Source organism: Balearica regulorum, chromosome 6, assembly GCF_011004875.1.
Source record: "Balearica regulorum gibbericeps isolate bBalReg1 chromosome 6, bBalReg1.pri, whole genome shotgun sequence".
Lineage (NCBI taxonomy): Eukaryota > Metazoa > Chordata > Aves > Gruiformes > Gruidae > Balearica > Balearica regulorum.
Genome location: NC_046189.1, coordinates 16,674,629 through 16,818,807, shown reverse-complemented (window position 1 = coordinate 16,818,807; position 144,179 = coordinate 16,674,629). Strand labels below are relative to the sequence as shown.

General features: G+C 41.0%; 1 protein-coding gene across 2 annotated transcripts; it reads left to right on the top strand.

Moving 5' to 3' along the window:
* The first annotated feature begins 75,966 nt into the window (after nt 1–75,966).
* On the top strand, nt 75,967–135,555 carry UBE2E3 (ubiquitin conjugating enzyme E2 E3). Of its 2 annotated transcripts, none has more exons than XM_075756508.1 (6): nt 75,967–76,249; nt 77,496–77,698; nt 79,848–79,898; nt 129,833–129,965; nt 131,749–131,896; nt 133,024–135,555. In XM_075756508.1, the coding sequence occupies exons 2-6, from the start codon at nt 77,505–77,507 to the stop codon at nt 133,119–133,121; spliced, it is 624 nt and encodes a 207-aa protein (XP_075612623.1). In that variant the 5' UTR covers nt 75,967–76,249; nt 77,496–77,504; the 3' UTR covers nt 133,122–135,555. The 2 variants fall into 2 exon arrangements, with proteins under 2 accessions (XP_075612623.1, XP_075612622.1); XM_075756507.1 differs by lacking the exon at nt 75,967–76,249 and adding an exon at nt 76,698–76,719.
* Nucleotides 135,556–144,179: the final 8,624 nt, after the last annotated feature.

Genomic DNA, 144,179 nt, shown 5'->3' with positions numbered 1-144,179 from the left:
ATCTTTGACACTTATGACCAAACTTAATTCAACTAAATACACTTGTTCCCTTTTCCTCTAGTAATCATAGCTGTGATTTTACATCTCAGATCCTTCCTTAGGACATTATAGCCACATGAAGTCCCTCCAAGCTTCCAGCTGATGCTGGACAACAAGAGTGACTTCTCCAATTCACCAACATGGTGGGATCCAGCTTCCCACTGCAACAGTGCCACCCAGTTAAATGCATTGGCTGGGGATGGGGAAACTATGTTACAGGGCAGTGTAAAGTGTTTATGGTCATGTCATTTCACTTCAGCCTACATTTAGCCTGCCAGTGCAGCTCAATACTACCAAAGAGCAAATAACCAAATATATTGTCCCTGGGCTGAGGGCATTCATAACCATCTTTTACTGAAGCACCTTTCACTGGAACAAAACAGATGGTTGAGCAATTCCTATTTACAAAGAGTGAGACAAAAAAGAATGATGAAAACCAAGGCAAATAACTGGTCTAGGCATTATGCGTTATAGTTTATTGAAGCAACTGGACAATGTACACACACCTGGAAATGTATAGATAATTTAGGAAGGAGTAACACATGAGAAGAAAAGGTTCATAAGTAAAATACAAAAGAGACTAAGTGTGGTTAGTATAATGATTACAACTCCTGTTGAACCAATTAGAAAAATAGGAAAGTAAGTTTCAAAGAAAATTAATTTGAAAATATCAAAGAAATGCATTTAAGAGGGGAGAAATATCTAAACAGGTATCCACACTATTATATATTACTATTGGACCATGGCTTAAACCTAGTTAGAGTCCTCCCTTCCTATAGCGCTCCTAGCATTACTAGAAAGACCAATTAGTAAGCCTGTCTCCTTTACAAGGCCATGGAATAAACTGTACATAATATCTAACTGTTCCAATATGTTTAAACTCATGGGATTATTTATCTGTCATTAATTTTTAGTGGTCAGTGAACAAGCAGCTTTAAAAAGCAAGCCTTGCTGGACTAACCCAAAATGGCATTTCAGTAAACTTTCAATGTCTCCCAACACCTAATAGAAAAATGGCTTTCCTTTTAATTTGAAATAATCATGTTATATTTTATAAACACTGAAAAGAGATGATTCAGTTGACAGTAGAAAAGTAATCTTCCTTTCCTCTATTCTACTTTATTCTCTCATCTACCATGGGAGAAAAGAAAAAATACCTTTCAGAGAGTAGGTGTTTAAGACTGATCTTATCTTTTACCTCTGGTCACAGCACATGAGCATACATTGCCTTTTTCTTTTAGCTGCAAAGGATTTCTCACTACAAGGACATGGTAACTACTGTTCATAGGAGGAATTATTGTCAAAGGAATAACATGTAATGATTATAAAGTGTGAACATGCAGGCTGGGGCTATCAACATTTGTCCTTGCTCTTAAACTTGTCTTTGTTAATAATAAAATAAATTATCTAAATTGACTCATAATAAAGACAATCTTCCCCACAGGATAAGAATCAAGATGGTTGGTTTCCTTCCCTTTATTCTGTTAGCGCAGAAGAAACCCTCTTTCTCCACTGGGCTATTTACTAATTACGAGCAATTAATCATTAGTCTGAGAGTTTATACTATGGGATTTTGAAATATTATAATTAGGAAAAACTGAGCATAACATTTAATTGTTTGGATATATTTTTCTGCACTTGCCAATGTCCTCCGTAGTTGCTTGGTTCTGAATTGGATGCAATTCAAAGAGATGGGAGCAACAGCAACTAATGCCAGGCTCAGGTCAGGTCCAATTTCTTTTTAAATATATTGGATAATCATATTTTATTCCAAACCAAAAATATGTTTAAGCTGGAACAGAACCAGAATGACAGTCTGGGAGAGCTATTTCAGTTTAAAAACCCTATTCATCAATAACTGATGAAGAAACACTTAAAAAGGGGATTTTTGGCACCACATGAAGTGATTAGAATGGAGCTCAATGAGCATTCATTGAATAAGTTTACATTATGATGACATTAATCAACATGGAATATTTAGCATGCCCTTAAAAACACAGGACTCAAGAGGAACAGCACAGATTAGTGAGATGAATCTTAGAAGGTTTGGAGGTTCATTTAGATAAGCATCCTGAGACTAACTGCTTAATAGTTATTGGTCAGACCCAAGACACCTGGATGAGTCAAACCCCTTACAAGTCATTCAGCTCCAGAGGTTTTTTTAGAATGCAACTGAAGCTGCATTTTTTTTTCTTCTTCTAGTGGCTCAGCAGCCTGAAATCAGCTGAACGGAGCACCAAAAACCTACCTATGAGAAGAGCGTTCGTGGTGCCCTTGTACTGTACCCACCTAGAATCAGGCAACAAAGCAAGGCAGGAGCGCAGCATTTCAGGAATTACACCACAATCCTATTTTACAAGGTTCAGCTCCCTGGTCAAAACATGGCACCTTGTCAGACAAGGACATTAAGTTAGATAAAAGAATGTACAAATAAGCTGTAACGTGATTTCCGTTCACCAGATGGTGGTATTAAGGTACTGCAAAAAGCACTAAAACGATGTTTGAGCAATGTTTATTGTTTGCCCCAATATGTTTCTTTAAAAGCACTTTATCTATCAGAAATACGAAGTACTCCATCTCTTGCTCCCTTAGTTAAAATAATTTTCCAAAATCTGCTGCAAAGCAGGAATCGTGAGCTTTTAAGGCAGCATGCCATATGGCATTTCTAAATTAGAGGTTAACTGGAGCAAAATCCCATGGAGCCTAGGGGATACGGTTTCTCTCAGGGAGAGAAGCTGCTTCCAGCCATGTTTTTCGGGGGCATCTGTCTCTGACCAGATACTGTGGCTCCAACTGGAAGTCCTGTGTAGGCCCTTCTGTCTCCTCATAACCCACCCTTGGGACACACGTGCTGATCCACACATCACCCCGCAAACAAATCCTCTTACACACTAACTGCTTATCTTGTCTTTTTTTGTTATTGTTCTACCCAATGTACAAATATATTTGTATTTTTACACTACCTAGCTATGAAATGAAGGGTATATTTAAGAGTTATATGACAGAAGAAGCTTCTTTGCTACTCTGTAACAGTGCTTTACTCCCATGTAGGTTTATAAACTTGAGTTACTCAAGACAAAAATCAGACTCCATTGCATGAAAGAAAACGTTCCTAAGATTGAAGAGCAACAAAAATGTTATTTAAGAAGATACTGAGACCTGGGAAGCCCCATCTGCTTCCAAACTTCCTATAAAAATAGGATTAATCTCTTTCTATGCCCACTCACAATGCAGGAACAACGCCCTCCCTTCCCCTTCCCGCAAAAAACCCCAACAGAACACACATACACAACAATCAGCAACTGCATCAGACGCTGAGCAAGGAGAGTCACTGAAATACCAAACACAACAATGAAGGCTTCTTTCAAAAGCAGCAGAAGTTTCAATTACTGCGAGCACAGCAGCAAAAGAGCATGCATGTCATGGCACAAGTCTTGATGACTTCTGAATCTAACACACTGCTCACTGGTAGTCACAGAATCCCAAGGGACAGTACCTAATCTTTCAAGTCTAGGTCTTAATTGCTAAACCATGTGAGGCAGCAAACTCAGCAGCATCAGCACTGTGTATCGTACCAATAAAACACCAGTAAGAGGAGAGTCATTTTATGTGAAACAAAAAAAACCTCCACAAACCAAAAAACAAAACAAAAAAACCAGAAACAGATCACTGGGGAGGGCAGTCAGACAGAAGAGAAAATATTATGGTATCATTTCTATTTCTTATCACATAAACATGTAACTGTTCAGCAATTACTCAGCAATTGCCAGACAAAGGCAGGCTTTATATTTTCTTGAAGAAAACACAGGGTAATTATGCCAAGTTGCCTGAGACACTACTGTAGCTTGTAACGATTAGGCTTTATAATAATGAATCATCACAGAAGATAGCACTAATCAGCCATAATACCAAAAGTAAAAGCTATTATTCATGCAGTCCTTACAGTTATTACTGTATCAATAGATTGCCTATATAGTTTCCATACTATTATTAAAAACTGTGTGTATATACATATTTATGCACTCAGCCCACCAGGTCTTCTGACTGGCTCAGGTTCACAATCAACTTTTTTTTTTAAGCTTACCAGATCTTCATCAGGAAAGAATACAGCCCAAGACTATTAAAAATATAGGTCTTTACACTTTGAAAGCCCAAGATCTGACAGAGACAGGCAGACACGAAGGCATTTTTCAAAGGCCTAAGAGCTGGATCGGGCTCTAGTCTAGAAAGTACAAAGGCTGCATATATTATATGAGATTGCTCTCATTACAGAAGGCACCATAAATCTTGAAGTACAGATAACTAGAGAATCGCACTGAAGAGGAGGAATTCCTGCTAATGTACTTGTACTCTGAAGAGTGACTTTGTTTAAAGGGCAAAGCCATATTCGATCATCTCCGAATCTCAACAGCACAGTCAAAACTGTTCCTGGAGCAGGAAAGCAGTTCTATTTACTGCCCTTTCAAACTCCACAAGAAACTTGCAATTCACGCTGGTTAGTTCTGACTTGCAAAAATCTCCATAAGCGTGGATAAAACAGATGAAGTCATACCACATTTACGCACCTTTTAATCCTGCAGTCTTGGGAACCACACAGAGCATGGAACAGGCGAGGACGTGAAGAGGCTACTGAGCAGCTGGCCATCGTTCAGACCCCATCACCACTTTCACTGTTGCCCCCTGGGCCACAAGACCCAGTAGATACTTTTTCATACCTGGGTGAGATTCACAGGGCTGACAGGTGTACGTAACACCTTACTGGTTTTAAAATGAGGTAAGAGACTGAAGCCTGTAGACATCCAGTGATCAGAAATGCCGAGTAACACGACTTGTAGGTAGCCACTTTAAAATACAGACCCCACAGTTTAAGGGTTCCTTTATTCTTTCTTCATCCGAACCCAGTGAAGTTTGTCATGGCTTGCTGTAAACACTCACTAATGTTTCCACATAATAGATAGTAGCTCAGACTATGAATAAAGCATTAGTGTTTGCAGTTTTATATTAACCTCTTGAATGGCACTTTCTTCAACTGGGCATGCTGCATAATCCTCTACCTTTGATCTAGACTTAACAACCACCTTAAAAGAAAGTATTCTGTTTTATGATGTACAAGGCTGATTATAGTAGGCTATGAATTGTTAGGTGTCTGTTCTCAGTTATATGCTCAAATGTTTAAATGTTGGGACAGATTTTTGAACTCTTCCATAAGTAGTTCACGTTAATAAATCCAGATGAAAGCCCCAACTTTCTCTAGTACACAGGATGGTTACACAGTGTGTGAGTTTGGATGAACTAATAAGACATACATTTCTGAAATATTAACCATTATTCCATCACATTCTGGGATTGTAAGGGTATTGCAGTCTCCCTGTTCAATCGCATGAGGGCTGATAAAGTCCTCCTTTGCATGCATTTGTCTGCTCACATGCCTTGCACTAACTACAAAAGGAAACCTTCACTTTTTGAGAAAGACTACACAGATCTTTTTACACCATCCAGCTCTAGCTGGCTGTCAGGGCTAAAACAGCCTGGCACAACTCGGACAAGCCGTATGCTCGCTCACGGTCTGAGCCAGCGCTGCCTGCAGATGACAGCAGTGCCCAGCGAGTTACAGCACTGTCCTGCAGGGTCCTGTCACCTACAGCAAATCACAAGAGGGACACCTGGAGATGTTTGATTCGAAAAGCTATATGCTTCCTTTCTATAGGGCATTAAAGCTGCTCATAACAGCTGAAAAGTTTTTCTCCTGATTCACTGCTTCAGTGGCACTACAGTACTTCATGTAACCTTTACATGTTTTAATCCAATCCATCATTCTGAACAGTTAGTGTTTCTAGGAGTGACATACTTTGGGATGGGCATCATCTGAATTCATGTGCGCGTACTCGCATAGCACAGCGACACTCCTGCACCGAATCATGTTATTTTAAGTCCATGAAGATTAATTGGTTACCGTTCTTATGCTATTTTGCATGCCCAATTTAACTCTGGGGTTTTTTAGTTCTTGAGATGTAGAATCTACATCTTCCTGGTTCTAGGACTTCTATTATTTAGTTCATGTTCTACTTTTGATAACTTTAAAAATATTTAGGTTTTTTTTTTTTTTAAATATTTTATTGTAAGCAGTGTGACAGTGCTAAACCTGTACAATAACAAAATTCAAGGATGGATGGCGGCTTAACCTTACACTGTCTGAGTCAGGCTTAATTTTTAAAGTAAGAAATAGTTTGGATTCAGTCCAAGGTGAAAAAAGCTCCAGTTTCAGATATGAACAAATATTAGCTGTTTGAAAACATAAGCAAAAATAAGAACCATGCTTACATTCTTTCGGCAAGATTCTTGTCCCTCTCACGTTTGGGAAGGCTTTCCAAAGGCACATGTTTGAGATTGCTATGGATGCATTACATCTGCAATACTATACCTTATTCTTGCAGCCCATCAGCCACATTCCAAGAGCTGCTATGCATAGCTGCCGGGTTGACACTGTATCTTACCTTCACTGCAGCATTCCCATTTAAGCTAATTTCCCTAGCATATAGAGCCAAACTAGAAACTTTTCACATCTCTTGCAGGTGAGGAATATCTCCCTCAGTAATCCCATTGAGCAAGACCAGCTCTTCTAAGTCTCATTCATGAAATCTTCTTCCCTGATAGCTTGAAAGCATTATTTTGGTCTGCTACCCCATCCAATTAAACTAATAAGGCAATAGGTTAGGAATGTTTTGGCAAACTATATAAAACTGCTCTGTACTTCTTGGTCAAGTTTTCTTACTGCTGAACGTTGCTGCTTAAAGAGGGAGAAGAGAGACCACTGATAGGAAACCATACCTTCCCCCTTGCAGAAGACACACATGCAGAGGACCTCGGACCACAGGGCTGTGGTACACACAGCAGCCCAGTGCAGCCCTCTGACAGCCAACCCTGAAGCTGATAATAGCCAAAAGCAATTGTCTGCAAACAGGTCAGCTGCATTCATTGGGAGAGATGTAGGTCTAGACCAGCAGGGAGGTTACATGAAGATGCTTTACAGTGCTGTGAAGAAACATCACAGGAACAGTGATCTCATGGGGTGGAGATGGGGAAGGAGAGACCCTCTACATATGATTAAAAGCAAATTTTTTTTAAAGTATTTTCAGATAAACAGGAATAGCTTGTTTCAGTACTGTGTTACATAGACTACGTCTGTCAACTGAGGAAGGTTTTTGCCAGCGGGACTGTCAGCAGTCAGGTGGCAGATGGACACGATGTCTAGGATGACAAGTAGCAAAGCATCAAATTTTGTGGCAAGCAACACGAGAGGGATGAAGATGCAAAGAACAACAAGGATTACAGAATTAAGTGGACATAGTCTTCCTTCTCGTAAAGGGATAAAAGGCTTGAGAAGGAAGATAAGTTCTATGCAGTAAAGGTAAAAATCAAGTGAGAAATCTACATATTGCAGGTGTACTGGAGCAGTGCCAGGACTCAGAGTTAAGAATATGTAGGCATGTACCTTAACTCACTTGTTCCTCCTTTTCATATCTAGGCACCTGCAATTTGATCACAGATGTATCATCAAAAAGCGGTAGAGCCAGACTCACAAATCTCTCCGTTTTGACCTCTTAACTATTTGGCCAAATAGAGATGGAGGGAGCTTGGGGGCCTTAACATCAGAAAGAAGAGCTTCTGTTTGCACTGGGTAGCACATGAAAAAACCCTTTACTATCACTGAACAGAGTTTCACCAATTATTTGTGTCTATCATTTGGCAATGTATTCAAAATACACCAGGTGAGATGAGCTAAGGAAAGCAGGTTCTCTCTGGTGGATTCATAAAGGTCTCACAAATAACGTTATCAACACGAGAAAAGTGTTTTGTTTCTGTCCACATCTCTGGAACCAGTCAGAAGAGCAACTGGAATAAGCAGCCATCATTTTGGAAAACAAAGAGGCTCCAAGTACACTATGGTAAGATAAAAAAAATCCTAGTACATGAGTACTACTAAGGCGTGCAGATGAGGTAGGAGACACACGGGTGGCCTCCTCGTAGTGAAGTGGTGCGTGTGACTTAGTGGAAGCCAGGGCCCGCGGAAGCACAGGCGCAAGGCCCTTCAGCACAGAGCAGCCTCAGTAAATAGTAGTTGTGGTAGGGCAACTAAAGGCCAAGGGAGAAGTTTTCAAATTCAGATTGTGTTATCAGTGAAAATTTAATGCCAACAGAAAATGATTAATTGTTCACATCTGCAGATACAAACATCATTGTTTTTTCCCCCCAAACAACAGAAAAATGATCAAATGGAAATAAGCTGTCGAAACTACACCCACAGAGACAATTTCAAGGACAAGCTGCATCTGGAATACTTATGCACTTGCAGCAAGGAAAAAAAATAATCACACTTCGGACTGCTTTTTATATATACACACACATATATGCACACACACACTAATTGCAGCTGAACATGGGCTAAGTTTCTCTTGGTTTGAGATGTGGAATTCAGCTGAGGTCCCTCTCTTCACAGCTGATTCACCAGCCCTTAATTAATGAGCCCCTACCCAGTATAAGCCTGATCAAGCTCTGAAATGGCACAGCATTTTTGCAGTGCCAGGATAAGGGGTGGGTTCCAGAGAAGAGCAAAGCAAGCTAGAAAGGGGCTTCTCTTTCTTAGGAAAGAGGAGCTAGGAGTTAAGGAAGAACAGAAGAGGGACGGGGAACTTGCCAGAAAGAGAAACCTACCAAGCAAGTCCCCAGGCATTACAGAAAACCAGTGACATTAATCTGGTGCATCTGTTCTTTCCCTACATCTCCAGCAATGGAGGTCTGCAAATGATGAGCTCGCAGCAGCCCTGCTATTTGAAGTGTATAATTTTTCATTCAGCATAGCTTACAGATTTTCAGGCTAAAACAATCTGCCAGTATTTCCTTGGGACAGAGGCAAGAATATCCTAATACAAATTCTATTCCCTTATACATAGCTATTTCAGCAAGAATTATGCTGAAAGAATGAGCAACAAAAATAAGCAGGTTTAGTGAGAAATAGTCAAACTTTTTTTTTTTTTAATTTGTACCAACATTTGCATGACCCAGAGCAACGTGAAAAAACTGAAGACTGTCACCTGCATGGCACACCTGCTCTTCTATCATGGGCTTGGCATCAACTCCCATTTTATTTCTCACCTCAGTCCCAGCTCAGAGTGCACAGGCACCATGAAGAATCACCACACCATGCTGGGGGGTAACCAGGACATCCTTGGGCTTAGAGGGTGCAGGGGCAGGCTCAGGAGCTGGGGGACCTGCCTCAGGGACCCCTCCCTACCTCTTACTGTTTTATCAGGTCCTGTCCATCTGCAAGTGCTGGGCGTCCCCTGCTGAGACACATGCACGGACACTGTTGTGAATTAACTTTAAAAACAGAGTGCAACATTGCTTGCAGTAAGCACTCTAACAGCAGCAGGAGCGCTCTGTTAAACATACTGCTATAACACCAGCTCCAGAGCAAAAAGCAACAGCTAACAATATATGCTGCTCACCAAAACAGCACTACTTTGAGATGGGGGGGGAACTCAAGAGATTCGGTCTCTGTGTCAGAAAAATCAAAAGGCCTTTTCTCATTGCATTGCTTCCTCAAATACAGGGTGTATGTTACATTAGAAGACCTATATTTGTTAATGATACAGAAATTGCCTCATGGACCACAGACTGTCTCAGATAGGCTTTCAAGTGCCACTTATTTAAATAGTATTACTCCCTAGAAAGAAAACAGTGATCAAGGAGGATAATATATCATTTCTGCCCTAGGGAGTACACAACCTTATTTACTGTACATCAAAATTAGCAAAAAATGTTTACCAGACCTTTATAGCCTCATACATAAAAGTGCAAAATACAGTTCTGCTTGGAAAAGCAGCCCCGGAGAAATGGTGTATCATTGAGCTCATTCTCTATTGTATCTCCATCCTTCATTTTCTCAATTTACAAAAAAGCAATCATGGAACAAGTGATTGAGGTATAGGGTTTTTTTCCAGCCTCCAGACTTGTAAAATTACAATAGGATCCTCCCTTTCCACCCTTACAATAGGATCAATACAGAGCGTGATATGCTAACAGAGGTTTCTAAAAGAAAAGCTTGTCCTCCTTAAGCTCTACATATAGTGCCACGAACAAAATCAGCAACAAATTCTTTTTGAAAGAGGAGGTTTTTGCTATCGTATTTCAGCTATGAGAAATCGTATTAGAACTCCATAAAGGCATAATCCAGACAACTGGACTATTTACTAGCCTATCTCCAAGACAGATAGAAGGGCTACAGAAGAGGAGCTCTCATGCAACTCACGAGCTTCTTTCTAGGGAACAGGCACAGCAGAGCAAAACAAGAAAATGCACAGTATATATTAGGGAGGTCACTTAGGACTTGCAAAGGCAGAAGTAGCACAGTAAGTATCATCCTGTAGCCACTAAGCTACCAGTGCAGCCTAGGGATTGTAGGTACCATCGTACTTGCTCAGAAGGTGTTTAAGTACATCTGCTATTTCTTGTGATAGCTCCAGCCTGAGCACAATTCAAGAATACTTGAATGCAGAGCACTCTACAATAGTCCACCCTTCAGATTGCAAAAAAGTATTTAAACGCCAAGGACCAAATCTGTGCAGAGTGAGCCTCTTTCTGATGATGGGACTTGGGCTTTTCATCCATAGAAGAGTTTTGGAGCTCCCAAGCCTGAAATAGCCACCAAGCATCAAAAGACTCTGGAAACCTCTAGAGGCAAGAGACCGGAGCACCCCTGGATTTTCTCCAGCCTTCACCAGAAATGAGGTTTTGTTTCTATAAAATATGGCAACAGTTTTTGCTCACAGTAAATTCTTATTAAACAATCTCATCATTTGCCTGTCCAGCTATATTTGTGTAAAACAGATTATAATGGTTCAATTGACAAAAATACTTGTGTCATGCAAGGCTGTAAACCAGGAATCAAGGAGCATTCTGCATGTGTAGACCAACACTGGTGGCATGTCAGCAACCAAAGACCTCAAAAACTTTTCTTTACAGCATCAGAGTGACCTTAAGTCTTTCTTCACCCAGCATTAGCTGGCTGCTTTTCACCTGTTTCACCTGATCCTTTCTAAAAATACACTCAGAAAAATACAAAGAGCTGACCATTTTCTGTAAGTTGCAACCCAAGCTGACATCATCTCATCCCCACAAGGTGCTGAAAGAATCATTAGAGCATGTGTCCAGGAAGAAATATCAAGGTCTTCCTACTGAAGAGGACTGCTCACAAAGCCTGTCTTCCACTTACAGCACCACAAGATCATCCACTTTCATATGTCAAGTCAACATATTACAAATCAGGCCCAGGGAACTTAACTTCCCTGTCTGCAGAAAGCAAGATGGTCACTATGCCTCAGATCAAGACCCAAGAAAAATCCACCTATTCACAGGATTTAAATACACTGAGTTAGAAAAGCATTAGACAAAGATCGTGTTTTCCGCCACGCTATTAATAAGAATTGTTAATTCTTATGTTAACAACGCTAACCATTGTCTTGGTGCCTTTCCTTTCTCTTTGAGCCCAAATGAAGTCTAGGAAGTTTGGCTACTGAAGTCAGTAGACTAAGTAAAAATGGGTTGGTGTACCAGAGACAAATCAGAACAACTGCAACTTTGAGGTTCATCTTATATTATATCCAACATTGATCAGGTAATAGTTTAATCCACTTATGAGATGTAGTCTGAATTAACTTTAATCAGTAATACACACTGAATATATCCATAGTGAGAAAACACTAGATGAGACTAGACTGATTGCAAAGGCTTCAGCAGGTCAGCTCTAATGAAGCAGTTCAGCCATCATATTCCCTATTTTTGACCTATACTCCCAGTATATTTTAGAGCATATTAAACTCTGGTGAAGCATTTTAATTGAGAAAATTAATCTGTTCTTACAGCATTACAAAGGTTGAATGCTTCACAACAGTTCAGTTTGCCCTGCAATAATATTCTAATGATTTTTTTTTCTTATCTCAGCTCTGCATAAGGTTTGTACCCCTAGTAGTATTCAGTTTACTAACATGTCAATGGTACTTTCTTCCCCTTCCCCCACCAATCAGGGAAATATGTTAATTTCTAAGACAATGCATCCCCCCCCGCCCTCCTAGTGTTACATAAATGATTTCCCTTTGTTTCACTCTCCACATACACCTTATTTGCACATGTAAATATTTGAAGGACCTAAAATTTCATCTGGCCAATATAAGATGTTGATGTTCCTGTTTGAACTTTTTTTAAGCTATAATATTTCTTTTTTTATTATCAATACATTAAGATCCTGCAAACAGGCTTCTTTAAGACCTAAAAATAGTTAGTGCCTCTGCAAGGGTAAATCAGCGTATTTTCTTTGATAAAACTGTGCTAGTTAACAACAGCCAGGATCCAGTCCCAACTGGATTGTCTCTAAAGTAGATAAAAGTAGTACTGAACTCTGAAGCACAAGCCAGCACCAAAGAGATTTCAAAGACTGACTCTGCTTATGTTTCCCCAAAGTTAAATTCAGATTTAAGCCACCCACTACACTTTAAAGAGCTTTCTTTTTTCAGGCATAGTAAGCAATTGACTAACTTGCTTGAAAAAATTGCAGATGGAATAGTCCAATAGATACAGTTCTGCTTTGCAAAGGTATCAAGGATCAGTAATGATATGCTTTTACTCTGAAGCATACAGTATACTTGATGCAGAAGTGAACACAGCTCTGAGCAGTCATTTTATTTAAGAAAAAAGAACCTGTCAAACTAAATATCATAATCCTGTGGCATCCATTCATAAAGTGAAATGCTCCTCAAAACTGATTGAAGCTTTTGTTACACTACAAGATAAGATCTTGGCAGATAAAGCTGCTGTAAATATTCAAGATGATCTTATGCACATGCTGGCTCAAACAACAGGTTAAGGTTCTTCCTTCCATTAATGAGTTGGTGCCTCTTTCTGTAACAGACTTGATTTTTATTTTAGGCTGTATGAGAAACATTCTTTTGCACTGTACAGTCTTTCAACACTGTCCTTCACCAGAGGTTAGGATAACGTTTAGTTACTTGCTTAGTAAATAATGACTGAGAACATGCATTTTCCTTGGTGGTGGGGAAAGGAACAATATTACTGAGTATTTTCTCAGCTAGCTGTGTTCCAGCCACCTCATAACTTAACAAAACCAAAACAAATTAAAAGGCATTTGTCCTATTCAAAGGCAATCACGCACAGTCTTGTGCAGTCCTGTGCATGAAGTGACAGCGTAAGCTAAGCTCCCAACCCCCTAACGCCTCTGAGTCAGGACGGAGACCAGGTGTAGCACTGCGTCCAGGTAGCTCCTCTGCTGCTGCTCCCATCATCATCATAACTGTAGCTTCAACAAAAACTCAAATTGCTTTTGGCTCAGAGGTAATAACAAACACCTAACCTTATCTTTTCAAGGCAATGTATACAAAAGCACAATACAAGACTACAGGAAAGTAATTTTTATTTTTTGTAGACAACTGAAATGGAATTCAAGACAACGAAAGATACAGTCTTTCATCTTTTCAATGTCTTCAGCTTTGTAAGCAACAGCCTAGCTCAATTATTCGCAGATGATATAAAGGCTGCTGCTAAAGGACTATGGATCAGTTATCAAAAAACATCACCTGAATATATACAATGCCTGTTAGGTTTGCCACAAGGCTAATGCTTTCTATCTTCTATTTGCCTGAGGAATTATTTCAAGTAATTATACAATTACAGAAAGCTGCATGAAAGAGTTCGGTATGGATTATTTCACTTAAATTTCACACTCTTCATTGCATTCTAGAGTCTTACATTATCGAGTATAATTATATAGCTCAGAAGACAAGCAAATCACCTTTTATTAAACTTTAATAGAAATAAAGTAGCAAATTTCATAGATGCAGCATAATATTAGCCAGAATTCATACAGTCCTGATGACAATTTAGGGAATTCTCTTATTTTTATTTTTGCCTTGTATTTCCTTGATAGTTTCATGTCTTCATGGATTTTGTTGTTTGTGGGGTTGTTGGTTTTTTTTTTCCCTTGGGCAGGGGGGTGGTGGTGCTGAAGAATACTATGGCATTTACATAATTTTGGCCATTGACTTCAATGAGAATAAGGCTAGAACCAATAATGCATGTTATCATAAAAGCAGCTCGCAAACTAGCTAGTAATTCTTACCACACTGCTGCGAAGGTGCAATTAGCGATGCCATTATCCTCGCTTTACGCTGTGGAAAGAATTGTAACGCAGAGGCTGAGTGACTGCCGAGGGCCTCAGAGGGAAGCAATGTTTGTACAAGAAAATAGACTAAGAAGGAAGCTCTTGGCTCAAAGGGCAAAAAACGCTTTTCATTACTCTGAAAGGAAGAGAAAAAAAGCACGCTTTAGCTAAGAACACCCTTGTCAGATGTTTAGGTGGAAAATTTAGAAGCAATAATAATCTTTTTAATTATCTTAGATGTATCTAACTTTAGCATACCAAAAAGCATCTGTGCTTATGTGGCTAAAAATGATGATGTAGAAAGAACAATATACACATCCTCTACACACATTCACATTTAATCTGCTGAGAACTTGAAGGAAATACATCTAAACACAAAATTTACTGAAGTAGCGAATATTTTGGAAACCGAAGTAGCGAATATTTTGGAAACCGAAGTACTTGTACATGAGTTATGTTGCCCATTCATATTTAGATACATTCTTGGCTATGAATCCCAATAAAAAGAAAGACAGAGATAGCAATAAGTATCTGTGCCACACAAATCCCAGGAAGAGAGAAGTTTGCACTGTTACCATCTATTCTCATTTCTGTGAGTACATTGTCGAAACATTGTATTGCTTTGACTAGGCTAATATTTCTCTCCTCTTTGCTGTCTGTATCTGAGCAAAACCTTCTTTCCATGGGCAGAGGTAAACATGAGATCAGTTATATTTCATCAAGACTGCAGGACTATTCCCCACCTGACAAGAGGGTTACAGCAGCATGGGGAGTTTATCCCAGAAACTTTGTTCCAGTAAATCAGTGTCGAATTAATATAGTACGAGGGCAGAAAGCCACCGAAATTAACACAAAGACAATGACTGCTTTGATAGGCCTGATACCAAGGCAAGTAAAATTAAAGGCTGAAAATTACACGTACATGCCTCAGTGTGTAAAACCTGAGGAGAAACTATTTAGTCAGAATATAAGGAAATTGAGTTTCTGTGAGTTGCTAAGTTTCATGATTTCTAGGAAAGATGCCATAGGCAAAGTCCGAAGGGTTCTGAAATTAAACTGAAAAACAATCCACTGAAAATTAGCATTTCTCTTTATTGTCCCCTTCTCTCTAAGCAGGTTTCTTCAGCCCAACTGATAAGTTGAATCATGTAAGATCCTCTCCCAAAGTATGGTCACTGCATAGCTAATAGGAACTGCCCCACTAGCTTAAGTGGAAGCAGCTATAGGATTCAGAGGATGCCATCTGACCAAGACTGAAAGATCCGTGTCCAGCTACAACTGATGGTCAAATCTACCTACTCCAAACCAAATTAATATCTGCCCTACAAAAGAGCTAAACTACCACTACTATGTACTCAACTGAGGAATCTACTAACGCAGTAGGAGGGCAGTAAGGAGAATAGACATGGAAGTCTTCTGCAGGGCAGGCACAGATTTGCCATAGCTGCACCACTGAGGGAAGAGGGGATTCTGCAGCAAGTTCACCTTTTGCACACGTATAAACTACACTGCTGCTGAGCTGCAGGATTTAGGGGCCTTTTGGGGGGGAGGGGGGGAGATTAACAAGTATTTGAGTTACCCATACAATTAATTCGACCCCATAAAGATCTCTGGTATGAGTCCTCCATATTTAGTGAAACAGAATGAGCATCTGAAACAAAGCTGACCAATAAGAAATTGATTCTAAGTGTTTTTCATCACATGGATTTCACTATGCAAATAATGTGTAGAAAGTCTAATTCTTGACATTGCATACAACATGCAATGCTCCTTTCTTGGAAGGAAAAAAAAAATCTTGCCTTGGCCTGAGAATGAACTCAGTAGAGACAGAGAAAAAAAAAAAATCAGTATTAATTTCAGTAGGGTGTCAATTAATAGGTAGCAAAGACAAGGGTGAAGGGATGCGCAGAAGCCAGGACAAGTATGAAATGCCTGAAATTTTTATAGGGTCTTCACAACAGAGTAAGCACACCTTGTTCCTTTGTGCAAGCTATAAATAAGCTCATATTAGTGGCATCACTGTCCAATTGCATACCTTAAAGAGAGCTCAAGATACAAAGCACTGTCAGGCAAGTACATTTTTGCATGATGCAGGCCTCTTGCTTATACTACAAAGCAACCTGAAACACTTCACCTAACATGGGGAGCAAGAAGCAAAGACAGGGCCCTAACTGTTAAGTGTTCAAATTGAAGGCAATACTACTGGAAATTATTCTTGCTTCTAGAAATATAAACCCAAATTAGCAAATGATTTTTGTTAACAGATTTGCTGATATCTAAGCCTATTGCTGGTCTATGCAGAGCTGGGATGTATTCATCACACACCAATCTGGTGTTTTATAGGCAGGTTTATTTGCTCTTAACAGCTTCAGCCATTGAGCTTGTAAAACTGGTAAAAATCAGATTATAATCAATATAAAAATAACAATCATAAGAAAAATATCTATCCTGAATTATTATGGTATAAGATCTATAATGAATCATATAAAATGAGATTTTTTCCTTTCTTTTTATTGGTTAAGCATTAGTTTCTATCTCAGGGACAGGTCTATACAGAGGATTGATAATGAAATACAGATTGGCAATGGAAAAAGAGCTTTTAATCAGCAGGCTGCCAGCTAAGTCCTGTCCCATCAGCAGAGATCCTCCTTGGCCTTCTGCAGCCAGCAGGCAAGCTGTCCCGCTCCGCTTCTTACCGGATGTATTTCCATATTGAAAACCCCTAAACTGCCTGGAACAGAAACTGCCCAGTGCTGACACACAGAGCTGCCCTCTCACGGGCTGCTGGCAGGCCTGCAGACCCAGGCTAACACAGGATGGTTGCAACAGTACTAACGCCTTACTTGCTTAGAAAAACAAGCAACCAGCTTCAACTGTGCTACTGTATTTTGCAACACGCCATTCAGTTACAGAGTGCTTCTGAGGAGGTTTTGAGAAATCACCGTCTTTGAACTAGGTTGCTGCTGCGTGTGTTTCCTCACTCTTTTTGACAACCATACCAGTACTGTCTGGCATTTGGATTGCTCTGCATTGTGTGGACTCATGTTGAGATTACACTCAATGCTGTTTTCTGGGAGGCTAAAGGCTACAGCTCCAGAGTGGCTGCATAGACCAGCTGCTTGCCAGCAGCAGAAGCCTTGGAAAGCTAAGTAGAGAGTAATTTAATACCTGTTCCTTTGACTAGGAGAACACTTTGACCCAAGATATGAAGCAGCAATTACTGAAGTGCACTTACAAAACTGTGGAAAGGAACTCTACTGCAATAATGAGCAACAATATTCTCCAGACTGGATACATGTGATGCATCATTCAAATGAGCACTCACACTGAGCACAGGCAAACAGGCAGAAACACAACGCACTCAAGGAAACACTTAATGCCAGTCTTGCAGAAAAAAGGTTTCTAGTGAGAGAAAGGCAGCTTTTATATCTGGAGATGACTGGGCTTCCCAGGAACACTCTGCCTTCACAGAAATAACGTCTCTCTCTGCATCTTCATATCCCAGACATGCTAGGTTTAGGCAAGTCTTGCCAGGTGCTGCATCTTTTATGCTTTTACAATGCTTTAAAGCTTATTGCCATTATTATTATATCAGCAAGTATTTCTTGGTACCACTGAGGTCATAAAATACCAGGCAACAGAATTCACACCTAATCTTCACTTTAGAGTCACAGATTTGTTTTTAAGACAGCAGTGCAGATATCAAGAAAGGGAAAATTCTCATTCCTCTACAAGTCAATGGTAAGACTGTCATGCACCTCAAGGTCTGGAAGGTAGCCTGCAGCATGAGAAATAAATCAGCAACTTAGGAATTTGAGTGCTCCAGGCAAGCTATATCACTTGTCACTGAAGCCAGGACTAACATGCTGGACTGAATTATACAATGATGGGAAAGCACTTTCTGGAGGAGAAATCTCAAACTTGGAACAGCCAGAAGAGCACTCAGGGTGCTCAATTCATATACCTTGCTTCTCGAGGGCAAGAGCAGTCCCATTAGGGATGCTTTTCCTTTTCTTGCACTGCCCAGGAGTCAAGAAACAAGCTGGAAACTGAGAGGCATGGTGTCTTAGGACAATGTTTAGGTTTCTCCAACTTGCTCCTGCAGTTTGGGTGTGGTGGCAGCTTCCAGATGTTGGAAAAAGCAAGAGTGGAAACAATCAAACCTAATTGTTTCTTTACTCAGGTATTGTTTGTGATGCTTTTCCTAACATGAGCTACGGACTACATCAATCTTCAGGTGTGGGGTATAGGTTTTTATAAAAAAACCAACACACCATGAAACAAAAAAAAAAGTGTACTAAAAATTGCAAAACTACCATGTGAAACCACCTTCTACTCAGCAGCCAAGAAACCTTGGTTGAGGCTGTGTGACTATTTAAATCATGCCTTGGCAAGTTTCTGTGCAGTTGGTGGTTTGAGAAGGGTCCAGAGAGGCTGCCTGGTCACCAGTCCTGGACACAGCCGCACAGGAAGATGTCTCCACATCTGGCAACATTTACCATTGCTGTCCTGCCTCTGGCAGGGAAAGGAGGGGGAATGGGGACTGGCATGCCACCAGCACTCTTTAGCTGGCCCGAGGTATGAAGGGGGCATGACTTTCCATCTTCGCAGCCATCAGCTCCAGCTGAGAACTGCACTGGAACAGCTTTACTTGCTGGCTTATCCCAACTCTGTAATAGCTGTAGTTGACATCAGAGATTCATTTAGACACTTCATTTTGTTATCAGTGTTATATTGCTTCCATGAGCACATCACTTAAACCAGCCAAAGCCAGCACACTTAAAAACCAAAGTTATTCAGAAAGGAAAAAAACCCAACCCAAAACATCTAAACCCAGAAGAATTTTAATTTGTCAAAAGGCTTCTAAATCACAAAGTAGTATATAGCTCTATCACCTCAGAATTCAGCTTTTCTTGCTGTTCCAGGATGGAAACAGCTTGACCTAGAAGGTCCCGTCAATTTTCCCATTTATCTATGTAGAAGAAAAAAAAAATGCTCATTAAAATAAGGCAGCTGTTTTCTGGTTTTTGATTTTTTTTTTTTTAAAAAAAAACACTTTCCGCAGTGGAGAACTCTTTCTGGAAAAAAAAATATAATGGATTTCGTGGGGAAAAATTATGTTTGGCCAGGGGGATAAGAGTTGATAACTCCTAGCTTACTGAAGGTAAAAAGCTCTCTCACTCTAGAAAACTAGTGTTGAGTGACACCATATCCTGGGATAGTGCAGTGGTAGAGAAAGTGTTTATAGTAGTTGAGAAAGAGGAAGAGAGGGTGGCAGCAAGAACTACTTGGCATAAGTATGATTTTACCTCTCAGACTTTCCACTTTTCCACATCTGGGCTGGTCTTTCTCCAGGAAGAGACCAAAATTATTTCTGATCTGCACTCAGAGTTTTTTGGGCCAGTGCCCACAAGTTCTCAGGGTGCACCTGAAAATAAATATTAAGCAATGGTCTCTACAAAAGATCTTCAATTAATTTACTCAGACTCTGCCTATAGTGTCCTAAGATTAAGTTAAATACTTTTTTCAAAGGTAGCATTCATGAATTCTGAATGCATTTTACAGGTTTTATATCTGAGAAGATCACTTCTTGGTTTCCTCTGCTCCAAGAACTCAGGCCAAATCCTGCCCTCATTTAAAAGCAAACTGTCCCATTGGTTTCAGATAGGGGTATAGCCCAGGTCAGAACTTTCTCTACTCCTGTATTTCCTGAATGAGAAAGACATGATCTCATCCGGGCATAAAAGATCCTCTATAGGATGAGTAGTCACATACAGAACAGTCTGTATGTGTCAAACAAAGCCAGCATGCATGAATTGAACGACATCCTATAGGAGTTCTCACAGAAACAGCAATATCCCATTTCCAGTGAAAACGGAAGTAAACACAAGTGGTACAAATAGTCTATTAGAGTTAAGACAAGTATCATTTGATAATTTTTGCTGATGTTGAGATTTTTTTTTGTTCCCAAGAAGTACTGGGCAGACTCAGTTTGGCCAGAGAATAGCTGCCGTGATGCCAACTGAGGAGATTTAGCACATACTGGGTTTAACTCACGTTCTTCTCCATTCAGACCTCAATTCTTCAGTCTTGACAGGATTTAAGAACCTCTTTAGCATCAGCTTTAGTGGTTTTTAGTAAAGAGATGCTTTTAAACTGTAATTAAACCCTCTCAATCTGAAGTTGTGAAAACCAGGTGTGGAAATACATACTTCAAAAGTAAAGCATAAATACTGTGCCCCATCACACTTTAAGTTTCCACTTAGTAACAATTCAACATAAGGGCTAAGGGCTTCTCCAAGGAACTTTTGTATTACATTTCCTTGTAATCTGCAAACGGTAGTCAAGTTATCATCGAGATTGTATATTTAGTAACTAATTTTACATGCTCTGCTACTTCTAATGGCTCTCTTGTCCATGCAAACAGTTTTCTTGGCCTGGGAGATCAAAGTAACCTGTAACCTTTAGCAAAACGGTGTAAGGCAGCCTAAGAGACAGAGTTCATCTCCTAGTCACGTAATCTGAAGCCAGAAAACAGCTACTCAGTGAAGGTTGTGCAGAGATGAACACAGCCTCAGAGAATAACCTAACAGCAATAATGCGTACTATAGTGAACGAGCACAATTTGAAACCAGTTAGCATTATGACAGCTTTGGTAAGTATATTGTGCAAACACCTATAATATCAGAGTATTGCTTTAAATGGAAGAAGGAAAGAGGTAAATAAAACTATCATGTTTTGCACACATACCCAAATAACACATAACATAACCCCAGAAGCTTAGCAGAAGTAGATGGTACAGCCTTACCATTTTCAAGTAATTTCAGAGTGAGCTTTGTGCTCAAGAGGTCCATCCCATGGTTTCCTTTTTGTCCCCAGAGCTGCTTAACAACTCCCAAATACTCTTTGGAATTGGTCAGTCTTGCACTGAACATAGTGATTGAAGAAATGTTTTGGTCTCCAACAAAATCCACATTTCTAAATTGAACAGTGCGGAAACAATACCTATGTACTGCAAGAATACAAGAGATGTTGCGTACTGTCTTTTCAAAGTACTAAATAACTTTCTACCTCATTTGGTAAACACAGTTATAAGAGTTGAAAAGCCTTTTATGATCCACAGGTAAGTCACTAGTGATCAGAAGCTAGAGTCATCTATAAAACCTACAAACAACATATTGGAGAACTGAATTCAACCTACACCAAAGAGTACTTAGATTTTATTTAAATCAGGTGGAGAATAATCCACTATTAATTACATACAATTCAGTTCACATACGTATTGCAGAATGCACCAAAAGCCTCCTGCCAGCTGCTACAGGGATCCGACACAAAGCCAGATTGAGGACCTGTGCTGCCTGCCTCAGAGCAAGAACTGTAATACATCCCCACTCAGAAGTGTAGAGACTGAACAAGAACATTTCACATTGTAATTCAGAAGGTGCTAGCAAGTCTCTTTGCAAAGCGTACAGGAAGAAGTTCTTTGCGTTGCTTCTGAATAATTCTTGAAGCATTTTCTAAAGACATTTTATGAAGATTATCAGTTTAATTTTATGTAAAGCAAGCCCCCCAACTGTGAATAATCAAACAATGCCTTTACTTTCTGTTCCTGCAGCTAATTGCTTTATCTAGTAACTTTTCAAAACACCCAGCTTCAGAATAAGGATTTTTTTTATTTTTTTTTTTAGTTTTTCATTTGAACATGAAAATTAGGTCAACTACCAAAAATTAAATGCTCTTAGTACACCCATTTCAAAATTACCAATCACTTAGTATACCAATTTAAAAAAAGCAAGCACTGTTTGTAAGGTCTTATTTCAACATTTTCACAAGTAATTTTTTCTGCCAGAAAGGATCAAGTTTAATTCAGCTATATAGACAGAAAGTTAATATTCAAAGGCAAACAAGTCAGTCATTGTAAGAAAGAAAGTCATACAGAGCGATAACACAAAATAACCCTTTCAATGGAGGGTTGCAATTTTGCAACAGATTAGTCTTTCAAAAATAAACATTGAAGAAAAATATAAAGTCCTGTAACAACTGAATCAAAACCAGTATTTAAACAGAGAAAACCCTTCAGTTTTGGCTTAGCCAAGCCCTTCTTAAACGAGGTAAAACTCCTTAAATAAGTATGGCTAATTTTTGTTTCAGATAATGCTGAATCAGATTTGTTCTCAACTGTATTTCAGTCAGCCAAGAGATAAATTGTATTTATTCCATCTAAATAGAACATAGGACTTGACTATGTTCCTTTGTGCATATCAAGCGTCATGCACCATTAGTCTCATAAAACACTGGTAGTCTCAGAGCAACACTGATCAATATATTTTTCCCCCCAAAAGGAAAAAGGTGTACAAATGGGAAGCTGCAGAAAGGACTCAGCCTAGAGTCAGGGTCAGAGCACACACGTTTTCACGCACACGCAGGGGATGCAAAGGTCTCTGCGCAGATAAATTCTCCCTCAGCCAGACTACAGATGGACATTAATGCTTTCCTTGCTGTACCCATAAGGATCGGTATGGAGGGTCATTATGCCTAATCCCATATGCCAGAGTTTAGCACAGTTTTTTGCCAGATATTCTGGGTTAGCACCATTCTGTTTATTCAGCCACACTATAATAAGCAAGAACTTCAATACAGTTGATCAGGCATTTATTTTGGACTTACCATATCTCATGTGTCTATATTAATATGGACAATTACTGAAACCATTAAAGCTACATAAATGCTTTGTAGTATTTGTATTACCACATACAATTGCTTTTGACTGCATTTAAGGAGCAGGGTAGGCAACCTCCTGGTGTATCAGATTTTGGGATGGCAGCTGCCCATGCCCATCTTTTCGGCTTCCAACGGGAAGCTCTTATTTTTCCCCACAAACAGATGATCCAGCAAGACAAACGAGATGCCTGGGACCTTGCATGCAACCTTGGGGCTAATACCAGGGGTTTTTTTATTGCTCTTGGTGACACATTTTGTTAGCAAGAACTCCTATAATTTTACCCTGCTTTAATGCAATAGCCTACTCACAGTGGCATGCAGTTAAACACTAGTAATATTTCTACACAGAGAAAAGAAAAAGCCTTTTACTGCTATCTTTTGTGGTTGTCTTTCTCAGCTTATATCTTTCCACATCCTACTTTGTCCTCATGGCTTTTCCCCACTTCCACCAGTAGGAAACCTTGTAAATAACACAGATGCTCAAGTGGCCCTACTCTTTCCCTCCGTACTGACCTTTCTGCAACGTCACGTACAAGGCAGCCAGGCTATGGATTTGTCATTCTGCCACACAGCACCAGGAACCTCTGTGGAGACTGAAACTGAAAATCCTATTCAGACTTAAAGGCATTTAAGATATGGAAGAACCAGTGCAGAGCTTTCACTTTTTATTTGGCCTGACTTTTCCACCCCAAGCCCTCAGACAAATTCTGACGGCACTGACCTATTTCAATAGCTACTTTTACCTTGCGCTTGCCTGTGTCACTCTTCACCACAGGCTCACAAATTGCTCTGCGATTCCCTTTTTCTCCTGATAGTTAGACAGCAGCAGATTGTCCACACATCTCAACAAGGCAGGAAATTCTGTAGTTCGACATAAAGACAGGGGTATCCACACTGAACACCCCATTTTAAGCTTCTTTTATCTCTACAGAGGGTCTGTGGTTTTCCCTACTATTTTAACAGGTCAAACTCATCAAGTTTCTCAATGTGGTGCACTGTCACAGCTTTGCCAGTTAAAAGCACAAGTGTATTTTATGCACAGTAATCCTCACAATTCCTCTGTAACATGGGAAAGTGTTATTCATGCTCCTCTTATTTATAGTCAGAAAAATAACTACTCTAACACAACGCTACACAAACCTGATAAGAACAAAGCCCAATTACAATAGCAGGACAATGTGTTCAGAACTTGAGAGCAAGGCTGATAGGCAGCCAGATAACAGACTAATGAGTAAAATGCCTGCAGTCTATTAAATGGCTAATGAAGGTATCCAAGACACCTGCAGCATTTTATAGAAGATATTAAAAGGTCCAAATGCAGCATTTAAAAATACACCATATACTCACAGTATACTTGTCAACTTAGAGTGTGGATAAACAAGTTAACAGAAAAATAATTTTTATCATACAATTCTTACCTGGTTATTCAGAACAACATATACAATGGAAATTAGTAAACATGTCCTGAATAAACAAGCTGATCTGCATAGCAGGGCAAGGCTGAGCCTTGGGAAAGAAAGTGTGGAAAGACTCTGGAGCCCTACCTGTGGCCATAGGAAAGTAACTCCTCTCAGAATTTTATTTGTAAGTGCCATTGCCCCTGCAAATACTTAATCCAGAGGGAGACAGAGACCCTGGAGAAAACAGCCCAATATTAACACTACAGCTGTTTTGATTTCTCAGCAGGACTGATTTGGGCATGAGCATAGTGCAGTGACTAGCAAGATAAACACAGACCAAAGCCAAGACATGTACATCACAAAACTAGTGACCAGAAATAGTGGCTGTAGCACTGCTTACTGATATTAGTAATATTATGCACCTTAATAAGTATTCTAAGAGTTGTAATCTGCAACTATCATAACTTCTAGCCTGAAGCAGTGTTTCTCTACTTAACAGTGATAGTTACGTTCATTTCTTCTTACTTGTTAGGCAAACAACTAGCAGTGGTGGAGGAAAAGTCATCATGACAAACCTTACAAAAGGCCTTGTGATAAATGGCAACAGTTACGGTCACCAGCAAAATCACTCTAAATGTAGTGATGTTCTCTGGCTCCCCATCCAGTTTGCTCATATAAGATCTGTTGACAAACACGTCTCAGCAACAGATACGCAAAAACAAGCTCTGTTTTTTCCCCAAAACAAGGCAGAGCGCACAGTAGGCAAAGGCAGCAGAGGAGGACACAAGTATGCTTGCTTTTCCTCCCTGTTTTTCTGTGTGACTGTCATGGTTTAACCCCAGCTGGCAACTAAGCCCCACACAGCTGCTCACTTACTTGCCTCACTGAGATGAAGGAGAGAATCAGAAAAGTAAAAGTGAGGAAACTCACGGGTTGAGATAAAGAGTTTAATACGTAAAGCAAAAAACTGTGGGCACAAGCAAAGCAAAACAAGGAGTTCATTCACCATTTCCCATGGGCAGGCAGGTGTTCAGTCACCTCCAGGAAAGCAGGGCTCCGTCACAGGTAACAGTTACTTGGTAAGACAAACGCCATCACACTGAACATCCTCCCCCTTCAGCTTCATTTGCTGAGCACGAGATCATACACTATGCAACATCCCTTTGGCCAGTTGGGGTCAGCTGTGTCCCCTCCCAACTCTTTGCGCACCCCCAGCCTACTCACTGGTGGAGTGGGGTGAGAAGCAGAAAAGGCCCTGGCTCTGCGTGAGCACTGCTCAGCAGGAACTAAAACATCCCTGTATTATCAACACTGTTTTCAGCACAAATCCAAAACATAGCCCCATATTAGCCACTATGAAGAAAACTCAGCCAAAACCAGCACAGTGACCTTGGGCATAACATTTCATTTTTGCAGAGGAGAAACAGAGTCTGACAGATTGAGATAACTACACAGGAGCACTGCAGAATCCACTAGCTCTTGAAGACTGTCAAGTACCCAGCTGAACCAGCAACAAGTACATAAGACAAAGGCGGCTGACATGCTAACATACCTATAACAGGGCCTGATGCAATACAACAAGGGGTAATGGTTTTAAGCTAAAAGAGGATAGATTTAGACTAGATATAAGGAATAACTGTTTTACTATGAGGGTGAAAGACTGAAAGAGGCTGCCTAGAGAGGTGGTAAACACCCCACCCCTGGAAACATTGAAGATCAGGTTGGATGGGGCTCTGAGCAATCTGATATAGTTGAAGATGTCCCTGCTCACTGCAGGGGGGGTGGACTGGATGACTTCTAAGGGTCCCTTCCAACCCAAACCATTCTATGATGATTGAAGTTGTGACTGGACTGCCATTAGTGTTTTCACTTCTTCCCTCCCCAAGACGTAAAGATAATCTGCTACTGTTTTATCACCAGGAAAAGGAAAATCAATTTAAGAGGCAGTATTTTAAACCTTGAAAGAGCTCAAATACAGACTTCCCAATAATCAAGCCTTGATTAGGGTCTAGTAACCCTCTGCTTTGATCTGAATATGGTAAACTGAAAATGAGACTGCTACATGCTGGCCTTAACATTTTCTCCCTTCCAAAGATCCGCATTTGGGCCTCAAATACCCAGAAAGATGACATTTGTTACAAAATATAATCAAGTATTGCAATTTTAGTCGTGCCAAGTTGCAGTTCCCATCCCTATCAATGCTACATATGAAGATGGTTTGTTTATTAAGACAACAGCTGCTGCAAGGAGAGAGGGAAGTCACACCAGGGTTTGCTTGCTCTGCAGCACATTCCTCTCCCCTCCAAGCTTTGCCCATGACAGCCCACAGCAGAACCCACGGTCCCTGCAGGAATGGGGACTCCCATGTCCCCACTTCTGTGAGGGTGACAGGGGCTGCTCACAGAGCAACAGCCAAAATCCTGGCCCCACTGGAGTCAATGGGAAATGGGCCATCGACCCCCAGGAGGCTAAGTTTCACCCTTTACTGAGGCTACGAAGCATAGACAGCCCTGACTTATTTCCAACACCACAGTGATATTTACAGGCTGCAGGAACATGCACATATTCAGCATCCTGCGTCACTCAAACTGCCTGATTTTGCACTGTTTTTTCAGAACAATTTCCAGAAACAGAATGGTATTTTTAGGTTCATGTTGAAAAACACCTTAAAATACAATCTGATTTTACATTTATTATTCATACATTAATTCATGACATAGGTCAGTGATAACATTTAATACAACATATGATTGTACCAAGTCACGTCACAAGCTTTATAATCATAATGACATGTCAGATTAAGGCACATCTAAAATATTCTATTTTTAAAAGCTTTAAGGGTAGCTGCTGCTACTTAGTACTCCTTGAAACTTCTTACTTCTTCTAGATCAAAATATTTCCTTTTTCCCCTGTAATGAGACACATCGTTATTTTCCAGATCAAAGTATTAAACTATTTTCTAAACAGAAGAGCAGCTGCATTCAATATCTTTAAGCTTCTAGCATTAAATTAAAACAGCCCCTTTTGACTATGAGGCCTGTCAGGGACTACAGTTACTCAGTACCTAACCAGAAATAATGCAAAAATTATATAATAGCTATATATAAGCACAGTACATTTTAAAATTACAGCGGTCTATTAGTCAATTTGAAGTTTCAAATGCCTTCTGAAATACTTAATTTCAGGAAACATTCTAATACAATTTTTTGGTTTAATATGGAAAGAAAAACATAACAAGATGTTGGAACTTCTAATATAACAAGTTATCCATGTTAACCAGCTCCAGGTCTGGGCCAAGACACTGATAAGTGGAAGAAGCTGAAAGGATCCAGTTTATTAGAAAATGATACTTTCAAGTTTTATTTAATAACCTGGAATTGGTCACATTATTTCATCCTTTTCCCTCTGCAGCACAGAAGTTGCTACAAGCCTTGGGTTTTTACATGACTCCGCTCTTCCAATACTTTCAAGTTTTGATTGTTCATTATTATCCAAGAACAAGCTTCTAATACCAGATTTTTGCGTAACAATGACATAACCATTAGCAGGGACATCTTACAGAAGAGAGAGAACAGCGCGCTGCCAGGCAGAGACCAGGAGCACCTGCGCAGACCACAGCCATGCTCTAGCCACCAAGAAATTTTCCCTGTGCAAAGGGGTTCCCAGAGCAAACAAGCTGCTTACTCCATCTGCATTTCCTGCCAAACAGCACTGAAGTTGTAAGTATATGCTCAACAGGGCATGGTTTCAGCTGGAGCTGAGGCTTCTCTCATTGTTTGGGAGGACCCAGAAGAAGGAAGAGGCAAGAAGGCAGAGCAGCACGCACAGGAAGAAGCAGCAGAATATTTGGAGGAGTGGGTTCCAAAGTTGAAGCAGAACTAGCCCCTTCCTCCAGGCTTGGGAACACGAGCATTGCCAAGCATGACACCCACCCACAGTCACCCGTGCCCACACGGAGGACAGTCCTGCCATGGGGACACACTGCGTTTCCTGCTGCCCAGCCCCAGGGACAGCAGCCACGCTGCTCCCAAATACACTCTGTAAGCAGTCTCATAGTGACCTCCACACCACCTAGCTCCCAGTAAATCCTTATCAGCATTTACTCTGAGGAATTAAGGGATTACTTCACAAGAACTGCCTGAAATAAATATCCTGGAGACAGCTGCTTTAGTAGTTTACTAAATGAGCAAGCCCAGTTTAGTTGATGCATACCTAAGATCTGCATGAGATTAAGTAGTGGCCTCCCATTGCACTCCCCCACCCTCAGCCTCCTCCTGCACCACATCTCAGGTCCTCAGCCAGACCCCTCACCTGCCTCCCTGCTGCAAGGGGGGCTCAGCCTGGCTCCTCTGCTTTTGGGCACCAGCAGTCTCCTCCTGCTTTAGCCACAAGAGCCAGGCTGCACATATGGTTGTATTAGTGTGCTAAGAGCTGAACCCACAACCCTTTATTAGTGCGAGCAACCCTGCACAAGCTTTAGTTAATGACAAGAACCAGACAGCCCAGAACTATGGGAGAACAGAGAAGAATGCAAGCAGGCATGAAGAGTTGGGCTCTCACTGTTCAACTGCTTCTATGAATAGGCAACAAATTTACATGGTTACTCTTCCAAAGTTAACCCTCTTCACTAAATCAATCCCTTGTTCCTCAATTCCAGAATAAATCTGACTGCTGTCCCAACCTGCAAGACTGTAGCACACTAACTCCTACAGTACCTTTAGAGGGTACACACACGTACAGAGAAGACAGCTCAAGGAACAAGCAATAGGAGCTGCACACAGCCAGCCAGGGAGTAGAGGTACAGCAGGAGGGAGGCAGGGTACATGGAGACACTGGAAAGCACATGAAATAACACTGAGTTTGTCCAATTTGTCACCATAACACAGGGCTGCACATCCTGCTCCAGGTTCTAATGCACAGGGGGAATTTTAGGACCAGGTTAGCTTAATTTGTCATGGAGTTAACTAGCTCCCCTAGCGGGGCCATGCATGTCTGTCACTCCATATTCTGGAGGTACTGGCACCTTTAGGAATATTATCTATTTTAATCTAAGCTTCAAACTCTTTTGGATTTTTTTTACATCCAAAACAACATCACATGAAGCCTGAAAAAGTTCTAAGCATTAATTTTTCTTTAAATCAAGTGCATCTTACACCCAAGTGCTCCCAAAGTGTCAGCTGAAAGCCACACCAAGCCAATGTCTAGACTACAGAAATTCAGCACCAATGCATTACACAGATTAAGCGTTTCATAAATTCCACAGTTTGTGTCACATTCAGATGACATGAAAGAGGAGCACAGTGGGGACAGGTTACAAATTTTCTTTTTAAGTAAAAAGAATAATCTAGCCACCCTCTTGTTAGCTTTTTTCACCTGAAATGTACTTGTCCAGAAAGAGCAACAAATACACCCAGTGGAGCCACCTCAGCTGGGAATTCAGAATTAAAATTCAATTATGAATAACACCCTATGTTTTCAACCAAGGTTTTCTCCATTTCAAGACATAAGCTTCAGACCAGAACAAAGTAACTCAAGTGGCCACTTAGTGCCAGTCTTAAGGTATTCCCAGATACTTACAGAAGTTCCAAGAGCAGAGGAAGGAATGCTTTTCCCAAAGGGTTTTCTGCATTGCTAACCATGGAGACCCCTGCATCATTGGTCTCATCTCTCCCACCTACTGCCCTTGCCTGAGAGGCCAGCAGCTCCATGCTCATTCCACATCAGGTGCACCTGAAGTTAGACCTCCAAGTTCAAATTAAGGCTACTTAATCTGTCATTAATGGAAATACACAACAGGCATGGAAACCTCCCAGCTGCTGTATGGGAAGGTTGAGACTTGCTGCTTAAGCTTATGCCAGGAACCAAGGAAATATCCAAGCTCTCTGGAGAGTCCATTTTAGCTCCTTCAGACAAGTGATCAAGCCCTTGCTAAGCCCCATGCCAGCTGTTACCAACTATAACCATCAACCCAGGCACACCCACCTGAGCCATCAACCAACCAAAGCCCAATGGTAACACAAGCAGAAGCTCAAGCACTCTCTCCCAGTATTAGGCAAGTGGATTTATAGAGCCTTAAAAAAAGTCAGAGGAACTCACTTGAATTTAGTGGTCCTCTCATATGTGCTATATTTATTTATATTTGTGTGTGTGCAATGTTGGTTGTTCTACTTCTTTCCACAATCACCAGGACCTATATTACAGCAAGGAACTTTTGGAATACAGGGTAATAAACCCAAAAGTTTAACATCATGACTACACATATTTTTTCTACAGCCTTTTTTTTTGGTATTCACTCTTGGGCTGTTCCTGTGATGTATCTTCCAGTCAGTGCAATCTACCAGGCTTGGTCTTCATATACATTTAAATTTAAAAAATAAAAATCCCTAACTCTTTAGGGAAGGAGGAAGAAACATTACCCCTTGCTTACAGGGCTTCCCCACAGACTATATGGAAGCAAAAGCTGTGAGGAGCCTGTCTCATCTACTTTGTTGGCAATCTTGAAACAAGAGTTTAGGAATCTGCTGCCAACAGCTCAGTTCACCACCATTTGCTGTCTCCCTTGACAAGTGGCAGGCAGTAGCTACTAACATCTTCTGTGGGATCTCTGAGAGTTCATTAAGGGTTATGTATCTGTATTTTCATCACTTTTCATGAAGTGCTTTAAGTGTTAATAATGAAATTGGCCAGAGACTATTAAATACTGACTGAAGTGACAGCTCGGCTATATTATTACAGTGTTTGCACAGCAATCATTCTGCAGGTTAAGTTATTTTAGGATGAGTGGTGTTTAAATTAAATATAGTCCCCCGTGTTCTTGTTTCATTTAAAGTCAACCACAGACTGCATGCCTGAACATTGTGCAGAGTCAGTAAGTTTTGCCGAGTCTCATTTGTTTGTTTTGGTTTTACCCCTTATTATTCCTTTTGCCAGGCAAGATGAGGAATTTGAAAAAAAAACCAAAACAAAACCTGCTGCAATACTTAACAGGCTTTCATAGCATGAACCACCACAGAGCATGAATGACACTAACTTGGTGAAAACCAGGCTGAAGCAATTTAACACATGCAAAATCTGCACACCATCTTAATCACTGGAACTAGGCTTTAACCAAAGAAAATCTGAATTTAAGTTTCCAACTTGTTTTCTATAAAACTTGGTAGCACTTCAATTCAAAGTGAATAAAGACAGAAAGCCCCAGATCTGGTTCTACACAGATCTTTCTCTACAAAGAGAGATAACAGAGCTGTTGTGTTTAAGGTAGAAAGAACAGCTTCAGTCTTTGTTATGTTGTTAATACAGTTGGACACAATAATTTACTTATTAAATGCACTTTCAGATATGTATTATCTTCTTCAGACAGTTTATGCCGTTAATCAGATTTAACTAATCACTTTCCTGGAAAGTGAGCACACTGCAATACTTGTAATCTAGCCACTTCTTACCAGGGAACTGTTTCAAGTTACAGTAGTTTATACTCCACTTTCCCCAGTGGCTTGAAAACCCATAGCAAACATTAGTATTATAGCCATTATTAATACTTATTCAAGTACATTTTAATAAACACTACATACATATGCATACAAGTACATACTCTTGCATTGACCTTTGAACTGCTCATAGTAAAGTATTTCCCAGAGCAGTCACCGTTCCTGCTATGCCACCAAGCGCATTTACTATTAGCTGAGAGACAGCCCAATTTGTAAGACTAGGAAGAGTAAAGAGAACAGTGTTTGCAAAGCTGTAGGGACACAGAGCTACAAAATAAAACAGTGAGTTAGACAGAGGGCTGCAGGATGGTGCCTTCCCAAGGGCACTGCCAGAGAACAGCCCACGGTGGCTGCAGAGGTCACATTCAGTCACAGGGTTTATTTCAATTTTAACATGAAATTTATTTCAATTTTAACATGAAATAACATGGGGTGGATAAGATAGAGAGAAGCACCAGAATATTTAATAATAATTTTTATCACCATGAGATCCAGTAGCAAGACTAGACCCCACATAAACAGTAGAAAAGAAAAAACTCTGCCTGACATCTAAAGATATGCCAGCAATGCAGGGACTAGTACATTCAACCCAGCAAACTCCAAATTAGTTAATCCCCAGTACCAGTAGTAGTCTTTCAGAGAAGAGACAGACCACAACCAAAAAGCCTGACCCACACTCAGCTCAATGCTTCCATGTTTGTACAGCTATAAGAAACCAAACCAACAAATCTAAACCCAAGCATTTCAACAGATATTTACTTAAGAAACAGTTGTGGTATCTTAATACACTGCATTCCCTACCTCCTCTCTTGGAAGTTACTCATCTTCTAGAGCCCAGCAATCTCCCAGTCCTGCAGAAATGGGGCTACATAAAGCTGACAACAGCCCCCAGGCTCCCACCATCTCCTGTCCACAGCCAAGCCCACAGACACAAGGAAAAGTCTTACCTAGGCCACCTCCCGTCCAAATCAGGCACCTCCAGCACAGCACTCATTACAAACAGCTGAGAGACAACACCACCCCAAACAGCTCCAGCTGTGAGCCCAGGGCCAAGCCCCACCAAAGGCAGGCACATAGCCCACACCTGAAGTACATCAACATAATGGAGACATCTTTAAGGTCAGACAGCTGAGAACAAGACAACTGCAAACAAATACTAGCTAAACTAGGCAGGTCACACCCCTGTGTTATAAGTTTTACTAAGGGAATAGTTTTAAAATGCATTCTGATAATCATTTTATTTCTCTTTTGTATCCAACTTAAGTGCATGGGTTTGGATAACAGGACATGTGGGATATTGCTGCTGGAACACACACGTTTTTAAAGCCACCATGTGAAAGGGGCATGTGGATGTTCCCTGAAGGACAGAAGGCAGTGAGTAAGAAGTAGCCCAGGGACTGCTGGGTGGGGGATACCAAACACAGGAAGCTGAGAAGTTTGTGGCATCTGAATACATGTTAAATCACCTATTCCATGGAAAAGGCCAGTCCTCTGACTCAACACAATCAACAAACTTGTACTGATCACCTTTTCTAAACATTGAACCATGGAAAGCTGGGCTTTGGGCAGTTAGGGAAGAAGAACATGAAGCGATCTAAACAGCTACCCCACATTTAGCTGAATTAATATTTGCAGAATTTTAAAGCCTTTGGACATCATCTTTAGAAAAGATTTGTTTTCTGGATGCCCAAAGTAACACCTTAGAAGGATCCTGCAGCTCTGAGCAGACAAGTTCGTTGCTTCTAAAGTTAGGCTTCTTTTACCTGTCATAAGCTGGAGGTCCCAAATCCCCAAACAACTGAAAATCTCGACACAGGCCATGTGTTCCTGGAGCTTGCTGTGCCACAAACACTCAGTCTCGCTGAACGCAGCAGCCCCCTCAGCTGAGTGGTGTTTAACTCATGCGTAGGTATTTGCAGGGTCAGGGGCCTAAGCGATAAAGAACTCATGGGATATACTATAATAAAAACTGGAACTAGCAAATTCTTGCTTGAGTAGCATTTATGAAGATTTATTGTAAATATATGTAAACATTAAGTAATAAGTGTTGTAAAATATCAGATTGTTACATGCTTTAGCTGCTCTGTATGAAAACATTTTACCTAAGATAGCTTTTAAAGTAGTCCATGAATATCCATGCTTTGCCATCTGCTTTCGAATTGAATGATCCCTCGAAAGCAGCACCATAAATATTTCCACAAATGAGTGATCTGTTCACATTATACCCACTAATGCTATCTTATGGCAGAGCAAACAAATAACTCAGATGTCACATCACTGCACACAGCAACAATAAGGTGCACTCTGTCTGGGCTTTAGCACATTACTAAGAACTGCATCACTGGTTGTCTCTGAGGATCTAACCTGGCTTTTTAGAGACATATTTCTTGACAGCCTGTCAAGAAAGGCTGGAGATGCACACTGAAGAAAGAATACCTTTAGCATCTCATTTTTTTTAGAGATGATGAATTCTAATCTGGGTTAACTCTCAAAAAGATCTGAACAAAAGCATGAATAGGAAGTAGCAAAAGAGCATTTATAAAGGCGGTTTTATAAAATGAAGTCTTAAAGGCAGAATATGCAAAAGAAAATATTTATGCATCAGTTATACAATCTGCTAGTCTAGTCAATATTTTAAAATAAAAGAAATACATTTTCTACGTTTATACAATTGTTAGCTATTTCAAAATGCTCTCATCAGCTTCTTGGGAGGCAATGAGAATTGTACCAGCCAAGCAAATGCACACACAGGGTTCGCTGAAGTTCATTGACTGAGGAAAATGGTTCCTCATCAATGTTCATAAACTCCAGGTCCCTGCTTGATCTTCCCAGCAAAGCGTTCAGGCTGAAAAAGGGGCTTTGGCATAGGGGATTCCTTTATATTTATTTTCTGTTTGGCACTGGGCAGATCAGTGGGTCCAGAGGAGAGGGGTGCTAAGTGGTGTGCGGAGCACACCCACCCTCCCTCACAGCTCCTGCTCTCCACAGCCCCCACTGCTATTTGGGCTTGAGGAAATCAGCAGCTTTGCTCTAGGAATGGGCTGGTTCAGGTGCCTACCCAGCAGCAAGGAGAGCTTAAAATGCAGCTTGTCTCTGGGGCAGCAAGGCCAGGGAGGCTTTCCAAGGCCCCGTACCAGCCGAGTGCTGTGGTGCTTGCCGAGTCTGCCCGACCTCTGCTGCTCCCCGGTGGGAAGCTGTGTGGACACCCCTCTGCTGTTCCTTTTCTTTTATTTTAAAGTAACCACTGAAGAAAACCACAGGGTGGGTGAGTGATGTCAAATGCTTAAAGGCAGCTGAACAAAACCAGTCTGGTCTACACTTGACACCCCATCACTTACTGAGTTTTTACTTCAAAAATGACTGAAGCAAACCGCTGCTTTAATAAGGCTCTTTTGTTTGTCAGAAATAAAGAGCCACAAGTCAGGAAATTATCAGGGAAGATGAGTTAAAGTGCAGTGAATGCAGTTTTTCTTATAGATGCTGTTCTTGTGACAGATGGCCTGGTCTTCCTGCCCTCCAAACAGGAAAAAAATGGCCCTGCGGGAAGAAAGTAAACAAAATTTCAATTAGATCTATTGTTTCAGCAGACAGGAGATACACCATACACTCAAGCAGCTAACAGCACTGGCTGACTAACCTCAAAGCTGGGCTTTCATATGAGGATAGACCTTTTCCTCTATGCTGCTTCTTCAGAGTATCCTCTGTGGCCAGCCGTGCCTGGGAGTTAGGAAGCTGGCTTTAACGTCACAGCATCCAATGTTATATCTAATTTTGCCTTTGGGTTAACTGGTAACATCAAGGATATTACCTATTGGCTAACAAACAGGAAAAATGAGGCACAGTGGTGGAAATAATAATACTCATACGATGGCACAAAGACCTATAGGTTCTAAAAACATTAAGAATACCAGATGTTACTGTTCCTTCCAGTTGCCATGCAACCACAGCTACCCTGCTATGCTTCACCTTCCTAATCTCCTTAACAGCTAACTCTAAAACAAGTACAATTAATTCCCCAATGAACAAGACAGGACATCACCCAGCCCTGTGGTTACAGAAGTACTTTGACTGTTGGTATATAAACACTAAACAGATCCAGCACCAGCACACAGCATGGCACCGAGCTGCAGTTTTGTAAGACTAACACTGTTGCAAACTATGATCTTTCCTGTAGTACAGGTTTTTACAACAACTCCTAACAGGTATTTTTGGGGCTGCTTAGGAGACAGTCCTTGCCACTCCTCTGGTGATCCAGGCAGCCTCTTACCCTAGAAACCCAGATAGAAATGACCGTGCTGCGCTTCAGCTGAGCAGCATGTAGAGGCATTAGGACATGTAGAGTATTAACAGTTCAGTCGCTATGCCCACTTATGCCCTCTGACAATAACTATATGAATAATGATCGTATTTTTGTCTTTTCTGAGCAATGTCTCGGGTGACCTGCTTTGTTGTGGTTTTTAAACAAATAGCTTCTTGACCATACGTATAAAAACATGATTGTTATAGCTGTGCTAAATCAGATCACTTCCACTATCAATAAAATGAATGGTGAACAATGGCTTTTGCTTCTAACAAATGTTTGTATATATTTGTATATTTATGGAAAGTAATAAAACATCCCAAAATCCCTTTTATTCTGAAGTGGGTCTCATTTACACCAAGCACAGACCCGTGCTCCTAACATTTCTACGTAGCTTCCTTACCACAGTGCAGAGCTGGTGAGCGGCCACGGAAATGATTGGAATTAGCACTGAATATGAAGGTGTTCCCAGAGTTTCTGATTCAGCAATGAAGATTTTATTGTAATGAGTATAGATTGTACAAGTGACATGCCAGTTTTGTGCAATGCCTTATTTCACAATAATGAAGAAAATACATGAAAGAGGAAAAAAGCTTTTCCATTTCATTTCATGTGAATTCAAGCTCTGGGGAGCGGCATATATTTGCATATAAGCTGTGTAGGAACAATAACCATGACATTTAGTATTTCAATAATTACGGCTTGCTGATATTTTTAAAGGTGTTCTTCAATGATACTTTGGTTAAGCACATGATATATATGCTCTCAAGCATTTACAAATGGTGATAATTCTCCATTCCTCTGCTGTAGAAAATATTGCATTGGAAAAGGTGGGCAAACACACTGGCTGTGAAATAGGGTGGTACTAAAACCTTTCTTTTTCAGACCTGCCGCGACTGTCCAGCTCCCTCTCAGAACTTCTCATGGGTGGATTGCTATTCCTGCCTTCAGCCCACTGCCAGGAGTCACCACATCCCTCCAAAGTAATCAAATTTCCCAGGCTGAGCTGTCCATTTTTGATACAGTGACCTTGACAATGTGGTCAAAACCAGGAAAGAGTTAAACAGGTAGGTGTGCCAGGGCCAAGTCTTCAGGAGAAGAAAATTATGTTAACTATATTACCAAGAGCAGACCTGTGCCTGGGACCCTGCTTCCAAAGATCTCCTCCAAAGATTTCAGATGCCTGGTTCGGAAGTGCGGCACTGTGGCCAGCTGTTCCGGTGGATGTAGATGAGAGCAGGACTGACTGGTTATTCCCAAAAGGTACCAATAAGTGGATGGTGAGATACCCATTCACCTGTCAGTTTGGGGCTTTTAAGGAGGAGGCTGATAGGAAGCAAGTTAACCAGGGCTTGGGGTGGTAAAAGAATTTCAGCAGTCTGACAGGGAGCAGTGTTTGATCTTCGCTGTGTGTAAGTCAAATAGATCTTACCCTTGGCTTCATGGCACACGTATGTACTTGTCCAAATTATGCTTTCATGAGTTCATTAGGTTTTTGGGATTCGCCAGTCTTCATGCACTGTTAAGTCAAAGCAAGGTTCACAGAAAAAAAAAAAAATCCCATGCTGTCTGCATAAAAAGGTTTGCGTAGCTGTGCTCTAAAGCCAACTCACGTTTCAAAGTCAGGAATGATCGTGTTAGGCTAGAACTTGTCATAGCAGCAAGCACTGGTGCCATGATTTCCCATTTACTGTTTCTCAGGCATATAGAAATGCACAAAAGACTTTTTCAGTGTCATACAAACTAGTAATACAAATCAGTTAAAATGCAATTTTAACGTTCTGATTATATACTTAGATTATTAATTGCTAGTCCAGCCCTCCTTATATTTTGCCCTCTTCTCATTATCTTGTTTTTGCAATAGATGATAAGGGAGAAAGACAGACAAATCTGAATGGTATTGTAGCCAGAGGGGCATTTCAAATATTGCCATGCACCTGGGAAACAGGTTTAATTACTGCCACTGTCAAAATGTTTTAATGTAAACATGTTTCCTGATGGATCACATTTCCTTACTGTGAACTATCATCCCCCAAACACAATCCACTTTATGGTAGGGCTTAAAATGCAGGTATCATAAATAAGAGCAATGAAGCTTTTATGATTAAAGATGCTTCATCTGCTTTTAATGCCTCAAATTATAGAAACTATAACAAGCCTTCACATTAAAATTTAAATAGGATTAAGAGTCTGAAACTCTCTGTAAAGTAGGTATCATAGGCCTGATTCATTCTGAGATGGTGCAGTGCTTAGCACAGACATAGGAGGGAGGCAGCTCCTGCTCCCTCTCTTTTGGACCACTTGGAATTGGTCTAGCTGTCAGCATATCTTAAAAAGGGACTGAGACTGCCCTAACCTGTATACCCGAGACAGTCTTTGATGTGCCAAGGGAATAATGTGATTGCCTCAGCCATTCGTGCTCTGTCCTACAACACTGCTACCTCTGGAGACCTTCCTAAAAGGCACCACAGAGCCAGAAAGCATGCTCTCTGCCCGTGCTTCCTGCTCTATTCCTCAGGGGTACATTGGATCCTTTAAAACAGGCAACATACCTCCTGTATATCTATTCCAAAAGAGGATTCACCATAAAAATACCTGCGCATGAATTGAGAGATGATTCTGATTGCCCTGTTGTATTTATGTAATCATCTTATCCCATTCACATTACTCTTGGTAATAACTTCTGAGAGCGTGTTTCATATTAAGCAGTGTTTGTCAAAAGCAGATTTAAAATCTGTAATTAAAGCATTTGCATCCACAATATATTTATATTCTGCTCATCCATTCAAGATACAGAAACATGGATCAGTCTTGACCAGGCACCAACAGGTAAGGAAGCTGAGTTTTCAGATGTGCATATTACCTCAGAATTAAAAAAAAAAAAAAAAAAAAAGAGGTAAAATAAATGAAATTATTTCATGTAGGTGGTACATGAAAGAGGAACCTCAATTCATTTTATGAATTATTCATGGTGAATTATTCACTTGACTCATATAGACATAAAGAAGGTGCTTTTTGATACTATAAAATCTACTCAGACTTAAAGCCTGTATTAATATGAAGTAATATGTGATTATAGTTAGAGATGTACTTTTAACTCATCTTCGTGAAATCTGAGTTTGACTGAAGACACTTACTAAGTATGCACTCTGTTCCTTGATACCAGTAGTCACATGGAAAGTGTGCAAGTGAAATGCAGAATTCAAGAAAAACCAAAGGGCACCCAACTTTTTAGACCACAAGTGCCCTCATTCTTTCAGGGGATGAAGCAAATAAGAAAAGTCTAACACACTCCAAGGGCATTCCTCAAGATTTCTGATTTGAGTTGTGGGACCGCAGCCTTCTCTGCATTACCACAGCAGGCTTTTCAAACTGCGTGTATTTTTTCTATTACTTACCATTTTGGACTCAAAAAATCTTTTTGCTAAATTATGGAAAGTCAAAGCCCTGATCCTCCCAGCCTTCAACCATGTTAACAACGGTACTGTGAATATTCCCACTGATTTATTGTTGTAGTTCAGAGTGAAATTACATGTGCACGGGCATGTTGGCAGCTTTGGAAACACAGGAAGGAAACTTCGTTAATCAAGGCCAGTCTTCCAACACTAAGACACTACAGTAAGTAAATGCCCTACAGAAACAGAGTTCTGTATTTGAAACAGTCCTTTTATTAGCTGAAAGCTCTTCCAGAATCTCATTACTATGAGAATTAGGAACATTTCCCCCTAATTTCTGTTCTACATTCATTCATGTTTGTACCATCTTGTCCTGCTTCAGCATGTTAGAATTGAGACCTAACTTGAAGATGCTCCAAGTTCGATTAATACCTCACTTTCTTATCTCAGATGCAGCGTAACACATCTCACACTTGACTAAACACCACTGTACCACATGAAAAGTCATCTTCAATAACTAACTTTCTTTGCTGATCAAACATAACTGTGCTAAATGACAGAAACTGAAGTATTCTGCAGATCCAGAAACCTGTTCACACGTAACAGCATGGACTACAAAGCAGTCATAACCGCATGTTACCTCTATATTATACACACTAACTAGTTTCCATGGTGATTTCATATTTCAGAGCAAATACTAACACTAGGCAAACTGGATAGCTGGTGAAGATGTCTAGATGGTATGGCACTGGATATTACAACCTTTCTCTGGCAATGGCAGCAGTGAACCCATCCAGACTTACAAGATCAGGGTCATATTTGGTCTGTCCCAGGAAGCTCCTGGCCCACTGTCTCAGCAGTCAGAAATCAATGTCATACTTTAACTTCCCTCTCCCCAGATGTTGATGTAATATTGCTGGGTATGTTACGGGCTCCACTTGGTCCGGTTTACTAGAACACCTATAGCTGCCCCGGCAGCTAACTTCTGATTGTACCACACCATGCACAATATCACCCATGGTCTGTTGCCAGACTTCTGTGCTAGCAGAGTCCACATTTCCTTTCAAAAGAGAAGCTTTAAGTCCCAAATTTTTATGAACGAAGTGGGGGGGGGGGGGCAGGGAAGTAAGTGCAGTTTATCATTTAAAATCAAAGCTCTATGTGCAATAAACTTAAAAAAAATGCCAGAGTTATCTAAAATCACTCAGTGACATTCAAGTCCATGGTTTTTTTTCTGTATATGTGTTAAGATGGCTGGTTTATTTGTTTTAAGCAGGGTCTTTTCTGTTGATGCTCCTTTTAACTGATGAGATTGTCGGTATGAACTTTTGCCATTTAAAGTCAGGCTTCATTCCAACAGTGAGATTGTCGCTAAGAAGAAGATTGATAAATTAATGCAAAAGAAACCTGATATGCACAAAGTTGTGCCCAGACTCCCTCGACAGGATGGCAGGTATTTCATTCCGTTCCCTGGATTTTGTTTGCTGATTTAGAGTGGTACAGATTTTGTTCTGAAGATATGTTTTTACTTTAACTTACAAATAACAGCAAGATATAAAACTATCCTTTGTATAAATCATTAACAGGTTTGAATTTCATTCAGAAAATTTAGAGTGCTGGTTATTTTCAAGGAAACAGTATAAATCAGTAAAAGAATAAGTTGTGATGCTATTGTAGTCATTTATTACATCACCCAATACTAGTAGAGACATAGTTCAAAATCAGAAACTCACCAAAGAGTTTCTATTTGGAGCCCTAACCAGATGACCACTTGTCTTTAGACAATACTTTTGATTAAAAGTATGTTTTGGATATAGACACAGTAATTAGAATCTTTAATTACAATGCAGATTCTTAGCATCCTTTATCTCACCTTACCTTTTGCTTTCTGTTAAGAAATCACCCTCTTCTTCCCTCTCAGACATATTTCTATGAATTGCATAAGTCTTTTGTATTTTACTTTCACCTTCAAACTTTCAATCCCAAGTATTCAATGCATTTGCAAAGGATTCTTCCTTCAATAGACACATATTAAAGACAGGCCTGGGCTGCAAAATTTGCATCTGTACCTTCATTTTCTTTACAGATATTAGGAAAATAATCAATAATCTGTGTGATTTTGGAGAAAACTTAATGCCAAGTAAGAACACAGTTGAAATCACTTTTTTTTCTTCTGGGAAGAGATTTCCTGAAAGTTTCCTCTCTGGAAGATCCAAAATGCAGCTATGAGATCCACAGCTGACAGTCTCACTGTCCAAACAAGGCATTGCAGAGAGTGGGAAGTTCTGTGCCTTCGCTCCTTCCTTGCAGCTAAGCAGCCACCGTGCTCCTTCTAAGAGCAATCAAAAGGGATTTGGACATTGCTAGTGGACAGGCATAGAGCTGTCATCACAAAATTAAAACACAGAAAATAAATGTAGAGCAATTTGAGAAAGTCTAACTTTGTAAAATAAGCTTTTCTCCTTCAGTTAATTCTGGGGAAAATTTTTGGTCAAATCTTGGTTTTAACCTTGCTGACAGGTGGTGAATCTGCCTGTTTTTCTGAAGCAGGTGTTGGCTGATAGCAATATCTTATCTTAGGTCATACGTCTCCAAAGACTTCTATTTTTTAAAAGAAAGCTTACACTGGGAAGGGACAGGAGGTCTTTTGAAATTACTGTACAATGCATATATTTATTTGTAAGATTTTGCAAGACATGTGCCCAGCAATGTGCCTCTCATGAAAGGTGTATTGATTTATCACAGAAGCAAACATTTGAATGTCCTTTTCAGAAATATAAAAAACTGATATAAAGTTTTTCTAGAACCAATTGTTGAATGAATACCAAGTAAAGTCATTCCTTTTGTGCTCTAAACCCAAACCTTTTATTTTGGGTGGGGAGGGAGGGAATATTGATTAGGAAGCACTTATTACTTAAAAGAAGGATAATTACTTTTGCCGCTGTGAGAGGGACTGGATACTTATATCTGGAAAATAGCTATTGCAACTACTTTCTAAAATGCTTCATAATTACACAGCAGCACTGCACACTGTAGAGTTGTTTCCACGCTAAACGTCAGTTTGGACATGCTCAAATTTTTCAGAGTGAAAACGAATACACATTTTTCTCTAGAGGACTGTGTTGTGGGAACGTTCGTGTTACAAATCTGACACATAAATTCATACACTCTCGGTGCTTTCTGGAAACTGATCCTGTATCCTAGGTTTTAAATTTATTATGTATTAATTACAGCGTTCTGCTTACATATAGAATAGCAGGTACTTAAATTTTAGTCAAGAAAAATCTTCTGGGAATGTGAAACTTACTTTGGCTGTTCCTTTACCAGGAGGCAGAAATGCAACAAAACATGGACAAGTTAGTCTGCATTTGAGCTCTGTTAGATGTTGGGTTGACCATTAAGTGTCTGTGATGCTTACCCAATTACTATTTTGTGTAAAGGAAGAATAGAGCAACAGTGAAAAAATATTGCACAAAATCCAAAGTTAGCAACTTTTACAGCTAAAAACGAATCTTTGGAATACCTTCCTACCAATTTTATAGGGAAAATACAGACAACTAAAACAATGTGTGGATTAGTTAGGCCTTTGTATTATCGCTAAGTGAGGACATTTTCTTTATGGTTCTATAGCCCCTTGTTGAGAACAGAAGCTTTACAAAGGGCTTTCATATTGACAGTTACTTTTGCAGGAAGCAGACCTGGTCAACTCCCACCTTATCAAAGAAAATTTCAGTCCTGGACACAGAAACTGTATTAAAGGGTTAAGACCCTTCTCCTGTGAGGTAGCTGCAGGTTGTCTGCAACTGTCCCATGAGGCACTCTGCGCCCTGGATCATGTGACAGGGGAACAGAAGCTTTAATTCATGTTTTATAATATCGGTCAGGGTACCTGTCTTTTCAATCCCTCTCTGTACCCTCTTCCTCTGTGAAATCTCAAGAGTCAAATTTTTCCAATAAGTGGGTGAGGGTGAGCACAGACCGGGTGCAGAAATGATGGCTGACCACAGTGACTAGATGTGGACCATACTCAGGGAGTGAACACAGGCTGAGGACTTCAAGGACTCACAGCCTTCTAGCCGCTGGTCCCTACCATTACTATAACACCCCAATGCCTTGAAGCAACTAGCTGGTGCAGACTCCTCTGGCTGTGACTGTAAAAAGGGAGTGCTGCTCAGTAACAGAAACTTAGAGCACCATATACTAATTCCAGAATAGATATTTTTTATAACCTTAGTACAGAAGCCAGATTTCTTGTATTTTTAGTGAGTGCTGAATATGACCCTTTCTATGGTCCTTGCAGTCAAGCAGCAGATAAACACTGTTATCCATCCCCACCATATTTGTTGCATTACTACCACCTACCTACCCTTCCAGTTAAGCTTAGGAAGTCACTTACAGAATAAACCTAACGAAAAAAAAATGCCGTAAGTGGTATTCTAGTAAAAGATTAAAATTTATTTGTTGTTGTAAATAAAACACAGCATCTGAAAGGATATTTCTCTGAGTGACTGTTGAAAATCCATTATCTGTAACGTGTGCAGCAGAAATTTCAAATCCATGCTCATCATAGCATTAGGGGCATGAGAAGAATCTATTCAGTTCAGTGACCATGATCCATGCTATTTGATTAGATGCAGCCAATGGTTTTTTATTTGGATAAAACTCGGCTTAAAACATTTTTAAGATTTCTTTACCCTTTTAAGGAAAATGTGAAAGATATATTGTACCACAGTTGTTTATCATCCTAAAATGGCATAGTATGAATCATTTAAGCTGAACTACCAAAAAAAAAAAAAAAAAAAAAAAAAAATCTGTTCATTATACATGAAGGGAATCAGTACTTAAGAATTAGAATTGTGAAAAAAATGGAACTTGCAAAGTACTTTAACACCTGAAACAGAAACATTAAGGGCCACAGTTTTGAGACACAGCAGCACCTGAAGATACAGAAAGGCACCTTGCGGGATTTCAAAAGTCCCCACACATGCATTCAACCCACGTTTCTGTCAGTATGAATGTTGTGCTGGACATACCTGTCTGCACCTTTACGTTTCGGTCCCCCCTATTCCTTTTTCTTCTGACATACTATATCTGCATATAAATAGCCAATATAGAAAACAGGGCAACTTCTTACACCCTCTTACTCCGCAGCTCCTGCAGCTTTTCCTGGAGCAGCCAGGGGTCCGCCTGGATCTGAGCAGGCTCAGCCACGGGCCGCTGTGAGGGAGCAGAGGGCCAGCTGTGCACAGCGCTCTCCCTTTGGCACCGTTATTTGCTCAATTGTGTAGAGCAGCAGCTCACCCTCTGACAGCCAGCGGCTCCGCAGGTTGTGTTGACTGTGGCTGCAGGGGAAAAAATCACTCCAAAGAGAGACTGTTTTGGCTGCAGTCACATGGGAAGGAGCCCATTTAGTCCTTCTGCGCTCTCCCACTGAGACTGGTAATGTGCACCTTAGGAAGGTGCTGTCCCTTTACAATGGATGTAGGCTTATTAGTATTTATTAGGCAGAATACAGAATACAATTTTGTTGGCAGTGTGCTATACTGAATATGGATGAGCTGCAATGTTATCAATGAAGTTGCCTTCACTGCTGACTGCTTTCCATTACGTAAGATAAGACCATTCACAGTTAAAAGCTGTTTCTTCAGCTGTCTTTGGGGCCAGAATTATGGAGGAACTTATGCACCCACTAAAATCAAATGAGAATTATGTCTAAATTTTTTTCACAGTCGGGCTATTAATGACTCCAGTGCTCACAAGAAGTCTACTTTATTTTGTATGTAGTACTTTATGGCAGTATATAACAATGAGATAAGATTTGCACCGCTCCACTTAGACTTTCATTTTTTTAAGGCACAGTCCTCAAACCATATAACCCACAGATAAATTTGTCAGTGGCTAGGAGCGTACTCAAGGAGAGATTAATAGCAGAAGAGAGAAAAACAGGTTGCAAAGCGATTTAAGGGAGGAGAATCTCAACAGGAATAAAGAACCATAGACACTTTTAAAATTTCCTTTAAAAGTGTTAATAAAGAATATTAAGTCCAGAGGTGCTCTAAGGAAACAAGGCAAATGCAAATATTAAGAACAAAGCAGCAGCTAACCTTCAGGTTTTGGATTAACATGTGAAAGCCCATCAAGTCCAATCTATATTCCTTGCCTTTCTCCAGGTCCACATAGCATGGGACAATTTAATGCTTAGGCTAAGAGGCTTAACTGTTGGCTTTTATACAACATTACTGCTTTTCTGCCATCAGGGCTACACCTATGACTATTGCTACCACTGGTGAAGAAATACAAGTTCAGATTTTGCTGAGTGCTTTGACGTACTTTGGCAGATAATGCAGACAATTAAATGCAGACATCAGTTTCTCCCAGGGAATGTAACAGAAAAACCTAACAAAATTCAGCAAAAAGGGCAACGTTTTATAAACAGATTAAATAAGCTTTAGTGGATATGACAGAATAATGGACTGATAAAGCAGAAAGTCAGAAATGAAAACTGTAGGATATCTTTGTTCTGTTAAAAAAAAAAAATTCTGATGGGAACATAGGCAGTACTCTAATGGAATTACTCTTAATTTTCCCCAAAGAGAAGAATAAACATTTTTAAAGAAAAGTAAGTTCAGGCAAGAAAGCAGCAAAATTAATTGTCTTTACTGATGGTATTTAATGCTTTTTGTAACTAAATTTCAAAGCAGTGTTTAGAGAGAGTTCATCACTATAATCTTCATTTTATAGACATGGAAATTGAGACACATGATCAGAACAAGTAGATTACAAAAAAAATGTATCCAAGAAATTGCCAACACTGAAGAACAGATTGTGGAACCAGCAGGCAAATGGATATAAAAAAGAGAGATAGCGCACATGTAAGCCATTCTAAGCAGCCCACGTGGTTGCTATTCATCTATTATCCTCTGCACATATAATGAACTCTCTTAGAGCAAAAAGTTAGCCATACAAATCTGTATCTGTTTCTCTTATTGCACATAATTGTTTTTCTTTATTTGATAAAACAGATTTGAGTTACTGCTGCATTGTCAGATTATGTTTCTCTGGCCTATTTTATCAAATGCATTGGCTAAATCTGTGTCAGGCGACAATTTTGCCTGCTTGGATTTAATGTAACTGTCAGGCATATAGGCCATTTCACCAGTGCATCCATAAGTACGTAACACTATTCCAAATTTCCGAATAGCTGTCAAGTGCACAAAAGATGTATTTTCAGTTCAGCAAACTTGCTACCATCACTTCTGTTTTTTGTTTATTATGCAAACCCAACAGCACTCAGTATTTTTGTACAGTTGATAATTGCTAATTATGGAAGGAAAAGTTATCTGATTGTCAACCATGGAATCGAATGAATTGAAAATATTCCACCAAGCATTTAACAAAAGTGTAGGAAAAAGACCAACTAAAAATAACAATGAACATGTTTTTTGCTTTGAAAGATCATTGGCAGAAGTAAATCACACGAAATTCAGATCCTTATTGCTTAATCATCTCACATTTCATTAGCCACAGCTGCCAATTGTCTTGTGCAATGCGAATTGCTTTTCGTGACAAAAAAAAAAAAAAATGTTTCTCAGGCTGGAAATCAGTTTCACTAAGACGCAGTGTTGGAATGCAAATATTCATTTCTGAATTAATTCATGACAGAGGGCTTTGCCAACCTGAGCTAATCACACCCCTGGGGTCCTCTAATCCTCTAAAGCTGATTATCTCATGATTGTCACACCCACTGGGAGTTCCCTTTGTCAAATTCAAACTGTAGTTTAAAAAAAACAAAACAACTTGTTTTGATGCTAAGGTTGGGTAGTGAATAGCAGCTCCAGCTCTAATCCTTTGGCTGGCTGACAGGAGGAAATGCACTCTAGTAATGTCTCATTGCTTGTTTAGAATTATTAGGATTCAGAGACAACCTACAGCTAGCAAGTCAGGTGGCAAGATTATATACTGATAAGACAGCTTTGTCCCTCCAAACTTAAAGCAGATGCCGGTAAAACATGCAATTCTCTTTTTTTCTATTCTTTGTTTAGTGTGTCTGTTTTGATGGCAAATTGGCATCAAGTCATGAAGACATTTGCGCAACGTAAATTGCAAATATGTTGTACAACACGTTTTGTGATGTCATCTTCAAAATCTGTCTTCTACCAAGACAGTAGAAGCTGCAGGAGGAGCAGACAAGTTCATGGCATGGATGTGAAACAACTGGTAGTGAACAGGTGACATCCATCTCCAGCAGGTAATTCTTAATGCTACTTACTAGATTATATCAACAGAGAACCAAAGTCAAAGTTTAAAGCGCGCTGCTGGGGCTATTACATCTTCAAGCCCTGCAAAACACAGTTTGCACACTCAGCCACATTGCATGGAAATTATCCATGTAAGATAACTTTCATTTATTGAATATGAGTTTTGTGTGCTGCAAAACTTGTGTTGTACAAACACTATAAAATCTGAATTTGTGTCAAGCTGGAAAATTGTGCAGGAAAGCTTGCAGTGAGGGTATGCTTTGAATTATTCATCACAGTTGTTGAATTTGCATTGTTTGTTACCAGCACTTCCAAGCTGCTGGAATTTGCTTGATATGTTAGCTATCTAACCACTGTATTAGGTGTACCATAGTGGCTTGCCACTTCCTAATCCAAACACTACTTGTCTGTCATCTGAACTGTTTACATTTCTAATAATGACTCTGTATTTGTGGGATTTTTTTGGCTCTCTTTTTTTTGTTTTAAATAAAAAATAATTGCAGGTGGGCAGATGTGTGTGTGCATGTGCAGGTATGGGATCTGCAAGAATGTAAAATCTATTAACTTTTGCAGCTGGTGTATGAGAAAATTGCTGGTGCTTGTTTGATGTTCTTAGAAATAGTAGTATGACATATTCTCATGTCATTTATTGTGTATCCATCCATACATTTAAGGTTTCACTCAGCTGTAGAGCATCCAATCCATATTACAATTTGCAGCTTGTCTTGCTCAGTGAAATTCACGCTGATCCTCCGAAATTTTGTATTACGAGATTTAACACTGCTTCTGCATGAAAACTTTTAAGATGCAATATAATGCCTATTTGGTGAAAACGTGGAATGTGATGTGGAATATGCATAACCTGGCTCATAATGTTCCAGCAACACAAAGAAGTGCGAGATCTGCTGTAAAAACTTTGTGTGTGGTTTGCAATTAATTTTGCATGCAACATGACACTTATGCTACTAAATTTGTGTTCTTTCTTGAATGGACTGAGAAATTTTTATCAGGCAAGTTAAAATGTATTACACTTTGCATACTGAAAATCTGTTCTCTGTCTATTGTGAAGTCGGTACTGCATGCGTGCTGCTAGTCATGTGAATATTTGCACTTCCCTCAGGTGTGCTGTAGGGACTGTATTAAATGCTCCAAATTATATAGGCATGCTGCGAAATCCAAGCTATGCAATGAGAAATTTGTGCTGCGTTTACCATGGGTGAACCACTTATCTCTCCCACAAGATATTTGCAACGTGTATTCTGTGAAATTTTCACTGTAAACAAATCAGATTTTACCGAAGGAAGGCAGTGGTATAGCAAAATCATGTGCTCAGTACACAAAAACACAGACTACGATTGTGAAGATATTACAGACTTTACCAAAACTCTTAATTATCAACATACGAAGATTTTTCCTCAAATCTTCATATGATTCTGCATGAAATTCCATACGGAAATGTAGTTTCACATAAAAGATTTTAGGTACCTTTGTGTGAGAAACTTTTTATGACAATCATAATGAAAGATTTATAAATCAAGCTCATTCTGGAAATTCATACTATGTGCATGCATAATAAAAATTATAAACTCAAACCCAGTGCTGCCAATCCTCAACATTCGGAAGTCTTAATATACATGGCATTTTCATACATCCCCAGCTCCCTATAGCAAACACTCATAGAAGACTTCAAACTTTAATTTACACAAATTACTCATGTTAAAATTACAAAGCAAGAATTGAAAACACAAGGCTTTATGCACATGGACCAAATAAAAATCAGCCACCTCCACAGAAAACTAATTTCTTTAAATCGCTGGACAATGACAGTAAAGCTTCTACAATGGAAATGATGGAGAAATCTGAAATACTGAAGTCATGTATCTCAAGCAAGTTATCTGGATATTCAAAATAATGATTTTAAGAGGCTGCTTTTCCCGTCAAATTTAGAGGGTATATTAAGTTGAAAAGCTGAAAAATCTAATCTTCTAGGATCATGTAAGAAACCAGTATCAGAGTGTATGAATAACCTGAATTACAAATAATGTACATTTTACTGTAAGGAGCAGTTTGCTGGTTTTATTTTTTAAAAGTTATACATCTGAAGCAAACTATTTTTTATCATATCAGTTAATACACTGTGAAACTCCCATGGAGTAACATCTAAACTACTGTCACACAACAGCAAAAACAATTGAGCTGAAAGAACCGATTTTACAATTGTACTGGAGAACCCAAGGCTTACTGTGTACTGGGCCAGTGTTTCAAGTCTTCAGCTTTTGTTGCAAAAATCATTATTTTCCTCATTGCAAAAATCACTGTTTTCCTGATTGCTTTAGAATCTAAATCTTCAAACTGTTCATTAAACCTTGTAAACCACTTAGGAACTTTTCAAAATGTTACGATTCAAGCTTAGTTATCTGGAGCATAGATGTGTAGAATGCATGTGTGTGAACATACCTTCCTCAGTGTGTCACCAACAAAATGAACTGTTTGTCTTATTAAGTACAACTGAGTTTTTTCCAATGTAACTATAAAGTAGAAAAGAGAAATGGGATTTTAAAAAAACCCTCTCACTTTTGAAAGCTCTGCATAAATCAATAATTTAGCATGGGGAGGAGGAAAGAATTTTGATAGATATGACAGATTTGGGCAAAACACTTTTTTTTGTACTGATCTTCTGGATAAACTTTCTTCAGCATCATTGTAGTGCTCAGTGTCACCTGTTTTGTATCTGAAACAACTGACCTGGAATCATCTCCAACCATTCACGGGTAAGTGTGAAGACATGGGTATGATGTCCAGTCATGACATGTCACATTTCCTCACAACATGCCTCGTGTAGGGAAAAGTCTTGTAGCAAAATTGAGGCATGTCAAAACTGTAGCAGACCGCATGAGTGAAATGGAAATCAGCTTGTAAAAGTCTTCTAAGCCTGGGAATGCACTAGTCACATTTACTTATATTTATTGTGGTAAAGCAGAGGCCTTACCAAAAAATAAGGTTCACTCTGTAAGAAATGTGCTTTTTGACCCCAAAGGAGGAGGAGAGCTTGATGGCTTATATTGCATATTCTATAGACAGTTATGTGGACCCTATTGGCTTCTGTAATATTTTGAAAATGCATTCACAATAATATTCTATTTCCACACTAGTAATGTCAGTGGGAGTCCTGGTAGTACGCTATTTAGGCACATTGAGAAAATAATAGGATTTACAATAGCTGGCAATTTGTTTTCTACTGCCACAATGTCTGCTTTTGTTACAGTCTTTGTAGCTGTTAGAAATTTCTTTCTGGCTATTCTGTTCATCTTTTCCACAGAAATATTTCTTCACTGTGAATCGCTTCAGTTTGAATTGGAGTGTTTTTGCTGCCATAAGTTTTCATTATTAGACCTAATATAAATAGTGCAAATGTTCTTCCAGGAATAGTCACTCACATTTTTAATGTTTACTAGTTCTGTTTGTGGACCTGATGGATGGTCTCACCAGCAGTACTAGCATACTATTTCAGAAGGCAGAGAATATTGCCAAATATTGGTAGCAAGCTGTTGGTTTTTTTTTTAAATCTAAAAAAAAAAAATCAGATTTAAAAATAAGATTTTTTTTTTTTTACTTTTTTGGCTAATGCTATCTGCACTAGAATGTTTGTTCTGTGAAGGGTGCTTATTCAGTCAGGGAAAGTGATTGTGCAAGGAAGTTTGAGCCTCATCAAAACTAACCAACAAAAGTTCACTGGCAATCACAGGTCAGTTGGCTGCACCATTTGCAGAATTCAATGAAAAAAAAATACTGCCAATAATCAACATATTAAAGACAATTAACAAAACCTGACACGTTAAAGACCTAGCAAATGTTGTCATCCAGTAAAATGGTTCACTGAAATTCAGTATGACACCCCTAAGAAGGACAGGGTTTGGGTTTGTCAGTTCAGTGTTTGTTGCGTAGCTGTATGTTGTATGCTGTGAATAAGTGTATTTCCCTGCTGGTCTCAGGTTTGCACATTATCACATAACTATTCATGATTATTCTAAATGTTAAACTCGCTTTAGATACTCCAAACTCCAGTGTAAATACTATCAGATCTGGGAAAATAATATACTGTGTGATATTGTAAGAATCCATTACAGAAAACCTGTGAATTTTCTGCACCGACAAAAAAGTACACATTCAATTATGAAAAGAGATACAGACAAATACTTTAAAGCTGTTACAAATTATGTGTTGCACATTGAATTACATGGGGAGTAGGAAAATTAAAACATAATAAACTGCCAAGGTAAAAATAATTTTCTTACTTCAGACTTCTGATACTTAATGTTTCAGTGCAGTGTAAATATCTCATTCATATATAGCTATACACTTATAATTTTTAGAATATGTTAGTTAGAAATCGGTTATTATTGCATTGCCTAATATTTGCTGTGTACTTGTGATCTAGTTCTTCCACTTGCCTCACACTGTTTGTCTGGATTGTCACCTGCTGCATTGCCCCAGACATGTAAATACAAGAAAATAAAAAGAATGTGACCTATTAAGCTGCAACTTTGCGCTTTTAACTTATTCAGTAACCATCTGGCAGATATGGAATGGTGAAGGTCATCTTTTCTTTCTTAATGACTTCTAACTATTGGAGGGATCCTAGTCTCCAGGTCTTCCTTCACCTGTTGCCAGACCATCTGGGGGATCTCTCCCTTTTATACGTGTGTTTAAAGATGGAGGGAGGGGAAGGAAGAAATGGTATTTGTTTGTCATATCTTAAATGGAGAACTATGGTCCTAAACTTACTTCTGAAAGTCCATGCAAATCCCATAGTGAACTGAGTGTTGCTCTGGTCACCTACTACACAAGGATAGTACTAATGAATTTTCTTCAGGTTAGTCAGTCAGAGCTGTGTTCCTGCAGAAGTACCCTGCAGAACTTAATCCAACACTTGGATCCACAGACCTAGTCTCAAACTCAGACCTATCAAACTCCATCCACTGACCAAAATATGTTTGCAGCTAGTGCCTGACTCCTAAAGATGTGTTTCATTCTGTGGCCTCAGCATTTGACTCAACAGCCAATTTTTCCAGCTGGATAGGGATGAGTCCAGAAGAAGCCAAACAACCAAGTGTAAGGCTAGATTCAGGAACAGTCTAGTTAGATGAAGTTTAGAAGTTGCCTAACTGAGCTAGCACCATGGGACACAGCATTTGGTCCCAAGGCTGGGGTCCAGACAGTGGTCCCAAGGGCACAGTCTCAGTAGTACCCTCTGTGGACTAGGGTTAATGCACTTCAATATTCTGTCTTTCTGTACTCAAATCGGAGGATACAAACGCATTTAGTAAAAGATGATTATTAGAGGTTAATTTGCTGTAATTTTTTCTGCCAAATTACCAATTAATGTAGCTGGAAAGAAATATTTTACACATCTATAATCAAGCCCAGAAAGAAATTGGAGCTTCAATTGGAGCCTCTAACTATTAATGTATTAAATTATCCTGATATATCTTCAGCTGATTATATCAAGCACTCTTCCAGAATTTGAGAAAGTAGTAATAAATTAAATGATAAATTACTATTGATTATTTTTAACTTGTTATCATCCTCTAGATTTAGATATGGATACTGCCAACTGATGCTGAAACATGGTGAACACCGGCAGTGGTTTCAAACAAATACTTAACATCTTCATAATAATTGTGTATCAGGGTTGCATTTTTTCTCTATGCTTTATTGCTAGGTAATGATGCACTATGGCTGTTCTTTTTAGGCATATATGTATGCTTATGTACACAATAGCAAGTTCTCTTCAGATGCATGTTGCTGATGTATTTATAGAAACATTTTTTGTTGTCTTTTACGGCAGTTGCCAGATTAAGTTCTAGTTGGGCTTTGGCCCTTCTCATTTTCTCCCTGCACAACCTCACATCATCTTTGTAGTCCTCCTGAGTTGCCTGCCCTGTCTTCCAAAGGTCATAAACTCTCCTTTTTTCCCTAAGTTCCAGCCAACACTCTGTGTTCAGCCAGACCAGTCTTCTTCACTGCTGGCTCGTCTTTTGGCCCATGGGGATGGCCTGCTCCTGCACCTTTCAGATTTGCTTCTTGAAGAATGTCCAGCCTTCCTGGACATTTGCTGTTCAGGACTGCTCCCAAGGGACTCTGTCTACCAATCTCCTAAACAGGCCAAAGACCAAGGTAGCAGTTCTGCTGAGCCCCCTCCTTACTTCTCTGAGAATGAAAAACTATAATTTTGTGATCTCTATACCCAAGACGGCCTCCAACCACCACATCACCCACCTTCCTAGTTGGCTTACTCACTGGCTGTGTCAGGAAGTTATATTCCACACACCCCAGGAACTTCCAGGTTTGCCGGCTTTCTTTTTTAAAAAAATCATCCACATATAGAATAAACATAGTGTTTGATCAATATATATGCTAAACAGAGCGTGCCTGGGTACACAGCTATATAAGCACCACAAAACAATTGGAAGGACTGCGTTTGTCAATGTTTAAAGATCTGGAAGTCAGAAATGCCATTGCCAACACTTTTTTGTAAAGCGTGATTGCAAAAAAAGTCCTGAAAATGTTACTATTGGCATACAAGTCATGGTTGCAACATTATCCTACACAAAGAAATATTGTTCTAATCAGCAATTTTCTAGATGCCAAGTACTTTTGGTTTCAAAAGCATTTTGTTTATCTATGCAGAACTGCTACTGACAGTAGGTTTTCTTTAATGCAAAAAAATGACTAGGATAGATAATAGCCTCTATGATACCTAAATAGTAATATTCATATTAGTACAGTAATTCTAATAAATATATAATTTCTTGTTAATTTGTAGCATAATAAATTCAGTCATTTTACAGCATGTAAGAGTGTTTTATTGGCCATTACAAAATTCCATTTCCTTCCAGATAGCTCCCTGCAGTTTTGTCTTCCAATTACAGAAATATCCTTGAATGCGTTTTTAAGAGAGTCACAGACCAAACTACATAAAAAGACAGCTGCAGCCCAGCTGAAAACTGACTTTTGAAAGTGGCCAGCTACCTGATTCAGTTTTCCTTAACAAATTTGGCCTGGAAATGCAATCACAAATTTAGGTCCCACAGGTTGGTGGAAAAATATCTTTACTTCCTACTTGTCCCAGGCTGTCTACCTAATCAACTTTTAATAGGGAGAGAGAAGCAGATGCAGAACATTACCCTCCCTTGAGAGAGATTTGTGTGAGTCCAGGTGGCCACGTGGCATCAGAACACTTGTGCTGCAGTAGAGAGCAACCGCAGTCATCACATCAACAGCAAACAGATACAGAGCCCTCTTACACAGATTTTACACTATTTTGCTGTCCTTGGCGCAGTCCAAGCACACAGTTTTGGCTGCATTATGTCCTTGCATATAATCAGCTGGAGGACATAGATGTGTGATGACTGGAAATGAAAATGCTGAGGATTCTGAAATAACAGTGAATGAGTTAATTATATTAAAGGATAGGAATTACATATACTGTGAGTAAAGAACATGTAGGATGCAGCTGGATAGACCAGCCATTCAGTTAAAATGGAAACAGTTTAAGAAGGTTGATCTCTAAAATAAAATCCATTTCGCTGTCATTACAGGAAGCTGGAATGTTAAATCTGACAAAAAGGCTAAGCAACATCAACTGAAATTTGATTTCATGTGTATCGGGTCAAATTACACGTTGCAAATAAGATTTACTCTAAGTTTAGTGTTCATGAATCATTTGTGAACAGATTTTCTTTATTTGTAGGCATACACCAAATTGCTTCTATGTAAGCATGCCACAATCTTCTGCATTGTTTGCGAATCGCTCATATTGACTATTCATAGCATGTAATTGATCGTTTAGCTCACAAGCCAGAATTTCCATTCGTGAAGGATGACTTAGAATGTCCAAATAAGACAGAGATGAAATAACAAAGAAAAATACACTTTTGATATGTATGTCTGGATGAATACTTGTGTCTTCTGAAATTTGCGAAATTTTAGTAAATATTCAGAAACTGTGCAAATATGAAGGCTAGACAAAAAAAGTGAAAGTGAATACACTACAGTGTTCATTGATTAAGTAAGTCAATAATTAAGGACTGGTTTTTTAGCTCTAATCCTAATAATTTCACAGAAAAATCATGTAGAAGTATTAACATTTCCCCAAAGAAAGGAAAAAATAGCATTGAATGTAATGAGTAGCCTTTGGATTAAAAAATAACTTAACTATTACTTAATTCCATGGAGAAAACAGCATAATACAAAAGCTTAATGAAAAAAATGAAAATACACAAGGCAGCAGAATACAACTCTGAAAAATTTTGGCAAATTAGGAGAAAATTAACTTCACTGCAAGCTAAAATAATTTAGGCTCCACAGCCTAAGTGACATACTTCATAGAAATGAAGATATAACCAGCATTTTATATGAAAAAGACTAGCCTACTACAGAGAAACTACAAAGATTAGAAAAAGAGGTTGCAGAAAACAATTGAACAATGATCTAAGAAAACATGAAAGCAATTCCCTGAGCACAAGCAACTTTATCTGCAACAGAATCTACTGATAATCCAGGAATGTTTAATTTGGAGAAAGCTTTTAAGGCAAATCTAAAGAAGAAATGTCAAAAATCACCATAAAAGAAGTTTAGTTTTTGCCAGACAGAAATCCTTCCTTCTTCCCCCTATCAGTCCTCAGTCACAAAGATACATGACCTTGATGACCTTAATCATCAATCAACCTTAATCATCACCTATGATGACTATTTGGAATCTTAACTTGAAAGCCATGAAAATGAAAACAATTATTCTAAATACAAGCACTGCTTCTTCTGTAATGTGTGATCATCACCTTCAGAAAATATGTGAAAATGTTCTGGTCAGAAGGGGGAAAAAAATTAAGGTAAATGAAAAATTGTTAAACAAAAACATTGAGAAAAGTAGTGGAGTGATTTTACTATAAAATTGAAAGAATGGCAATGTTTAAGAAGTCTGATCAGTCAGAAGAACATTCCTGAAAACGTGTCCTATTCAACAGAAGAGATTTAAGTATCTTCTGGTTAATGTGTAAAATCTTGCAAGACAAAATTAAAGACATTTATCTTATTCAGGACCTCTTAACTTTTAAAATAATAAGTAGATTCAATGAGTCTATCATCAACACTATATTCTGACTGACTGTTTTCAGCACAGAAAGACAAAAATGTATTTCCCTTTACCAAAGATCTTTATGAATTTTGGTAAATCAGTGAGTCATGACATCAACAGTTCTTGTCATTTTTTTGTACTTTTTCTTGTTTGCTTTACTCTCTTACAGGTGAAACAGTGAGTATGAAACAATGAAAGTAATGAAAATCTTGAAAAAGTAGCCTCAGTCACAAAATATTATATTCTAATGTCCACAACAGCAAAAATCAAGATTGCAATAGCTCCTATGAATAAAAGCGTTGTGGATGATGGAGTTAACTCTTTCTAAGGGCTCAGGACAAACTGTTTTTCTGGTCACAGTGGCCTTTTTCCTTCCTAAAGGACATGACCTCAAAGCAATGGTAGACATTCAAAAGGTTTTTTGTGAAGAGCATGAAAAATGTATTAACTTCTCATGCTGTGTGACAACTTACCTGCTGTTATTCATTATTATATTCAGTAACAGGAACAGGAAATGTTACAGAAAAAAAAAACCCAAATAGATCCTTCAGTTGAAGTTAGTGGAATACAGTTGTGTTCGATGGTTGGTTTGATTCAATTCCAGGGGTTTATATAGCCACTAACACACTGGGAGGGATAGGAATGAAAAGAAAAAAAAACAACACGCAGCATAGAGGTAACAGATCATTTTGCAACTGACATTCTAACAGGGGGATGACATAGCCAGGCACCATCTAAAGCAACAAAACTATTTAGGGAACACTGTGCACAGAAGAGGATGTACAGAGCTGGGAATGTAGATGGTGCATGTAAATAGGAACTGAGACAGAACCAGGCTTTTCTGTTATCTACCAAACTTAGATATCCATTTTGCTTAGATAAAGCAAAACAGTTAGAAAAACCCAGGATGCTCCATCCCGGCTTAAAGCAGCCCAAAGCAAAGGGGCTGGTGTCTTCAAATTCTTCAGCTTGTTACCAGCACTGATATTAAAAAAAATATTGCACAAATCTGCACGAATTTTTGAAGGTATGTTTAGGTAGGTTTCTGTTAATAAGGCACTATTATAACATTGCTATAGCAACCCTAGAGTTATGGTTGAGAAGGTATTCCCTAAGCCTTTCTACCCTAGTGCTTCTAACTTTTAAAGCTTTCAAAAATGCTTTAAAATGCTGACTGGTTCAGCTTAAATATTTCAAGTCTGTTGTTAACTTAATAGCAAACACTTTGGAAAAGTTTTTTTGAGGGGAAATGTCATGCTTGACGAATCAGTGTGTATAAATATTACACTTCTTGCATTAAGAGATATGTTCAGAACATGAGGCAGTATTCAATGAAAAGGAAATGAAAGGCAAAATGTGTTGATATGATGAGTAAGGCTGTAAGTTTATACAAAACTCAGTCAGTAAATTAAAAATTATGATATCCTCAACACCTGTAATGCTGCCCTGAGCAGAAAGATTAACATGCTAAGCAGTGCACACATTAGCCGATTAAAGTAAGCAGCATATACAGCAATACAAAGCACTAGGTAAGCACAAGTTAAGGTTATTTTGGGAAACAATTTCTCCACTTGTGTGTACAAAACCTTATGCTAACATAAGACCAGATTTACTCTTTGGCAGAATTGCAGCAGAGATGAGAAGAAAGCCCATAAGCCTGTCGTTGGGAAGCGTTCCTTTCAACAGATTGTTGCCACTCAAAAGTAACAACAGTTTTCACTTACAGATCTATATGCAGGGCCTATGGATCAGCTCTGTAGGTCGTCTTGGCCACCAAGTGAAGCAGGTCTACTTTGGCTCTCTGCTATTCAAGACCTGGACTGCTCTTGAAGGAAGCTAGACCTGTGCAGAGACTTCTATTCCTCCAACTATGAAAGGACCCTCTAGGCAAGGTGGAGTACTCTAGGAAGCCCACTATTTTTCTTTTCTCTGAGTGTCGCCTGAAGATTGTGAAACAAATTGGACATTCTCACAGCTGACGTTTTCATTTCTGGGTAAAAGAGAAAAATCAAATTTTCTCACAGAAGGCAGATGCTTCAATTTTCTTCATTTTTTGAGCCAATGCTGAATCGCGCTGCTCTGGTGACAATGAGACAATCATGACTGGAATCACAGGAATATATCTCCCTGCTCCAGAACAGGATTAAGCTATTTCTGATGGATACTTTTCTCTAACACCTTCTCAGAAATCCTCAGTGATTCCACAATCTCACAAGATAACCTGCCTTACTGTTGTACCACTCTTAGGGCTGGGATGTTTTTCTTGATGTCTAACATAAATCTCTCTTCCTGCAATTATGCTGAATTTATCTCTTGAAGATAAAGTACTATGTTCAGCAGGAGATGATGTGTGAATGATGATGTGGTGACTTGTGAAGCTACATCATCACTCCTCAATGTGCTATTCTTACAGGACAGGCGGTTTCAATTTCCACTAGAGATCATTTAGTTGAAATTGATACATTCAACTGGGGGAAATAAAAAAGTCCAAATTTTCATTAAATCTAATTTGCTACTACTAATTTTTTTTTTTCAGTTTTACACAGGATACAATATACAATATTGTACACCATACAATACAAATATACAATCTCCTGAAGGGTTTTTCATGGAATGTTTTCTGTTACATATAATGTAAATTAGATCTTGAAGGAAAAATTGCAATGGTTTTTATTTTTGCATTTAAAAGCTTTTTCCCGTATGTGCTGAACAGTCTACAGAAAAAGTCCCTTATAAGTAGCAGATACATACTAATAGACATTAAAGACCAGAATATTTTCAAACATCTCTTGAAAAATTCACATTGCACAAGTTCCTTGATTCCTGCTGAACACACCTATCAAAGACACTGCTTTCATTGCATTTGATGACAGAAAATGTCAATTTCCTATTTTAGGTAAGTTAGAGATTTTACATTTCCTAAGGTTAAAGGTTCCTAAACACAGCTGTTTCAGGCATAATCAGACAAGAAATACATATGGAAAAGACACCAACTGAAACGTTATGTTTCTTCCCTGCTAAGTGAGCAGTTTATCGAAATACCTGACTTTTTTTCTTCAGGAAGAGATGACCACATTTAATTGGTCAAATGCTTTTTGTACAGCTCTTACTTGCTGTATTTTATACCTTCAGATACTGATTAAACGTGACAAACAATGGATAAGAAATGTAGAGAAGTATATACAGGCCACACTGCTCAGCTACGGACCAAAAAAGATTTCAATCTTAGGGGACAGAAGGGGACTCAGACTAAAGTAAGTTTTTACATCAGAAGTGGTGAATTTAATTTGCACATCAGTCCTCAAAAAAAAGAGTAACATAGGTTTGGCTGAGATACAGAGGATGTGATCAAAGGCATCGGTGTAGGATGAAAGTAGGATGTAGTGATCACAATCTCATTTTTAATAAGGGTATTGAAGTTGCTGTAGTTGAAGGTCTAAATTCATTCATTGTCTCAGCAGTCCAAAGGGATAATAACAGCACTCAACATACTTAAGAAAAATAAAGAAGCTGGAACATCCCAGAAACAGAGCTACATTTCCGCATTGAGGCAACGTGGCAATTTAGTGACACCAAAAGCTGACAAAGCAGGAGAGACAGCTGACACATACTGCTGCAGAGAACCCTCGACAGTACAACAGCTCCTGGCAGGGAACTTGCATCCAGATCCAGACCTGCTGCAGCGTAATTGCAACTCCATGGGAATCAACTGTTTAAACCCTGTAAACTGTGTCTGAATTGAATCTTTTGAGTTTTATACTGGTTTCAAATGAGCCTTCTCATTTTTTCCCACGATAACAACTATTGGTCTAAGTGCTACCAACAGAGTGGAAAGATGACAGTGGATAACAGCCACTTTGGGATTCTTAACAATTTTTCTGTGTTGCTCATGGAAGTGCTGAACTGGTGACAGCATCATCATTACTTTTGTTTCCTGGCTAAAATGAAAAGTGCTAGGGATTCAGCTCTCACTGTTTCCTACCAGGAGCTCCATAAAACAGTAACATGCTGTGGGTTAATTTTCCACGTGGAACATTTCACACAGCTCTTTCCATAGAAAAGGAATTCTCAAAGGAAATGCAGTCTATTGACTGAAAATGGTGGCTGACAACATGGTGGGTGTGTATAAACAAACTGGTTATATTTGTAAACATCTATATTAACCACTTAGTTAACACTGAATCAGAATACATTGAGTTTTCCCGCTCTTAGGATCTAGTCAGGCCTTTTTCCCTGCAAACCTGTCCATGAAATTCTACGGTGTCCAAGAAGTTTTGCAAAGTCAGAGAACAGTCAGCAATTAAATTTGATAACTAGTCACTTATTGTGAAGGTTATATAGAAATATATTTGCTGTCAAAAGTGCTCATTTCTCACTTATATGACATCTAGGGGACATAAGCATGCTGAAGCAGGAAAACAGCACGCTAGAGTTAAAACATTTTTGTTTCTTCCTTTTCTTCACACCTTCAAGTAAGATATATGATGATGGTATTGAAAACCTATTCATACTTGAAACCAAGTCAGGTCTGAAACATGTTTAACATATTCTAGGTGGGGGAAAAGATAATAAGTAAATAAGGAAAGCCATTTATTTAGCAAACCCCAGCAGCTACTGTATTATTTATCCCAGTGCAAAATGTTACCAAATAAGAATTGTGACATTCCACACAGGTGTAAATGATTAATTACACACAGGACACAGAGAGTACAGCAGACTGCACAGGATGCAAAAAATTTTCCCATTTTCACTCAGATTCATTTTTAACTGTCACTAAATCCACCTAAGTACAATTTCCAATTTTTTTCATACTTTGGTTTTGGTCGTGTGTGTGTGTGTATGTGTGTGTGAAAATATCTCTGTAATCATTAGTCTTATATAATTCAGGATAAAATAGGGTGAGTTACACAGGTGCACCAAGATTCCCCAAGGAATAATTGCATAAAACTATCTTTACAAAAACCAGATTTTTTTTGCATGTTTTCTGATGTTGTCTGATTGTATAATTCTGGTATTTCTGGTGAGATTGATTCCCTGCCATTTTTTTGTAGTATCTGGACTTGCTCACTGCAAGATGAGTCCATTCCACTGCAGACCACAGTCACTTCTCATCATTATACACTGCACAGCTATATTACTGTAATTCATCTCTTTCTAAATGATTTAGGTATTTTCTGCTTTGATTTCAACTGGGATACTATTACCTATCTTTGCTCATTATTTCTTACATGTTTCACACTTGTAAGTTCTGCACTTCTGAGAAACGCCTGTATTAAGAAATCCATAGTACTAAGTTAAGACTGAAATATTCCAAGCATGTGTTAAGGAAGCTTCAACTTACTGCTGTCAAAAGGCAGTGCAACTGAAAGCATGTGTTTTCTTTAAGCTTCCTAAAACATACTTAACATATAGAAATGTTTAAAAACTATGGGAACCATTTTTCTAACTAGAACCATTGCTTACTATTCCAATACAATATAGTGATCAAAAACCCAGAAATGATCCCTATCCCAAATATTTATGATCTAAGCAATACACAGACAACAGATTAAAAAGCAAGCATCAGAAAATAGTAGTTCTGTAAATATGAGAATCCATGAGGTCTTCTTTCCATTGGAATTGTACATTGTGATTGGTTTTGTTACTGAATAATATTAACGATATACTATGAGTTTACTTGTTATTGGACGGCAAAGAATGCACAAATAATTTGAAGGCTGCAACTGTGGCAAAAGCCAAAATCAGAGTTTGCATCTGGAGAGTCCACAGAGGAGAGAAACCCAGACTGAAGCTCTAACAATACAATCTCTGAAAATGTAATACCTAAAATAATAAGAGTCCAACAGTCTTCTACGTGGATATTCTATTGTCTACTAAGAATGAGCTCCAACTGCGTTCTTTCTTTTCAGAGGAACACAAAATAAACTCCTTTTTTCTGTGTGGCCATCTTCTCTGATAAAACTTAAAGAGACTTTAAATCTCTCTACTCCTCTTCCAAGTTTTGCTAAAGGTTTAACAAATTTTTCACAGAAAAGGGTAAATATATGCATCCATACAGTATAATCACAGAAATTTTGTTTCCTCAAGAAATCAGGCCTAAAACTGGATGAAGAAAGCACTAACAAGGAGCAGTTGTTTTATTACAGTGAGAGGTGACAAGCTGAACAAGCAGGCATTCAAATGGGAAGAACTGATCTAGAATGAAAGGTCAAGTGAGGCCATGAGGTGAGTGGCCAACCTGCCAAATGAGAACTTAAGGGGATGAAAACAGACAAATACAAGGAAAGAGAAAAATGAGACAGAAAATCAGAGAAGAGAACAGGAAAATGGATGAGAATGTGGAGAGTAAAAAATGGCTTGTTGGGGAGAAAAGATTGACACTATTTAACAACTAGTCCCTCTGGAGGACATCGTCTCAAATTATTTGCAAGCACAAATTCATTCATCTTCATGCAAATTGTGCAGGGAAAAAGAGGAGGACATCTCAGAGGAGATGTTATCCACTCAGTCCTTCCACTTCTCTGAGGAAACAGCATCTGCTCAGCCCTTCCAAGGCAAGAGAATGAAAACTAGCTTTATATAACATTTGCAGATGTAGACTGCCAAGAAGTCAAAGTAATTCATTGCTCCTTCAAGATTCTAAAAAGTCACAGCTCCTGTGATCCACTGGAAGCTTGTTGGGGGCTGTAACAAATAGTTTGAAGAACTCTCCTGTAGAGAATATCAGTTGTGGGAGCACAGAGCAATGATACTAGCAATGGAACCTGTGAAAAGAAAAAATCTATATATTTCAGGTGACACAAGAGATGGCAGTGATCAGAGGCTGTGGATGTCATTCGTACTCTCCAAGGTGGAGCAGAGGGAGCAAAAAAAAATGTTGCATGCTGCAACTGCAAGAATGAGAAGCTGTTCAGCACAGATATTTGAATGATGTTTGAAAATAAACTTCAGTAAAAGAAGGCTCGTGCTCCAGGATTGCCTTGGGAAAGAGGTCATGGTGAGAAAAGCTACAGAGCTGTGTGACAGCTAATGAGTAACTAATAATGGATAACTGTTTGTAGCCACTGACACTATAACTAGTTTGGAAATGCTATAAAAATTGGAGTAATTTTAAAGATCAAAATTAACCTGATCTGAAGATGAAAAGGTCTGGTTTTATTTAGTAATTTATTTTGGGCTTAATGTTAATTTAAAACCTGGAAATGCAACTGGATGATTTTAATCCTTTCCTGACATTGGCTTAATGAGGGCCAGACCATCTCATCAGCTCTGGTACTCTCCTTGCTAATAGGAGTGCTGTGGTGGGTAGTGCTGAAGAGGATGTAAAAGGCAAGCCCCTCCATAACTGCCCATGCCCACCATGCTCTTCAGAACGACGACATTGGCGCAAATCACATCCTGCATAACTGTGGGAAGGCAGACATCGAGAAAAGAGCACAAGGGGCTACAGTTCTGTTTGCATCACCTACCCCTACAGAGATGAGGACCTCCCACTTCTCTATTGCACCTTCTCCAAAAGAAGAAATGCATAGTTTGACCTTCCCTATGACAGCAGCTGCTGAACAGTCCTCTTTTCTGGTAAGAAAAGTGCATGGTATGGAGGGAAAAGGCAAGGTTGGCATCTTATTTTTCAGTTCTTGAAAATAAATTAGCTCTTGCCTTTGAAAGAAAATACCAATTTTCTTTCCAGAGAACGGTTACATGAGGAGCCAGAGCAGTCTCTGAGGCTCTGCTTGATGGGAATGGGGGGAGAGGGGGGGACAAGCACCACAGCAGACAGGAGAGCGCATTAGCCGCGCTCCTCTGCTTTAAAATTAGACATATGTTTCACAACAACCCTTCCTTCTTCTCATTTTTAAAGTTGATTATTTTCCAAGAAACTCTGAACTGACTGAACATTTTTAAATGAATTTGGCTAGAATATAGAGAGGTGGAAAAGACAGCCCAGAAGACACAGGTTATTCTGTATTTCCAACTGGTGTCCTCAACAAGCCTTAACAATAAGCACCGACTAATGCTTCCAAGGACCCTGAAATGTAAGTAAGAACAGTTCTCATTTTACAGATGAGGAAACTCAAACACAGAACAGTTCTGTGACTGCTGGGGTCAGAGTGTAGCAATGCTATCTATCTCATCTGTCAATCTCTGCTGCCCTTTCCCACAGTATATGATCTTCTCTCAAGAATTAATAACTAATATTACAACAGGCCACAAGTCTAAATTCGCTCTTTCCTTTCCCCAGACAGGGTTTATCTAACTTATTTCCCCTTCTCACTCTCCATGCTGACCTTTTCTGTTTTTCTCTTTTCTTCCTTGCTGCTTTGAGCTGTGTACATGGTGGGGATAGCAGGGCTAAAATAACATGTTATACTTTACTCTGAAGGCTACGAAAGTTGTGATCATTCTTATCTGTTTCAGCAAGGGGTTTGAAAGTCTTCCATGTCTTCTACTGTCATGAGACTTACCTTTGAGGTTAGGAGAAATGCTGTTCCTAAAGTAAAGTAGATGTCAGGAGAGAACATTGTCTGAAAATAAGCTGCTCTAGGTAGTGACTTGGAAAACAAAGCTTTTAAATTTAATAATGATATTCTGAAACTGACCCAAATTCTGTGGAGGGTCAGCCTACAGAGGGAAGCAAAACTCTTAGATTCCAGGCAGGAAGGTAACTTCTTAGTGAACAGGTACACCTGAAGACTGAATAGAAATCTCCCCTTTCTAGTGGTTGGCAGAAAAGGACTATTTATTTTTTAGTTGGAAGTTCTGTTGTATGTGGGAAATGTCAGGAAAGTGATCTGACTTGAGCACAGTCCTGAACAAAATACGAGTTTGCTTCTTCAGATATGATCATGACAATCTCACAGCCCCTTTGCCAGGTGCTGAAGCATCCTGCGGCAAAGCTGGCCAGGCATCACCCAAATCACAAGTAGGCACACTGTACATTTCTGGGGAGTGCCTCTTCCTGCCAATATCTTTGCCGGATATTAAGTCCTGTGCCTGCTGCACGATTACTGCCTGCCAAAGGTTGACCTGTTCTTGAAAGTATGCTCATGTCTCCTTACAGTACAGTCCTTCCACAGTTCACTGCATTCAGCCTGGTGTGAGAAATTAATCCACAGCGTCAAGAGCCAAATTTCAGACTGTGGAAACCTCAGTGACAGAGTTTATCTGCAAGTTTATCTGCAAGCATGACATGAGCTGCAAACTATGTCACAAATTGGATTTGCTTTATTCCTGTTATATCTGACAACACTGATAAAATGGAGGAAGAGACAGGAAGAAAGGTGAAATATTTTTACAAGTGGTGTTCACCTGCAGGAGTCTCCACTTTCTCAGAAAAAAAAAAGGATTATTTTCTTCTTTAAAGTACCTGAGCTCAAAGATTTTCATCTTGAGGGCAGACACACCAGGGTAGGTGAGCAACTCTATTTTTCAAGCCACACCTATGTTTGTAATTGAGTTTGTGATGTGACCAACATGTGCCAAGGTGGTTACCTGAATGACAATCATGTGACTGGAGAGACGATTTGGGAATGTCTGAGTAGAGTCTGTGTGAATACCAAAGTGCCTTAGGAAATGAGCTTCACCAGCATGTAAAACCTACAATCAACCTCGGGAACCCTCTCTTGTGGGGAGATCTGAGAGCTGGCTTGAAGGTAGATACATTCAAATGATACTACTTCCATTTTAGCATTTATGGCTGAATAGTATAGCATACCTTCTCTCCTTGCTGTTTTGAACAGCCCAGTGGACTGACTTTGGCTAGCTGGCACCATCTGATCTGGTTTTGTTAATGAAGGTCAGGGTGGAGCTGTAGATCAGCTCTGAGGTCAAAATTCAATAGTTCTGGATCTTGCCCTCAACAGCATGAGTGTTCTGTTAATAAAGTACAAAAAGAAACAGACATAATCAATTTACCTATATTTATTCAAGAGAATGGTGCATTTATTCACCTCTGTAGGGTGGGGGTTTTTTGCATCAATGTGTAGTAAAGGACAATGCTAATGGAGATCTATATATCTGAATACTGTGGAGTAGGAGGTAGGTGCTTTCTCCCACTTGTTTCTCATTTTCCTTTTTTTTCCTGGGAGCAGAACCACAGCTTATCACCTGTTAGCCCTGAACCTCAGCACAAAAGCTCTTCCTATTCTGCTGGACATTACTTGTATGAACTGTGCTTTTCGATAGTTCAGAATGACTCTGGCAATAGCATATGAACGGCTAAGAGACAATGCAAAGAAAAGAAGTTGATTTGCATTTTAAATTCTCTTTTATGTACGTGTCTGCTTAGAACCATAGAATCATTTAGGTTGGAAAAGACCTTTAAGATCATTGAGCCCAACCGTAATCCTACTTGTTGGGTAGGATTCTGTGAAAGATAAATTTGGGAATGTAAAGACTGACTTTGCTGCTTCCTTGGGACAAGAAATCAACAAAAAATAATGTATCATTAGAAAGATTTTTGTTTGCTTCAGGATTTTACACAATCTGAGTTACTTATCCATGATATCAAAGCTTAATAGCTATTAAGTCGATAAAATGAATCTTAATGTCACTGTATTTCTTCATTGAAAGAGGTATCGCACAAGGTTTTCAGCCAGAATTATATTAGCACCATACTATTTCAAAGTTAAGTTTGAGAAAGATAATTAAATAGGAAAAATGTACTCTGGAGAATTAAAATGCACATTGCAAAATGTCCATTATTAAATGGATATGCTTTAACCAATTCTGACTAATGGAACCATTTTGGTTCTACATCTTCTTTATCCTTCGCTTGATGCTGAGACAGGAAAGTACCGATATGTCAGATATCTACACCAGATGTTAGAAGATATCATACGTAAAATATCAATGGGAGTTACTAAGGTGGGTTTTTTTTTTAAACAATCTGGCCACCTGTTTATGTGCTGGCATTTAAACACTTAGCTTTAAATACCTGTGTCCCAGTTCAACACTACATTAGATGAATCTGATTCCATTGACCAAGATGTTCCCTATCTTAAAATTTCCACTAGTAGGATTAATACAGTGTACTAGCAAGAAGATTACTATTTAAAATCATGATCAAGCAAAGGCCAAAAGTTCATTATCACACATAGTTGAAATAGGGACAAAAATAAGCAGACCTCAGGAATGATGATCTCCATTTAGCAAATTAATTAAAACAACGTAAGGTAACTTAGGAATAAGAATACCCCTGAGAGATTTTTTCATGGCTTTCAAGATCATGGATACAGTACAAAGTAAAGTAATCTTTTGATGTTAGATGAGTGGAAGCAGCCTCGTTGGCATATTTTTTCTGCTGTTTTGAAGTTAGCACCATGTTCTTATTTGTTCTGGCATAGTACAGTCTCCTCTATTTTTATTTAACCAAAAAGCACTCTTTAAAAACATAGTATGTTAATATTCACATTAAATATTAGTGAGAACATAGTAAAGCAGTAGTAAAAGATAACTTCGAAATTCAAGTATGAATAGGCAATGCTATAGCTAGACCAATCCAAGCAGAGCTGGCATGAATTAAGCTTGCGTTTCCTCGTCTTTCTCACCAGTGTGGCACAGAACATAGGACCATCATTTCAGCTTAACTCTGGTTGGAAACACTAAACCACTTTGAACTTATGCTTTAACTGACACTTTCATTGTGCTAATTATATTTCAAACTTCCACCTCAAGCTCCTGCCCCTCCACACTGTGCCATCCTCAAGAATAGCACATTCAGCGATATACAAGTGCGGTCATACAACTCTCCTACCTGAAGAGATAGAGTAGGTTCATTTACATATTTATTAAACATTATAAGTAGAAGCACGCACTGCAGTGCCACGTTACATTGTGAAGGAGGGCTCCAGTAGCAGCTGGGATTACTGCACTGGAAAACACACAACAGTCAGTCTGTTGACATACATGTGAATAAAGGTAGGGAAACGACACAGTGGGTATTCAAGACAAAAGCAACTTGAGGGATAACCGCACTCGGCGGTGCAGCTGTGCTCTGCAGGGGCACGGAGAACATCCTTGATCTCTCATTCTCTGCTGGGAGTGCAGTAGAGACAGCACACGTGGCTGGCCAGGAAGGACACTCATCCATCAGCTGCTACCCAGCCAGCCTAGCAGTAATGGGGGACTCCAGAGAGAGCCTGGTTCAGTTCTCGCTTGGAACGAGGATGTTGCTCAAAAGCGTAAAATGGAAATGCTCATTATAAAAGGAATCAAAAGCTGAAAGCAGAGTTCATTGTTGAAACCATGGGACAAGACTAAAATCAGACTGGTCTCACACCTGCTAATCATAACTTCTTTCCTATGCAAAGATTTCTGGCTGGTGATACTAAAAGAGCTACTTGAAGATAGTCACATCTTGACATCACACAGATGGGGGTGATAAAAATGACTGTAACACTAAAAGCAGCTCATTTCTAAGTCTGCACCACTTTACCACTCAAATACTTCAGAGAAACCTTTCAACATGCTCAATGACAAACATAATCCTCCACTTACCCTGCAGGACTCAATCCGTTCTCGCCCTTGAGTTCTTCCACTGTATCTCCAGGGCCTGACTTTCCATCTCAGATTGCTTTAGCTACAATTATTTAAGACTGCACCACCCAGGCTCTCTGCTTAGATGTGACTGCTCCAGCAAGGGAGGTAACACAGCAAACACGTGGAAGCTCTTCAGCCAGGGCTGTCCTCCCCTCTCAGCCCTCACCACCACCGTGGAGACCCATTCCAGACACATATTTGCTCCTGCTTGCAACTGCTATGGAAACAACTCCCACTGACCAAGGAACAAGAGAGACTGCTGGGAGTCGCAACACCTACTCCTATTGCAGAAACTGCCCAGCAAGCTCAGGAGTCCAGGCTGTGGAAGATCAGCCCTGCCCAGTTATTTGCAGCGGTGATTTATCACGATCAGGTCCTGACCTGTCTTTCCTGTCCCTTTGTGGGAGGTTAGGGCTCCTACAGCAGGAAACGAGTGGATAAATGCAGACAGTAATGTTCCTAGTCAAAAAGCAAGATGCCACAAAGCTACTCCACAGGAGTCTTTGGTAATCCTGATCTTTATAGGCTAAAAAAGGTATTACTTCTTTATTGTAGAACAGGCGATCAGCCAAGCTGGCCTTTTATCCAGTGCAGACATGATAATGGGAAGTATGTATAGGTCTCACCCTATAATTAGGGTGCATTCAGAAGTGTCACAGGCTTTCCAGGCAGGCAGATGTAAAGCACCGTGACTCATCACTAAAGGGGTGTGACTGCTCTCAGGGATTTATAAGATTTTCTTAAATGCTGATCTGTTCCTTCCTCTTTGATGGGATGTCAGAAACCAGAATTTGAAGAGCCTGTCGGGGGGCCAATGTGTCAAACTGCTGATAAGCCAGATAAAGCTGTTTGTGCCAGTTGTCACCAGCCCTGAAGGTGATGAAGGAAATCTTTTACCCACCTAACCCCAGGGAAATAGGTTAGACAGACTGAAGCAGTAAGGAGCTGTCCAGGATCCTTTTTTTTTTTTTTTTTTAACACCCTCAGAATGGACCAATTTATTCATGTAAATTTTAATTATTTAAAAAAAAAAAAAAAACCATCGGCTTGTGAATAATGCCTGCCTCATGTATGTTTCTTTCTGACCTCAACTTGATCAAGTGAGTTTGACTTTATAATTATCTTGCCTTCTTCTGGCTGGCATGAATGAGGATATTAGCTCTATTACTACCAACCTATTAACTTTCTGCTTTCACTCAAACTTTGGTCTTTTGGAGCCAAAGGTTTCCAATCTAAGCAGTCTATAGATAACACTAAGATGTATCCTTGTTTACGTAATAGATAAACTGAGATGGTTTAGGGGTGGAATATCTCTATTTGTAACAGGGAAATGAGACATTTACTAGGCCTTCAACATTATTCACCTCAACAGCTACTACTTTCATAGCAGAATATCACACACTGAGAATGACAGCGCTATTTTACTATGCCCCGTGTGCAGAAAAGGGGCAGATTCTCACCCTGAAAGTTTTCTGAAAATGCTGGTCTGCCAGGGTTGTACCTATAGAATCAAGTTCTCCCTAACTTGTGATTTACACACTATACTGTCAAATATACACCACAATATTGTTATATGGAGCTTATGAAGTTGCTTATAGATCTCACACTTTGCTACACGTAAAAGTCTGCCAGTATTTGCATTTTACTCTACTATAGTCAAACATTCATGATACTCTACTAAAAATCAAGTTTGTGTTAAAGCAAGCTGAAACTGCTCATATATATACACATACATCAAGGGTATTTTTTCAATTAACATTTCAAGGAAAAAAATAAATTCTTAATGACATTGCTTGCAGATGAATACTCACTTAAATAATGCTTATTTATAGAGGGAAATAACCTTAGGAAGTATGTCCAGTAGACAGACCAATCCCATCTGAATTTTCTCTATTTAATTTTTCTCACTTTTCTTACAGCTTTCCAAGTAAAATAGAGAATTATAGAGGTTAAAAGCTGGCTAATACAAGCTGCTTTCAACAAAAAAAAGATGGATTTTTTTAAAGTACTGATACTCATTTGACATGCACAGACACTGGAATGACTACAGGAACTCCAAAGGGGCCATTATGTTTTTTTCTTGCATCAATAATCCACACACAAGGGCAGAATTTACACAATAGAATACAAGGACTCCATGGGAACACTGAAATAAAAACATTTCCACGTGACTTTGTGCTTCAAAAACATGGATTTACCTGTTACGTTTTTTAAGTTCTTAATGCTAATCTGCCCATTAAAAACTAGTACCCAACTGAGCATTTAGTCTTTTAGTGTGTAAAAAAACAACTCTGAAATACAATGTATACCATACATTGGTAAGTAGAATTTACTATCTACTTCACAGGATTACGATGAAGATTAATTAATATCTGTAGTGTTTTAATATATGTTAAGTATTTTTCTATGGATTTGGATACAGCAGTGTTCAGACACTATAAAGAACCCATGGCTAAGTAGCTAACTCCTGTGTTAAAATACAGCTGGTAAAATTCTCTTCCATGGCTTTATTCAAGCACACGCAGATTAAGAGAAAGTAAAGATATCCTGAAAACTCCTCTAAGCATCCCAAGTTCCAGGCCTCTTTGTCTGCATTAGAGCAGTCTCAGGACTATCGCTGAGCTACAATAGACTCCAAAAAGTCATTCTTCAAACAAAAACAACCGAAGCACAGCAGTGTTTCTGGCTCTTGCCTTCATCTCATTGCCCCCCGCCCCCATCCTTCCTCCACCATACTCCAGTGCCAGGGTTGTAAGGTGGCAACGCAAAAACCAACAGATGGGCTAAACTCCAGCTGACAAAGGACCGGGAGGTGGTTTCCTTACGGCTGGTTCCTGCCCACTGCCACGCTTACCTCACTTCTTGGTCTGAGGACAAAAAAATTACCTCTGCTTTTCTTGTAAATTCTGGAGGATACAAATTAATTGAAACATAGTAGGAACATTGTTCTTTAGGGGTTTATTTTTCATTCATAAACCCAAGTGAACCTATAGCATCACAATGTAAAAATAATCTTATTTATGATAGTGATTTTAAGTTTAAGGCACAACAGGATGAGCTGCAATTACTGACTCTGTAGCAGGCTTCCTGCACTTGCTTCTCTTGTCACTACATCTCTCCCTCGCCAAGGTTTTACCTAATGTACTTTCCTAGCTCTCTCTGTTAAAAATTGTTAATTATCTTGGGAAAATACAGGCTGGATATTTGTCCAGGATCTACCTTACAAGGAGCACTAGTTGCTACTATGACACTAATTACTAATGAAAACACAAGCTAAATTTTACCCTATCTAGTTTTAACAAAAATATTTTATTCATTTCCTGGCTCTGCAGTTTGTGCCCAGCGTTGCACAGATAGATGCAACCAACAGGTGCTTTAACAACACAGCCTGGTATGGGAACACACACAGAACAGAAAGATGCATTGTTAGGTGGAGATATATTTAATGTCAGGAAACAATGATTTTGTGATAAAGAAGATGGAGTACACAACTGTAAACATTCAGTAGTATTTTCAAGTGAGCTGCTGTTAATCATGAAAAATGTATTCTGGCCTTATTTTACCATCTGTACACCCTTAAAATGGTAGGGGCAAGGAGATCAAGCAATAATTTTTCCATCCCTCAGTTTTCTTGTGAGAAGCGAAAAAATGCCTTTCACCCTAGTTCTGGGTGCCAGGCATTGAGTTGTTTGCTATCGACAGAATTTCATGTCAGACAGAGGAGACTGAACTGTGAATTCCTAAACCTAGAAAATATTTTCAGATGTCTGTGCAGCCCAAAGCAGCTGTTAAACATCCGCATGCTGACAGTAAGTTCATACCTGTGCTCTGATAGGAACAGGGATGGAGATGTACCCAAAAAGACACTGGGCTTCTGAAAAAACATCGACCACCTTTGGGAGCAGGGCTTGTGAAAAACAACCAACCAAACCCCCCACAAACACAAAGGTGACTGATTGGAGAAAAAAAAGCAGGTCTCACCCACTCCTGAACACCCGGGACTGTTTGGACAAGTCCTGAACAAGGCCCTGCATTTCACAATACCAACTGCGCTTGTACAGTTCAGGTACCCAACAAACAGGCAGAGAAAAAGCATTCATGATGGGTACATCAGTTAAAATTACACTGATGTCAAATCACAAGGGATATGAAAAGCCAGCAAGATTGTGATATGTAGCTTTGTAATAACGGCTATTAAAATAGGCATTTCTCCCTCTCCTTCAAACTGTACCATACCTCTCAGCACAGTACTTTTTCTGTGGTTGACAACATAACAACATACCCAAGGAAATACACCTTGTAAGAAGAAAGTGTCCATCCTTTGAGACCTGATGTCAAATGAATGAACATTCATTCAAATAACCATCTGTTTATATCCACACGTTGCTGTAGTAAATCTGTTTAATAAGGTACAAAAGACTGGGAAAAAATAAAATCTAGGCAGGCTTTTCAATTAGTCTCTGTTAAATGGGCTTTCTTTATTTTCACTTTGTATCCTTAAAGCCACAGAAGCCACACAACGTGTAGTAGCTGATGTGGTGTGCAACCTTGACTTACTTTCATTCTGTAGATGCACACTCTTCTAGTACCTTTTTTTTGGACGCCTGTGTTAATTTTCACCTGAAATAAACAAAAATTTAAACACTTAACCCTGACTTTCAAAGCTCCAGCAAGCCTCATCTTGAACATCATCAACTGAAGAGAAAAAAAAAAGAAATAAAAAAAAGGCTCCCAGTGCTGACTGATAGATTTTTGATATTGCCATGCTTCCCTTTTACTAATTATGCCCAGATTGCTCATCATGCCAGATACTGTTTATGCTAGGAATTTTCTACAGCATACCTCAGGGGCAAATTGCCTGTAGTGGTGGTCTGGGAATTCTCTATAGCCCACTTCAACAAACAAACCTCCAGTATTCCTCCACATCACATCATTCAACTCTCTTGCCAAATCTTCAGCATACTTTTCAACTGAGCTACCCAGAGTAGGGTATTCCCTGCCACACTGATTGTTTATTCCCTCTAAAGCACAATACCCTCTCTGACCTCTTGATCCTACACAAGCTAAGAAAGCACAGTAGTTTTAAGTCATTAGGCTGTTGATAACGAAAGCCCTTGAGGTAAAAGCCATCCAGGCCAAAGCCCTTGTGCTGGACAGCAACGTTAGCCTGAGATTTCATGTAAATTGCACAAACATTTACAGTAATTGTTAATTCCTTCTCTGCTGAAGTCAGTTATCCACAACCTCATTTACTTTTCACAGAATAAATCTTCTTTTACAAGTAGACTTTATTGCCAGTAAGTTTGGAGTATTTACGTTATTTCAATTGGCAGACTGCTTTTACCACACGACATACTCTAGGCGTACGGCGAGAAAAGCTGTTCAAGTGCATTCATGATGGACCAGAAAATAAACTAAATCTCCACCCTATAGCATCTTCCTGCGACACCTACCGCAACTACTATCGAGTATCCCCTTTCCTCTTTCAAACAGTCAGAATTTGGCATGCTGGCCGCTCACAGAACAACTCCTAGTTCAGTTTTTAATCTGGAATACTCCTGTTAGGAGCGGCGGGGCTGCAGGGCGGCACTCCTGCTGCAGCGGGTGCAGCACCGTGTGGGACGCAGGCCCTCCTGGCACCTTGGGTCTCCTCAGCCCTGCGCAGGGCTTGGCTGGCAGGACAGCCGGTGCCGCCGCTCCGCGGCTTGGGCTCCCGCGGAGACACTACGCCAGACACGGGAGTTTCTCCAGTTCCCACGCGTGAAGATGTGCCAAGAGCGGAGATTTTTCGGAGGGGAATACGTGAGGGAAGCAACGGCGGGGTTAGAAACCACCGACGGTCCCATTCCTGTGTCGGCACCGGGCCGGCCTCCGGCCCTACCCTGACGCTAGGCGTGAGGTGCGAGGCAGCGAACGAGGTGCGAGGCCGAGGCGACTGAGGAGGCCGGCGGTCGCGGAGGCCCCGCGGCCCCCACCGGGGCGCAGCCGTTGGCGGGCACGGGCCTGGCAAAACCCACGGTGGTGCCCGGCAGGCGCCGGCGGGCTGGAAGCAGGAGCCCGTCGGGACCCGGGCTCAGCCGGAGGCCGCAGCAGAGGGACAGAGGAAGGGAGGCAGGGGGAGAGAAAGGCCGCGAGCTGGACCGGGCCGAGCAGCCGTCGAGGGCCGCCCCCCCCGCCCCCCCCACGCGCGCGCGCGCCGCCGCTTTGTCCTTGCCCGGCCCGGAGCGCGCGCGCCCGCCCCCCGGGCCAGGGTGCGCGCAGGCGCTCTCCCGGCGCGGCCGAGGGCGCGCTCCGGCGGGCGCCAGGCGGGAGCGAGCGCCCCCTCTCCCCTCCCCCCCCCCCGCTCGCCGGGAGCTCCGCCGGCGGCGTCGCTGCGGCCGCGGGCGGCGGCGGCGGCGGGCGGGGGGGCGGGGGGGCGGGAGGCGGCCGGCGCCCCCTCCTCCGCCCCCCGCTCGGCGCGCGCGCCCGCCGCCCCCCGCCCCGGCCCCCCGGCCCGCCGCGGGAACCCGCGCCGCAGAGCGGGGCCCGCCAGCGCCACCCGCCGGCCGCGGGGCCGCACCGCGCCTCCCCCCGTCCCCCCCTGCTCCGGCTCTCAATGTTCCACACTGCCCGGCCACAGAGCCGCCGCCGCCGCCGTATAGCCCCCCGGCCGCCTCCGTCCCCTCCTCGGGCGCCGCGGGCCCGGCCCGGCCCCCCGCCATCCCGCCCCTCCGACCCAGCAGCGGGACAGGACGCCGGCGAAGGTAAGGGAGAGGCGGGCGAGGCGGCTGCCGCGGCGGCTGGGCGAGCGCGGTGGGGGGAGGCGGGGAGGAGGCGGGGGGGCTGGTAGAGGAGCTTTGTTCTTGTTTTCGGCGCTCGCTGCCTGGCGGCGGCCGGGGGCGCGGAGCCGGCCTGAGTTCACGCCTCACTTGGTGCACACGCACGGTGCGGTGCGGGGCCGGGCGAGCCGCCGCCGCCCGCCGCGCCGAGCCCAGCCGAGCCGCGCCGCGCCGGGCTCTCCCCACAAAGCGCGGCCGGGCGGGCGGGCGGCCGCTTCCAGCCCTGCCGCAGCTCCCCGCCGCGCTCCTCCTCGGCCCCCCCCCCCCCCCCCCCGCCGGCCGCCGGGGCAGCCCCCTCCTTCCCCCCCCCCTCCCCTCCCCCGGTCGGCGGAAAAATGTCGGTCTGCCTGGCGGAGCTGCGCGGGGGAGCGGCGGCGGGGAGAGCTGTGCAGAAGGTGCAGTTTGAATTATGCTTCTTCCCCCTCCGGCAGCTCTGTGGTGGCCAAATGCAGTTCTCGCTGCTGGCCATGTAAATAACCGGGACTGCTGCTGCCCGAGTTGCGTTAGATGCATCTTGGGGTTTTTCCCTTTTTAAAAAAAAAACCCCAACAACAAACAACCAACAACAACAAAAACCCCTCGTCCCCGTCGTGTGTCTGTTCCCCCCCCCCCCCCCCCCCCCCCCCACCCCCCCCCGAGCCCTTTAAATGCACAGAGCAAGTGTACATTTCCATCTGAAATCAACCCAAGTGTTATTGGCAATATGTTTTCTCAGAGAGGGGGAGAGGGGGGATCTGGCGTTTGGACCCAATAAAATGCTCTGCTCCAGTGTAAATATTTACAGGGTATTAGTGACTTTTTAAAAAACATTTTCAGTGAGGTCTGTTATTTACAATGTGTCATAAGTTATTAATGTTCATTGCCTAAGTACCCTGCTAAATCTGTCTCATGCCTTAGAACAAAGTCGACAATTGGCATATTGTTTAAAGTATGAAAAAAATGCAAGTGGGTTTAAAAAATTGGAAATATCTCTATTTTCAGAAGTGTAAGTATTGCTTTGTAGCTGTCAAACTGCAGCCCCTGGGGATGAGACAAAGAAGGATATTTTGGTTAATTTCTCAGTGAAACAGAGTTGTCACCGATGCAAGTGTTCTCTGGAACTTGTGGAATGGCAAGAGAGAGTCCTGCCTGTTGTATTAACTGCCTCTTTTCTTCTCCTTCCCCAAAAAAGTTCCCCACAATGTCCAGTGATAGGCAGAGGTCAGACGATGAGAGTCCAAGTACCAGCAGCGGTAGTTCAGATGCCGATCAGAGGGATCCACCTGCCCCTGAACCTGAAGAGCAAGAAGAACGAAAACCCTCTGCCACCCAGCAGAAGAAGAACACCAAACTCTCCAGCAAAACTACTGCTAAGCTATCCACTAGTGCTAAAAGGTAAAGACAGTCTGTAGTGGTTTGGCACAGTGTTTTGAGTCACGGTATTTGCGTTGCACTTCTCAAGACAGAGGAGTTCTTCGTGTAAAGCTGTGTGGAAAAGAGTGAAGTACCAACTTTTCTAGCACAGGAGCCTGCCAGGCAGTGACTTCATTAATGCAAGTCTTATTGGGGTAATAATTACACAGACATATCATACATCTTTTGAAGAGTCGTTTGAGAACTTGGTAACCTACAGGCTGGCTGGGGGGGCACCTAAATACGTTTAGTATTTGCAAAAATGCACAAGAGAGTGTCAGCTTTGGCTGCCTTTTTCAGAGTTAGGTGTCCGTGCCGAATTGGTATAGGGTGGAGTCCTCCTGGTGTGTGTTTTATTACGGTCTGTAGACTGATGACAAGCAATGCTCTTTAATTAAAGAAGTCACAAAACCCCAGTGGCTTCTGTGGGCGTTATGACTAGTTTTTCATGTCAGTGGACAGGAGAGCCTTACCCACCTTGAAGTAATGGGTTCATTCTGCAGTTTTTTCGGGAGAAATGTAGGCAAGTTTTCTCCCTTAGGATCTGCGGATTCAACCCATGGGGTTCTACTGGTAGCCTCTACCTTTAAATACCAAGATCTTGGGAAACCTTGTTTAGTTGTATCTGTTGCATTTTTGTTTGCATATAAGGTTACTGGCAGCCCAGCTGTCAAGACAATCGCTCTGATAATTTTCTGTAAGTTCAGCTGTGTGAAATAAGCAAACTTTAAATCCCTTGATTCCAGTGATCTTCAGAGATGAAACATAACTTCCCCTGGAGTTGCTTTACTTTACAAACATTTACAAATATCCTGTAGCAAGAAAAGCTGTAGAGTAGCTGGAGTAACTTCAAGCTTTGCTTATTCAGTGTGAATACTGTAGTTCTAACTTGTAGGAACACTTTAGTAATTTTGTATTGGACTTAAATTCAGTAAATACTTTTTTTTGAAATGTGTTAAAATTGCTGCAGAGTATGACTGGGTGGCTTTGATGACTTTTGAGCTTGTTAAAGAAACCCTTTGAAATAGGACTGGTTAAAGAAAGAAAAGTTCTGGAACTACTGTGTGGGCTTTATAATTTGTTATTAGTTATCTTTTTTGAAAAGTCCGAGATGCAGGCTTTTGAGACTGAGCTGCTTTCCCCGTCTTGCTTTATTTCGCTTAATTGTTGCAAGTCTAATTCCGTACATCTTGAATAGTTCAGTGTCTGACTGAACTTATTGGTACTAGTGCAAGGGCGTGCCAGAGCAGTTTCTGTTAGCTCATATTTTAACACTTGCTATTCACATGAAATTCACGGTACTGCTCGTATGGGTCCTCTTCTGAGGAAAAGTCTTATTTGATATTTTTAAGAGGAATTTACCAGGCGTCTTTTCAAATTACACCTCTTACGTACCTGAATAAACTGTTAAATTGACAAAAAGTTTTCAGCATTCCTCTTCTGGATCTTAACACCTTGGGAATGGTTCAAATAGAGTGAAGCTAACCAAAGAGTATTTCAAGTTATTGTATCACTTTTTATCATGTAAATACAGCTACTGTGTAAGGTTGGGGGAGGAAAGGCAGCAGAAGGTGTGGAGAGAAGCAAAGTTGGTCCAGGGAGATTATTCCAGTAACAGAGACAGCCTGGCAGATCTGCAAATCCACTTTTTAAACACACTGCAAAGTAGTAGGTACAATACTGTGAAAAGAGCGTGTCTGCTGCCAGCGCAGTTTGCTTCTTCAGCCTCGGTCCCAGGTCCGTAGCGCTGGTTTAGTCACTGTCAGATCTGCCTGTGCAGCCCCCCCCTTGCCTCATTTGCATATTAGCTTGAACAGAAAATCTCTCTGGTAAAAAGTGCTCGGATGTGAAAAAGAGTGACTGTTCTGAATACTTGTGGGAAATTTCTACCCGACTCAGTTGTAAGTGTTCTGTTTACATACAGCATGGAGCAGGAAAAAAGCTGCAAAGTTTCTCAGCTGTGGGATTTGGGTTATGCCTCTGAGAACAAAGAGGAAGCAGCCATGTTAGCATTACTGAAGGCAAAGCCAATCTTGCATTTAACTGCATGGTGGTAGAGGGCAGTGTAATTCCCTGATTTATTCTATAGACTATCTCAAATGCTTTGTGTCTGTTCTCATTTCACCAACAGAATCCAGAAGGAGCTAGCTGAAATAACCCTTGATCCTCCTCCTAACTGCAGGTATGTAACGGCTTCTTAAATTTTGGATGGTGGTAGGAGATTAATATGCTCAGGCTAACAAATGGGAAACTTAGTGTTTACGACCGGTGACTGTTAGACAAAAATTGCGTACAGCAGATTGCACAAGCATAGGGAACGTTTGATATTGAAGTTTGCTATTTTGTCTGCATGTTGGAGGCGTAGTCATTAGTGATTGATGTACGTAGTAAAGTGTATTCAGTTTGGTTTTTGCAGCTGGTCACTGCCTTCGTGAAACGTTAATTATACGAACTTCAAAATATGCTGAAGCTTTTAACTTAATGTCTGCATGTAGTTTGAACTGGCTTTTTGAGTGCCAGGTTTATAGAGTTATCACTTCATTCTGAAGCAAAGGTAAAGAACCATATGTGATTTTTATATGCTTTCTCTTAGTGTGTTGCTTAACAGTTAGATAAGCTGAAATATTGCCTTTAAATTTCTGTGTCTGTTGGTCAAAGTCGTAGTCTCTTGGTAGAGAATGTTTTTAAGGCAGCTCCCACCTCGGGAGACACTTCTGTTAGGTTTTAGAAAATGAAATTGTAAGCTTGGAAGATCTAGAGATTTAGTGTTACATAACGTGATGGTAACTGGAGTGCTTGATCTGTAGAAAAGTTAAATAGTAGCATAGCTAGCTAATTTCTTTAAATCTTTTGCATGTTTTACTTTCATTTAAAGGATGCATAAAAATTCTCATTAGTTGTGAGCATCCAGTGTTCAGATTTGCAGTAAAGCTACATTTGAAGTTGCTTTCATGTGATGCGTCTCAGTATCTGCAAGGTATCTTCAGATTAATAGCCCATGTGTAACAGCGAGCCTTGTACACATTTAAGAAATGCTGGAACTGCTTTCTGATTTTATATTGGAATTGTTTGGCTTTTTGAATAGTTGGAAAGGTTTGGTGCAGGTCTTGTGAATGCAGTAAAATGTGAGTTGTTCTCCTACCTGACTAGTCCATGAGAGCAAGGGGCTAACCAGAGCTGTGTTTTACTGAATTTGTGGTAAAGGTGTCTTGCCATGAGCACTGTGCTGTAGATTGCTTATGGCAGTCTGATGTATTTGCATGTGGGGTCAGTGGGTCCCCTTCTTCAATAGAGGCAAGCTCTGTCAAGAGCACAAATGTCTGTTGGATTTGTTTAGGGTTTTTTTGGGGTGTGTGATTGTTTAATTATTTAGTTATTTAATAACTTACTGAGATCTAGTTCTGTGTTGATGATGCACTTTATACTCGGATCCTCAAAGGAAGCATAGTAGGAGAGCAAGTATTTAAATGAAATAGAACACCAACACTTTGCCTTATTGTTGCTAAAAAGGTAATTGTAGCGGTTTCCGGTACTGCAAGTTACAGCTTGGCTTTTAGAAGGAGAAGCCTCCCCCCTCACACTCTCCAATACCATCTGATACTTAGCTCCTTGGGAAAGCCTGTTCCTCTCATATTAGCACAAGAGTATTGCAGAGAGTTCTTCTGAGCTGGTACTACCAGATGCCCAGGAATGCTGTTGCGAATGATGAAAACCCCCCAATGTGTCTAAAATTATTCAAGTTTCTTTCCTACAGAGTATAGGGGAGAAGATTATTTTTTTGCCAGTGAGGAAGTCAGTGCTTCTGTTCCCATAAGTATTTTTAAGAGGAATGTAACCCTTTTACTCAATAGCAGCTGTATGATGAGTGCATTTTTACCTTTTGCAAAATAAAAAATATTTACAGGAGATACTGGCCTCTGTAACAGAAATTCTGGGTTTTCAGGATGAACAGTTTGAACAGAGTTTCAGTGCCCGAAGGATTACTGTTACATTGGAATTGACTTGTTAGGAGGAGCCTTTCTGGTATCAGGAGGTAAATGCAGCTGTGCGTTTTGTGCAGAGCAGTTGAAGCTGGTAACACGCTTTCTTAAAGGGTGTAGTAGCACAGATTAGGCAACAGACTGACACAGCAGGCATACGACACCTCTTCATTGCTCGTCATGCAACAAGCAGCAGAATGCTACTTACTACACTTCTTGTAAAAGAAAAAGAATTTGTAAAAACCTGTTAAAAATCCTGTATAAATTGGGCATATCCACGTGTGTCTTAGAAATAAAAAAACCTCATGTCACAAGTTCTCCCAAAGACATTTCTTCATGCAAAGTAGTTTCTCTTCCAGTTCTAGAGCACACCCTTATCATTCGCAGCCCACGTGTTGCAGGATTCACGGAATACAACTGCCAACCGATGCTCTCGGTCATTTATAGCCCTTCTTGTTACTTGGCTACATAAGTGATAAAAAATTAGCAATTTTTAAAATACGATAATGGCATATACAAAACATTAAATGTTACTTTAACTAACAGGATACAGTACAAATGTCAAAGAGTAGGTTGAACTCTCTCGTACTGTGTTAAACACTGATGGGTGCTGCCGCTTCTCACCGGCCAGTGTAACTCTATGTGGAGTCGCTCCATCAGAGTGATCTGAAGCTAATTTAGTTACTTTAAAATGACACCGACTGGTTGGACTGTGATTCTCATGCAAAAGAGGTGTAGGTTTCATCAGCAGTTAAATTTCCCACAGTCACATCTATTGCTGTAACATCTGTTTTTTAAAAATGCCAGAGCCCTGAGAGCGCCCCGTTCCTGGGTGTGCTGAGCAGGCCTGGGCTGCACATTAACTTCTGTTTTAGGCACTGGGATAGCAGAATGACAGGCACAGTAAAAATGTCTAAATAGCAGTTTTTTGCTCGCTTGTCTCAACAGTAGAAATTGATTTCTGATTCTGTTAATTGGACAATGAACTGTTAGAAAAATGGTGTTGTCACGCATCACGTTGTCATGTCTGTGAGCAGCGAATACAAACTGCATCTTGGGGGTACCAAGTATGAAACTTAATATCTTTATGCTGATAGCTTTAATCTTTAACATACAGTAATACTCTGAATTCCTGTGATTTCCAGAAAGATAGAATATCAAAACCAATAAAATGAGATTTGGTCTTAAGCCACTAAAGATGTTGGAGGGAAATTAAGTACTGCTTCTCCTCGTATTTTTTCCTGTCCAACAGAAGAGCCTGAAATGAGTCAGTTACTGTCCAACATATACCATGGCACTAGGACAGATAGGTAAACTGAGGACACAGGTGTCTGATCTTGGTTTTTCTTGCTTTTGCTGGCTTAACTCAAAGCTGTGCTACTTGGTGCAGTGTGCTGTATTTAATTCTTTTGTGCTTTTAATAGCATAAAGCAAAGCTAAAAAGGTCTTGGCCCTATTGCTCCTAGGCAGCTCAATTTCAAACCATGGCCAAGCACTTACACATACTTCAAGGTATGGAAGTGTGCCAAACCCCACTGTTACACATTCTCAGGAAAATGCTGCAAAGATCTTGCACGTAATGTGTGGTAAATCTGGGCTGCAGAGATGCTCTTAAACAGGTTTGACATATCTGGAATAACTATTTTCAGTTCATGGCATAAAACTTTAGACCAGAGGTCACTGCTCTGTGGTTAAGGTTATATGGAGGGCTGCTCTTCTGACCTGCCCAACTTGGAGGCTGCAGCTTAGGTGGAGCAGGGCACAGCTGGCTCCGACGCTTGTTCCTGGATTTTAGGGCTGGCATAAGTGAGGCCATTCCCAGGGGTACCGTGATTTACAGCAGTTTCCTTTAGCTGTTCCTGGCTGCCCTGCTGATCCACAATAGCAAGGATATGTACTCCTTGTTTTCTTTCCTCACCCCTCATTTCCATTCCAAAATTAATCGTTGTTCATCTCCGTGGGAAAGCTTTTGAAGTTCAGCCCAGTATTAAGTAAATTTACTAACACCAATGCCAGCTTAGTTTATAGTTTACAACCCATTTTACAACAAATCCAGTTTGGTATAAACTTTGTAGGGAATGAAAGCAAACACCAAAATTGGTGTATCCACTCAGAGCATAATTCATGTGGCTTAAAAAGAGGTGAGTTAAGATAGTGCATCTTTCCCATGCAAGTGGGAGAATTTAAGCGTTTTATAGTCTGTTGTGTCAGTCAACTTTAATCTCTTCTCTTTGTTAAAGATCAGACATCTGAAAGCAAGTGGGTAAAAAAAAAAAAAAAAAAAAAAGGCCAGATAAAACACGTGCCTTAGAGCACTGGTCAGAGAGACAACTTTTCTCCTTTGTAGCTGCTGGGAAATGGGATTGCTGCTTGGATCATCCCAAAGGCTCCCTGCTCTGTCTCATCCTCTAGCTAGTGAGTGCCTGATAGGTCAGGCACTAATAGATAATAGATAGATTTTCCTTAATAGGGATTACTGTCTCGATTACTATTTATTTTCAGGCCTTGTACGATAGTATATACTAATACGATTTATTGAGCAATACTACAAAAGGTAGCAGTTGATTATTTTACTGTTTGTAGCCTCTCTTAGGCTTGCAAGCAGGTTGATATTGAGTAGTTAATTTTTAGAATTATCTATCTTAAAATAACACTCCAAAGCATGTGTACTGAGCACAAAGGAAGCAAAACACGTAGGGGTTGGGTTTTGTTTTAATACTTCTGCTTCCTAGGGACTGCATTTGTCCCTTTCATTACTGCCACATCTTGGGCTAATTCTACGCTGCAGAGTGTTTCCAACCCAACCACGGTCTGAGTGTGACACAAAGAAAAATGCCTGCAAAACCCTGGCAGACGAATGCTATTACTGATTTAGTTATGGACCCATGAATCCAGATGTTTGTAACTGTCTCACTGTGGTTATTACCCCATCAGTGGGGAAGCATTGCAGTATGTATTTAAAGCAATATTGTGAAGGTATTCTTCAGACCAGCAATTTAAGGTCTTTCAATTGAGCTGTCTGAAACAATGAGGAGCAATGAACAATTGTGCTGGTGATGCAGGTTCTTCCACATGCAGAGGTAGCGCTGGATTTGAGCTAACGCAGCCTTGTGTTAGCGAGGAAGGTGCCACAGCTAAGCTGGTAGAAGCCTTCCTTTTGTTAACATATTCTATCTACTGTAAGGTTATAGGCAAATGTTTACTCTGCAAACAGTTGTGCCTGTTGAAGATGTTACTGCACAGCTGTGGTTTGCTCCAGTTCTGCCATGGAAGTGACTGCTCCAGTCAGTAAGTGAAGCAGATTCATGTGATTACTCCATAGTGCTCCCCAGGGAGGGCAAAAAAAAAAAAATCATCCAAGTTTGCTTAAACGGTTTAAATAGGTGATTCAAACTAACTCTGCTGGATTTTTCTTCCCTCCCTCCAGAGTAGGCATTGTTCACACAAAGCATTTTGTCAGACACACCAGGATATGAATAAGTCAATCCATTCCTTTGTCTCTCAAATGTAATAAGTTTCCATCTATCTTTCCTTTGTCAAAGCCAGGCGTTAGTTCTGTTGCTTTTTTGAAATCAGTAGGAGGAAGAATATTCTGAATGCAGTCAAATACCAGGCCCCTATACAGTAGCACAAATGTGTGCCCAAGTCTTCACATGTACTACTTTTTTTTTTTCCAGTCAAGCTGTTGACTTTTCAGATCAGTGGCAGTCCACCAGTTTTGTGTTTATTCTGTTAATTTCTTATTTGGCAAACTTCTTCATATTGCTAAACATTGAGTCTTATTGAGAGAGAAAAAAAAAAGTCAGTTTTGCTTGTTTTCACCTCTGCAGTGAAAACCCCAACTGTAAACACTAAATATTTCCCTATAGAAGGAGAAGTTGATTGAGGTATGTAAGAGACAGTATATTAGGAGTATGTGCACAAATGCCTGCGCTGAAGCTGAATGAGCAAAATTTAAAAAACATCACCCACAAAGTCTACGTGATAATGTATCTTCTGATAGATATGGTATACTTTTTATTGTCTCTCCATGGCCCAGCATTTTCTCACCACCAAGTGCAAGAAATGCATGCTACAAGAAAAGAAAGCTGAAGTTTGCAGAATGGTTCTGAGAACACAAACCCACATGATTATTTCTAACACTTCCTTCCCTATACAGAAGTTTGCAGTTGCAGTTACAAAAATACAATGAAGAGCGTTCACAACTCCTGTAAGAACGTTTGAAGTAGCTCTCAAGTGAATATTGAAATGCTACTTTTTAATATTGTCCAGCTCTGAACATAGTCCTGTGGTTCCTTCTAAAGCAATCCCTTCATTGGTAGTTGCTGAACATAAATCAGTGGCTCGCAGTGATTTAAAGATATGTTTATCTAGTGATAGCCTTGATTTATTTAGAATTATTTCTACTAAGTGTTTTCTTCCATTCTCTTTCTTCCCTCCTTTCTTACCGGAAGTGTATAGTCTAGATCAGAGTAGGAAGGACTGGTATAATTCAGCACAGCAATCAGAAGTCCGGTATTTTTGTGTTTCTGTCCATTTGTAGTAAAAGCCTGATGCTGCCATCTTTATGGGTGTAGAGCTTATTTGCTAGTAGTCAGTGAAACTGTTTAAGGGGTAGGGATGAAACAAATTTAGAAAGGCATTTCTGTAAAACATTTAAGTGTTAAGTAGAGTCAGAGTGCACTGTTATTTAACATGCTTTTATTAAAAAAATGCAACAGTAGAAGATTGTGTAACTCCTGAATGTTTTGAATTGTGAGAATATTTAAATTACTCCCTTTTCAGCTGAGAGTAGATGACAGATCCACTAACTCAAAATGCTTCAAGTTTTTTTTTCCCCCTGTGCTAGTATCAACCTCTTGCAAGCTATAAACCAAGTTTTTTTACCAACCCCCACACAGTGAATTTCTCATGCAAGTAATCTCAGTGGCATAATTAAGACAGGGTTATGCAACATAAATCAACATATCTACTCACAGGGGTAAGTTTTCATGCCTACAGATTTGCAGGTTAGGCACTTGTATAAGCGGTGTCCACAGTGCTGTCGTACATGCTCTTAAGTATCTGTGTCTTAGTCAAAAGGTCGTATAAATCTTTCACCAGTTTTCATTAGCATTACTGTCAAAATGAAAAAAAAAAAAATCATGGCTGTCTATCTACTCTAGAGTTGCAGAAATAGTTCAAATATGTTTCACTCAGCTACTGGTATTAGATAACTGATCCTCATTATGTCTAAGTTTTATCTGGAAATAATAGAAGATCCTGAGCCAGACCAGTTTTTTTTAACAATTCTTTAAGCATTGTTGCGCAAAAATTTGTAAAAAACCGTGAAGTAATGTGTCCTTAGACTTAAGGTAAAAATCTACTTTTCAAATTTCCATTTGTATAACTGTACAAAGGCTCTTCAGGCTCTGTGATAAAACTGATTAAAATATGCCATGTATATAGTTCTTTTTACACTCAATCTGTGCATTGCTTACTGCTGTCAGCCTGTCATATTTAGCTTGTGATAAACTGTATGTAAGGCAAGGTCCTAGCACACTGAATGCTTCCCCATCAGACTGATTTGTCTGTGTGTATCAGTTACTTTTCTTTGATCCAATCTTCACATTTACAGACTTGAGACACCTAATTTTAATTCAAATTAATAAAGTGCAAATATAAGAGAATCAGCTAAACTACATTAAACCCTTTATTTAAAATGAGTTGACTACTTCATGTAAAACTGATGTGCGGAGATTTCCTGGAGCTGGTGTAACTAGAATTTGCATAGATGCGGAACATTTCGAAACAGGTAATACAGACATCATGAAAAATACCTTGAGCATGTTTTCTGAGTTCAGGGCTAAATAGGCAGGAGCAAGGATACCCAGCTGCCATCTAGGACAGGAGCATGCATATCATTAAGCTAGCCAGAACTATGCTGTAACTTTAAATTGATGCCTTATTTTGAGCCAGTGACTGCTAGTGATAAACGAGCCTACTTGCATTAATTTGGATTAATTTTCCCTGTGCAGAGAGTGCACTGTTACTGTTACCTAGTTCAGGACTGTGGCTGAAGCAGTTGTTAATTTTATAGCACTTACTGTAAAACAGACTGGCCAGATCTTTTAGGAACTCACATACAGATTTAGTTGACAGTTTTGAAACTACTGTTGTAAGCATCACTTTCAGACGGTAATCAGGGGAGAGATTGCCTTGATGAAACACCAGGGTGACCTGTAGTTACCAGTGGGTCACTTTCAGGTTGGAAGAATTTGTGGAGAGGGTCTGTAGAGGACCATCCTGCGGTCATTAGTAATTGATGATTTCATTATTGACGTGGATCCTGGATTAGACAATATAAATATTGCATTTGCAGGTAACAGCGGGGAGGAAGGGGTTGTAGGCACATTGGAGGAGGGCAGGACTAGAATGCAAACTGATGTGGGCAAATATAGGAAGTGACCTTAAAAATAGCATGTAATTTAATAATGAGAACTGCAAGGCACAGCACTTTAGTAGGCATAATCAGCTGCACAAATCCATGGGGGAAAAAAGACTAGATGAGGAGCAGTTCTTCAGAAAAGGTATAGCCACTCTAAGGATCATGTGCTTTCCAGGAATCAACAATATGAGGCCATAGCAAGAGAAATAAATACAACAGCAGTCATAATAGGGGGATGTATTTAAGAAAAGAAAAAATAAATAAAACGTTGGAGCCATGGTATATAAAGTCATCCCATTCAGTTCAGTGCTCGTAAAGGCCAGCTGGAATACCTTATTCAGTTTTAAGCACAATACTGCAAAGTGACATGGGCTAGCTGGAAAGAATACAGATTAGAGGAAAGGAAATAAAAGAAAAGAGAAAAGAGAAAGCTCTTTGGATGCAGAGGAAACTTGCTGCAAAGGAAATAAGGCAATTGTTGCTAGTCCTGTCTGGTGGTTATGGACAGCATCTTAAATTGCCATAACGAAGATCTAATTTAGACATGAGGAGTACCTTAGCTATAAAGACAGTATGTGGAAGGAGGTGGTGGATCTGCATCACCAGAGGTTTCTAAGAACAAAGTTCAGGCAAATGACTGGCAGGAGCAGTTTAGATACAGTTGATTTTATCTTTAAGCAGGAAATGGACTAAATGACTTCTTGAGGACCAGTTTGACCCAGCTATCTGTGATACCGATTTAAATGGCAATGTTAAAGGAAAGCTCATCATGAAGTGATTTTCCTCTAATTTAAAAACTCTATTTTGATCAGGGTTTTGTAGTATAATCATCCTGGAAAATATACAGGTTCTGTGATTTCAAACAACAACAGTAACAGCAATTATTAAAAAAGTCACTGGAAGTGCACAGGTTTTGTCCTGTTGTCAATTAAAAAAAGCAAATGTCTAGTGATTTTTCTGCTGATTTATTATATATCCCCTGCCCACACACACCCCCCACCCCCACTTTGACTTTGTTTTCATTTTGAGTACAATCCTACTTTCCTCGCACAAAGTTGTCACGTTCTGGTAAGTAGAAATAAGCTAGCTACTTGTCATCAATTCTCCAGAGGTAAATCACCTTTGTGAGAAACTAATAGCACCGGTTGTGCAATAGATCTTGATTTTTGAATCTTATGTGCTCTGTGCTTGGGTTCTCTGCTTTTGTTCCACAGGCACGTAAGTACCTCTAACACTGAGATAAACAAAAGGAAGGCACATTTTTCCCCTGCTTCATAGAGGCAGTTTGCAGTAGATATGTGAGCCCTAATGCATCTGTGCACAACACTCCAAATGGATCCAAGCACATCAGAAAACAGTTGTATAGCAGACTGCCTCTGACCATGGATCCTATCTCTAAGCACCCTCTGGAGTCAGGGCTCAGAAGATTGTAGTGAAAATGCAAGCAGCCTGGCATGTTTCCAGCTGATGAGTTAATGCTGCTATAAACTTCAGTAGTTCCTCTCTGAGGCATGCAGAAGGGTGCAGGCGCTGGGAAGGTAGCCAACAAAGGCAAAGAGCAGACGGCAAAGCTAAAGGCCAGCCTCAAGGATTCACAATGCGATTGTCTTTGAGGTGGGTTCCTCCCTTGCCAGAAACTCTTCGTGTAGCTTCAGTGGCAGGGCTGGAAATCAGTAAGCAAATTCAGTTATGCATTCAGTGCAAAGCCAGCCTGACTTGTGGATGCTTGATTAGCACAGCCCGAGCAAAAGTAGCTGTGCCCAGCACTCGAGCCACCCCATAACTGGATCAGCAGCACCCTGTGCTGCTGAAAGCCGGGGCTTCTCAACTACTCTGGGTCATTTCATTGAGCTTAAAGCTGCAGTGAGGCAGTTTAGGTTTGAACTCAGGTTATCACTTCACTCTGAAGCCCAGACATGGGAGTCATGAAAGTATTGAAGACAGAGTAAATCAGTAGAGCATCATCAGGTCAGATTCCATGGAACAAATGGAAAACAAACTGAAAAGAGAAACATTGGTGTTTTCCTTTCTATAAGGGAAGGTTAGCAGCAGAAAGCTATTTTTGTTTGTGATTTAAATAAAGCATTTAGACTGTAAAAGCTTAAGCAGAGCAAGTTTGGGAGAAAAAAACCCAAGTGTTACAATAGGTTAGTAGCTATGCAATAGGAGATATGTTCAGCTGATGGTGATTCTTGCTGTGAAGCCGCAGCTATTGTAGCAGACAATGGACAGCCAGATTCCTCCCTGCACACAGGCACCTTTTCTAACAAAGGACCTGTCTACTGTGCAGTCACCACCTGGGGTGTGCTCGTGCTTTATCTAGCTTTTGTCCTTCCCCCTGGTATCTCAACATCAGAGACCTCATCCAGGCTGGAGGATCCACAGGACCAGTGAAGGGACGGTTAGTTGACATTGAACTCTGTGTTATCATTGTACATCGGTGCCCGTCCTAACTTGTTCATAGATACCTAGTGTGTATCTGTATCTGCTTCATTAATATCGATGGCAGAAGCTGTAGTGTAACATTACAGATTTAGCGACACCTCCCTCTACAGACACCTTATGGGCCCAGTGAACCAAACCCATTATGCCAAAACCCAGTTTTGTGTTTAGAGTTTTGAACTTCAACATCTTGGGTGAAAAAATGAGATTGGGTTTAATTTCTAGCCTATAAAACAAAAACAAAGAGAGGTCTTAAGAGACTAAAATCAACTTGTAATGAACGCTGTAACAAACACTATATTCCCATGGAAGCAAATTTAAGTGATCTAAGTTACACAGCACAACCTACTGCATATTAAGCATAGTCTGAGTGATTAAACAAACTCCTTATGCAAAAGGTAGAAATACTATACAACCTAAAATTCTACAAGCATGATTAAACAGTAATCAAATCTGAGAGGGTGATCTTCACATGATGAACTATTTCAAGCACAGTCTATGGCTGCAAAAGTGTTTGGTTTTCTGATATTTTGTATGATACCCATGCAAAATTTATACAGCCAGGTAGTGCCTAGCGGCATGTTCCTTTTCCTCCACAGAGTGCAGGGATTACTAGGGTAGTGTGAAGAGTTGCAATAGCAACCTGGCTACCTCATCTTTTTAGTTTGGTTGGCCTCTTTTTTTTTTTTTTTTTTTTTTTTTAGTAACTGAAAGCCAAAATTACAGCTGGTGTACCCACTGACACCAGAGCAAACACACAGTAACTTAGTTTCTTAAAAAAGAAACAAGTTACTAAACTAAAAGGGACATCACCAAAACAGAGCAGTGATTTGATAATATACAGTACCGAACCTTAAATAGATCACTACGTGGAGAAATTAATTACTTCCTAGAGTCTCTGAGAACAACTACAATGAAAGCATTTTTCTTTCAAGTGTTTTGGTTGGCTGTTTATTTTTCATGGTAATACCACAGACTAGCATTATTTTAAGTCTTTGGGTTTTGTTAGGCCTGCTTGGGTTTTTTTGTCTTAGGAACAGAAGAAACAAAATAATTTCTTATCAGTTAGAAGGCAAGCTAATAGTAGTGGTTGTTGATAGTAAAACAAGTATTGTAGGCTGAGCCCGGTGTGGTTCTCCCAGATACAAAGGGCATTCTGGGTGAAGTTCCCATACAATGCCAAGTGTGCCTTACTGGAAATTAGTGAAGGTGGGGCCAGGGATGGAGGAAATAGAGATGTGAGCTGTGTTGATCAGATAAATGTTTTGTCATCACTTTTATTTTCTTTCTGTACAGAAAGCAAGCTCTGTAAGAATATGCCTTCAGTTAGACTTTGGTAATTCTGATCTGGGCAGAAGGAACTGGGAACTTTACTTCCTGTGAATTGCTCTTGTTTCTTTTGTGTGATTTTTCAATGCTTTACATACAATGTCTAAATAAAGCTAGAAATAATTATTTGCTGAAGGTCTAATAAACTGAATTTGGCCTGCATTGTGTGATGGTGACTCTTACAGTTCTCTGTAGTGTTCTCTGTAGGTTCTGCAAGTTGATGCCAAGGTATAGAAGCACCTGTGAGACGTTTTGAACTTTTTCTGTGGAACCATGAGTTTATAGCACTAAAGCTGTAGTTAGCAAATATGTAAAGCTGTTTGCAGTAGTAGAATCTTTAAAAAAGTATTAGAATGTTGAAGTGGGAAAAAATCCCAAAGTTGGGTTTTTTTCCTTTTTAACAGTTAAAAGGATTGCTACTTTAGGCACTTTCCATTAGGCAATTGTTGGCTTGAGAGATGGAAAAGGTTTCTTCTGCTTTAGCTAACCTTCTTCACCTTTAGCCTTCTATCCCCTCAGACACCACCAGTGAGAAATCACATTACTCTTGGCTTGTTACTACAGGTATCAAGTGTTCTCAGATTCTCCTTAAAGTTTCTTTCTATCACTTTCCTAAGGGGAATTGGTGGTTGCAACAAACTCTCTCCTGTTTGGGATGTGGATGTTTTCTGGCTCAGTGCTTTGTTTCAGGTGGTGGGCGCAGAGAGGCCCTGTGGAACGTGTAAGTCCTGTGCCCTGCACCAGCCATGTCTCAATCTCTGTGGCAGGGTCGTCACTGCGCTCCAGCACAATTCAAATGCTAGAGAAGCTGATGCAAAATTCTAGATTTTTTTTGTTAAATCTGCACAGTGGCACCTTCTGCTTTGCATGCAACAAGGTTAATTTTGTACCTTGTATGCTTTTATCTGGATTGGCGCTTGATGAGAAAAGTTGAAGCATGTGAAGGATGGAGTTAGACAGAGGGGTTGTGGAATGGGTCAAACATGTTTGCTGGCTGCTTGTGTTCGGTGATCACTAGTGAAACAGTTACTTGCTGACATTTTAATTCTCACACTGAGATTTTATTAGAAAACTTCTAATTCCCTGGGTCCTTATCCCATTTAAGCATGGGGGGCAGTTCTATAGTCTGAGGCAGATGAAGCTTTTCTAGCCTAGAAATCATAAGCCTAAATTAATCTGTCCTTGCAAATACCTAGACTATATGCAACATTGGAAAGATAAATCTTTGAACTTGGGACCCAGCTTTCTGGATTTCTCGACTGCCCAGTTCACACGGCTGTGGGCACATCCTATCGTTGAGTTCCCTGGTGCGGCGCTGCCGACTGACACAGCCCGAGTCCCCGCAGGTGGTAGGGCTGTGTGCTGGCAGGTCGTTCCCCTCTAACCGGTACCTGCACCTTCTGCAGGCTGCCGAAGTACAAGATTGAGCCATTCCATGAATGAATGTGACTCCTCATCCTGTGGGATGCTATTTAGGCTGTTTGCATTGCCTCTGAGTTGCTCTGTGTGCTGCTCTGTGTTGTTAGCTGAAGAGCAGGCCCTGCTCGATATTTGTGCTGTAAATGACTACTGCCTGCTTTTTATTCAGGCGGGACTGTAAGAGAGGTTTACGTAACTCTCTGCTTTGTTTTCTGACAAATGCAAATTTGGTGTGCTTAGTTTTTCTTTACTCCTGTATTCAGATTCTGCTCTTTGAAGAGTAAATGTAAATAAAATCTCATATCTGGATTGTCAGACTCAGCTGTGCTTGCATCCTCTTTTTGTTTTTAAACATGGGAGTAAGGAGAGAGGAGTGACAGTGAGCATACCTCTTCCTACACCTGAGATAAGCTGGATACCTCCCCTCTAGAATCCTCCATCCAGGCTGGGCAGCTTTCCAGTAAAGATGACACGTGCCCACCAGTGTGATAGCAGCTATTTTCAGGAGGTGGGGAGATAAGTGCTGTTTGAAAAAGACTGCTGCACCAATAGAAATATCACTTTGGTTTTCAGCTTCTTGGAAGTGTGCAAAGAAGAACAGGTAGTTACAAGAGACCGTATTGCCCCAGGTCTTAGTGCAAATCCATTTATGCCCAGAAGTGTTCCAGGTTTGTTAACTTTGAAAGAGCCGTTGACTTTTGAAGCCTGAAGGGAAAAAAAAAAGCGCAACACTGAATTGTCCATGCAGTGCACTGAGTGTTATTTCTGAAAGTAATTCTGTTGATCTTTTTCTGAAGTCGGTTGCTGATCACCAAACTGAGGGGTCAGTTCTGGTTAGGTTTGCAGTAGAGGTCATTAGGAATGAATGCTTGACGAGCAGCGTCTGTGAGATGCTGGGCTGCAACTGCTTGTGCTTTCCATATGCAACATCTCTGTTCGGTACAAAGTCAGCTGGCAGAGTGCAAAGCACCGTGAGTCATCCTGGCACTGCTGGAGTGTGTAACTACAGTCTCTAAGTGAGGTGCAAGCCAGACCCTGGATTTTATCTGGTCTGTATACAGAACAGGACAGAGAAACAGTGCAGAACAGGGCAGAGAAACACACCTTTGCACTCTTCTGTCCTAGGGTGGGTGTATAACCTGCAGTATCTTGGATGCTCTTTGAAATTGCACCAGCTGCATGTGGTGCCAAGAGGCTGAAACTTCTGTTAGGAGCGAATGTGTTTTTGGGGTGCCCCAGCTCTGCTCCAGAGCCAGCAGCGCGGCACCAGCCAAGGGCACCCCTTGCTCCTGGGGAGAAAGAGCCTTGGCCCAGCATGCTAATGGTGTAGCCCTGCTCTGCTTGTAGCGTGACTCAAAATGACTGCGCTAATCAGTATTGTGCCACTCTGTCAGTCAGTAGTTTCTCTGATCTTTTTCTAGCTCTAAAATTTTAGTGTTGGAGTCCAGATTGCCACTGGAATAGGAATATGGGGAAAAAGATCTTCCTAAGTGAAGTTTGAAAGACAGAAGCTTTACTAAAAACCTTTCTGTTCTTATTTTTGGTGTCTGCAATAAGTTGTTCCTGGTATTATTAATTCTTCTGGCAGGTGGAGTTAATTTATTTGTGTATTAGTCTTCTTGCTGCTGGATGAATTATAGATTTAATTATGGTCCAGGTGCTCAGAGCTTTGCTGTTCTTCTAAATGTGAAATATAAAGAAAAAATAAGTCTGAGTAATTTTTTGGCTTGTTGAATAAATGTAAACATCAGCAAACCATGCCAGAGTATAAATAGAGAGGATTTACTTTGCAGAGAATGTTATTATCTACTCCAGGGTATTCTACTTTGTGGGGAGGATTAGTGCTCTGTATTATACTGGGACATACCTTTTTACAGCTACTGCTCTATGCAGTGGAAGATTAAAAACTTTTCCCCTACAATTCCTTGTATTTTCAGACAAAGTTTCTTTTGCAATTACAGCTGGTTACTAGTGGCCAAAGGTTGAATGGAGTTAACATAGTCATAACAAGAAACACTCCCTGGTTCCCTGGTAGGTGTAAATAAACTACCTACTACTTATAGTATTCCTCTTCATCTGTGTTGCTCAGTCTTTTCTTTTCTGCCTGGCACAGTTTTATTCACAGTCCTTGAATGTTCTCATACTGCAAAGCTACTTATTTGTGTTTGTTTGTTGCCCTAAAACAGTTTTCCATCATACTTTCCCTTAATCTGTATGAAAATTTACTTTTTGGATGACATTTAATTCCATGAGAGCTCTCTCCATAACTGGCTGTTCACAGTCAGCCTGGAATAAAAATCCATGAAAAAATTCTTTTTTTACTGAGATTTCATAGGATATTTAGGCAATGGGCAAGTGTATGAGCTGTGTTAATTAACTGGGACTTACCTGTCATCATTCCTCTTTTGTTTCTACCTTTTTAATTACTGCCTTTCTGCTTTGTGGCCCTGAGTCAGAAAAAGCACACCCTACCTTTCTCACCTTTTCCAGGAAAACCCATGTGTGTTTAAATGCTTTTCTGAAGGGAGTGTGAATTGGCCCTGTTTCAGTTGCCACTAAACATCACTTGGCAAGGCCTATGGAATAATATGCCTGTGTGTCTGCTGCAGTACTGGGGACAAAATAATTTAAGACGATGCTTCTTTAATATATTTCACTATAATAATATGCCATTTCTACATGCAATAGCATGAAATTTTCAGATGAAGATCAACTGATTTACTCTTGCAATTGTCCTCTTATGCTCCTTTTAATTTGGGGGTCAGAAAAATTCATGTCATGATTTCATTTTTCTTTTTGGGGCTACATAACAGCTACCGTCAGGAGTCCACTGTTCCTCAGACAGAAGTAACATATTTGATGCATCTCCTGAGGAAGCAGCCAAAAGTGCATGTTCTGACCTCATCTTTAAGCTTTTTCATTTCCTTTACTGACACTTAATGAAGTTACTATCACAGCCATTAAAGATAATATCGTAAAAGTAGATTATGTAATTATTGCAATTTCTTGTTGTACTGTTTTTGGTACAAAGTCAAGTAATGATGCTGGTTCTTCGTTTTGGCCCAGTATTGCTCTGTTGCTCTGTTTGTTAGAGATGAAGCCAGTTTGCTCTGGTTGTTAGAGATGAAGCGTGTATTGGGCGTCTTGAGTTTGAGGTGGGTAAGGTGTTTGTTTTGGGGAAATCTGCATATTTTAGAGCACCTTGATGTTTTTATTTGAGATAAGACATTAGGTTAAATTGAAGGGATCCCTTTTTAATGTGTCTGTATTTTTCCCTTTCTCTTTGATGCTCAGTGCTGGGGATCATTTCCAAATATTTTGCTGATATCACTGGACTCAGTTCTGGTTGATTGGTCTTGACATTATGAAGAGCTGTGCAACTGTCTTCTTGATGTCACTGGTGCTAGTGGGCCTAAACGTGGGTTCTTATAATTTTTTTAAGCTCTCATGACACACTGCACCTTTTGGTTAGGGAAGGCACACACGCAATTTCTTAATTTGAATACATCTTTAATGTGGTTAAGTTTAGAATAAGATTAGGAAGTAAACTCTTCATAGGGATTTTCCTATTATAGAGCCTAAATTTAGCTTCTCTTTTATATAAGCGTAACTTTAGGTCATGAAGAACCTACACTTTGTGGGAGGTTTGTGAATGAATGGACTGGGGCTGCCAATGTATAGGCTTTCAAGTCCTTTACTCCAGAAGTAAATGCAATTGGTGTCAGCATGTTAATTTGATGGAGTGTGTTTATAGGAGGCTTTATGTAACTGTTGGGTGTTAACTTAAAAGTGTGTCTTCATTTGGTACATTTGTTCATTTGCTGTGTCCTTAGGTTATTTAATAAAACATGCAGTGAAACGCTAGAAAAGCTCCTGGACTTTGTCTTCCAAACAGCTCTTGCTGTCAGAGTTAAGGTTCTTCATGTCTTAAACAAAAGTCATTCTTTACAGCAAAAGTGTGATTCTGAAGAGTTATTTACTCTTAATGTATTACTATATATTTTTATTTTAAAACGGAATTATCTGGATTAGGGCTTTTCCTGGTGTTGCAAGTCAGACTGAGTGCACTGTAATTTCTGGAGATAAGAATGGTACTATATAAAATCCTTATTAAAATAAAAAAATATGCAAAGAAACAATTCAAGACAGTGCCACACACTCCTCAAATTCCCATTGTTTCTAATACTGACAGCCTTTGTGGGCTTCACACATGTAATTTTGTGTCTGGCCATATATAACTGCTTTCAGTGGTGTAGTGCATTAAACAAGGTTGGCTTTGCACCACTGAATTGTAATCAGTCTGATCTTAGTATTACTCCTAAATCTTGGTTCTCTGTAAGCACACTATAGATGCTCCCTGTTTAGTGCTCAGGAACTCTTTCCTTGAAAATTGTGTGCCTTTTTAATGTGTCATGGCTCAATTATCACATTCGTTTTTGGCTGCCAAAATAGCCATATATATTGTCTCGCAAGTGACAGCCTGGGCCTTTATCTCTTCCTGGCTGTTTGCCAGCTGTTTAATTGCAGCCCTGTGTTTGCTGTGTGTCACATCTTATGGTGGTCTATTATACCCAGCTAAAACAATATTTTGAAAATGTTTCAAATGTAAACTAATTCTGTGAGACTTTACGTCCTGTTATTTACATGATCTGCTGAGGAGGTAATGTAGGTCATTTTTTCCCCCACAAATACGAACGTTTGTACCTCCGATCATCTCATGAATTTCTGGAGCAGAGAGAAGACAAGATGGGGATGCAAAAATGCATCTCTTCCCCTTGAGAGATGTAATTAAAGCCATACACTTTTCATGTAATTTCTCATTTGTAGTTTCTGAGGCATTTTTAAAGCCAAATATTCTCTTTCTTCTGCCCTTCAGAAAAGAGCAAGCATACAGAAACTGAGCTGAGATCTCAATGGGAGTAGCAAAGCCTATGGGCCATATCTCTGCTCAAACAGATACTTCGGGTGAAGACAATGTTGGGGTTTGAGTGAATGGTGTCTTAGAGAGGCAGAGAATGCTGCAGGCGCTGTACAAGCACGTTGCATTTGGCAGCCGCCTGCTTTCCATCAGGAAAGACTTAAGGCTCGTGTTACTCATAGCACAGCTGAACTACTGGTTTGTGTCCTGCAGCCCCATGGCACCTGGGGGATGGAGCCAGGCGGTGTGAAACCAGGATATCAGAGGGCTAAGCACTCTGCAGCACTTAAGTGTGCGGGGAATCCTTGGACTAAGTATGAATCCAGTCTTCCCTGCTCCTCTTGTACAGCTATTAATCTCTTGCTCACTCTCTGAAGAGCATATGTCTTGGAGAGTTTCAGCTCCTGGGTGAGATTCCTATTTGGAGCAAACTGCTTTAGCCTTGAAAGCAATGAATGTAGCTTAGCTAACATCCTTGGCTATGTAGATTTTTGGCAGAAACTTTGCTTTTCCAGTGCTTAAAGAAGAAATCAGGATTTGTTCTATTGCTTGTTTAATAAGAAGAATAACTGTTTAACAAGACAGGCATGATAAAAGTCTTGGGAAACAGCTTTGCAATTTTAGGTCAGAGGAATGCAGAGTAGAAGAGAGCTTAAGAAAGATCCCATTTTTGTGCAAAACACCAGATTTATAATTAAGTAGTAAGTGTTGGCTTTTTAAAAAGGAAAGAAGAAGATAGCCTGTAGGCAGGATTAGATATACAGGATTTTTCTTCTTAATTGGAGGGGAAAAGATCCCACCTAGCTAAAGCCATCTAGCATGCTGGAAGAGGTTTAATATTAAAATGGGCTTTTTTAAAAGGAAGTAAAATTCTTGAGTGCTCTTAAACATGCTTTCTGTAAAGTGTAATATTGTGTGTGAGTAAGATCATCAAGCGTGTGCATACATGTTTTTTTCTGGTTAATCTGCTAGAAAAGTTCTGGTAAATAACCCCCTCACACACCTTTTTCAGAAGCTGACCTGTTTAAGTAGGGTTACAAAGCAAGTATTAAATGATATTGAGGACAGGCTTGGGTATATATGGGGCAGCTGGAGTGAGTGGTTGCGGCAGTTCTGCTGTGCTGTCGCTGTGTGTCGTTTCAGGAAATGCATCAAAACAGTTGCTAGCATCACTTTGTTGTAGCTGGACCTACGTAATTCCAATAGATTACAATGTGACCACTTGATCTAGTGTCAAAAAAGGCCACTTTGCCATGCTTGAGTTTCTGCTTGACTAAACTCTTCTCTGTTCCATTAAGCTTTCATCTAAAAGTCCTGTATTTAGTATATTTTGCATGCGAGTTTCTTATGTATCTCAAATCACTCAAATTACTTTCTGGTGAATCTGAAGACATCATTGACTGAGTTTTTAGTATGCAGATAAAGTGGATGCTGAAAGGTAGCCTGACAGAAATCCTGATTCTGTACAAGCCGCCTGGTTTGATAAGGCAGGTGTGCATGTGTGCCGTTGACATGGAGACTTTAGGCAGCCCCCTGATGTAGATGTTTACATGATTTGTTAAGAAGTTGTTATTTCTGAAGAGTAGTTATAACACCCAGTTATAGATACCATCTCTCTGAAAACAATTGCTTACATGTTAGGCATGTTCATTACAAATTAATGAACCTTGGGGAAGTGAAGTGTTTGTTTGCCGTTCAAGGTCTTCAGGTAGCCCCGGGAGTTAGAGACAAGGTAGTTAAATCCCAGCAAGCCTTTCACAAAGCCCGGCGCGGGTAAAGCAACAATACCACTTATTCCTCACCCTCACGGCTGAACATTCAATATCTGCTTGACAAACTTTACATGAAGGAGGACAGGACCAGGACAGGTCACAAGAACGCACAGTCCGTACCCCGCTGCAGGCTGGTGAAGCCCTGAATGTTGAAATAATGAAATACTAATCAAACAAAGAAAAATGGGGGAAGGGAGGGTGTGGACCAGAGCAGAGTGAGAGCAGGTACCTGTGCAGCAGTTGCCGTGGTACTATTGAAAGGTGTGATATGGTGCAGCCAAAATAGAGAGTGGTGAGGAGCCCATGGCGTTTGGGGTGAATGGGAACCAGCTACTTGAGGGTTTTGCTTGGCTTTCCACGCACTGGGTTCTGCTTCCTCTTGCAAGTCCTGTTTCATGTGCTACCTTTATTCTCAGTTTCTGGCTTTTCCCATCTTGTCCCTCCCTCTCCCATCTTCACAGCTGTGAAGTGAAAATAATTGGGGCTGAGCACTGGCTTTTTCAGAGGAATATTTGTTGTATATTTGTAGTTACTTTCTTTGAGGATTCAAAAAAAATGAAAAAATGCTACATCCTCTCCAGGAACATGCAGCGTGTTCAGGGTTAAAGCTGGCCATGAAAAGGGACACTTCCCTTTCTTGTCAAATTGGCTTTGGTTTCTTAGATCCATCATGCTGGAATGCAGCCCTGAAATGCCAATTTTCTTGTAAGGAGGAAGCAGAGCCAATTGATTTAAACTTCTAGTTGTGTCTGCTGGCAATTTCCACCAGAAGCTAATTACAGCTAGCAGCTATCGCCAGCAGATGACTGAGTGAGTGGTTCCACCTCTTAAAGAAGAGACTTTAAACATCCAGAGTTTCTTTTCCCTTGGGATTGTAAGGCTGAGGTAAAATTTTTCAAGCAAGTATTTTACACACACCAGCAGAAATCTTCAAAAATTAGGTAAATGGTTTTATCACATGAATATTACCTGTAGCTATTCCCAAAACTGGAAGGTAATTTACTGGGCTTTGCACTGTATCCCTGTATCATTTCAAGACTGCACGGTGTGCGTGTTTAAATTCTGATGTGATTAATCCAGCTCACTTTCTGTGTTGTCAGTTCAGTAAATTAACTCAGGGTAAATAAAATTGTTCAGACCTTTTTGCTAAATTAACGTTATAGGTTTGAAAATGCTCATAGGTACTGAAAATTTTGCACCTCTTGAAACTAGTTCCACGAACAAGAATTTTGCAAGAGAAAACCTTTTTAATAAAGCATGGAGCATGATTTTTTTTTCAACTAGCATCACTAGGTGGCGTTGCCTAGTAGTCTAACAGTTGAGTGTTAGTTTGAAAATAGCTGAAATTAATATAAATCGATAGAGTAATTACAAATACTTAAATCTTTCAGTGTGTATGTCTCAGTTTTTTTTCTCTTTTGAATCATGCTTCTAATTGTTCAAGAGAGGGAGTCTCATTTAAGTATTTCCGCATGTATAGCTCATAGGCAAGCAGCCTGCTGTAGTTTCTACTGTGGTTCTGCTCTCTTCCCTGGCTTGCTTGAAAACTTCTTGAGGTCACTTGCTGAGGGACTGAGGCTCAGCCAGACCCCATGCCACTGTTTCATGTATGGTTCTGTCTATACACAATTAGCCTCTTTTAGTTGTATGCTGAAATATTAGCAGAAGGACTGCTTGGAGGATGCTAGATCAGACACACAACAACAAAAACCCATGCCAATATTCCTTTATGGAAAGCTCCTGGGATGGCATATTTTTCTAAAGTATGATGTCCACAGTTATTACAGGCAATGTGAAATCAACGAAAATGTGGTTTGGGGGTTTAATTCTGTTTGTTTATTTTGGTTTAGACATGTGCATTTTTTTTCTGGCTGGTTTCCTCTGTTTTGTTAGTGGTCAGTCATGCTCCTGGCTGCAGCACTGGCATGGCACCGCCGTGCCTGCACGTCGGGCATGACCATGCCTGCACACTGTTCTCTGGCGGGCTTTTTCCCAGGCAAGGCAAGAGGAAACCTGCCATTCCTGTAATCAGCGCATTTAGCTGAAAGCAGAAAGACATCAGGTAGGTGAGTTTATTCAGGGAGGATGATAAAGACAAATGATGAACTCAAGCAGCTTTTGTCCAGTGCTTTCTGTTCAACTCCATCATCTGCCTCTTCTAAATGTAAGTGCAAATTTGGCATAACCTACTCCCTTTGCTTGGTTCACCAGCACTTTTAATTTAAAAGATCTCCTGCTTAAAATTATAGTTATTTGTAAATTCTTTCTTAACCCATTGCAGAAGTCTTTATCAGTCTACTAAAAACTGAAGAATTCTTGTTGGCAGGAATTGGTATAACTCGCTTGTTTGGCTTCTTAGTTTAAATAATGGTTCTTTTTAATGTCAATCAATTTACCTGAAATTCTACGTTTAGATGTAGAGAATGTACACACCTCTGGTAGCTCTAACACTTGTATTTACAAAACAGTAGTTTTAAGGTTTTTATAACAGAGTTGTAGTTGTAGGATGATGTTGCTGATTTACATTAACAGCTTGGACACCCATAAAGCAGTATCAGATCTCGCAAAAGAATGAGAAATAAAAAAGCCAAATTAAAGAAACCAACAAACAGTAATCATGTACCAGAATGTATTTTGATGACACTAGGTCACTAAAGCTACTGTTTAGTTAAGAGATTTGAAACTTGGTGCTAGACCTTATTTTAACAACTTTCTGAACACCACTGCAGTGTATTTCTGTAGGCTAATGTAGTTTTTTGTGAAGCCTCACTTTAGGGAAATGTCAAATAAGAATTGAGGCAAGATCAAGGTTGTTTGAGAACTTCAGCACGATGCTTAACAGCCTTCTCTTGTGTGCCGGGGGAGTGGCGTAGGAATACCATGACAGAAAAACACTTAATCTGCTTTTACATGTCCATGTGTTTATAAGTCAGAATGAATGGGAGTAGCTATGAAGTAATCAAATCACTTACAGGCTAATTTTTCATCACATTATATGAGGTAATTGATAATAAAGGTAGAAAATTTAGTACAAAAGAGCATTGGTGGGAGAGGTCTACATTCATTTAAACACCCCTTCAGTAAAGTACTGAAGCATGTGCCTATCTCCCACTGAAGGCAGTGGGTTTTAAGCATGTGCAGAAACGCTTTCCTGAGCTGCGTCCAAGGGAGGGGAGTCAGTTAAACGGGGCCAAACGCAGAAGGAAGAGGGGAAAGCAGTGGGGTGATCACGAGTCAGAAATAGCTATTGTGTTCAGCATTTTACAGGAGAAAGCTCTACCTGTAGCTCTGCAATGCACTGCTAATATTTTTAACAGATCTCAAAGCCTCATCTTCAAAGATGTGTGATCCACCAGTGGCTCTGCATGTGGTTCAGCCCAGCCTCAGGTCAGCGCATTTGGAAAGCATAGCCTTTGGTTCCTGAGCAGGGTGAGGAGAGGGAATGCGGGGGGAAATGGGACCTGCCTGCTGTCCCCTCGCCTTTGTCCACCTTCTTGTGGTTTCAGCAATATGCCATTCAAAGGAATAATATTTCTGCCGCACCTCTATCCCAATATGCTGTCTGCAAGCAGTGAGAGGCAGAAATGTGAGGCCAGTAGTTGTTAGGAACTGCTCACTACATTGCTGTTAGGAAGGACTGTTTCATGAGCGTAAAATCAAAGTACACATTCAGTGCCAGTTTTTTCACCTAATTTTTAACATGAGGGCTGAATGCTCATCTAATCCTGTTTATTTGGGGGCATTCAGCACATAATACTAAATGTGCTTGATTTTTTTTTTTATTTGCAGGTCACCTTTTAATGGAGCTGTAAAAGTAAGTGTAAACTGCACCTTCTTTTGTCATCAATAAGTGCCGAAGGGCCTAATACTCAGGGCAGGAGTGTCTCTGGGTCACATGTGGGAGACGGGTGGGCAACCCCTAGCACTACCCAGTAAGTAAAAGGTTTGAAAGGTAACACGGGCATTTGTTCATTTGCATTGTCGGTTTGTACGGGCCTCCTCAACACTGCAAATACCTCCTTATTTTCTCCTGGGATACTAGTCACGGGACCCTGTTGTGCTAATCCCAACACAAATGCATTCAGAAGGACAGTCTTTGCTCTGAGGAGTTTACCCGCTGTAGCTAATGGTTCTCTTCCTTGGTTGAAAGAGAGGGCTGGATGGCTTGTCTTGATGACCTCCAGGTCAGACATAATTAGGAAGTAGAGCTCAGGCTGTTACCCGGCATAGGGAGGTAGCACTTACCCCTTTCAGACTGTCTTACAGAGGATCTTGGTCCTTGGAAGAAGTCATTCAAGTACATTTTCCACACCATGCAGGCAATTCCTGTGGTCCTTATGTGCAGTGAAGAAAGTGTGATCCAGGTGCGCTTTGTGCATGTGCCAGAAATTCAGGTGTAAGCCAGATGAAGCAGTCGTAGATCTCAAACCCCCTTTTCTCCTGCCTGATTTGCAGCTGTTGCATTCTCTAGCAGTGCACATAAATGGGCAGTGAACCCAAATGGGGGGGAGCAGTACCCTGCGAAGGCTTTGGGCTGTAATCTGGGTGGGTGGTGGAATAAAACATCAGATCTGGAGTCAGAGTGTCTTTGTGAGCTGTCCTCTTCTGTTGCAAGAGCAGCTTATAACCCCTAGCAACTGCTGCTGCAGATCCTCCTCACTCACTCCCTTCCTTGGCAGCTCCTGTTTGAATAGGTGATGTCTGCATATCCATGGTGATGGGAGGAGATGAGCCTTAGGGTGCTTTACCCCAGAAGATCAGTCCCTTTCAGGCACCGGGCAGGATTGGGCAGTGTCCGAAGGTGGCTGCCCAGCTGCCAGTGCTCTGTGGATCTGTCTGCCCATCTGTGGCTGAGGCACCTGGCCTGGGTGCTGAGCAGTGCTATTCCTCTAGCAGTTATGTGATCGCTGACATTGGGATTCTCATTTTCAAAGGAAACTTTGTGTGTTTATTTTAAGTCACAACTTAAACCCAAAACTGTTTCACTATCGTGTTACCAGGAGGGTGGGAAAAATGCCAAATGGAAGCAAATGTAGTTTTTAGTGGTTGTGAGAAGCAGGTTTGAGGGATCTGTGTTACAAGCGGCTGCCATCAAGGTGGAAGTTGTCTTCCTCTGCGCAGAGCTGAGCTGCTCAGCAGTGTAATGTCAGCATTGCAGGAGATCATCTAAAGCAGATCTGATGTCTTACCTCAGTGTCAGGCATGTGAATTTCTCTGTTTGCTTTGAATCAGTTGCAATAAAAGTAAAAACCTTTGGCTTGCCCTCAGGGCCTGAAACATACCTTTATGAGATTGCAGGTGATTTCATCCCACAACTGTTGTTTCAGAGCAAAACAGCTTGGATGACATTTGTTGGGTCTGTTCTGTGAACGTGGAAGAAAGTCACGATGAGTGCTGGAAGCTGGGAGTTCAGAAAGGCCTCAGTGCTTGTGCAGGCAGAGCAGTGGTGAGGTGCACTGTGGCATCAGTGAGCTCTTATGGGGAGTTGTGTACGTATTTAAAAAGTGAAGGCCAGGCTTGCAGGCAGCAGGCAGCTGCCAGAGGGTCTGTCTCAATTTGCTGTCTCCTCTGGGAGCTGCTCTCCGTGTGAACTGGGGTGTGTGACTACCAGCAGTAGGAAACGCAGAGCAGGGCTGAGGCGGTGGCAAGCTCCCTCCCCATGCTGCTGGGAGGGTGACGAGGAGCGTGAAGCACAGGTGAGCTGCCAGGCCTGACAACACACACCGCAGCAACCTCCTTTTGCCTGTAAGGGAAAACCGACTGGCCTAACTTCATCTCGAAGGCTGCCTGCTCAGTACGGAAACGTCAGTGGGTCCTGCAAGGAGCTGCATTCACACACCAGAGACCAACGCAACTGAAGCAAGATGGCCGGTGCCCCTGAGAGAGACCACCTCACCACCTCCACGTCCTGCATGTGTGTGGAGACAACAGGAGCGGCCTGGGGTGGGAAGGAGTGTTGTTTCTCAGGAGAAGCTCTTCCCTTGCCTTGTATCTCCTAGTGCTCCAGGAAAATGGCAATACTGTGACAGAAAAAGATAAATGCTTTTTTTTTTGCACAGAAAACCTGGAGCTTGCTGGGAGGAAACCCTCATGATTCATGTGGGGACAGAGTGGTTGGTGTGGGACGTTTTGTGTTAGGGCTGCGTAATGAGGCTTGTGCGACAGGCTCTCCTCTGCCTGTCCCCCAGCTCAGAGGCAGTGTGGCGTAGCTTTATTTTTTTCAGACACTGTGTGAATCAACTCAGGAGCAGGAGGTTGAAGCAGCAAGACAGCTGTTATCCTCTCCTCGGAGACTGGGAAGTGTCAGCATGCCACCAGACCTGCTTATATTACGTGTACTAAACACGCTCGGTTCCTTTCTTCTGTCTGTTTTTCATCGAAAGGTTAGAGCACAGGCTGAAAGAAGAGGGACTTTGAAGGGCAGAGCCCCCTGCCTTATTATGTATTAGGCATCTTATAATAAACAAATGAGCTGGAGGCTGTTTCCTAAGTGGTCTAATTCCTGTTGTACAAACCCACAAAGGCGTAGTGGTGTTCAGTTCCTTCTGTCTTGATGTTCATGGGTGCTCTGCTCCTCAGCGCCTTTTCTCCTGGAAGGCTGCTCTCTGCCCAGGAGACGCTCTTTCACCCTGTTGGATGTGAGACAAGGAAGGGAGGATTTCTGTTTCCAGGGAAAGTACATCTCCTTGGCAGTAAGCGTTTACCTGGGAGAGCCAGGAACAAGCTTGGGTGCCTGCCAGCCCATTCCAAAGCTGTGATGTGGCAAATGCGGGCAGTAGGAGGGAGGGCACCCAGCGAGAGTGTGGAGAAGCACACCTAAAAGGCCATTTTATCCAGCTGTGTCCCCTGGGAGTACCTTGGGCTAGCTGGGGTCCAAGCGCTTCTTTTCACCTGCTAACCAGGTGCTGCTATGAGACCAGCAGTCTACTACAGAAAGGAAGAGCAGATTTGCAGCCTTCTCCCTGTTTGGTCCCTGGCAAGATGTGAGCTTTCAGGAGTGAGCTTGGAGAAATGCATCCTTAGCAGTAGGCTTGACAGCTATTTCAACGGCCGATCAGGACCAAATGAGTGTGCTTTCACTTCCAGATTTGCATGGTGAAAGGCAGCCCACCTCTCCAACAGTCTCATCTTCTACATGTTTTTTCTGGCAGCTTCCGCCGTGGTACCTCTTTGCCTTGAAATGCATCTTGTGATTGTTTTTCCTTGTATAGCTTTTCAAATTGTCCAGAGGTACTGCTGCCATTGTTGGCTGGCTTCCAGTTCAGACATGGAAATGAGTTGAAATGTCCACTCTTTGCCTTTTGCTGCTGGACAATCAGATTGTTGCCTGCCTGAAACTCTTGCTTCCCCGGAGAGGCCCCGGGGATCCAGGGCAAGGACTGCGCAAGGACCTCTGTGTAAGTAGAACAGGAGACAGAAGTGTCTGCCCAGCTAGTAACAGTGACAAATGTTGTGGGAGAAGCACCGTCTGGGTTTGTTTGGATTAGGAGGACAAGGAGGCATTTACAGAGAGAGAAAGGAAAGCTCGGTTTAAGCATATTTAATATGTATTTGAGTTTAAAAGCACATACATGTTTATAAGCAAACAGAGAATTCAAATTTACTAAAATATAGCTTCAACAAGAAAATGTTGCGAGCTGAGGGGTTTGTGATTGCTTTCTTGATAGAGGATGGACTTTGCTGAGGCTATTACAGTATCAACTTGAAGAGGATGGATTTGCTAACAGAGCTTGTGATTCTGTCTGGTCTCAGGCAAGGCAAAAAAACCCCAACAAACCACATGAGTGAAGTTAAGAAACTAGTGCCAGTTTGTGGCATTGGATGAGTAATCTCAAACAGCCATACTGATCTTGTAGCTTTAAAGTTATATAAATATATGACAGTGAAAAGGAAGATTTCATTCAGTAGACAGGATAGTGGCAGCCAAGAGAATTAGTTTACATTTTTATTAGGCATTCTCATTAAGGGAATGGGAGAGCAGGATTTATACTCTTCCCATCTCATAAGGCTTATATGGGACATTTCAGTACTGGGATGCTTAAGCATCTCCAACTAATGAAAAGATCATTTCAGAGCTCTTGAACTGCTTTATAGCTTGTGATAACAGAAAAGATTTGTTTATTTTGGGAAAGATTGTTTAACTGGTAGAGAAACGTGTGCTTGAGCACTGCTCGAGCAATATGCCAGCGATTGTCGCATGCATATGTAACACAGTAGCTGCATCTGTGGATCTAATCTGTTTACCAAGAAACTCAATAAGATTGTGGGTTTTGCCTTTGCTGAAAAGAACAGTGAATTAACCTGAAGAAATTTTATATCTTGTGCTAAGAGATTGTATCTTATTCTAAAAGATTTTGTATCTTATTTCGGGAGATTGTAGAGGTTCAGAGAGAGATTTTCCTGTAAAACAAATATTAAATCTGATGAAATTGTAAATCAATTTTTATCTAAAGCACTGGAGGTCTGTTTCATTTTCGGTTTTATTGCCTCTTTTTACGCTGTTTATTAAAGCATTAGCTATACTAATTCATTAACTATACATTATGATTGTTAATTATTGTTAATTTTTAATGTTAATTATTAATGTTAATTCATTAGCTATACATTAAAGTGTTCTTTGTCCTTTTACTATACATTTATAGATAAAAGCACAAGTTGTTGTCTTTTTAGAATTTTGAATTAAATAAATTAATTCTTACTAGCATTTCTTAGTGTCCAAAATATAATATTGTGTTGGTATAAAGCAACTCCATTAACCTGAGTGACATTAGTCAAGCCTCAACACGAGACTAAGAACAGAGTTCGGTCAAAGGGACTGAGTACACTTGTTCATTTTAATAATGCTCTGCATAGCTAATGCCAGGAAAATATTTCCTATACTAACTAAATATACTGACCAGTGTATACCCTGCATATGTCCTGTGAAAAGCTACAGATTAAAATAGTTTTGCTGAAATCTTTTCTACCCCCTCCATTAAATTTGGGGGGAGCATCTATCCAGAAAGCATTTAAATGGAAAAATGTCCTAAGTTTTGGGTCTTCATTGGTCTTCATTGTCTCCCCCTCTCCTGCCCTGCTGCACGTTTCTTGGATTTGCAAGTAAAAGCCATTAGCCCAGGAGCTAAATCTGCTCATCAGGCTGACAAAGGCAGTGGCTAGTTGTGAGAAACCAACTCTTCCCACTAGTTCCTCCCTGGTTCCCCAAGAACTAGTCAAGGTCCCCGGTAAATCTTCAGGAAAGAGGAGAATAGAAAATCCTCCTGTATATGTTTTGCATGGGATGTTTCTAAAATTATTCCAGCCAACATAAACTCTCTCTCTTTAGGAACAGAAGGTAACACTGTGTATTATGCTGATCTCGTTTATCATTTTAAGGCTCCTTTTAGTTCACGCCTCGCTGCTGACATTTGTAACACTTCCTAGATAATAAAACTGAGCCGCCGTCTGACGTTCCGTAACCACCGGGAAAGTGGCCCTCTCCTCTCTGCTCCTCTCCACCAGTTCCCACAGACCCACTGCTGACAGCTCCTCGGCCGTCATGAATTCCCCCTCCAAGTTTGGACCTGAGCATGCGGCTTTGGGTTCATTTTTGGACATGCTTTTGAACACTGCTCTCCTAAGTAAGAATCAAGATTGCATCCAGCTGCTCCAGACTATTTAAATTTTTTTCAATGTGTGTTTGTTCTGGAACAGCCCCACTGAAACGAACAGAGGAGTGGGATGTGCCAAGTGTATCCTTGGCGGCTCTGAACAAATCCCTGCCTGATAACATGTTTCGGTTTGTTGTTCAACAGTGGAGTGAGTTTATTGAAATTACAATGATCATAATTAGGCTTCAAAAGTTAACATTGCGGCAGCGTGCAGAAAAGAAGCTGAATCTTGTCTTGGAGTCAAATTTCAGACTTGGTACTGCTTGTTGCTGTGTGTGCGGTACTTCTGCCAGAACAAAGACATCTGTAACCTCTCCTCCAACTGGTATTGCCGTCTAAGACCAGTGACGGGTCTAGTACAGGGCACCCTGTCCGCCCTTTCGGTGCAGGACATACGGGCGGCAGGCACCCAGGGCTGAGGGAACAGTACCGACCCCTTTCCAGCCAGATTTATCTTTCTTTAAAATCCTGTGCGAGCACCTTCATTTGATTGCAATTCCTTGGGATACAGTGAGTCTGCTGACATCAACTCATTTACTTTGTCAAATAAGCAAATTATTCCCTACCTCAGCTGAGCTTACTTTTGGTGTTTCTGAGGAAAGTGTGATTAAAAAAACCAACCCGAGGTTGGGTCTTTCTGTTTTGTTGTTGTTACAACACCCATGGGATTCACTGAAGTCTGGAGGTGGTGCTTGACTTCAATTACTCCTCTCAGTTATGGCGTAGGGCACAGCCCAGGCACTGTCCAGCCAGTAGAGGCCTGAATCAATAAACGCCACACAGATGGCTTTAGCTTCTCCTCAGCATTACCTGTCTTGCGCCAGGCGGGGAGATGGACTGATGCTGCGCTCAGACGCGAGCTGGCTTGTTTCCAGGCTTCATTCATGGAGTCACCACGGACAAGGCCAGCTCGTGCCTCCCTCAGCCTCTGGCATGGCGTATATTCCCAGAGCAGAGCAGCGTGGTTGCACTGAGGTGAGTTTTGGGAAAAGTAACTTTCATATTTATCTGCATTATTTATGTGCACCACACCCTGGTGGGGCTTTTCTGCTGCTCTTGCTTCTTACTAGTTGCTTATTTCTACTGCTGGAGCCTGATTGTTCTTGAAGGATTCAGTCATGATTCAGTAGCTGTGCAGAAATTCCTGAGGATGTTTTTGTAGGTTTGTCATGGTTTAGCTGGGTTTTGGGTACTTTTGCCAATGTGTCTTCTGTGAGTGTTCCTGCACTGCGAGACTGGGATATCCAGCCTCAGGCTGATGAACTTTCTTTGTCTGTCAGGAAGACGTGCCGCTGCTGGGATCATTATTTTGTCTTCTTCAGTAATGCAGATATATTTTTTTAATCAGAGTCCTCAGTTAAAGTAAAAATAAAGTGTTTGAGAAAACTAAATCCAAAGAAAGCAAATGTTTCTGTTGTTTATGTCTTCTAAATTAAACAAAAAAGAGGATGATTTTATTTATTGAGATGGAGGGAAGATGAAATGATTTCTTTACAGATGGAAGTCATTCTCACTCTTGAGGGTCTGCAAAATAAATTATTCAATCCTATATCTTTTTTTGTGGATATTTGAGTATTGACATGTATTGTCTCATGCTCTGATTTAGCTACAAGTTGCAGAAAAGTAACAGGAGCATCAAGTAGCTGAAAGAAAGTAGGAGGTAGGGAAAGGTCTTGTGTTTGGCAAGTGTATAAAATGTAATACTCAGGGGACTGAGAGCAAGCAAATTTCAGAGTGTTTGGCTGAGAATTTACTGTGAAGAAGTCAGAGATTTTCTTATGCCTTACCATTTTTCAGCTTTCTTACAAAAAAAATGAGGATTCAGAGGCTAAGCTCAGAAGGAATGCAGCTGCTGCTGCTGCTTGGATAGCTTTACAAATGCCCAGGTGTCAAACAATTGCAAATCTGAATGTTTATACGTATGGATTCTTCATGTTAAGCAGACTTCTTGCAGTATCTCTAAAACTGTACAGACAACTGTTCTGTACTATACAGTCCCTTTAAATTACTGTTTGTTTTTCAAATTGGTGGTGCTATTTTTGCCTATGTTTTCATACACACTTAATACATCCTGTAATATTTACTGTCTTGTATATTTTTGTCATTCTTATGTTATAACACTGGCGTTAGTTTGATGTCTTTTCTAGGAAAAAAACACTATTCCTCAAGACTTTTTCCTTCCCATCAAGGTTAATAATCATATAACGTGTAATTCACTTTAGCAGTGCAGCTGTCTTCCTCGTAGTTGTTTCAGGGGCTATGTTAGTGGTGAACTTGGCTCAGCGTATGAGCCATAGGTCTTCTCTGGTATGTTGGTATTTTTGACTGGCAGGAAGCAGGGTATAGACAATTTGCTCTATAGGTGATAGATACAAAATATTTGTCTTACTAAAAGCGGTATCTCTAAAGTTGTGAAAAATTATTTAAGATACAATGTACAGTCAGATTGTTGAAGGGAACTTCAGGAACTTGTAGGAGTGTTTAGAATTAAGGTCGCCATGTGTAACTTCAAATTTAGCATTTCCTGGTTTATGAATATTTAATCAATCTCCTCTAATATTTCCTTGTTATTTTCCTTTTCAATTTCTGTTCTTCACTATTGAAATATTTCTAGATTAAAAAGGAAGATTTTTAAGGAGAAATAAATGTTGACAGTAGAAATATAAGCACTGATAACAGATCAAAGTATTTCAGGTAACTACAGCAGATTTGCATTGATATAGGTGTTTGAGATTAATGTGCAAACAGCTATAGGCAGTGTACCATCCTCTTTAGACTTAATTTATAGTAAAAAACATGATAGATTATTTCTATATTATTATGCAACGGGCATAAACCAATTAAGCAGTATTTTACCATGCATAAAGAGGATCATTGCATTCATTTAACTAGAAATCCCGGAAGAAAAAATACTCTAGTTTTCAGTAGTTTCTGGTTGTTATGTGGTTATCTCAGGCACGCTCAGAAGAAAAGTTTTATAAACAAAACTTCTCCAATTCGAATATGAGTCTAAGGTGAATAATTCAGTCTGTGTTGGAACCTGTGATGGTGAAAGATACTTAGGTATTGCTGTCTGTCTATCTGATGAATATTTTCAATAGATAAGCAGCAGCAAACTCTGCCATTTATAATTAGTATTTCTTCCTTGAGTCTGTTAGATTGTCAAGGAAAAGGAATTTTGTCTTTATGAGATGAAGATTGTCTTCATTGTAAAAAGAGCGACAGTTTGAAGGAGTGCTAGGGGCACGCTCAAGGGAAGAGGAAGATATCTCTTTGAGAGTGGATGGAAGGCATTTGGCTGAGCCAGACGGGGGGAGAGAGGTAGAGCAAATGTGGGCACATTCTGGGATAACTGCGGTCGGACTCTGCTGGCTGAGCTTTTAGTGGAAGACATATACTTTCCTTGCATTTCTGAAGGGAGGTTGAGAAGGATGTGAATGGAGTGGTGTAGAAGAGCTTGAAAAGGAGGCTGAAAACCTTCAGTCTGCAGAAGTCGTACATTAGTTTTGTTGACCTAACTTGTCAAAATTAATCAAACAGCAAGTGGATAAGGGTGGGGGGAAGTCAGTGTTTGAAAGTTGGGATTTGCTTTTCTGTTGGATGCTTTCTGATGCCAAATAGACAGTTATATTTAGTTTGTTTATGCTTGGCATATTGAATGTACCATGTTGTTTTGAATGTGGCCCTTATCCGTACCTGCTTCACCTTGTGTCTTGACTCCATGATGCATTGCTTGGAGCTGTGCCTAGAGACCGTTCAGAAGCTAAAATCCAGTCTGTGCCTGTTTGTTAGGCAGCACTTTTTTGGGAGTGCCAACAAAATTGCCTCCTGGCTTTTGAATGGATTGACCTTCAGAGCATTAGAGATGTTCAAGGCCCAGGTATTTGAGAGATGGCTCCTCTCTGCTCCATACCTGCTCTCTGGGGAGGATGCTTAGGTTCCTGAGGTGCGTCCCAATGGCACCCACTCCCCAGAGCCCCGCAAGTTCACCCTTTTCTGTGCTCCACAAAGTTCTCTTCCCATCAGACTGCAGGTCTGGTCAGGATTTGTACCTGCAATATAATTGAGCTGAGTGGATTAGTTTATGACTGTGTAGGCAGTTGATGTTTAAGTGACTAATGTAATTCTTTTTTGTAGGAAAACTTGGCATAGCCACTTAGTTGAGCTGAGAAGCACAGCAATGCCAGTCTGCAGAGTATGTATAAAGCTCTAAAAATGGAAAGAAGAAAGTTAAGAAGCATCGCCCGGAATATATCATCATGATATGTTCCATTTCATATTGCTAATCACTGTCTTCATATCTTCAGTAGTTTTGTGCCTTGTATTAAAGGTGGTCTGCTGCTGCTTCCATGGCTCAGATGAGTCAATGGTTAATGAGGTCATGCCGGGCGCTGGAGGTCTCTCCAGGGCAGATCTTTAAAGGGAGGTGCCTGCTCTGAAGTGTTTGAGAGGCGCATGGAAGTGTCGTAGAGTGACTGTTTCAGAGCATGTTAGGAGATTTATCTTTTCACAAAACCATGCTCATAAAATTGCTCTAATAATGACTGAAATTTGTTAACATTTAAAGAAAAGAAGCATTCATAAGTGTTTAAGGCATTCAGGATCACATGGGGAGCCAAGTGCCCTGGAGAAAAACAGTTTAAGTCTTTTTTTTATCTTTAATACACAAAAACTTAGGGTGGGCTCCTTAGAGCTGACAAGAGTGACTGTTCCCATTGAATGCAAGAAAAGCATATGGAAAAAGTCAGATAGAAATTACTGGTGTCATCACTTCACCATTGACTCTCAGCAGGAGAATAGTAACAGATTTTGCAATACTTCCTTTCCTAGAATATATTTTAAACAGTTTATTGCTTTTAGTCTGATTGGGAAAAACCACTGCTGCTGCCTTAGCATTATGCTTTTGGTTCCCTTATGGCAGACCCACGTGGGCCTCAAGTTCATCACGATAATGTAGTTCGGGAGCAGCACTGTCTTTCAGGTATTGCAGTTGCACTTCTGTAAATGGGAGCAACTCTTCTACCCTGTTGTCTGGAATTCTTTTGAATGAATGAAGCCTCTTGCTTCCTTTCTTCCGAAGGCATGAGGGATGTAACATGGGGCAGAAGGGTCCGGTCCTCTCACTGAGTTTTGCTGCTTGGGAGCTGTGGCCGTACTGGTGATGGAGGAATCATGTTGTTCTGTGCCTGCCAAAGTGGGAGCTTCATGTGACTATAATCCTCCTGGATAGTTGTCCATAGGTGAACACAGCCACTAATTATATGTTTGCCACTTTTGAGGTTTTGTAGTTAATACCAGTGTTTGCTTGCAACAGCAGCTCAAACGAAGATTGTGATTTAAATGTCACTTGGTTTGGGGCATAGCTGCTCCTTCTATAGTGGCAGTTCCTATAAACTTGATGTTTCCTGAATGCTTTTGTGAAAATAATCTGCTGAGAACAATATTTTGGGTATTTAAGTTAGTATTTTGGAGGAAAGAAGGATGCTGCTTGTAGTGGATGATCTTCAACTACCAAGAAGTATACTGTATTTTAGGCTTATTATCCAAAATGCATGCATCTAAATACATTTAATACTCAGTGCTGAAAAAGGTTGTCTATTCTTACACCGTGTAATCTGCAGCATCCACAAGGTAGAATTTGTACAAAATAAAAGTGAAAGTACTGCTTCCAGTTTTAGTCATGACAGAGTCTTTCCAGAGCAGGTGGCATCCAGCAGCCTGGGTGTTTTGCCCAAGGTGCAAGTTCTTGCTTTATTTCTTTTGGCCAAAGAGGTTTAAATAAAGCAACTTTAATGTCAAACAGGACATTCCCACTATATAGCTAGCAAAAAGCTATATGTCACCCATTCCTCTTGGCCCTGGGCATAGGACATGTCTCCTAGGTAGTTCAGAGTCATCTTTCCTTCTGTAGCACAGTCAGAGCATGGTCAGGCATTGGCTCTGCCATCAGCTGCACCTTCGGAGGTGTCACCAGCTGCCTTCTGTGGTTGGTTCAACCCCCTCCCATCTCTGCCAGCTGGAGGAGTCATGTGAGGGGGGGTATATATTCCTGCTTCGTACTAAATCCATACAGTTACTTGGTATGGAGCCCACTGAAATAGGTTAGGGAGAACTGACAGTCTCCTGTGTCAGAAGTACTGTAGGAGCAGAAATACTCAACCAACTCTTCACTCTTCATCTATTTCACTACATCCCCCAAGAGGAGGCAAATGAAAATCATTTCCATTCACATAAATTGTAGACTTGAATGCTCAATGCTCTGCAGAACATCTCTGCTTCGCCACTAGCAATAATTCAGCGTAAAATTTTGTGGACAGAACAGTTGCATCCGAGCAAACATCTGACTTGGTCCACTTCTCTTTTCAGCCCCCTTTAAGATTGTCATTTAAGTTGTCCTCAGTAAGCACAGGATTTGAGTGCCCATATGTTTGGCAAAACACATAAATAATTTACAACCATTGTTTGTATTCATTTTTGTAGTTCTAAAGTTATTTTCAAGAAACAGCCCAAAGCACTTTTTCCAGAATTAATAAATTTTCACATAAATCTGGAAATGCCTGTGCTTCTGTTCAGATCTCCAGAAAAGTGCATTTAGTTCATTAGTTTCATGCTGAACTGTTAACATTTTAGGTTGTTTTATTAGGAGAGAACAAAGAACTCCTGGCTTGTTGAAAATTTGTTACACAGAAATAAGGATGAAAAGGTTCCAAAAGAGCTGATGTTAAGCATTGCGAACTGAATGAAGTTGTGCAGATTGGAAAGATTTACAAGACATCTGGTAATTAGCTTCCAGCTCCTATGGAGTCCTGCCCTATGAGAGCTGCTGCTGCTTGCACTGGAGGGGGAGCAGGAGGGACGTGAAGCGTAACCCTGAAAAGCTACATCTTTGTGTTCACAAATTATCAGTGGGCTATTGAAGAGTCTCCAGGTACCTCTTTGGAAAACTACCTCCTACCAAAAAAATGCCCGGCATCTCTCCCTTTGCATGATTGTCCTCTCTGCTGGCATTTGCTAGGTGCAGTGGGGGAAGGGCTATCAAAGAGCTGTTTATGACTTTCCCCGCCTGAGCCAATCTGCCAGTCTACCCCACATCAGCTTGCTGTGCTCCCCAGGGTCTGCGTGGCAGCTGGGAATTGCTGGAGTGCTACAGCGTGAAGTTACCTCCCTCTGCCCGGCCCAAAATGCTGGCGATGCTTGGGACTGCTGTTAGAGCTGGGTACCTGGTGAGTAACCTTCTCCAGAGAGGTATGGCAGCATCCTCAGGTGCAAGGGACCCAGAGCCAGGCCACAGAGTTTGATCCTTTCATTAGTATCATTATTGTTGTTACTGTTACTATTACTACTACTACTACTACTACTGTTATATTCCAGCACTATTTTTAAATTTCATTAAGGAAGATTTAAACAAGAAAGAAAAACTTTCCATTTGGATTCATTTTGCAAGTTGTCTCTTGGGAGCACCTGTCCACAGCCTGGTTATCGGGTAAGGTGTGTTTGTGTGGTTTCTGAAGTTCAGGCCTATGAACCTTCAAGCACTGAATGGGAATCACTGAGACCTCGTGCTGGTTGCTTGTCAGGCACTTGGGAGACTTTGCTTCTGTACCCCGTTCCGTCCCTTACTGTCACTTTTAGCAAGTCATTGCCCTGTCACATGTATTATTCTGTCTGTAAAACAGAATATTGATCTTGTCTTAGACACCTGTGATAAAAATGGTTAAGATCAAAACGCAATATTTCCTCCTACTTTTTTTTGTTACAAATATTTAATTATCTAAATATCAGTAATCAATCCCAGAAGGCTAGCTACTAGTAAAAGTATTTATCCTTTCAGCTCTGAATCTGTTAAGTACAATGAGCAGGCAGCCTGTCTTAAGTTAATTTTTCTAGCAGTGCTATACTTAAAAATCTGCAGCAAAGAGCGAGCTTTGTTGAGATTAGTTATCAGATAGAACATTATTTTTCCTAGATTGCAAATGTAAGCAAATGTGTGGGTAATGGTGTTCACTAAATTATCACTGATTGAGAATGTAAAGGAAGTAGAGTTATGTATCAATATATAATATTAGAACATGTTGGAAGAGATTATACTTAATTTGAATATAACCCAATGAATTTTGCAACAGTAGTCATTAAGTGTATTCTTTCCTCTGATAAATCATGCTTATAGTGTCAAATAAAAAACATACACAGCCTGAGCCTTTTCTTCTTGAGGTTACAGTCATTCTGTGTCCTTGTGGTGGTGGTATCTAACTCCCGAGAGCAGTGCAACTGGTGCTGCAACCTGATCTATTGGAAAGAAGGATTTAGCGCCCAGGAAGAGGTTGGTGCTGTCCACATGCTTTTGCTTTGCCTGGGGTCTGAGTTGCTGTATCCTACTGCAGGCAGTAAACTGCCACTTTCCTAACAGCTGCCTTGAATCTGGGCTGTGGGGGAAAATCACATTTCTCTTTGATCAAAGTTCGGAACAGACAGATGTGTAAAAAGGTGGAGTGAAGTTGCAGCGTATTTTAGTCCACTGGTACCAGTGGTCCAAGCTCTACAGCAAAGCTCTGTGCAGGTCACAAATTTCTTAGCTCATCCTTTAATGGTGGCGACTGTCTTAGAGGAGGGGTAGAAACCCGTGCTCCCAAGGCTAGCCCAAACAACTTCTGCCCCATGTGCTACAACTGTCTCCACAGAGAAACATTCATTTGGAAGAGTTACTCATTAAATTAACATTGTTAGAGGGAGCAATAGTTGGGCTGGAGCTGGCTTTTCAAGAAACAGATTTTACTGAGTGAGACTTGTTTCACTTAGATGTTTATTGACTTTGTTTCCCTGGAATGATTATTATTTTCACATTTTTCTTTAGTGTAGTACACTTTTGTGGAGTAAAGTGAACTTGTATCAGACATTGATTTCTGTGTATTTGTATGCACGATGCTCTCTCCATTCCTTTGAATTGCTGTGCTTTTGGAGCTAAAGCTGTTATTTACAGGGGTTTTTTAATGCTTTTAATACACAAGCTACATTTATTTCTACTCTATACCAAGTGTTGCTTCAGCTGTCTCCAATTCTGCATTATACAAAACAGATTCCTATCCTCAACTGCTTTTGTTTTGAAACTCTCCAAATACACATATTCAGCTAGTGAAATGTACATTGTTGGGTGAATGTTTTAGCACCTGAATCAAGTTTGCCTTAGGTACAGGCCAGTTACTGCTCACACTGTTGGGTCACTCTACAACTTATGTACTAAATGGACAGAGTGGGATGGTGAAGAGACAGAGAGAGGATCCTGAGCCTCTACTTTAGTAAAAAGGACACTGTGGATCCAGAATTGTATTTGCAGAGTATAATTCTGGCATGTTTTAAGCCAATTGAGGTTGAGCTGCTGCATCCTCCCAATTCTGCCCTGCTCCCCGCTGCAACTTCTCGCTCCCGTTCTTGTGTTGAGGGTGGCAGCTGAGCCAGTCTGCAGCCAGCTGCTGCTCCCAGGAGCGCAGGCAGCCTGACAGCAATCCCTTGTTCCTTCTCGGCCCGCAGAGCAATTCCGCATGTGATTTCACAAGCAAGCAGGTGTCAAGGGAAGGGAAGGAGTAAGAGGAGGCCCAGGGCTGGTTTTTCTGGGGTTAATTGGTTGTGTGACAGCACTGGTCACCTTGCGCTCGGTCTACTGGAATGTGTTATACCCCAGAGGTTTGATTTATATATTCAGATTGGCAAAAGCTTATTTGCAGAACTGTTTTGTTAAAAGTACAAAGGGTAAAAAATGTAATATCAAATCATAGATGAAATATTTAAAAATTGTCAATGATGATGAACTCATGTCCAGCACTGGATGTGAAACTTGTCATCATTTTGCTTTAAGCAGAGTTTAAAGCCCATAGCCAGAGCTCTGATGATCATTTCAGACCATGAATTTTGTGAAAAGGTGAAAATCTCATTTAATCAACCCTCAGTGTAGGAAATTTTGTTAACCAGTGTGGGAACAGGACTAAAGACAGGCCTTCTGAACACCAGACCATTGCATTGAACAGGGTTCTTGGGTTTTGGCTAACCAGGTTGACACCCCTTCAAAACAGCTGACTTCTTTCAATTCAGACAAAGTAGCTAGTGACAAAAGCCCTGTAGTGACCCCACTCATGTTAGGAAAGAGACTTGAGAAGTCATCCTTATGGTGCTGGAGGTGGGGAAGGTGTTTGTGTATGAGCCAGGAAAGGTCAATTGTATTTTGGAGAAATACAGCCATTTACTGGTTACCGAGACTTCCATCAGACTTTTATAGCTTCAAGTTAGGCACCCGACACAGGGAGCTGTGGCACAGCATTTGCTGTTTTGTTAGGCTGTACAGTGTGATGTGGAAATGGACAGAGGCAAGAGGGAGGAAGTATTTAAAAGTAATAATAGGATTACATTTGGAAGAAAGCCTACGCTAGAAGGTTAGGAAGACTGAACCAAGAACTGACTTAGATGATGGCAATGCAGACTTCTTTTGAGGGAGAATATTCAGTGCTTGCTGCAAGGCAACATTCAGGAAGTTAGTATGAAGCACCTAAAAGTGTGAAACTAATATGCATATATAAAAGATCATTAAATCCCTAAATAGGTGCCTCTTATTCAGAGTGTTAATGTGTTTCAGTGGAAGCAGGCTATCCAACTGACTGGTTTTGTCTTTTCTCCCTCTCGGTGTGGGCAAGCTGTAACTTTGTTGCTGAAGTTGAAAGCTGATTTTTGGGGGGTGGCGGAGGGGGAGACAACTTCTAGCTTTTTGGCTGTGAAGTGGTGGAGAAGCCCAATCCCGGACATCCCGGAGGAGGAGGTTCCCCTGTGGTAGCACCAGACACATTGGGTGTTCATCTTCTACTGGTGGATACACCTGCATTTCAGTGAAGGTGACTTCCCAGCAAGTCTCTCTTTTGTGGTCCTTGGTACAGTCCCTGAATCAATCGTGTTCACTAAATTGCACTTTCTCCTTTTACAATATTAGACGAAAGTTTTTCCGCAACATTAATGCCATTCACAGGTTTAATTGTGGGGTCTGCCTTTAGGCGTGAATTGTCAGGCTGTGATGATTCTCTAATTCACTCATGTGCTTTCTGTCTTGAAAAACACTGTTCATAGGTGGAGTTCTTGTCAATTTTTGGCTGAAGATACGTTTATGTTCGTTAAGAAACAAAGCATCATCCACAGAGCAGTGAAAGATTTTTTAATACATCGGTCAGTATTTGAAATTGCCTAATGTTTAGGTATTTTGGGTAAGTTGATAGCTGGGGACTTCATTTGAACAGCTCTAGTTGACTTGCAGGCTTAGTCTGTTGAAAATTGCCTGGTTATTGTTCCTAGGCACGAATCTTTATAAGTTTACTACAGTTTTAAAGCTAGTTGTATTTTTAGATGAATTAGATCTGTTAGAGAAATTAATTGTTTTAACTGTTCTTTCTTCCATCCGAAGTGTGTGCATAAAGGATGTTGGGAATAGATTTTTTTTTTGTTATGTTAAAAGCGTCATTGAAAATATTGGTAGGAAATCCTCAGCTGGATTTGTCTGTGTCACTTAGCTTTTGGACATGAAGATTTTGCAGTGAATGACGGAGGTGACTGATGTCTAAAACACATGGATGCCACAGAACTATTGAATGAGCTACTAATAGTGTAATCTCAGTTCAGCGGGTAAGGTGATGGCCTGGGATTTGGAAGATTTACTTTGCAGTCATACTCCACAGCTCACATGTTCTGGATGACATTAGGCAAATGATCCTGTGTCTGAGTGCCTCCATTTTGTGTATTTGTGGGCAGACACCTTAAACTAAGGCTGCACGAGTTCTCAGGTACCGTGCAAGCCTTTCAGTATGGAGGCTGTAACTTATTGAAGAATAAAATATATGTGTATCCCAAATGAGTTTTGTTTGTGTTAGGGAGTTGAGAAGGATCCTCTCTCATGAAAGAAAAGCAAAATTTGCCATGGTTGCTAAATACAGGTTTTTCAGTAATTTTGAGTGGAAAGAAAAGGTGAACTGTACACCTCGTAGCCAAATTTCTTTGACAAAGAGATTTGGCCTTAATACAAATTGAGCTTTATACCAACAGCAAGAAAATAGCACACGTTTTGCCACTAGTACTACTAGTCTTTCAACACTGATGACAGGGAGCTGATCTTTCATTTTATGCTAAATTACGGCTTTGTTATTATGAACACATGGTAAAGTAGCAGGAAATGTTTCTCTTTCTGACTGTCCTGCTCTGTGTTTTAATAGGGAGTGTGGATAATTTCTCTAGTGTCAGCATGTGAGAGGGACTTCTATGCAGATTTCAAGATATTTAAAATAAACCAAATGTTCAGGACAAACTTTCTTCATGCCTGTGAATCCTGGGATTTCTCTGTTTTCAAAACCAACTCATGTTTGGTAAACTTTTTATATATTCCCTGGGTAGTATATACTTACAATTCCTCTGTCAAGAGCATAGACAGAAACAATCTGATATGTTTTGTTACCTGGTTTAAATTCAGTATTTCTGCTGTAATTTAGCAAACTACATTCTGGGGTTAGTTATTTTTCAAAAGAAAAATTACAGGAATTCTGCCTCCATAATTGGCTACGGTTGTTCTGGAAGATGGAGAGAACCTGAGCAGACTTCTAACAGCAGCAAGAAAGGTCCTAGTAACTAGCAGGAATACAACAGAGAGGAAAGTAAAGTTGAGCTATTGTCGCAATGAACTAATTTAATGGAGCTTTTGGCAGTGGAAAAACTATCAGCTTTCCAAAATACATTACTTGGGTTATCTTCGTATTACAGCTTTGATAGAATTATCAAATGATTTGTTACTCAGCTTCCTTTAGTAACAACAGTGTATATTCTTCTACTAATGGCAAGTTTAGCGCTGGAGGTTTTAATCGTCTAAAACACTACAATCTGGCATCTTTCTCTTTAGGGTGATTAACAGCAGATCTGCACTTGGTTAGATTCCCCTAATGGTACCATTTGACGTTAACCAAATACGGCCGCATGATTACATTTCTAAGCCGGACCGTGCAATCTAAAGTTTATGCCCTCTTTTTGCTGGCTGCAGGAGGACAAATGATACCTGATTAAGCATAAAGCCTGGTGTTACAAAGCTAATCCACTGACGTTTTGGAACTTAGACGGTTTGGCCAAGCTAGTTTACGTTGGATCAGCACTTTGCTTTGAGTAGCCACGCTGCTTTTGATCTGGTAGGAGGAGCTCTCAAGTTGGATTTACTGTTGCATCAAACCATGGCCCCAGGCACAAGTCCTGCACTGCTTCACAACCAGCTGAATTAGCAGGGGATCCATGAGTTAAAAATAGGCGCTTTTTTCCAACAGTAATTTCTAGATTTCAGTCTTAAGGGCATGATAGACTTAAAGGAAGTGACAGAAGCAAAGGGGTTTGTACAGTGAACTAGACTGTGTGTATCCTCAGTTACACAGAGCCTCTGTGAATCTGCTAGAAGCAGTAAATAACCTTTTTCAGCAAACAGATGTAGCAGATAGTTCAGTGGCAGGTAAAATAAGAACAGTTGTAGCTATATAAAGAACACAATAGACTGAAACCTTTTCTTTGTAAGAAATTGCACATAACCTGGAAACCTTAATAATAGTGAGTACCTTATAAAAAAAGTGTTTTCAACACAGATTTGATATACTGCTGTAGACAACCCACATGTGTCCAACCCTAGAAGAATGCTGTAATCCAAAAATTAGGGCTATACTTGAGGCTCCTGCCAGTGAAACCAGTATGCTTTCTGTGTATACAGGATATACTGCCTCCATTCTGTAAGTACAGGTGCTTAGGTGCTGGTGCTGATAACATGAATGCTGAGAAGAAGCACTCCAGAAATGCCCTGTAAATGAGGCATTGAAAAATAAAGAAAATGGAAAATGCTGTCCATACTTGTTAGTTTTTAAAGGTCACAGGACTGAAAGCCACAAATGTGTGTCTGTTAATTAATGTTCATTTCCTTTCTTGCGCTCTGTAACCAAAAATACAAGAGCGACTCCACAATTGGGGAAGGAGGATTACGAAAAAAGGTAATGGATAAATTTTCTTCAAAATGTTGAAAATATCAAAGCAGGAGAATAATCTGAGCATCTTTCCATTTCCATATTTAACATTAAAATACAACTAGTGGTAGGTGATTTGTGCTCTCTCCAGGCTTCACAGAGTAACGCTGAACTGTCAGCTAGTTTGCACCGGACAGAGATCCTTTGGTTCCTTGTGAGGATTTTTTTTTTTTTTTTAATTACCAGCAGCATGGCAGTGTGTATTAATATCTAGATGAAAAGCTAGTGTGCTACAAGGTAGTGTGTGAATACAGAGCTAGACAACCTTTTCTCACTGCATGGAGGGTGAGGAGGATTTTCTAAAGTACTGAGCTTAGAGGCTTGAGTGAGGAGCCAAGCTCCCCATGCAGTCAGTGAAAAGTAGGTGTCACCAGAGGGAGGTGGAGAACCTTGGTATTAGGGAATTTTTAGATGCTCCTTGTGCTGCAGAGTCACTGATCTCTCTACCTGATTGTCTGGGAAGTCTGAGGTGCCAACATCAGCATCCACACTAGATACCATACATGGTAGATATGAGGCCCCAGCTCTGCAGTAACTCGAAGTTACCTGAGCCTGGGGCTTTCTCCTTCCACTGGAGATGAGTTCGTCAAGCTTGGAAGCTTTGTTGGCGAGGCAGGCAGACTCACTACAGATGGGACCTGTGTATTTGCCTGAATTGTATATGCTGGTAGGATCTGTTACAGCCCCATTAGCCTCTAGTGGCATGGTACTGAACTAGAGCATCATCCAACAGCTTTAGTTGAGACATTGCTGTCCAATACAAAGCCTTTCATGCTGGTAACGTGCTGAGTGCCTTTTTTACAGCAGGATTTGTAAAATTCAGTTTCTGAAGATGGGTTGTGGATTTTGCAAGGCTCACTATGTAGCTTTGTGCAGTGGATTTTTCAAGGATGAGGTTGTGGAACATACTTAAGGGTATTCATTCTTCCTTTCCTTAGTACCTTCGGTTGAATTAAGAAAAATCAAAAAAGGTATCTTACTCCTTTCTTAAAGCACTGTCTTCACTTACATTGCTGTAAAAATTCTAATTATACCATTGTGACAGAGTCGCTGTGGATGAGCAGCCTGTGAAGAGCTTAGGGAGTTTTGCTTTTGCTGAATCTGATTTTGAGATAAAAGTTTGGGGAGGATGAAGGGGGCCCTTTCCTTATGTAACCCTCACTCCAGGTACCCCATTTGGTTTGTTAGCTGCTGCCTTTGTGAAACCTGCCTGGGTGTCCGGCCTAAGTGTGAGGCCTTTGAAAGGAGAATGTAGGAAAATATTCCACCACTTAAGCCTGGGCTAGGTAGGCACCCCCAATGGGCACCTTGAGATATAGACCAGTACCTTTAGTTTTATGGTACCAATGACATTTCTCATTAACGTTTTAGAGTCTGGCAGACTTTACTGTCGAGAAGCTTCCTAAAAAACAGTTCACTTGTTTTTTCCCCTCAGTTGTATCCTATTACAGACTCAAATTGTTTCTTATAATGAAGTATAACACAGAGTTAACATCAGATCTAGCTAAATTACATCTTCCTTCACCCCTCACCTTGTCACAGTCTCAGTCCTATGAAGTTGCAGTCTGTCACCAAATTTAGAGCCTCATGTTTCAGAGGAGTGCTGTTGACAGGAGAAGCGCATTTACCAAGTGCAGAAAGCAGCATGCTGTTAGCATCATGTAGATTGGAAATTTCTCGTCCTGCAGCTAGTTCCATATGGGCAGCTCTAATGCCTTCTGATTTAGTGAATTGTAACAAATGCTGAATTCTGATTTCCGTAACTACTGCATCAGGACTCTAACAGACTTCTTGCTGGTGTGAATGCCACTGCATCCATGTGAATGCTCATAGCACTGTGCTGGAAAAGCTGTTCTTCATCTTCGTGAAACCTGAGAGCCCAGGGTTCAGCAGAGTTAGGTTTAAAGGACCTGGTCTGACCCCCTGGGCCTCTAGAGTTTAACCTCACGTCTTCTCAAATTCACCATCTGAAGTCACACTTGTAAATTAAATCTCTTCAGCAGACTAGCTTGGATAGAGTGTGGTTATAAATCCTTTGTCTTATCTGGATCAGGTATATATCCCTCAGTGAAGTGGCATAATGAATATTTACTTAGGAAGCAGATGTAGCCAGTTAACTTTATTCTGTCAATTTATCTAATTTATTTTAAAAAAATTAATCCAGCTTTTATGATGAAGTAAAAACCCCTTAACTTCGCAAATAATATTTTGTCATTTCAATTAATTTGCTTTGTTATTTTGCCTGAGAGTTTTGTAGCCCATATTTTAAAAAACTATTCAAGTGGTTCTTTTATTGAAAATATACTGGTGGTGCCTTTACTGAATTGTTGATGTTCCGTAGGCTAATTTAGGAGGGCAGCAGGCTGGTAGCAGTGAACTGCACATGTATGCAGTGTAGCCGAAACACTGAAGTTGTCTTCAGATCCATTGTTCCATCAGGATTTTGATTTTTAAAGGACAGAATAGAGGAGGATTTTGCGTCCAGATGGATTCCATGGGGGAAGTCAGAAGGACCTGCGTCTTCAGGCGATGAAAACAGGGAAGGGAAGAAAACCATGGAAATTCCCCTTGGTAGCACTCTGCCTGGGGTATTCTGTCCAGCGTGGCAGAAAGCGAGAGAGATTCCTAGCCTCACCACGGCTCTCAAGGTTTAAGGTGAGATGCTCGCAGCCTATGCTTGCAATAGGAGAGTAAGTCTCTTGAATAACAGGAGAACTTCTGGGAATAAAGAGCTTGAGCACAGCCCCTAGAAGCACCTCCTGTGCCAGCCTCTTTAGTGCCCAGCAGAAGGAGAGTATTTCTTCTGGGTGTATCAATGAAATAGAAAATTACGGAGAGAGGAAAGCTTCCTTATTCCTAGTTTTCAGCCCGGGGTTTTTGCTGTCCTCCGTGGGAACAAGAAGTTAGATTTGCACCAGGGAGTGGTGGTTCCCTCCTTGAGACTTTCTGCAGCACCAGGACAATGCTTTGTGGTGATGCAGAGTTGGAGACAGCGACTCCAGCAGGGCTCCAGGGCTCGCAGCTCAGTACACAACCGAAGGGTTGCCTGAGGCAGGACTGTGCTTTCTGCTTTTTCTCTGCAGTTGTCCACGTAGGTGTAACCCCACTGTCCTGTCCACATGGGTGTAATGCCACCGTCCTGTCCTTGTGGAAATCGCTGCAGAGGCCAAGACTGCTGTGAATACATCTGGAGTGTTTTGCTGAGCCTTAGAGAATGTAGGTTTGTTTACTTCCAAAAAAGATTACCTTGGTGTGTATACAAAAGACACGGGTATGGCTGGCTGAGGACAATCCCCAGTGGAAATATACGGGTGGTAGAAGCCAAGCGTGATGTCTTGTTTCTGCTCTTTAGTCTTGTGTCTCCTCACCCCAATAATGTATTAATGGCGAGGATTTTCAGGTGACTACTGAGGCAGGGGTATCTTTTACATCACTGGAGGCGAGACACCACTTCAGCTGTTAAAAAGAAATTTCACCAACCTCATTCAGGTGTAATGAAATTGTTTGATTTAACAATTTTCTCCTTTATCTGAGAGCGGTTATTGTTACAGCTTTGTATTACTTTTGACATTGCAGCAATCTTTTCTCAGCAGTAGGAGGGGTTTTGAACACAGCATTTTCTTCCTCTAACGAGGTTAGGAATTCCCTTTCTCCCATTATAGCCCGATCCTTTTATATATTGCTAGTGGTAGAACAGAAGAGGATAGCAGCTAGTAATAGGCAGAGAGTTACTGCACTTAGCTTCTGGCTACTAGCTGATAGGTGCCCTTGCTCTGACTTGGTGAGTGATTACCAGATAGTTTGGCACCGGACTGGTGCCGCACTTAATTGTGACTGATTCATTGGGCTGAAATATGTCACTAATTTAATTCAGCTGTTTCATTAATCTGATTGAATTGCATCCAGCTGTTAGAGATGTATGAAAGAAAGGTACCTGACACACAAGACAAGAGCACTAACCTCTGCATTAAACTATAAAACAGTCATTAGGACATCTAATGCTGAAATTGAATTGCTCCATAGAAATTTGGTTTCCAAGCACAATACTAATTAGCTGTAAGCTTGATGAATGTCAAGAATTAATTAAAACATTTCAGTGGCCTGTGTGGGTTTTAAATATTGTCATTATTGCCCCAATATTTTCAGTTCTTACACTAATTGCTTTTTAGAGAGCATGAATGGAATTATCTTCTGGAGTCACTGAGGGTGCGAATGGTTCATTACATCATCGAAAATGGACCTCCTTGGCTATGGATTTCCCTTTTTTCCCCCTAAAATTTATCTACTGTTTTTTCTTCCACTTTTGTGCATGCATTGCAAATAGAAAGATAAGATCAGTGATTTTAGACCCAACTTTATTTTGACAGCACTTCTAGTTTTTCTTTCTTGGCTGTACTCTGGAGGCCAGCACACTGTTGTTACCTAGTTTCATTTTGGCAACAGGAAAATAGCTACAGCTCCATCAAATATTTTTTTAATTAAATAGGATGTCAGCCAAAACCCGTGATTATTTTGTCCTGTTAATGAAAGGCCTGCAACAGTTTAAACATTCAGTACGTGAAACATCCACAAGATAAAAAACATGTTGGGAAATTATGAATTGAAAGGGAATTCGTAATCAAAATCAGCTTTCGGTTGTTTCTCGAATATGACCTAAATGTAAAAATAGCTACATTTTTGGTGTGGGAATTGCAGATGCATAGTGCAGACTGCTCATATTCCTTGTCTCTGATGAGTGTCTCCACGCGTTTGGCTACGTAGTAAGGATGAATGTCCAACATGCCATGTTATAGACTGCGGACATATGTATGACAAATACATGAGGTGACATGATGTGGGAAGCGCCTTGTTCTATATGAACACTTGGAGGGTTGTAGGGAGGCTCCTCTGAGTGTCGAGCAATGCCAGAAACCACAAACATCCAGGCAACAGCTTGGTGCCATGCCCTGTTGCTTGCTTCATGTGCAATCCCATATGACAGTCCTCAGTGCCTGTTCCTTGGGACCACAGAGGGAGAAGGAAGAGGGATGCTTCACCACGTGTCCGCAAGACATAGGTGGTGCCTGGGTGGCTGCTGAGGAGGGGAGAATTGAAAGGATCTCTTACAGTGCCGCATTGTTGACTTGTGTGCATCGATAGGATAAGGCCACCATGCCTGCATGAGCTCAGTGGTGGTGTTTTCCATAGCAGTCAGTTTGGACCTCAGTGGTTCAGATTCAGGACCTTTTGCAGAAGGTTAGCTTAGTTTTTACCCTGAGACTTGCATACAGAAATAAGATTGTGCTTTGATTTTTTTTTTTTTTTTTTTTTTTGAGGAGGTTAGATGGTTACTGTGTGATAATAACATTAAGTATGATGTGTCAGATGTCGAGAAAATGCTTGTTCCTTATCCCTTCTTTCAAAGCTTTACTTAAATAATTAATTATGCAATAGCCCTTCCCCTAGTAAGAAATGTGTTCACTATTGTACTTCTTAAAATAAACTATTTTTGGCTGGTAGTCTCAATGCTGATTGCCTGGAGGCATAACACAAATATATCCTGAAGAAAATAGTTATTTGGAGTAACAGTGCTGTAAGAAACTCAATTCCAGGTTACTTGGTTCTGTCTGTCCCATCCCCAGGTTTCCTGCCCAAGGGTGTAACATTTCACTCTGCCCCATGAAACAAGTGCCAATAAATGTGTATCAATATACATGTATATGTTACATTGCTTAGAAAGGTATGATCCGTTTATTGCCTGGAGAAGATGAAAGTAGTCAAGATATACAATTCCATTTCTGTATGAATATGATGTCATTGGAGGGGTGTGATGTAGAGGCTCAGAGCAACCTCATACTCAAGAAAGCAGATCTGGGGATATGTTTCATTCAGAGTGACAGTGCAGTAGTTCATGGTCAATCTGTTTCATTGCTGTATCTCCAAAGGCACAGCAGAGTGCCCACCTTTCGTGCCTGTTTAAAACACTGAGCCCACTGAAATCAGTTGGAAGTTAGGCAGATGTTTAAGGTAGGCAAGTGGTTTGTATCCAACAAAATGAATGTAGAAGGGAATCCATAAAATGCCTCTCTCAAAGGTACACCTGACTCTTTCTTCCTCTCTCCTCTTTCTTTACACAGTGCCGGTCCTAAAGGGGATAACATTTATGAATGGAGATCTACTATACTTGGACCTCCAGGGTCTGTATATGAAGGAGGTGTTTTTTTCCTGGATATCACATTTTCATCTGACTATCCGTTCAAGCCACCAAAGGTAAGGGTAAGGTTTTTATTGTGTTTATCATTTTTTCACATGTGAGAAGAATGTAACTAGCAGCGAGTGAGTGCTCATTGCTTTCTGAATATCAAATTTGTTTATGGTTTGAAAACTACAAGGTCCAGAATCTTGGCTTGCAGTTTCAGAAAAATCCTATGTCTAATTCATTTCCTGATTACCACAGTCAATACTGATTTCCGAGCTTTACCAAGCAATGAGTTGATTATTCTGATCAAGTGTTAAGATTCAAGATATATTAATTTTAATAGAAGACAGTGCAAGACCTCCTTATATTTCCTTATACTTCCTTTCATTCCAGCTACTAAAATATATGTATAATAAACTTTTTTCTGTTATGAACCAGATTCTATATTATATATTTTCATGTAATTTTTAGCAAAATAACAGAAAACTAAAAGAAGTTTAGATAGACAACTAGAGTGTTATATTGTGACTTCAAATTGGGTAAATTACTGTGATGATTTCCACTATTGTACGATGTCAATCTGTTTACTACTGGCAAGATCAGCAGCCTTGTTTGACAATATTTTTAAGCAAAAGCTCTTTTTATTAAATGAAATTAACCTTAACTTAAACTAAAATTTCATTTCCTTGCTAAGAAGTGGTATGAACACTTAAGAAATCACAATTTACTAACAGATATCAAAGAAGTTAAAGGTTGTTCCCTCCTCCTCTCCCTTAATGCCCAATTACAGCTCTTGCCCAGCTCACCCGAAAGGACTCTGCTGACATTCTCAAAGACTAAATACCTTCTACCACACAACACTTCTACAGTTTATGGCTCTTTGGGTTATAATGTTGCTATTATAAATCAGATATCTTTTTCATTCCCAGAAGGATTACAGTATAAAGAATAATATACCCTTTATGTATTTCACAGTTGTTTGAAACTCACAAAATTCAATATTCTCTGAGTTAAGATTGTTGTAATGAAGTGATGCAGAGTTTTAGACAAACACCTCATGAAAATCTTGTGGATTTTTTTTAAGAACATGATTGTTTTTGAATTTGCAGTAGTTTCAGAAAACATGGATTTTCCCCTCCTGCATCAGTATGAAAATTTTCCTCATTTTCTTATGCTTTATGTAATTAAAGCACTTAGATATATCTAACTTCTCATTTGTGCAGAATAATGCTTACATGCTCTACCGTTATTAGTCTGGAATAATTTAAAACTGAGGATGGTGTTAGCTAGTGGGATAGCATTATTTTGGATGTATATTATGTCGTGCCTAATGAAGGGTAAGGCAAAGATTTCATTGCTAATTTGAACAATAATAATACAATACTCCAATTTTAAATATTAGTTTTCATGGTCTATATTTAGGCTTTTGAAATAAATGAAAAAATCACCTAATACTGCACATGCAGCCAAGTTCTGTCTACTTCTTCACCTCCAGAAACCGCAGTAAAGTTACGTTTGCGATTAGATCATTCTTGACGTTCAATATGTTCATTAAATAGCATACAGTACTACAAAGTAGATCCTAATTTTTGTGGGTGCCAGACTGAGGGCCTGTGTGAAAGCAGTTTGCACACTAAGGATCTCAGGGTAGATGTCTTAAAAGTAGCCATGACTACAGTAAACATACATTCCTCTGTTAAATAATTGTGGTTTTGGGAAGGAGCAGTGAGGAGCTGCCTCCACAGAAGCTCTGCAGAACTGGGAGCGCCCCAGGCGCTGCTGCTGCTCAGAGACAAGGGGCAGCATCCCTGGGCAACACTGAATGACTCTCTGTCTCTCACGCTGTGATTCCAGGTTACTTTCCGTACCAGAATTTATCACTGCAACATCAACAGTCAGGGAGTCATCTGTCTGGATATCCTGAAAGACAACTGGAGCCCTGCTTTGACTATTTCAAAGGTTCTGCTGTCTATTTGTTCTCTTCTGACAGACTGCAACCCAGGTAAGGAGCTGAGAGGTTACTGAGCGTCCACTCTTAGTCGTTTGACTTACTTGCCATGGAATGTGATTTGGATACTTATTGTATGCAGATTAAATAAAAAATAGTATTTTTAAAATTGGGGATGAAACACTCCGGCTTGGATGCAGTCCCATGTTTAATGGCACTTTTCACTCCTGTGGCACAGCAGAAAGTAAATAACATTAAGCCCTTCTTTCCCCAAGGTATGGTGGAGAAAATAAGCTGATGTCATTGAAGGTCTGTGTTGCAGGAGCTGCAGCGAGCGGTCGATCCAGGAAAGCAACAAAGTTCTCGAGTTGTAAACTCATAAATCCTGCAGGTTGGAAGGGCCCTCAGGAAGTCCCTTCTCTTAAGACAGCAATTGAAACGTTTGGTCTTGCAAATGTGAGGGGGACAGTGTTCAGAGAGATTTTCACTTTTTCAAAGAGAGTTCCTTGTTCCTGTATGGAGGGGAGGAACTCCCCTGGAAGCAGTACAGTTTCTCAGCAACAATCGTGTGACCACTGTCATTAGGCAATGAATGCCAATTGCTTGCAGTCAGGGCAGGAACTGAGCAGTAGTGCTAAGATGACAGTTCACATACAAAAGACTACTAATGATCAGGGAGAGATGGATTAGCCTCTGATACAAAAGTTCGGTGACTCCTGAAGCAAACTGGATCGGCTGGGTGTGTATCCTGCAGTGCCCGTACCTTAACATACACAAGGCTTGTGCCAGGCTGCGCTCGCTGAGCGTCCCCTGCACGCAGCAGCCCTTCCAAAGGGGTGAAAGCAGGGTGCCTGGCTGAGGCACGATTCATTAATATGCAGAGAACCACAACAGACTGTTCTCTTTTCTTTTTCTGTTCATTGTGCCTGCTTTAGCAGGGGAGTAGGAGTAAATAATCTCCAGGAGTCCCTTCCAACCCCTACCGTTCTTGATTGACTCTGTGCTTTCTCTTGGAAATGTCTTGTATGATAAGAGCCCTGCTATATCTCACAGCATTTTCTGGCCTAATAAAGACTATATTTTGGAATAGATTGTGTATTTTAAATCATGTGGTGGTTTTGGTTTGGTGGGGTTTTTTATTGTGTAATGGTTTCTGATGCATCTTCTCCTGCCTTTTCCAGCTGACCCTCTGGTTGGAAGCATAGCCACTCAGTACCTGACCAACAGAGCAGAACATGACAGGATAGCCAGACAGTGGACCAAGAGATATGCAACATAAATGACAAACTACTTGTGCAGTGTGAAGGTGCAGAAGGCAGCTTTGCAGTGTGCAACAAATCTTTATAGCCTTTACAATACGGACTTCTGTGTATATGTTATACTGATTCTACTCTGCTTTTATCCTTTTGAAGACTGGGATACTGCCCTCCAAAAAGGTAAATGCTATCAAGAGTAGAAATTTGTAGCTGTAGATTAGTTATGTTTAAAATGCCTACTTGCAAGTCTTGCTTCTTTGGGATATCAAAATGTATTTTGTGATGTACTAAGGATACTGTTCCTGAAGTCAACCAAATATTATAGTGCATTTTAGCCTAATTCATTATCTGTATGAAGTTATTAAAGGTAGCTGTAGATTACTAGGAATTATGTCATTTGTATTAAACCCAGATCTATTTCCAATATGTGGTACATGCTGTCGTGAAAACTGTTTTAACTTTTACCTTTGTCAGTTTGTAACGAAAGGATTTCCTTTTTCCCTTTGTAGCTCAGAGAGCACCCAGTGTATCATCTCAAACACAATAAACATATTCCCCAAGGAGTAGTTTCTTTGTTTTCCTATTTTAAATTAATATTTGAATAAATTTAATTATAGTAACAAGGCAGGGCCAATGTATCACAGATCCCTGTGGATAATCTTTAAATTAATATACATAAGCAAAGGCTTGCTATTAAATGTTTAATGCACACCTGTGGATTGTTTAAGTTTTCCCTGTTTTGTTTTTTTTTTACAGAACAAGCGTCATTTCTACAATTTCCTTAAATTTAATACTGTTCGGCTCTTTCTCGAGTTGGAATGAGAGCATTGCATAGGCTTACTGCAGAAGTTAATGTAGCTGGTTGCTTCAGGGCCAGTCCTGCTCTCACAACAGGCTGCCTGAGTCTTGCTACAGATTTTTTCTTGCAGAATGAGGGCCAAGTTAGAGATAGGCTGATGCTTTTGTTTCCAAGTCAAGCAAGTCGGACTTGCTGATCTAGATAACTACAGTTACCCATTGAAAATGGTCTTCCAAAGCATGATTGAACACTATATCATCTGTCCAGAAAAGAAAGTAGTGGAATAAATTTAATCAGATTTTTATGACATAAAAACAGTTGTGGGGGAAATGAGCCTTTGTTAGTGAAAATGAAATCTGTAAAACTTTTAGACTACGGTCACCCCCCTTCACTTTCTGGCTTGGAAATTTTGTAACATCTGTAAGTAACAAAGATATACAGCTTTATAGTACATACAGTTTAAAAAGTAGAATCACTAATAGTTTTATAATTTAAGCTTTTATAGGTTTCCAGTCACAATATTGATTATAAAAAAAAGAGACTTGATTCCCTTTAAATGATTTTTAAAATTACGCTTAATTTTGAACTTTACAGTCTCCCTTACTACCTGGTGTTTTTGGAGATAATGTAGCACTTCCATGAATAAGATGCTCTGCTCATTTAATATATGAAAACTGAATGTTAAGTTTAAATATTAAAGCAATAGAAAAAATGTTAAAGATTTAGATCTAAAGTTAGCCATCACTATATAGGTCCCTGGTTTTTGTATCACATGACCTTTGACCATGAATTGTCCACCCTACTTTAAATATTTCTACAGATTCCTGAAGGTGGCTTGAAGAACTGTGTATCCCAAATATCTCAACGTAGAAGCCAGTCTCTCTTGGTAGCTACAAGATAGCTTTAGAGTTCAGGTTATAAAGTGCAAAAGGGAATGAGAAACAGGGGATCTGGCAGGTGAATATGCCTAAGTCAGGTAACAGACTAATGCCAGGAGATGAAGTGCTGGAAATCACTGCTGAAGGTGACCAGAGTTTCTCATTATGTCATTGGACGTGTGAGAAATAGCACAGATTGGCAAAGAAACAAGGGGCTATCACATCCAGGCGGGACGTCTAAAGTCTGCTCACTGCTGACCATTAGCGCACTCGTGGGTGACACGGTGCTCGTACACCACTCCAGTGACTTTCCAGTGAAGAGCAAACTGTGTATTTCACACGTTAACCGTGTTGCCTACAGAATTTACAGATATTTATATCATAAAATATTATGGTATAAAAATACAGGTTTTATTCCTAATTTTAATGTATTTTGGTTTTATATTGTACCTACAACTTCAGATACCTAGGTGTACAAGTGGGATGCCTTGTTAGTGTTGCCCCATTTTGCCTTCCTTGCAATTGGATCCTTTACACTGAATTCCCATCCTTTTTTTTTTTTTTTTTTTTGTTGGTTTGTCATGATTCTGTTCTTTTTTAATGTAGTTTTTTTTTGTGTGTAAATTTTATATTTACTGAAGTAAAGGTTGTTTTTGTGTAAACATTTAAACTTTAAAGAAAGAAAAGAAGCTAATTTTGTTTCTCAAGTTCTCTCTGCTAAACCATGCAGTAGAAAGAAATTTGTATTGTTAAATAAATCAATTAGTTGTTAAATGAGAATGTGTGTCTGTTTTCATGGGGAGGGGAGAAATCCCTGCTAGAAATATATCCAAAATACCAGTTGCAAAGAGCATCTGGTGTTTTCAGGCTATTTCCTTCCTGGCTGTGCTGGGGTGAATACCGGACACGACCAAAGCACAGCACTGGTCCTATTTTGCAGTTTTAATTTTCAGTTCCATCTTCTTATCGCCAGTCACTGGGCTCTGTATTTGGGAAAAAGTGAACTGAAATGACACTTTTGTGCAAAGACCAGCTAAAGATAGTGCACATCCCCTTTTCCTCTTGGGCTTTTCTGGTTCTGTTGCCTTTGGGATTTGAGTGGGGAACACACACAGCTGGCTGGGAAGATGCCCAAACTGGGCTCCATGACCTCCCGGCACAAGGAGCACTCACGTGGGAACCGTCTGTCCCAGCCTTTGAGCGGTGACACTGCTGAGGAACAGAGAGGGCCAAACCGAATGGGCAAACACAGTCACATCTCTCCGTTTTTCAGCTGAGGTGGTGGGAACGTTTAGAGCAAATATTTCATCATATCAAATGAGAAGGTATGGGTGAATATAAACCTATAAAAAATATTAAATACAATGTAAAGGTAAACATATATCAGTCTTGTTATTTCTGTACTAACATGTTCTTGGTGAGCTGCTTCATATTCTGTGATGCCTTAGCAATGTGTGGGATGCCTTATGTGGAGACGGTCTCACTTACTGACCAATGTTGACTACTCTATAGCTGGGAGGGAGTCATATGGGGCTAGAAAGCAAGACTGCAGAGCGGCCTGAGTCACGGGCCAGGCTTGCACAGCCTCATAAGGAAAGCAGGAACTGAACCAGGTCTGGTTTGTGCTCTGCTCCCTCCCTGCCTCTGGTTGGGGGGGAAAAGGGAACTGCCATGCTTTGCTGCTCACCGGTTCCTGCTCTGTACCAGCTTATTTGTGGCTGTGGGTATTGCAGAAGGTGAGACCGAACTTCTCCCTTTTTTCACCTTCATGTGTGGGAACCAGATTTATGGCCTTGCAGCAGCATCCCCACTTGCCTGCACCACGACGCAGGGCTGCAGGGCTTGGGCTGAGGGGCTTCGCGCCGGCTGGGTGCAGCTCTGAGCTGCATGGCAGCCTCAGCTGCCCCTTTGCTGCTGCCGCCGCAGCTTCCCCATAGCCCTGCCCCGGTCACCACAGTGCTGTGGGGGAGGAAGCTGGAGACCACAGCAGCTTCTACACTGATCTCGTCGTCTTCTGCCCCTGGGGTTTCATCTGCGTGGGTGAAGTGGCAAAGGAAGGACTCCTGACTCCAGGCCGTAGAGTGAATTTCATCTTTCCTGCATTTTCTTCAGCAAAACTCAGCGCTGGGTATTTATGTGAAAGAAGGAAGGCCTGTGCAGGCATCCTGAACTAAAACAGCTTCAAAGGACAGTGACAGTAGCGTGACTAAAATGAGATTTGATTCGGGCATAAACGAGCATTGTATTTCTGCAGCCCGTGCTATAGCCAGGGAAACAGATGCATTCGAGAACTCGGCGCTGCTTTGTGTGCAGTATCCCTTCAACCTCTGCATGGCGCACCGCTTGCATTTGCACTGCACGGTAACTTCTGAGGCTGAACCACCACTCCCTTTCCTTCGCCAACCACCCGGACTGAGAGTGGCTGGAGAGGATCCCAAGACAACAGGAGAGATCGTGTAATAGCGCGGGTGTTTTAAAGGGAGAACCGAGACAACAGCGCAGCTGCTTGTACTGCTGCCTGACCTTGCTGGTGTCGATGATAATTAGACACGTTCAACTGTAGCTTAGGTGGAAGAGCAGATAATGCACTTGGAAAATAATTGCTGGAACATTTGCAGCACATAGGTCCTTTGGCTTTTTTATCCTTAAAGAGGAAAACCTGCTTCAGCATGTCTTCTCCCATCTCTCCGCATGCATGTCTCTGGAGTGCAGTTATGACTACCTCTGTTGCTGGGTAGAACAGAAAGCATCCAACATACTAGCAACAACTTAAGGGAATCTTAAAAATAAAATCTGCCAGGAATAGATAGAATAAGAGGCATAATATGAAAAATATGTATATATCATCCCTTCATGGTGACTACATCTGAGCACAGGCTCTGCATCCATAGGGATGTAAGTTGTGGTGGGACCGTGTGCGTGGATAACAAATGCATATAGTTGTCTCTCTTTCATTGTTGTTGCTACTGCTTTTCCGCAGGCAATGTATGGACAACACTGTTTACGTAATGTTTCCAAATATTGGGAAGCATTTTGTAACTTTGTTGTCCAAGATAAACATCACTTTGAACAATCTTAAATTGTTACCATCCACAACTTCCTTTGATGGTGAATGCTATAGTTTAATTACAGATTCTGTGAAAAAGTACTTTGTTTGCTACGTGATTATTTCATGTAGCCTACTATGTGAACACTTCATTTTGTCTCCTAGTTTCATACTATGAGAAATAATAAATAATTGCATCTGTTCTCCTCCTTGATCCCATTTATGATTTTATGTACCATCATTATTATCAGCCCCTAGTAACCTCTTTTTCCAGGCTGGAAAGTCCTCTTTTATTTAATCTCTCCCTGTATGGAAGACGCTCTGATTATCCTGGTCACCCTTGTCTGTACTTTTTGCAATTCTGCTCCAGCTAATTTAAAGGAATCAGAGCTGCACACTGGTTGCAAAAGGTGAACTCACAATTCATCTGAATAATGTTTTCCGATTTGGTCTGCTTGCCTAGTAATTTTTATTACTGTGCCTTTTTGACCATTGCTTAGCTAATGCCTTCATTAAGCTGTGTTCAGAGATGCTGGAATCTCTTCTCTGAGCAATAGCTAATGTAACCTTTTATGTAGGTCTAACAAATTTGTCTTTTGCAATATCCACTGCTTTGTATTTATCATCACCAAATTCATCTGTGATCTTATCTCCCAGAGCTCGGTATCATGAAATCCTTTATGACTCTTGGCAGTCAGTTTTAGTTTAGTCTGCCTTGAATATGGACTCTGTGTGTGCCACACATAGGCTAGAGGTGGGAGGTAACAGCAAAAGTAATAGCAAAGTGCTCTGGACAGGTCTGTCTGCCAAGAAGTGATGGGTCCCCGAGGACAAATTATCAGCTGGCTTCTGAATGGCACAAATGAAAGCAGCTGCCAACTGTTTTCATCAGTCTGGGCTTTGTCTCCCTCTACAGAACAAATGTCAGGTCATTATTTAAAGAGAAGCTCAGCGTGGGTAAATTTTCCAGAGTGCTGAATGAGTTGTCATCCTGGAGATTAGTTTTCTGGGATATCATATAGGTAGACAGGGGTGAATCGCAAATCCTGTGGGAGACCATTCCTCTGAATGTAGCAATTGGATGTATCTCTGAAGGGTATGGTTGGCTTAGAAATCTGCAGTCTAGTGTTTGTTCACGGAGCCAGGCAGCAATAGTGGGGCTGGAAATGCAGAGACGATAAATGGAAGCGGAATGAAGCTGTTAAAGTACAGCAGTGTGTGATGGCATTTCGTATACTGAGGAAGGCAACTTACAAGCGTAGAAATCTATGGTTGTGTTTATCTACTCCAGCATTTTAAATCTGTGTACATTTGTGAAAATTGGAATGAAGCTGGGTGTCTCTTGACTGCGTGCTAAATAAAGAGGTTACCAGTACTTACTGTTCCTAATTTATAGGCAGTAGAATTAAAGTGACAAATTACTTTAAACTTGGTGCCAGTTTCTGAAGGGGAATATTAATATGCTCTCTGCTTTTCTGCCATTGCCTGTGTTTCCCTGTTAGCTGGGAAGCTGATGTGCTGTCTTGTCACTGATTAGTTATTATGTACAAGCAACATTTTTCATTCTATTCACTTCTGAGTGTTGCTGTTTCTAGCCAATTTTTTTCATAGGTATGGATTTAATGAAGAACTAAAAACATTAAGATATCATTTAAGCTTCCTTCATTGATTTAGTTGATATTTTACCATAAAATGACCTGAATTATCTTTCTTAATCTAAGAGAGTAAGAATTAAATTACACAGTAGTTCTTCTGGAAGATTATGCAGTTTATTAGCAGGCCTGTTACCTAGTTCAGTACATTATAGAGGTAAATCATGGGCTTTACTACAATTTTCCTTTGCCTACTGCATAATATTTCACCTGAGCATTTATAAACTAGCAGAAGGAATCAACGGAAAAAGATGAAGTACTGTGGAGTTTTGTTGTAGTGAGGGAGAAGGAAAAGAGAAAGTCATGCGTATGAAACACATGAAATGTCTGAACTTTGCATTAAAGAAAAACTAAAGTTAGGACAAATCAAACCAAATGCTGGCATTTCCATGAGGAAATGCAGGAAATAAAATAAAATAAGTAGCCAAGTAAATACCAACCCAAAGAAGTAGCCAGATAAAACATTTGAGAAGTTGTCACTTGAGCAGGCTTGTTCAAGCCCAGCTGTAGCGGCAGTGGTTCCTACTGAGCCAGGCATAGCTATCTGCAGGTGCCTGCTTTTTGGCAGAGCGCAGCATCTCGGGCTTAGCTGCTTCTGCAGCTCCTCTGAACCCCGCCTTAGCAGAGCAGGGGGGTGGCCGCGCTCCCCCAGGCAAGCGGAGGAGCTGGGAGCCCGGAGCCAGCAGCTCTCCCGCGGCGGGGAGCCCTGCTTCCCCCCACGATCAGGTCACGAACGGCCCGGCTTCTTTCTCAGCGTTTTCCCCAGTCCCGGCTTGCTCCGGCAAGTTGCCGACGGACGAGAGAGCCGTTTCAAAGGAGCCAAGCCGCCGAGTTTCAGCAGCGCGGCGGCGGAGCCCGGAGCGCCGGCCGGTGCTTCGGCCGCCTCAGCTGCGGGGCGGGCTGAGCGCCGCTAGGTGTCGCTGCCGCACCGGGTACCGCCGCGCTCCGTCCCCGGCGAGGGGCGTTACGGGACACCGGGCGCTCCTAACGGGACACCGGGCGTTCCTAACGGGACACCGGGCGTTCGCCACGGGACACCGGGCGTTCCTAACGGGACACCGGGCGTTCCTTACGGGACACCGGGCGCTCCTTACGGGACACCGGGCGTTCGCCACGGGACACCGGGCGTTCCTAACGGGACACCGGGCGCTCCTTACGGGACACCGGGCGTTCGCCACGGGACACCGGGCGTTCCTTACGGGACACCGGGCGTTCGCCACGGGACACCGGGCGCTCCTTACGGGACACCGGGCGTTCGCCACGGGACACCGGGCGTTCCTAACGGGACACCGGGCGCTCCTTACGGGACACCGGGCGTTCGCTACGGGACACCGGGCGCTCCTTACAGGACACCGGGCGTTCGCCACGGGACACCGGGCATTCCTTACGGGACACCAGGCGTTCGCCACGGGACACCGGGCGCTCCTAACGGGACACCGGGCGTTCGCCACGGGACACCGGGCGTTCCTAACGGGACACTGGGCGCTCCTTACGGGACACCGGGCGCTCCTTACGGGACACCGGGCGTTCGCTACAGGACACCGGGCGCTCCTTACGGGACACCGGGCGTTCGCCACGGGACACCGGGCATTCCTTACGGGACACCAGGCGTTCGCCACGGGACACCGGGCGCTCCTAACGGGACACCGGGCGTTCGCCACGGGACACCGGGCGTTCCTAACGGGACACCGGGCGCTCCTTACGGGACACCGGGCGCTCCTTACGGGACACCGGGTGTTCGCCACGGGACACCGGGCGTTCCTAACGGGACACCGGGCGTTCGCTACGGGACACCGGGCGCTCCTTACGGGACACCGGGCGTTCGCCACGGGACATCGGGCGTTCCTAACGGGACACCGGGCGCTCCTTACGGGACACCGGGCGTTCGCTACGGGACACCGGGCGCTCCTTATGGGACACCGGGCGTTCGCCACGGGACACCGGGCGTTCCTAACGGGACACCAGGCGCTCCTTACGGGACACCGGGCGTTTGCTACGGGACACCGGGCGCTCCTTATGGGACACCGGGCGTTACGGGGCTGGCGGCCACTAGCTGCAGCCCAGCCACAGCCGGCGAGCCTCCAGAGGGAATTCGCACAGCCTGGCTGTCCTCCCGCGGTGCCTGACTCCAGGCTGGAAAAATCCCGGAGCTGCGGGCTCAGCGGGAGCTGGGTGCAGGTGTGCGAGCCCCGGCACCGTCCCCTCACCCGGCAGCGCAACGGGGGCTGCAGCGAGCGTACACCGACACCCGTGCGGGACAGGAGGGAGTCATCCTCTGGCCCAGGGCTTTCCCTGCTCCTGGGGATGCCAGCAGGATGACTTACTGCCTTGTTCTACTCAACAGCCACTACGTTGCACTCTATGGACAGACAATTCACTTGAAGTATATTTTCACCCCCAAATTGTTAAAAATAAGAAACTGCAACAAATTATCTGAAATAGCTGCCGCCGGCTTAGTACTTGATCTCTCCCAAGTTCATTAAGCTACCTTAAGCTCCACAAAATTAAATATCACTTACATAAGCCCGACAGCCCGCGAGGGACATGAAGCGTTGGTGTACTGGTCAGTGCCTCTCAGCCTACTTGTTCATCCTCTCTGAGCATCTATTTTTTTCCTCAGAGAGAAAGATCATATATTTAGAATAGTGCCGCTGCACTTAGATGCCCCTGCTTCCAAAGAAGAGGCAGTTAAAGAAAATAAATATGCAAGTTAAGAAGAGAGAGCTTTCAAAGTTAAATCTTTGCAGATGGGTAGATTTAGTCCATATGGACTGAAATACCATGTTTAGTTTCTATTTTCTTTATTAGATTAAATATTAGGCTCCTGGCACCAGAAAGTTCTTTTTCCTCTCCTTACAAGCCATATTCATTCATAAGTCCCACTCTGAAAACTGGCCTCGCAGACAGCTGGTTTTCTTTCAGTGACAAAGGATTCTGGCGGCACTGCTTCCTTTCCCCTCTGCACGGCCTGTTCTGCTGGTCAGGTCTCGGAGCAGTTTATCCAAACCCGTGGCACTTGTGGGGGACTACTGCTCTGTAAGCCAGCAAGACTCTTCCTGGCCCTTCACTTGTATTTTGCCACTTGAAGGGTGACCTCAGCTAAACATTGGAAATCAGGTAAAGCTGACAGAGGTGACTTGTGACTTTCTCAGACTTTCAGCTTCAGTGATACACTTGCCTACGCAGCCACACTGTACTAATGCTGTTTCTTTTACCCCCGTCCAGCAGCAGTTCCCCTGTATAACAAACTGAGTTGTGCTGGTCTGGCGTTGTCTGCTTAAAAATGATGTATGGATAAATATTTTAAATTTACAAAATCGCTAATGATTTTCAAAGTTTCTTAATTGAATGATTAAAGCAGCCATTGATTTTTCAGGCCTCCATCTACACTGTAATTCAGACGCTCTGCAAAGGAAGTCATGCACAATCAGATTTAGCCATCATTCAAAGTGAGTCCTATGCAATTCTCATCATGAATGTCAGGTACTCTGTTTGCCTTATTAACTTACATTAGGAACCTGTAGTGAAGCTGTGAAATAGCAGTCATCTTAAGATGTTTCCTGTGGTAGGGTTTTTTATTAAAGAAAGACATTTACAGAGCCATAAACTGCAAAGGGGGACAGTTCATGCAAATTGCTGAGATTTCTGCTTCGAACACATTGTAGGTCTCCAAATGTGCTGGAAATCCTACAAAACTACTGCCAGGTCCCACAGACTGCATTGGGAGGGACCAACACTTCCTGGCTGTGGACTTTTAAAACACGTAACAATTTTAACAACAGCCATGCTTGGAAAGCTGGTTAAAAAGGACCAGGCTTTTTCCAGTCAGGCCAGGATTCAGGTTGGGAGTTTGGCACTGGGCAGCATTATGGGGAGCTCCCATGGCACTAAGCCCCCACCCCAGGCACCTCACGACCCATCTGCCCCATCCATCACAGTGATGCTCCTGATAGGCAATTGCTACTTCATGAGAGAACTTCTTGCTCTCTCCCTCAGGGTGGTGGACCTTCTAGCTGCTCTTCAGTCTGGCTGGCCTTTGGGAACCTTCAAACTTCCATTTAGAGAGGGAGCTACAAAGACAGGAGGTATGTTTTGTGACCCAGCCCAATTTATTTGTATAACAGCCATCATCCACAGCTGAGGAATGTTTGCCACACAGTGAAATAAAAATGCTCACAAAGCAATAATCAACTGAAAAGCTTATCTGAGAGCAATTTGAAAATGTAGCAACAAGCTAGTCCTTGGTATCAACTCCCAGCTCTTCAGAAGAAGGGAGTGGACAAGGTCTTTGCAGTGCCCTGAGACTCAGGCATTTGGGAAACATGAAGCTCTGCAGAAGGGAAGATTTAAGTGCCCACAGATACTACCTGCTCCAGCCTGGTAGAGCTGGCTTTTACTGTAAGGATCTGGCTTTCTCTTGGAATCTAAGATTTAAGACTTTTTTGTTTTCATTGCAGATAACTAAGGGAGATGACAGCTCTTTTCAGGTCTTGTCCCCATTTTATTTTTCTGCCTTAAGTTTACGGTAGTTCCTGCTTTCCTGCTTTAGTTGCCATACAAATGACTCTGCCGTTCCTGGCCGTTGTTAGGGACACATTGGGAAAGCGGCTTTGGGAGCTGCTGCTGCTGGTTTAAGAACAACCAAGTTACAACAGCAAGTGCCAAGCAGGCTGCAAGCACCAGGTGAGTACACCTTCCTTGTGGTG

What these genes read in the sequence shown, in the direction of transcription:
- UBE2E3 (XM_075756508.1), top strand. Translation starts at nt 77,505, where the DNA reads ATGTCCAGTGATAGGCAGAGGTCAGACGATGAGAGTCCAAGTACCAGC. An exon ending in CTATCCACTAGTGCTAAAAG is followed by an intron (nt 77,699 to 79,847) that starts GTAAAGACAGTC and finishes TTTCACCAACAG; the next exon opens with AATCCAGAAGGAGCTAGCTG. An exon ending in ATCCGTTCAAGCCACCAAAG is followed by an intron (nt 129,966 to 131,748) that starts GTAAGGGTAAGG and finishes CTGTGATTCCAG; the next exon opens with GTTACTTTCCGTACCAGAAT.